General features: G+C 36.9%; 1 protein-coding gene across 2 annotated transcripts; it reads left to right on the top strand.

The window, feature by feature from the left end:
* Positions 1-34741: 34741 nt before the first annotated feature.
* On the top strand, positions 34742-138427 carry PTEN (phosphatase and tensin homolog). Of its 2 annotated transcripts, XM_027529217.1 has the most exons (9): positions 34742-35642; positions 64355-64439; positions 98526-98570; positions 105053-105096; positions 106879-107117; positions 121934-122075; positions 127455-127621; positions 129980-130204; positions 132659-136147. In XM_027529217.1, exons 1-9 carry the CDS (start codon positions 35564-35566, stop codon positions 132842-132844), a joined length of 1212 nt encoding a protein of 403 aa, XP_027385018.1. In that variant the 5' UTR covers positions 34742-35563; the 3' UTR covers positions 132845-136147. The 2 variants fall into 2 exon arrangements, with proteins under 2 accessions (XP_027385018.1, XP_027385017.1); XM_027529216.1 differs by lacking the exon at positions 98526-98570 and having other exon boundaries at positions 34886-35642; positions 132659-138427.
* Positions 138428-144179: the final 5752 nt, after the last annotated feature.

Genomic DNA, 144179 nt, shown 5'->3' with positions numbered 1-144179 from the left:
GAACATTAAAAAAAGAAGTGTGGTTAACATAAACTCCATCTTCCACAGAAGATCATGGCTTTCAGAATATTAGCTCATGAACAACTAAGGAAAAAGATTCTTTTCTGCTTTTATAACCAATTTTGTTGTTTTATTCTCTTGAAAATTCCCTACCCTTGGACTCCCAATCAAGGTTTTATCTACATAGCACTTCTCTGGAATGTAATCATCTCCGTCACCAGTTGGTGAGAGATTACCGTAACAAATACTGAAAACACGCACATAGATCCTCATGAATAATGTTTTTGAGAGCTAGCCAAAAAGGAAGACATAGGTTTACCTTTATTTGTGTGTTTATTTGTAGTTTTATTAAGAGAAAAAACATTTTCAGTCAGTTCAGTCATTCAGTTGTGTCCAGCTCTTTGCGACCCCATGAACCGCAGCACGCCAGGCCTCCCTGTCCATCACAAACTCCTGGAGTTCACCCAAACCCATGTCTCTTGAGTCCGTGATGCCATCCAACCATCTCATCCTCTGTCATCCACTTCTCCTCCTGCCCTCAATCTTTCCCAGCATCAGGGTCTTTTCAAATGAGTCAGCTTTTCGCATCAGGTGCCCAAAGTATTGGAGTTTCAACTTCAACATCAGTCCCACCAATGAACACCCAGGACTGATCTACTTTAGGATGGACTGGTTGGATCTCCTTGCAGTCCAAGGAACTCTCAAGAGTCTTCACCAACACCACAGTTCAAAAACATCAATTCTTCGGTGCTCAGTTTTCTTTATAGGCCAACTCTCACATCCATACATGACCACTGGAAAAACCATAGCCTTGACTAGACGGACCTTTGTTGGCAAAGTAATGTCTCTGCTTTTCAATATGCTGTCTAGGTTGGTCATAACTTTCCTTCCAAGGAGTAAGCGTCTTTTAATTTCATGGCTGCAGTTACCATCTGTAGTGATTTTGGAGCCCCACAAAATAAAGTTAGCCACTGTTTCCACTGTTTCCCCAGCTATTTGCCATGAAATGATGGGACTGGATGCCATGATCTTCGTTTTCTGAATGTTGAGCTTTAAGCCAACTTTTCACTCTCCTCTTTGACTTTCATCAAGAGGCTCTTTAGTTCTTCACTTTCTGCCATAAGGGTGGTGTCATCTGCATATCTGAGGTTATTGATATTTCTCCTGGCAATCTTGATTCCAGCTTATGCTTCCTCCAGCCCAGCGTTTCTCATGATGTACTCTGCATATAAGTTAAATAAGCAGGGTGACAATATACAGCCTTGACGAACTCCTTTTCCTATTTGTTCCATGTCCAGTTCTAACTGTTGCTTCCTGACCTGCATACAGGTTTCTCAAGAGGCAGGTCAGATGGTCTGTTATTCCCATGTCTTTCAGAATTTTCCACAGTTTATTGTGATCCACACAGTCAAAGGCTTTAACATAGTCAATAAAGCAGAAATAGATGTTTTTCTGGAACTCTCTTGCTTTTTCCATGATCCAGTGGATGTTGGCAATTTGATCTCTGGTTACTCTGCCTTTTCTAAAACCAGCTTGAACATCTGGAAGTTCATGGTTCACGTATTGCTGAAGCCTGGCTTGAATAATTTTAAGCATTACTTTACTAGCGTGTGAGTTGAGTGCAATTGTACGGTAGTTTGAGCATTCTTTGGCATTGCCTTTCCTTGGGACTGGAATGAAAACTGAGCTTTTCTAGTCCTGTGGCCACTGCTGAGTTTTCCAAATTTGCTGGCATATTGAATGCAGCACTTTAACAGCATCATGTTTCAGGATTTGAAATAGCTCAACTGGAATTTCATCACCTCCACTAGCTTTGTTCATAGTGATGATTCCTAAAGCCCACTTGACTTCACATTCCAGGATGTCTGGCTCTAGGTGAGTGATCACACCATCGTGATTATCTGGGTCGTGGAGATCTTTTTTGTACAGTTCTTCTGTGTATTCTTGCCATCTCTTCTTAATATCTTCTGCTTCTGTTAGATCTCTACCATTTCTGTCCTTTATCGAGCCCATCTTTGCATGAAATGTTCCCTCGGTATCTTTAATTTTCTTGAAGAGATCTCTAGTCTTTCCCATTCTATTGTTTTCCTCTATTTCTTTGCACTGGTTACTGAGGAAGGCTTTCTTATCTCTCCTTGCTATTCTTTGGAACTCTGCATTCAAATGGATATATCTTTCCTATTCTCCTTTGCTTTTTGCTTCCCTTCTTTTCACAGCTATTTGTAAGGCCTCCTCAGATAGCCATTTTGCTTTTTTGAATTTCTTTTTCTTGGGGATGGTCTTGATTCCTGTTTCCTGTACAATGTCACGAACCTCTGTCCATAGTTCATCAGGCACTCTGTCTTTCAGATCTAGTCCCTTAAATCTATTTCTCACTTCCACTATATAGTCATAAGGGATTTGATTTAGGTCATACCTGAATGGTCTAGTGGTTTTCTCCACTTTCTTAAATTTAAGTCTGAATTTGGCAATAGGGAGTTCAAAATCTCATTCTCTAGGTAGTGAATTCAGGAGTAAGTAACTCCACACTTGTTCTGCGTAGTCCAATTTATTGTTAATTTTGTTGTCTGTTAACATACTGGGAGTTATGTTATTCTAGAACACATCTCTGTCACAGATAACAAACCAGCATTCATATAGGTAAGACACATCATTTACCTTGATGAAGACAGTGTTATAGAAATAATTAGGAAGATCTAGTTATATTATCTAGAAAGATAGAATTTCAAGGAATCACACTCTTTCAGGATCAAAAGGAATATTAAAGTCATTGCATCTTCAACCAAAGACAATATGGAGCTGTAGAAAGACTATATGCTCTGGAATCAGAGGACCTGGATCAAATCACAGCTTTGCAACTTAGCTGTGTGTTTGGGGTAATTTACTTAACATCCTTGAGCCTAGTTTCCTCACCTATAAAATGGGAATAGTGACTACATTATAGGGTTGTTGAAAGGATTGAAGATAATGTATGTAAAAGACAGACACAATAAACATTAGTAAATGACTGTGGTTGTTGTGAACATAAATGTCCCACCAGCTGGTCATTAAGCTTATTTGAATGTTCCCAGTGACAAGGAATTCACTAATTGTTCAGGTAGCCCATCTCTTAGTTACTCTTCAGAGTTAGTCCTTCCTTTTGCTGAGCCTAAATCTTTTCCCCTAGAATTTTTATCTATGGTTCTCAATCTTGCCTGTAAGGCTGAACAGAATAACCCTGTAAATCAATTAAGCATGTGATCTAGAAAGTAATATAGACTTTAAGAAAGGTGTGACCAGTATGGACACTAGAGGTTTGTCAACACAATTTAGGATCAAACTAGCTTCTTTTTTTCCTGAAACCCACTCTTTTATTATCTGTTAGTTAAAGTATGTCTGTCTTTTGCACTGGATAGAGCTGTAGCCATAGCTTGAGTCCTGCGTGCTGTACCTGTCAAGAGTTTTGAGAGAGACTCAAGTCCAGAAACTTACAATTAAATCTTTATTGTATTAATTAACAAACTGACAAAATTCCACTTGAGACATACAAATAGAATTTGAGTATTTAATCATATGTAATGTGGCATACCTGTAAGATCACGTAGCCAAAAGTGGAAAAGAACATAGTGCTCTTTATTGAACAAACACCAAAATGGTATTTAATATATGTCAAGCACTGCTGTAAGTGCTTTTCACATATTAAAGTATTTAATTCTCAACTAATAATAACCCTATGAATTAAATATTATTATCTTCAGAAAAGGAAAATGCGGCACAGAAAGATTAAGCAACTTATCCAGGTTGAATAGCTAGTAAGTAGCAGAATTTGAATCTGAATTCTAGCTAGTAAGAGCTAAAATTCGAACCAGGTTGTCTAGTTCCAGAGTCTGTGTTCATACAAATGCCCTGTTCCCAAATTTGTCAAAATTTAGAAAAATTCTATTACATGGATTATTCAGACTCCTTAAAAGCAAGAAAAACGCTGCTGGATTTACAACCTACTGTATAAAAGCACTATTAGAGTATACTTTTTGAGTGATATGGATTTGATTTATGAGAATACAAAACATTGACTGGAAACAATATCTAGCCTCATTCATTCTGATTCAGACTATGCTTCTAATGATTGATTTTATATTTTAGCTATATAATAAAGAGGGAATTGATGAATGCCTCTGAGTTTTGGTCTTCTGTTATATACTTATTCTGCTGAATATTGTTTTCAAATATTAAGACAGCAATACATCATGTAGAGTTTTATTTTTAAATTAACATGAAGTTGATGATGTGTACATACTTGCATGAGTGTACAGTTCTTTAATTTAATACAATAGATTCATATAACCACTGCCAAAATCAAGATATCTGACAGTTTCATTATCCTAAGAAGCTCCATTGTATTACCCCTTTGTAGTTCCCTCCTCAACCCTTGGCAGCCGTGGATCTAATCTCCATCACTATTAGTTTTTTCTTTTTGAGAATGTTATGTGTAAATTCAGTCATACAGTATGTAACTTTTTGAGACTGACTTCTTTACTTAGCATGCCTTTGAGATTCATCTGAGATGTTGCATATGTCGATGCGTTATTCATTTTCATTGCTGAGTAGTATTCCATTGTAGAAATGTACTGCAGCTTGTCTACTCATTTGTTGAAGGATATTTAAGTTGTTTCCAGTTTTTGGTAATTGTGAATAGACCTGCTATAAACATTTGTGTGTAGATTCTTGTGTGAACAGAAGTTTTTATTTCCTTAAAGTGAATACCCAGTAGTGGGTTCTCTCAGAGAAGGCGATGGCTCCTCACTCCAGTACTTCTGCCTGGAAAATCCCGTGGACGGAGGGGCCTGGTGGGCTGCAGTCCATGGGGTCGCTAAGAGTCAGGCACGACTGAGAGACTTCACTTTCACTTCTCACTTTCATGCATTGGAGAAGGAGGTGGCAGCCCACTCCAGTGTTCTTGCCTGGAGAATCCCAGGGACGGAAGCCTGGTGGGCTGCCGTCTATGGGGCCGCACGGAGTCGGACATGACTGAAGCGACTTAGCAGCAGCAGCAGCAGCAGCAGCAGTAGGTTTGCTAGGTCATTGTTTTTATGAGAGACTCATGTGTTCAAGAGTATTTTTAACTTTATAAGAGAATGCCAAACTGTTTTCCCCAATCACTATTCCGTTTTGCATTTCCATGAGAATGTATGAGCATTCTATTTGTTTTGCATCCTCACCAGAACTTGTTATTATCAATATTTAAAATTTGAGGTGTTCTAAAAGGTACCTCATTATGATAATGTACTGTATAGTACATGGTCTGCACATACTATAGTAGTATTTACTACTGTAAAAAAAAAAAAAAAACCTGTGAGTTAGTGGACCTGTGCAGTTCAAACTCGAATTGTTTAAGGGTCAACTGTGTTCAGTTTTATCTGTTGTGGTTTTCTATGCATGCATGCATGCGTGCTAAGTTGCTTCAGTTGTGTCTGACTCTGTGACCCCATGGACTGCAGCCCACCAGGCTCCTCTGTCTATGGAATTTTTCAGGCAAGAATACTGGAGTGGGTTGCCATGCCCTCCTCCAAGGGATCTTCCCAACCCAGGGATCCGAGACTCTTTATGTTTACCTGCATTGGCAGGCAGGTTCTTTACCATAGTGCTATGTGGGAAGCCTGATTTGACAATATGTCTTTATTAAAATATAAATGTTTATTATTCACAATTTCCTTAGAATAAATATATTTTAGCACTTTAAGTACATGTAGAAGTGTTTGCATCATTTAGATACCTTTACACTCCCTTCTTTATGTTATAGTTGTCTTGTAGATTTCATTTGCATACACTGAAAACATACATTGGAACTCGAAAATAGTCTATTTTATTTACCTATTTACTATTTCTCTTCTTCATGTTCCAAGTTTCCTTCTGGTATACTTTGCCTTCTATCTAAAGATACTCCTTTATTAATTCTTTAGAGCAGGTCTTCTGGAAATGAATTATCTTTGTTTTCCTTCTCTGAGAATGTATTTATTTGAACTTCATGAAGGAATCTTTGCTGGATTTAGAAACTCCAGGTTGACAGGGTTGTTTTTATTTCCCTAGCACATCAAGTTGTCCCACTTAATCCTACCCTTCATGAATCCTGATAAGAATTTTCCAGTCATTTGAAATTGTTGTTCCCCCTGTAAGTAATGTGTCATTTTCTTTCTAGCTGCTTTAAAGATTTTTTTTTGTCTTCAATTTTCATCAGTTTGATTATGATATATTTGGGCATGAGCTTTTTGGGATTTATCCTGTCTTCTTGAATCTGTAAGTTTATGTTTTTCGCCAAACTTGAGAACTTTTCGGTCCTTTTTATCAAATGTATTTTACTGCATTGTATTTTTTTTTCTCCTCTTCTTCTGACCTCCAGTGGCAAATACTAGATCTTTCGGTTTTGTCCCACTCATCTTTGAGGTGCTGTTCATTCTTTTTCCCACCCTGTGTTTTTTACTTTGTTCAAATTGAGTGATTTTTGTTGTTATCTTCAAATTCACTGACTCTTTCCTGTGTCATCTCCATTCTGTGATTGAAGCCATTCAGTGGCTTCTCTTTTATTTTACTTACTGTAGTTTAAAAATTTTATTTGTTTATTTATATGGCTGCGTTGGGTCTTAGTTGTGACACAGGAGATCTTTGCTGTGTCATGTGGGATCTTTCATTGTGGCACATGGACTGTACCATGCAGTTCTGCTCATTTTGCTTGAGGGTAGGTTATGCTCAAAATCCTTCAAGCTAGCCTTCAGCGATACATGAACTGAGAACTTCCAGATGTACAAGCTAGGTTTAGAAAAGACAAGAGGAACCAGAGATCCAATTGCCAGCTGGTACACAGGCTTCATTGCTCTGCAGCATGTGAGATCCTAATATCCCAACCTGGTATCAAACCCATGTCCACCACATTGAAAGGCAAATTCCCAACCACTGGACAATCAAGGAAATTCTTATTTATTAAATTAAAATTATTCCATTTTGTTTTCCAAAGGGAACATTACATTTTCCTAAAAATTTTTCAGTTCTGAAATGTTAGTTTAGTTCTTCATATCTTCTACTTCTTTGCGTTCCTTTCAGGAGTGTTTTCTCTTACTTCCTGCTGCTGCTGCTAAGTTACTTCAGTTGTGTCCAACTCTGTGCGACCCCATAGACGGCAGCCCACCAGGCTGCCCCATTCCTGGGATTCTCCAGGCAAGAACACTGGAGTGGGTTGCCATTTCCTTCTCCAACGCATGAAAGTGAAAAGTGAAAGTGAAGTCGCTCAGTCGTGTCTGACTCTTTGAGACCCCATGGACTGCAGCCCACCAGGCTCCTCCATCCATGGGATTTTCCAGGCAAGAGTACTGGAGTGGGGTGCCATTGCCTTCTCTGCTTACTTCCTAGTATGCTTTAATAATAACTGCATTAAAGCCTTCATTAGCTGATTTCAGCATCTGTGTTATCTAAGTGTTGGCCCCTGAATTGTCTTTCCCCAAAGAAAGGCAATGCCAAAGAACCCTCAAACTACTGCACAATTGCACTCATCTCACACGCTAGTAAAGTAATGCTCAAAATTCTCCAAGCCAGGCTTCAGCAATATGTGAACCGTGAACTTCCTGATGTTCAAGCTGGTTTTAGAAAAGGCAGAGGAACCAGAGATCAAATTTCTAACATCCACTGGATCATGGAAAAAGCAAGAGAGTTCCAGAAAAACATCTATTTCTGCTTTATTGACTATGTTAAAGCCTTTGACTGTGTGGATCACAATAAACTGTGGAAAATTCTGAAAGACATGGGAATACCAGACCACCTGATCTGCCTCTTGAGAAATTTGTATGCAGGTCAGGAAGCAACAGTTAGAACTGGACATGGAACAACAGACTGGTTCCAAATAGGAAAAGGAGTTCGTCAAGGCTGTATATTGTCACCCTGTTTATTTAACTTATATGCAGAGTACATCAGGAGAAACGCTGGACTGGGAGAAACACAAGTTGGAATCAAGATTGCTGGGAGAAATATCAATAACCTCAGATATGCAGATGACATCACCCTTATGGCAGAAAGTGAAGAGGAACTCAAAAGCCTCTTGATGAAAGTGAAAGAGGAGAGTGAAAAAGTTGGCTTCAAGCTCAACATTCAGAAAACGAAGATCATGGCATCTGGTCCCACCACTTCATGGGAAATAGATGGGGAAACAGTGGAAACAGTGTCAGACTTTATTTTTCTGGGCTCCAAAATCACTACAGATGGTGACTGCAGCCATGAAATTAAAAGACGCTTACTCCTTGGAAGGAAAGTTATGACCAACCTAGAGAGCATATTGAAAAGCAGAGACATTACTTTGCCAACAAAGGTTCATCTAGTCAAGGCTATGGTTTTTCCTGTGGTCATGTATGGATGTGAGAGTTGGACTGTGAAGAAGGCTGAGCGCCGAAGAATTGATGCTTTTGAACTGTGGTGTTGGAGAAGACTCTTGAGAGTCCCTTGGACTGCAAGGAGATCCAACCAGTCCATTCTGAAGGAGATCAGCCCTGAGATTTCTTTGGAAGGAATGATGCTAAAGCTGAAACTCGAGTACTTTGGCCACCTCATGCGAAGAGTTGACTCATTGGAAAAGACTCTGATGCTGGGAGGGATTGGAGGCGGGAGGAAAAGGGGACGACAGAGGATGAGATGGTTGGATGGCATCACTGACTGGATGGACATGAGTCTGAGTGAACTCTGGGAGTTGGTGATGGACAGGGAGGCCTGGCGTGCTGCGATTCATGGGGTCGAAAAGAGTCGGACATGACTGAGCAACTGATCTGATCTGATCTGATGTGAGTTTAGATTTTCCTGGTTGTTTTTATGCTGAATGATCTTTTTAATTAATCTATTAAGTTATTTTTGGCTGCGCTGGGTCACTGCTGTGCTGGGCTTTCTCTAGTTGTGGTGAGCAGAGGCTGCTCTAGTTGCGGTGCGCAGGTGTCTCACTGCAGTGACATCTCTTGTTGTGGCCTGCAGGCTCTAGATCATGGGCTTCAGTAGCTGTGGGTACATGGGCTTAGTTGCCCTGTGGCACGGGGAATCCTCCTGGAGCAGTGATCGAACCTGTGTGCCTGCATTGGCAGGTGGATTCTGCTGTATCTCCAGGGAAGTCCCATGAATAATTTTTAATTGTATCCTAGACATTTAAAATATTATAAGACTCTCAGTTTTGCTGAAATCCTGTGGAGAATATTGATTTTTGTTTGTTTGTTTTAGCAGGCAATAGAGCTGGTTGTGTTCAGGCCACAAATTTCAACTAAACTTTTATAGTTTGCAGTTTCAAAGTCAATTTTGTTTTCAAAATATTTGCAGTGCTATTAGGATCTATCTCCTATGTGTGCCACACCCATTTGGGGCCATGTGCAGTGGTAGATCCTTTAGTTTAATCGCAAAGTCTTTGTTATGCTGTTTAAGATCAGATTCACCTCTGTAGCTTGAAGGTGAGCCTAGGTGTTTACACTCACCTTCATTTACTTTCCTGAGCTCTCCCTGTCCATGATGTCTGGTGCTTTCTGGTTTCCTATGCTTCCTCACTTAGCCTTGCAGCCAGAAGGCTAGTGATTCAGTGATCTTGCTCTGGTGCCTACTCTCTGGAACTGTGCCATGTCCAGGGCCATCAGTAAATGGACAGAGGGGGAAAAAATCAACTGGCATTCTGCCCATTCTCCTGAGACCACAGTTTTTCCACAGAGGAAAGTTCCTCTAAGATTTTGGTGCCCGTTGTAGTCATTGCCACTGCTGGGCTGGCAGAATTTCCTGAGCTCTAGGGCACTAGAGAAAGTTGTTGTTGTTCACCTGCTAAGTAGTGTCCAACTCTTTGAGACCCAGTGGACTGCAGCACACCAGTCTTCCCTGTCCTTCACTATCTTTCCAGAGTTTGCTGAAACTCACGTCCATTGAGTAAGTGATGCCATCCAACCATCTCATCTTCTGTTGTCCCCTTCTTCTCTTGCCCTCAATCTTTCCCAGCATCAGGGTCTTTTCCAATGAGTTGGCTATTCCCATCAGGTAGCCACAGTGTTGGAGCTTCACCTTCAGCATCAATCCTTCCAATGAATATTCAAGGCTGATTTCCTTTAGGATTGACTGGTTTGATTTTCCTTGCTGTCCAAGGGACTCTCAAGAGTCTTGTCCAACACCACAGTTTGAAAGCATCAACAGAGACAAGAACAAAAAATGGCAGATTTCTCATAATCTTTCTGAGCATTAGGAGATGCTTGTCCTGCTCTTTAAGCCAGAACTAGAGGGCTTTTCCCAAAACTAGACTGATACCTTTAAAGAGCAAATTTTTTTTTGTTTAGTTATAACATTCTACAAATATATGTATTTTGATAACTTTAATATGTCTGTATTTTGGTTTAATATACTGCTTGATTATTTGGTTCCTAGTCCCCTTAACTAAATTTGCTTAATGTTTCACTGTAAATAACCTCAAGGCTAGGTGACCTAGGTCCTGTTTGGGCCAATTTTAGGTCTTTGGGAAGCTTACTTCAAAGACGTATGAGTAGAAGCCCAAAGTTCATTTCTTTCACTTATAGCATAGGAAAATTTGAGAAATCGGAGTAATGCTGAATAAATATATGTAACTGAATATAAGGAAGATAAAGGAAATTTGCTTATCTTTTACAGATACTAGTTTTAAATAAATTCATGTAAGAAAATAAGATAAATCACTAATAATTCTTACCCATAAAAAAGAAGAACAAGGCCACCTAATTGGAGAGGAACTAGGCTAGAACGAGGCTATTGTCTCAAATGGGCTGAAGACTCTAGATCAATGAGCTTTGGTACTTGAGGCAATTTAATGTTATGCTCCATCGCTTCTCACCAGATGGACTTCTTTCTTTTCTTTCAGTCCCCTGCTAATCTTTTCCATCTCATCTGTTCCCTTTTCTTTTCCCCTTCTTCATAATTTTGTTCCATCTATGAACTTGGTTAATCAGTAGAACAGGATTTAAAGAAGCAGCTGATCCTTGAAGGGAGGGCCTTTCCTTTATCCACCTTCATCCCCCATTTTTTCCTTGTACTCTATTTCATTCCCATCCCTCACCTACCTTCCCATAGGGTCCTTCCCCCCATGTTTGTGCTTTAGTTCTGCCACTGTTGGCTAGAAGACATGGCTTAACTCTGCTTGGATTACTTGGAATTAAAAAGGTTATTACTTATTCTAGAATAATAATACTGTAGTTTCCCTCTTCTACACTGCAGTTTTATTACAGCATTACATTGTTCCAGAGTTAATAAAGATAATTTGTGAAATCAAATCTCAGTTGTGATTTGGCCACTTCCATTTTAGAGACAAAAGGCAAATATGTTAAGACTTCCCTGGCGGTCCAGTGGTTGGGAACCTGCGTGCCAGTGCAGGGAACACAGGTTCAGTCTTTGGTCTGGGAAGACTGCCGCACATGCCGTGGGGCAGCGAAGCCGATGCACCACAACTATTGACTTCCACGCACCTGGAGCTAGTGCTGTACGACAGGAGAAGCCACCACAGTGAGAAGCCTGCACACCACAGAGAGAGAGGAAGCCCCACTCGCTGCAACTAGAAAAAGCCCACGTGCCGCAAGGAAGAGCCAGCGCAGCCAAAAATAAATAAATAATTTTAGAAGAGAAATGTTAGAAAATGATAATTTTGTTAGAACTTGGTGGAAAGAAACGTTAGCCTCTTGAATAAAATTAGGAGTCCACATTCTGGGGAATTTGGTTATTTTTATGCTGTAACTGAGGAAAAGATACATTACTATGTTTGCTTTATGATTAAAAAGGCCTCAGAGACCTTTTTTTCTTCTTTCCTTCAGGGCACAGATTATTAACTAAGTCTGACATCTGCTCTGTTAATGTTCCCTTTGGGAAACAAAATGGAAATAGTGATTAAGGTCTTTGCTGATAATGTTCCATACCAAAGTATAGAAAGAAAGGTTTATATAATGTGACATGGTAACAAAATATATGGATGATATTATTATCTGAGGATTGTACTATATCCAGCTGATAAGTTATATTTGTATGTTTAAGTATATATTTGAGACCATGTGCAGTCTTTTAGTCACTGAGTTTATAAATACTTAACTGAGAGTCTATCTGATACATAAAAAAAAAACTATGCTAGGCATTGTGAGAAGTACAGAGATTTACACCTTTGTATAAAGAATTGTTTTTTTAACCTCCAAGAAACTCCAGTGGGAAATGGGACATTGAACCAAAGACTGAGGTGCAGTTAGGAGTTGACAGTGCTTCAACTAGAGAGACGAGAGGTATACTGTACCTTCTGACAACTGTCAAATGAGGCTGATTCTTGAGAAGCCCTGTGACTTTGCTCTTCGTAGAGTTCAACTGGGCCTGTCTTCGTAGAAGACATTTTTCAGGAAGCTATTCTAGTCCATGGAGGAGGTGACATCTCCTGAACCTGGTCCCCACAGAGAATTTTGAATGGGAGGAAAAGGAGATGGTGTGTATTCTTGCTTATGTCATAATGTTGGACACATGACTTAAGAATGTGGCAGGTCAATGTGACTGGATCATTTCATTACCGCACTTTAGAGTGACTCGGAGGCAAATGCAGCTTGTTTAAACTCTTAACTGAAGCATTGGTATGATGTAAGATTATAGCAGTAAAAGATATAAAATGACTACTTATTGGGGACATCCTGAAGGACTGGGGGAATCCTTATTTTCTTATCATCTCTCATCTTGCAGTTGTTGATAGTAATTCATCATGTCTCAAATAACAGGGAAGGCATCAGAGGTAGCAATAAGGAGAATACAACCAAATAACATATAGGATCTAAACTCAGTAAAAACAGCTAATAGTGATCACTTATATAGTGTTTACTATGTGCCAGACTTGTTCTAGGTAATATATGCATATATCCTCACCTAATTCTCATAACAACCCTGTGAAGTAGGTACTGTGTTTTTTTTTTTTTTTTTTTTTACATGATTTATTTTTGGCTGTGCTGGGTCTTCATTGCTGCATGGGCTTTTCTCTAGTTGTGACGACTGAGGACTACTCTTCATTGCGGTGCCAGGGCTTCTCACTGTGGTGGCTGCTCTTATTGTGGAGCACAGGATTTAGGGCATGTGGGCTTCAGTAGTTGTGGCTGTACTGTGCTTGCCCCGTCGTGTCTGACTCTTTGCAACCCCATACACTGTAGCCCACCAGGCTTCTCTGTCCATGGGGATTCTCCAGGCAAGAATACTGGAGTGGGTTGCCATGCCCTCCTCCAGGGGATCTTCCTGACCCAGGGATTGAACCCTCATCTCTTATGTCTCCTGCATTAGCAATTGAGTTCTTTACCATTAGCGCCACCTGGGAAGCCCAAGTGTAATTGTGGCACTTGGGCTCAATAGTTGTGGTTCCCAGGCTCTAGAGCACAGTCTCAACAGTTACAGCCCACAGGCTTAGTTGTTCTGCAGCACGTGCGATCTTCCTGGACCAGCGATCAAACCCATGTCTCCTGCATTGGCAGGTGGGTTCTTTACCACTGAGCCACCAGGGAGGCCCTGAGGTAGGTACTATTATTATCCCCATTTTACAGATGAGGACGTGGGGATATGAGAGATTATGTAGCTCCCTGAAGATCCCACAACTGTTAAGTGGCAGGGTAATATTTGAGAGCAGACAGTCTGACTCCAGAAACGGTGCTTTTAACCTCCATGCTAACTAACCTTTCAAGGAATTTATAATCTCAGTATACAGAGTTCAGTACCTCCCCTTTCAGGGTAAGGCAGTGAGGAATGGTATATGCTGCTGCTGCTAAGTCACTTCAGTCGTGTCCGACTCTGTGCGACCCCATAGATGGCAGCCCACCAGGCTCCCACATCCCTGGGATTCTCCAGGCAAGAACACTGGAGTGGGTTGCCATTTCCTTCTCCAATGCATGAAAGTGAAAAGTGAAAGTGAAGTCGCTCAGTCGTGTCCGACTCTTAGCGACCCCATGGACTGCAGCCTTCCAGGCTCCTCTGTCCATGGGATTTTCCAGGCAAGAGTACTGGAGTGGGGTGCCATCGCCTTCTCCAGGAATGGTGTATAGGGAAGCAAAATTGACTCAGATTATGTGTTTCCTATAAACTAACACCAAGGGTGTCTGACTCAAGAAATGTTTTCTAGTTTGTGCTCCAGAGAGAATGGAGTTATTCTCTCCATTTAATACTCTCCAGAGAGTATTAAATGCAGCAGAATGTTGGATATGTTTACCAGTGGATATCCATTTAGTTTCATTTTATGGCCACAGCTACAATCCTGCATCTTCCTTTCATATATGCATTATGAGGATTAATGATTACATCAGCCTGATAACATTTTCTTTTCCCCCTTGCTGTGTCCTTTGGTGGAGGTACTTGTATGAAGGCTGCTTTACTATGGAGGTGTGGTTCTATATGGGCATGCTTGGGGAACTGAGGGGGTGGGCCTGCTGAGAGAGTACTTACAGAATACCAGAAACCTTAGGGAGAAAATTCCTGGGTGTTGGAAATTGCAGAAATGATAATAAAGCTTCAGTTATTTCAGGAGAGGGATGATTTCAGTACTTGTGATACAGAAACAATATAAGGTCAACTGATAAGAAAACCATGAGATATATTTCTATAGATCGTACCTGTAGACCATTTAATAGTAATATGTAGTCAATAAATATTTCTAGGAGAAATATCAATAGCCTCAGACATGCAGATGACACCACCCTTATGTCAAAAAGCAAAGAAGAACTAAAGAACCTCTTAATGAAAGTGAAAGAGGAGAGTGAAAAAGTTGGCTTAAAACTCAACATTCAGAAAACTAAGATCATGGCATCTGGTCCCATCACTTCATGGGAAATAGATGGGGAAACAGTGGAAACAGCGACAGACTTTATTTTGGGGGGCTCCAAAATCATTGCAGATGGTGACTGCAGCCATGAAATTAAAAGACGCTTGCTCCTTGGAAGAAAAGTTATGACCAACGTAGACAGCATATTAAAAAGCAGACATTACTTTGCCAACAAAGGTCCATTTAGTCAAGGCTATGGTTTTCTCAGTCATGTATGGATGTGAGAGTTGGACTATAAAGAAAGCTGAGTGCCGGAGAATTGATGCTTTTGAACTGTGGTGTTGGAGAAGAGTCTTGAGAGTCCCTTGGACTTCAAGGAGATCCAACCAGTCCATCCTAAAGGAAATCAGTCCTGAATATTCATTGGAAGGACTGATGTTTAAGCTGAAACTCCAATACTTTGGCTACCTGATATGGAGAACTAACTTATTGGAAAAGACCCTGATGCTGGGAAAGGTTGAAGGCGAGAGAAGAAGGGGACAACAGAGGATGAGATGGTTGGATGGCATCACCGACTCAATGGACATGAGTTTGAGTAAACTCCGGGAGTTGGTGATGGACAGGGAGGCCTGGCGTGCTGCGTTCCATGGGGTCTCAAAGAGTCGGACACAACTGAGTGACTGACTGAACTGAATCAATAAATACTAATCTTTATTTCTATCACAATGCTCACCCCAGGCTGTCCTTATAGAAACGTATTTGCAGAGACCTAGAGGAGAAAATGTAAAGATGCCAGGGAGCTTCTTAAGACCTTTTGTTGTTGGTCAGTCACTCAGCTGTGTCCGACTCTGTATCTGTGTAGCCCCATGGACCTCTCTGTCCATGGAATTTTCCAGGCAAGAGTTTTGGAGCAGGTTGCCATTTCCCACTCCAGGGAATCTTCCCGACCCAGGGATTGAATCTGCGTCTCCTGCATCTCGTGCTTTGGCCAGCAGATTCCTTACCATTAGTGCCATCTGGGAAGTCCTTTTAAGAGCTTGTGTGTGCTAAGTTGCTTCAGTTGTGTCTGACTCTTTGCGAACCTATGGACCACCAGGCCCCTTTGTGCATGGGATTCTCCAGTTACGTATACCCTTTACTGACCCTATACATTTCTAATTGTTATCAACAAATTGTCAGTAATAATAGAATATTGGTAGTTATTATCATTATTACTCTTATTGTGTCCCCATTTTATGTTATCAGTAATTTTACCTTGGGGTAGTGAGAAAATAGGATCTAATTTTCAAAATATTCAAATATTTTAGTAGATTTCTCTAAAAAGGAAGAGAGGGATGGAATACGTATATATAGACAAGGAACTTAATTGTCACTCCTGGGTCTTACGGATTTTGCTTTCCTACAGAAATGAACTCTTGAACTATGATTTTCTTGTCATAGAATCAATGTCTAGCTAAGAGGTGCTTTCTACTTATCTCACCTTTGGATTTTTGCTAGACCACTAATATTTCTTCTTTCCGTCCTTCCTAAATAAATAAATACCTTACTCTTTCCAGGCAAGTAGAAATTTCAAAAAGATGATGAAATTCTTTTCTTTCTAATTAGTTCCTTGGCCATTTTAATCTCCTCTCCACTCCCAACAATGGAGAAGGAAATGGCAACCCATTCCAGTATTCTTGCCTGGAAAATCCCATGGACAGAGGAGCCTGGCAGGTACAGTTCATGGGGTCGCAAGAGTCCGGACACGATTTAGTGACTAAACCACCACCACTCCCAGCAAGGACTAGTCATTAAAATGCCTCAGACAACTGTGGAGCCTTCATGATCATAATTGTGATATGATCGTGTTACACACCCGTTCAAAGTTCTCTGCCTCAGGGCCAAGGTTTGGGTGATATCACAAAGCCTGTGGATTTCCTTCTTCCTGGAATGGTTTCACTATTGTGAGGATAGGAAATGAGAGAAGGATGCTGCTGCTGCTAAGTCGCTTCGGTCGTGTTTGACTCTGTGCAACCCCATAGACGGCAGCCCACCAGGCTCCCCCGTCCCTGGGATTCTCCAGGCAAGAATACCGGAGTGGGTTGCCATTTCCTTCTCCAATGCATGAAAGTGAAAAGTCAAAGTGAAGTCACTCAGTCGTGTCCGACTCTTAGCGACCCTATGGACTGCAGCCTACCAGGCTCCTCCATCCATGGGATTTTCCAGGCAAGAGTACTGGAGTGGGATGAGCCTACAGTAATTCTGAGGATCAGATTTAACTAGGATCAGGTAAATCTTGAGATATTTCCATATGGATAAATTTATCTAATTTATTCCTTGTAGTGTATAAGATTCTATCTGAAAATATCACATTTTATTTATCTATATTGATGGATATTTATTTAGGATCTTCCTAACTTTTTTGTTTCAAATAATATTGAAATGAAAATCTCTGTATGTTTTCTTATGCACATATATGAAAATTATTCTAGAGTAAGGAATCTTTATTTTGTTAGCTTATCCCATAAACGATTTGGACAAACTTTTCTTTCTTAGAACTGGAATGAAACTTTTCATCTTGAGTTTAAGTAGTTACAAAGGAAGTGATTTGTAATGTAAACGTTGACATTTAAAAGTAGAATTCTTATGTGTATCCAATGGAATAGAAATGCCATAGGGATTCGATATATTCATCATTATCCATCAAAACATTAACAACATGAACAAGCTCTCCTCTTGTAGTGGGAAAGGTTGCATCACTTCTTTTTCTCTTTGCACATGAATTTTCTTTCTACTTCTGCCACAGATTTTTATCTGAACATAATATACATTGTGTGTAAATATATTGTCAGTCTATCATACTTCTCTGTAGCAAATTTTATACATAAATTTAAATTAAATTATGTTAAATTCCTTTGGCCATAATACTCTTAAGTTAAAAATTATCCTGAATTATTATTAATTCTTTTTAGTTCATAATTCATCAATTACATATTTTTTAATGTTATAATTGTTAAACATTAAAAAAGAAGTCAATGGGGTTTTAAAAATTAGTTTATATATCATAAATGAATTTTACTTTCCAGAAGGATACAGGTTCACACATTGGTTTATTTCTTGTTTTAATACTTTTATTTATTTACTTATTTTTGGCTGTGCTGGGTCTTCTTTGCTGTGAGGGTTACTCTCCGGTTTTGGAGAGTATACTATGTTGCCACATAGTAGCAACTATGTGGATTTACTTGCTCTGAATCATGTGGGATCTTCCTGGATCAGGGCTCGAACCCATGTCTCCTGCATTGGCAGGTAGATTCTTTACCCCGAGCCAAAGATTGAAGGCAGGAGGAGAAGGGGACAACAGAGGATAAGATGGTTGGATAGCATCACCGACTCTATGGACATGAGTTTGAGCAAACTCTGGGAGTTGGTGATGGACAGAGAAGCCTGGCATGTTGCAGTCCATGGAGTCACAAAGAGTCAGACTCAACTGAGTGACTGAACCGACTAATCAGGGAAACCCCACATCAGTTTATTTCTAGTGTTTGCCTTTATATAATTAACACTGAGGAATATTGTCCACATAAGTATGTGACTGGAAGGAATTGTTTTAGTGATGTCACATTTATTGGAAAGCTTTCCAAGTTATATGCCACTCATCAGTGATCTTATTTTTAGTGATTTATCAGTGGACAGTATAAATAGGTCTTCCTTCAATTTATTAGAAAACAAGTAATGTTAAATAATCTTAACTTTTAAAAGGGTTTGTTACCCAGTAAAATTGTTCAGCTCTCAATACCAATATCATTATTTTAGAATGTCTTTTTAGCTCCTTGCAGTTTCTTACACTTGGAGCAAAACACCATTTTAGCATTTTGTTAGATATATGCCTTTCTCTTTTCAAGTGGGAGAAAGAGCTAATGTGAAAAGAGAGGTGGGGCTAGGAACCACAAGGCTGCTTGACTACACTGGTTCTCTCAGGTAGATCAGATTTAGGAGGGAGTATATATAAAAGTTAAAGATCTGGAATTGAGCTCCTTAAAACTATCTTGGATTCTCCAGGCCAGAATACTGGAGTGGGTAGCTGTTCCCTTTTCCAGGGGAATCTTCCCAACCCAGGTCTCCCACATTGCAGGCAGATTCTTTACCATCTGAGCCACCAGGGAAGCCCAAGAATACTGGAGTGGGTAGACTATCCCTTCTCCAGTGGATCTTCCCAACCCAGGAATTGAATCGGGGTCTCCTGCATTGCAGGTGGATTCTTTACCAGCTGAGCTACAAGGGAAGCCCGTATATAAAAGTTAAAGATCTGAAATTGATCTCCTTAAAACTATCTGAGTGTCTCAGTTCTCCAGTTTCTCTGGATTATACCCAGAAGTGAAATGACTACTGTTGGAATCTTCTACGCTGTATGACTTTCACCAAACCCACACCACTGAGGACATTGCAGTGCCTCTTAAGGACTTAGGAGAAGTCCCTCCAAAGTTCTCTACAGATGAGTCATACTATTCTAATTTGGGGAAAATCCCATGTTCAATTTATTCAAATAACTGGTGACCAAAGTATAGTAACCAGGGTTCTATGAGACACTTTATTCTATAATTTGCTTTGTAACTACCTCTGGAAGTATTTTTATTCATGATTTTCTTTCTTTTTATTTTTTAACTTTACAATATTGTATTGGTTTTGCCATACATCAAAATGAATCCGCCACAGGTATACATTTGTTCCCCATCCTGAACCCTCCTCCCTCCTTCCTCCCCATACCATCCCCCCCAGGTCGTCCCAGTGCACCAGCCCCAAGCATCCAGGATTTTCTTTCTTTAAAGGGGATCCTTAGTCTATGTTAATAAGGATGTGCACAAAGACAGCACTATAGTTAGTATGCATTCTGTGCCCTGAAGCAGAAATGTTTTTAAGGCTCCTCTTACCCTTTGTTTATTGCAAAATAGAGAGATCTAGTAGAGAAGGTTATTAGAAATATTTTGTGCAGTTTGGGAGAACAAGAAGTTGGGATTGCTTGATCTAGCTTCCAATAGCAAACCCAGGACAAGTAAACTACCAAGGTAATTATACTACCAAAGTAGCTTACTCTGTGGGCAAAATTTTTCTGGTTTACAAATTCCTGCTGCTGCTGCTGCTAAGTTGCTTCAGTTGTGTCCGACTCTGTGCGACGCCATGGACTGCAGCCTACTAGGCTTCTCCGTCCATGGGATTCTCCAGGCAAGAACACTGGAGTGGGTTGCCATTTCCTTCTCCAATGCATGAAAGTGGAAAGTGAAAGTGAAGTCGCTCAGTCGTGTCTGACTCTTAGCGACCCCATGGATTGCAGCCTACCAGGCTCCTCCATCCATGGGATTTTCCGGGCAACGGTACTGGAGTGGGGTGCCATTGCCTTCTCCCTTACAACTTCCTAGATGTAGGTGAAAAGGACCGTACATTTCAAAAATAGAATAATGGCCATTCTCAGGCAGGAACCAATTTAATTCTACTTTAAAGACTGAGAAGACTTAATGTGCTAAATTCTATTCATAAGAAAAAGTTGACCAGTTAATAGGACAAATGTCTCAACATTATAAAATAAACAGAATATGAAATGCAGACAGTCTTATTTTACAGTTACAAGTTATTGTAAAAATCATTATAAAGACTGTAATATTTTATAGTTAACAAGTCCACAGGAACACATTAATAATAACACATATCTCAGTTAAGGGTTGCTTTGTACTTGCTTCTCAGGTAATACAGGAAAAAGGTGGTCTCTTGAGCTCTAGCAGCCAATGGCCTGGCCGTGCACCTTGGAGACATCCAACACAAAGCTGCTATGTCCAGGAAAATTTCAGATAAGACTTAGGGCTCAGAGCTGGTAAATGGGAGTGTTGGTTTTCTCAGAATGTAGACTGTTTCTACCCGTTAACTTTCTCTGGGTTTCTCAACTTCATGAAAATTATGTTAAGGATTTGAAATATTCCCAAATTAACTTATAAGTACCATGACCTTTGCTTACAGGCCTCCTTTTCCTGTAGAGTTTCCTGAAATTTAAAACCTGCACATCCTTTAAAAAATGCCACACATGCAAGTACAATTAATTAGCAGAAACTCACAAAAAGAGAATTGATCATCTTTGTATTTAGGAAAGAGAATATTTTCCATCTAAGTTAGGTCTGACAACATTAGACTTTTCTGTGGTATTCTTTCTGAAGTTCTGCAAGATAAAAAAAAAAATCTAAATCACAGTGAGTATCTTTAGAACTTATTTTATTAACCCTAAGAAATTGTTAATTAAAAAAAAAAAAACTGTAACTGGGTAAGATCCAGAACTGTTTTATCATTAAATGAAACAATGGAATTAAACAGTGGCCTACCATTGAACCACTAAGGTTAGGTCTTAAAAAATTAAATATAAACTAAAGATTCTACATTCATGTGGTTGAAAAATAAAAAAGCATGAAATAACAGCATCACATACAGTGTGGATTGGGGGTTTCGGAGCTGTGTCACTTGGCAGGCCTGTACATGTCACCTTCCCACTTGGTCTCCTAGCTCTATCAGTTCCTTGTACATTAATAAAGAGAATCTTGGAAGGTGGAGGTTGGGATGGGGGGAATGGGCTAGGAAGAAAGAGAATGGCAAGAAAGAGGGCAGGAGGAGAGCAGAGAAGGGTGGTGGAAAGAGTCTGTTCAGGCTGCTATAGCAAAATGCCATAGAAACAGCAGAAATTCGTTTCTCAGTTTTGGAGGCTGAATGTCCAAGATCAGAGTGCCCATATGATCAGGTCTGTGTCTATCAAGGGCCTGCTTCATAAATGCTGTCTTTAGGATGTGACCTCACCTGGCATGGCAGAGGGGAAGGGAGCTCTGTCAGACCTCTTTTCTAAGGGCACGAATCCCATTCAAGAGGGCTCTGCTTTTGCGATCTCATCACCTCCCAAAGGCCCTGCCTCCTAATACCCTCACCATGGGGTTGGGTTTCAATGTAAAAATTTAGAGAAGACACATTAAGACCATAGCAAAGAGAAAGACTGAGTCTTTGCACAGAAGATATGTAGCTTTCTCCCAGCCTCTCTTGCAGTTGTCCTCTGTGTGTATATCTGTATATGAATAGAAAAGGAAGGGAAAAAAAAAAGTCTCAGGAAGGGTTGTGTTGAGCCACGGAGGATTTTTAGCTTTGTATATGTATTATATGAATAAACTTCTTTGTATTGTTTTTTTACTCTCAGATCACTTTCATGTCTCAACCAAGTATATTTATTATCTTTTACAAATTATTTATTTATTTTTTGGCTGTGCTGGGTCTTCATTGCTTTGCATTTTTTTCCTCTAGTTTCCATGAACAGAAGCTATTCCCACAGTTGCTGTGTGCGGGCTTCTCATGGAGGTGGCTTCTCTTGTTGAAGAGCACAGGCTCTCGGGTGTGCAGGTTTTAGCAGCTGAAGCACATGGGCTCAGTAGTGGTTCCCGGGCTCCAGAGCGCAGGCTCAGTAGTTGTGGCGCACAGGCTTAGTTGCTCCATGGCATGTGGGATCTTCCCAGACTGGGGATCAACCTGTGTCTCCTGCACTGACAGGCAGATTCTTCATCACTGAGCCAACAAGGAATCCCTGTTTAATTATTTTGAGACTTAGGTTTTTAGGAAAAAATTTAGAGCTAATAGGCATAAATGTTCAATAAAGAAAGGGAAGCAGGAATGCAGTCCTCTTCCCTGGTGGCTCAGACAGTAAAGCGTCTGCCTACAGTGTGGGAGACCTGGGTTCAATCCCTGGGTCGTGAAGATCCCCTGGAGAAGGAAATGGCAGCCCACTCCAGTATTCTTGCCTGGAAAATCCCATGGATGGAGGAGATTGGTTGGCTACTGTCCATGGGGTTGCAAAGAGTCGGACACGACTGAGCGACTTCACTTCACTATCACCATCCTCACAGTAGAGACAAACTGACCTTTCTCCATCACAGATTGGCCTGATGAAATCCAAAACTAAACTTTCTCTTGACACTGACCAGCTCAGACTGCAAATAGATTGGTTAATAAACTTTTGAACCCTATAGGAGATGTGGCCTCTAACCATGTCCGGCATCATTTTCATTGACTCCAACTCTTCAGCAGGTGGCAGTGTTTCCCTCTGTTACCGGAAGCTTTTGGTGTTTCCTTCCTTTCAAAAGAGCATGGTCCCTTTTCTTTTTCTCACTCCACTTATAACAGTTTCCTCATTTCCATCCTTGTTTGGAAGATATTTAGCCAATGATCTTAGGAACTGAGGAGGAAAACAAAGCTGTAACGTGCAACAGTTCATGTTTTCACGTCTCATCTTTAAGGTTCTAATTCTCATGGTCAAATTTCAGGACACTTCAGGGCAGAGAGTGAGCATCAGTCACCATCTTTCTTTATTCCAAACTCTGTTTACTGTTTCTGATTAATCTTATTGCTGCCCTCATTCTTCCCTGTCTAAGCTTGAAAATACCATTCAAAGCCTTCTCCAGTGAAATTTCTGGTAACTTGTTTAAGTCTCTAAAAGTGAGGTTTTCTTCCCATCTTTATTATTCATTAATAGGATATCAAGAAATTTCCCAACCTCCAATCCAGGATCCTTCATTGAGTAGCTATGTAATCTGGGCATACAAACTCCCTGGGCTTCAATTTTTTTCATCTGTAAAGTGGGATTGGTGAACTAAGGAATCTTTGAGATTCCTTGGATCATAGTCTGCCACTGTTTTGAATGGTGGTATTGCTGCGGTACCAGATGATTATTTCCAGAGCATACTTTCTTTGGGCAGCAAGTCATTAGATAGTACAAAGAGTGAAGAGTAGATCTTGTAGAGATGGTTGATCTAGGGGGAGAGGGTACATGGAGTAAGACACACCTGTCTATTATGTAGCATCTCCCACTAGACAGAGTTTATAGCAGGTATTCTCTTGTATTTGTTGTGCGACAGCCATCAAACAGACCCATAGGCTTAAATGCCGAAAATTCCTTTGAGAGCTCATTTATTTAAAAATGAAATTAGAGTTGAGCTCTGTACCTTGGTTTATTTGATATTCTTTTGATGATAGGAATTTATTTTTAGTCTTAATTCTATTTGATGAAATGACTTATTTCAGAATGATAAATGATCACTGTAAAGAACCCTCGAACTACACAAAAAGCAATAAATGAAAAGAGAAACTCCTTTCCCTCTGAAGCCCTCCCTCCCCATCTTAACCTCAGAAATAACTGTTGTCTTCTCTCTGGTTTATTCTTCTGTATATCAATATTTTCGATGTATTTATGTAAACATATATGTATATGTGTATTATCACTTTTGTTTTTTTTTACCAAATTTTAATGAATGCTTTTGTGAAATATATTGATCCTAGAGTAGATTTATGCATGTGAAATAGATGAGTGAGCAAATGAAAAGATTACATGGTTAAGGAACAAAATAGATAACAAACTGAAAACATTCAGTTACTAATCAAATTGTCAGCTGATGGTGGTGATTCTTAAATCATAAGATTCTAGGCAGAATTGACCATGGAAAAGTATCTGTTTTGAAGACTCATTTATAAGGAAGAGAACAAGGCTCATTGTGGTAGATGACCATCAATAATTCTTCCATCTCTCTATAAGCTTGCTATGAGGAAGTAGAGTTTATTTCCCCTCTCTTGAATCTTGATGGGCCTGTTAGTTGCTTTGGTCAATAGAATGAGGCAAAAATGATGCCACTAAAGTTCTGGGCCTAGACCTGACAACTTTGGTTTTTACTCTCTTGGAAAATAATCACCATGTAAGATGTATTCTCTTAGCAACTTTCAAATCCTGTTTTCCTTTTTAGATTCTACATATAAGTGAATCATACAGTGTTTGTCTTTCTCTATCTGACTTATTTCACTTAACATAATGCCCTCAAGGTCCATTCCTGTTGCTGCCAATGGTAAAATTTCATTCTTTTTATGGCTGAATAGTATTCCACTGTGTGTGTGTATGTGTATTTAAATACATCTATTACACCTTCTTTATCCATTCATTCACCAAAAAACATTTAGATTGTTTCCATATCTTGACTTTGAAGTAATACCTGCTGCTGCTGCTGCTAAGTCGCTTCAGTTGTATCCGACTCTGTGCGACCCCCATAGACAGCAGCCCACCAGGCTCCCCCGTCCCTGGGATTCTCCAGGCAAGAACACTGGAGTGGGTTGCCATTTCCTTCTCCAACGCATGAAAGTGAAAAGTGAAAGCGAAGTCCTTCAATCGTGTCTGACTCTTCGTGACCCCATGGACTGCAGCCTACCAGGCTCCTCCGTCAATGGGATTTTCCAGGCAACACTACTGGAGTGGGGTGCCATTGCCTTCTCTGGAAGTAATACCTAGGGGTGCATATATCCTTTCAAATTAGTGTTTTAGCTTTCTTTGGCTTTGCTCAGCATGGTTAATATACTGAACATCTTTTCATGTGCCTGTTGCCATCTGTATGTCTTCTTTGGAAAAGCGTTCTGACCATTTTTTTAAATTGAATATATTTTTTTGCTATTGAGTTGTATAAATTCTTTATAGATAATATTTTTATATTAACCTTTTATCAGATATATGATTCCCAAATATTCTCTCCCATTCGGTAGGTTGACTCTTTATCCTGTTGACGACCTCCTTTGAGGTTCTTTCCTTTTTAGTTTGATATAGTCCTGCTTGTTCATTTTTGCTTTTGTTGCCTCTGCTTTTGGAGTCAGATGCAAAAAAATTGCCAAGACTACTGTCAAGGAGCTTACCATCTACATTTTCTTCTAGGATTCTTATTGTTTTAGGTTTTACAAGTCTTTAATTCATTTCAAGTTAATTTTCACATAGGTAAAACTCCAATACTCTGGTCACCTCATGTGAAGAGTTGACTTATTTGAAAAGACTCTGATGCTGGGAGGGATTGGGAGCAGGAGGAGAAGGGGACGACAGAGGATGAGATGGCTGGATGGCATCACCGACTCGATGGACATGGGTTTGGGTGAACTCCGGGAGTTGGTGATGGACAGGGAGGCCTGGCATGCTGCAATTCATGGGGTCACAAAGAGTTGGACACGACTGAGTGACTGAACTGAACTGAACTGAGGATGGTAGTCTAGTTTCAGTTTTTTGCATGTGACTGTCCAGTTTTCCCAACAACATTTGTTGAAGAGTTTGTCCTTCTCTCATTGTAAATTTTTTACCTCTTTTGTAGTAAGTTCAGTTCAGTTCAGTCACTTAGTTGTGTCTGACTCCTTGCGACCCCATGAATCGCAGCACGCCAGGCCTCCCTGTCCATCACCAACTCCCAGAGTTCACTCAGACTCACGTCCATTGAATCAGTGATGCCATCCAGCCATCTCATCCTCTGTCGTCCCCTTCTCCTCCTGCCCCCAATCCCTCCCAGCATCAGAGTCTTTTCCAAGGAGTCAACTCTTCGCATGAGGTGGCCAAAGAACTGGAGTTTCAGCTTCAGCATCATTCCCTCCAAAGAAATCCCAGGGCTGATCTCCTTCAGAATGGACTGTTTGGATCCCCTTGCAGTCCAAGGGACTCTCAAGAGTCTTCTCCAACACCACAGTTCAAAAGCATCAATTCTTCGGTGCTCAGCCTTCTTCACAGTCCAACTCTCACATCCATACATGACCACTGGAAAAACCTTGACCACATATGCATAGTTGTGTGTGGGCTGTATATTCTGTTCCGTTGGTGTATGTGTATGTTTTTATGCCAATACCATACTGTTTTGATTACTATAACTTTGTAAGATATCTTGAAATGATGACTCCAGCTTTGTTCTTCTTTCTTAGATTGCTTTGCTATTTAGGGTATTTTGTGGTTCCATGCAATTTTTAGGATTATATGTTCTATTTCTATGAAAAATGCCTTTGGAATTTTGATAGAAATTTCATTGAATTTGTAGATTGTTTGGGGTAGTATGGACATTTAAACAATATTAATTCTTCTAAGCTAAGAGCACAGATTATCTTTCCATTTGTTTGTGCCCTCTTTGATTTCTTTCATCAGTGTTTTACAGTTTTCAGTGTAGAGGTCTTTTAAAACCTCTTTATTTATTACATTTTTTCCCCTAATTATTTTATTCTTTTCAATGCAATTGTAAATGGAATTGTTTTCTTAATTTTTTTTCTGATAGTTCATTGTTAGTGTAAGAAATGCAACCTATTTTCATATGTTGATTTTATATCTTACAGCTTTACTGAATTTGTTTTTTGGTTGCCTCTTTAGGTTTTCTATGTATAATCTTATGTCATTTGCAAATAGTGACAGTTTAATTCTTCCTTTTTAATTTGAAAGCCTTTTTGTTCTCTTGCTTGCATAAATGCTTTGGCTAGGACTTCCAATACTGTGTTGAATAAAAGTGGTGAAAGTGAGCATCCTTTTCTAGTTCCTTCTCTTAGAAGAAAAGGTTTCAGATTTTTTGCTGTTAAGTATGGTTAGTGTGGGCTTGTCATGCATGGCCTTTATCATGTTGATGTATGTTCCCATTTTACAAACTTTGTGTGTTTTTTTTAAACCGTAAGTGGATATTGAATTTTATCAAATGCATGAATTGAGATGATTATATGATTTTTATCCTTCATTGTGTTAATGTGGTATGTCATGTTCAAAGTGCATGAATTGAGATGATTATATGATTTTTATCCTTCATTGTGTTAATGTGGTATATCATTTATTTGTAGATGTTTACCATCCTTGCATCCCTGGCATAAATCCTGCTTGATCATGGTGTATGATCCTTTTAATGTATTGTTGAATTTGTTTGCTAATGTTTTGTTGAGAGCTCTCAATGGAGGCTATAAGAGTAGTAAGGAAATTGCTATTAGAGGCTGGCTAAGTGGTGTTATGTAGTGGAAAATGTTTGGCAACATTTGCACTTGTGTGCAGTAAAACACAGAAAATGTACCTAATGAACTTACAGACCTGGCGAAGGAGATTTTGAATATGAATGTTTAAAGTGTCAGTTGGCTTCTTTTACTGATATATGATGTATCACAAGAGAGAAATGCATTTCTTTAAAAAAAACAAAAAAACAAGAACTATTCAGTTTTTAAGCAGATTGTAGAAGAAATATACAGGGCCTAGGAGAGTCTTTACAGTCAGCAAAAGGTCTCAATTAAGAAATGGCCTCAGGGACTGCCTATAAAATATGACCTCAAGGAAAAGATTTAATCAAAACTCTGTTAAGACCTCTAAAAAATGTAATACCTGCTTGAAAGATCCTCACATCTAGACAAAAAGGGCTTCTAAGAATCTTAAGGGTGGTCCAACCACAGCCACCTAGACAAGGCCCAATGTAGAGAGAAGTTTGTTTTTGAAAAAATTGTAGATGTTGCTTTGTGGTCAAGGAGTGAACTCCAATTAGAATCATAGAAAACCCACACAGTTTTAAAGAGAATTTTATTGGTAAAAGCACCAGAAGCTTGGACCAAAGAGGCAGGAGACAGTTCAAAATGGACCCCCCCCAAAAAAAAGCCTCTTGGTCTCCAACTTTCTATGGGCAAGAAGCAGGCTGAGGGAACTATTCAACTGTAAAGGCAGACAGTTTCTCATGAAAAAGGAAGATTGACTCAGAGGTCAACTAGACCCCAGAGCAGGGAGCCAAGAACAGTGGATTAGGAAACTACTCCAGGGAGAAAAACCAGGTCCTAGTGGAGAACTAGATCCTCAGAGTCAGGATGACAGTACCTGGCTGACTTTCAGAACTGCTACAGGTTGGTGACTGCTGTGTGTCTTCCATTTCCCGCCTTTTGAACACAAGTGTCTGTTGCACTTATCCTGTCCCTGGTTCAGCATTGTATGTCATGTATCATAACTTGTCTTTTTAGTTCATGGGTCTCCTGATGAAGAGGAGCAGCATCTGAAATGCCTCATTTCCATCTGGGTCTGGTGTATTATTACCAGATCCTAGACCGTAGAGCCAGTGCTATACAGAATGATAATCTGGGGGGAGGAAGTAAGTGTCTTTTGCGTGTCTGTGCATGGGCGTGTATGTGTGAACTGTTGGGGCCAAAGGATGGATTATGGTAGAGTGTTTCCAAATACGACTGCCCATAATTCCAACCATCCCAGACATTCCTTACATTAAGAAGTGGAGACTCCTCTTCCCTTGGATCTGGGCTGGCCATGTGACTCGCTTTGGCCAAGAGAATACAATGAAAGTGATATTCTGGGTCTTCTGAACCATGACTTTGAGAGGCCTTGAAGCCTCTGCTTTCTTCTGCTTGAGATTCAGTCACTGTGCAGAGAGGCTTGGGCTGGACCTCAGAATGATGAGCAATCACATGAAGAGAAGAGGTGGGGGGTGGGCAGACATTTTAGGTGCTCCAGCTGTGGTGTCAGACGTGTGGGGAATGTCAGAGACATTCCAGCTCTAGCCAGACTCGTAGCTGGGCGTAACCACGTCTGACCCATCTGATACTAAGGGGGAGCTGAAAAACTGTCTGGCTATGACCTTCCCAAATTGCAAAATTGTGAGAAAACAAATGGTGGCTGTTCTTTTAAGTCACCCAGGTTATGGTGGTTTGTTATGCAGCAATAGATGGTTGAAACAGCTATCAAATGTTAGGGTATTTTCTACAGCTTTAACTTTACTCCTGGACTGTAAAGAGGTTGCAACAATGTCAGACAAAGAAGCCAAGTTTTCAACGAGACTAAATCCCATAAAGGCTGGACCCTATATACCATAGTCATTGTGGTGTCCACAGAACTTAGCATGATTAGTACTGGCACAGAAAAGACTTCCACATATTTGTTGATTGAATCATCAAACGACTGAATGGAGTTAAGACCCTATACTTAAAATAGAGTTTTAACCATGCATTTTCTCTTCCAAAAAGGTTTTCTGTTACTTTATTATCAGAAAAAGTGATACCTCAGAAGCCAGAAGGATGTTCTGAAGGGAAAGATTTGTAGGAGTGAGGTAATAGTTAACCTTGACTCCTCCTCAGTGTCCCTCCTATGCCTAGACAAATGAGGGCTACTCTGTGAAGCACTTGGTAAATGCCCAAATATCTACTGGTAACATAAAAGTTATTATCTTTTTCTATTACTGGAAGAGCTGAAAGACAAAGAATGTGTTCCATAGGGCTAGTCTTAGTATTAAGGGCACCAAAATGGAATGTCCCATAGCTGGTGTTAGATAAAGAGACTAAAACAATCAAAGCTGTCTTGTGATGTTAGGCCTTTCCTTACCATCACTCTCTAGTCCAAATCACAATTTCTAAATGTTACTTGGACACAGTGAGTGTCTAGTCTCCCCTATAGTTCTCCCAGAAGCACCCAGCCCAATCCTTATTTCTCCGAGGGTGATAATTTCTTACAGCACATCTCTCTACTGAGATGAGAAAGAAACACAAGTGCCATCTGAAATAGTTCCAGGAAACTGGGGCATGAAGAACTTGTAGAGATAATGGAGAATTTTCTTTTAGGATGTGGTTGGTTGTATGATCCATACTGATACCTTCTGGAGAAATGTGGTAAGCAAAATATCTTTATTTAAAACAATAGGAATATTTGTAATTAGGATAAATGAAATAAAGGAAAAGTCTTCAGACCGTTGGAAGAATGGGATGGTTTAAATGAAAATCTATAATTATTGTATATGTTTTAGTCTTGTATTAGTTAGAAAACAGAGAAGGCAATGGCACCCCACTCCAGTACTCTTGCCTGGAAAATCCAATTGACGGAGGAGCCTGGTAGGCTGCGGTCCATGGGGTCGCTAAGAGTTGGACATGACTGAGTGACTTCACTTTGACTTTTCACTTTCATGCATTGGAGAAGGAAATGGCAACCCACTCCAGAGTTCTTGCCTGGAGAATCCCAGGGATGGGGGAGCCTGGTGGGCTGCCGTCTATGGGGTCGAACAGAGTCGGACACGACTGAAGTGACTTAGCAGCAGCAGCAGCAGTTAGAAAACAGTGGTTAAGCAGATAAAAATAGAGAAGATTGCTTAAAAATTAAAGCCATTGATTTAGATCTCTATTTGAAAGGTCAGTGTGTGGGAGATGAGAAAGGCACTATAGCAATCAGTGTTCTACAAAAGACATTTTAGCAGTGGGACCTACAAAGAGCACATCAACTATTTATATCATCCCCATCAAGTTGCTGGTCATTTCACTTATCAAAGAAAATAAGAAAGGAACTTTCTTTAGATATTCTCTGGATGCAGTAACAATAAAGTTTTGGAATCAGCTGTTAGAAACTATAATTAAAGCTAGTTTATCATGTTCACTAATTATTCTATATGGTTACTTTCCTTGAAGCTTTATAGAATTCTCCTTTTGTTACAAGCTTCTGTTTCTCCCAGGGCAATCTGAATCCAATCAGGTAGTGAACTGAAGTGTTTAGAAACCAACGTATTGTAATACCTATACAGCCAAAGGGATACTTGGCAGTTGAACTTGGAAAAAAAAAAAAAAACTTTCTGTATATTAGATAGGGTCAGCTATTTAGAGGTTTCAGCTCTACCACCTGGGTAAGGAGATCTCTGGGACTAGCAGGACAGAGTGAAGAAAGAAAGACAAAAAAAAAAAAAGGATTTCCTCCAGGAACACACTTAATACTGAGAAAGGTAAGAAATTTTTACTCAGCAGCTTCTAATAACCACCCGATATTGCTGTCAGGTTGGTCAAATATCTGCCAACGTTGGTGGTTCTTTAACTCACCATGAAGATGAGTAGAGGGACCTGATGTTTAGAGTACCAGCAAAACTCATTTTCCAGTTTCTTCCTTCAGCAGACAGAAGTACTTGTGGGCCAGTCTCATATTCTAGCACATAAGTGCTGGTGATGTACACCCTCTCTGCTCCAGAATGGCTCTGTGCCACAGCAAGGAAAAGGATTCTCTCCTCATACCTAACACCCAACAGGGCAGGACTGAATCCACTTTCTTCCCAGGGAGTGGATTTCAGGGCTTCTCAGACGCTGTGAGACTGATCTTCACATGGGGAGTGGGTAAGGAAGAGCAGTGCTAATAACCGGAACTCTGGAGACAAGATCAGAAACTGGAAAAACAAACATGGGACACTGTACCCCTCTGTAATCACGTGCCTTCATTTAACTTTATCTTCATTTTCCCTTTCTTCACCAAGCAGTAGTTGATAATCAATTGAATGCCACTCTCAGGATCTTGCCATGCAATCTAGTGGAACATCTAAAAATCAGGGACTTCTTTTTATTTATAAAATAGAGAAATCTCTGGTTTACATTAGGCTGTGTGGACAGGGCTTTTTCATCTTTGGAAACCAAATGGAGGCCTTTGTCTTGTTCTTCCTAGGTTGCTCTCCATTTCTTTTTTCACTTGTGGCGCCTCCTTCCCCCAAGCTGACCAGGACCATGCACAAAACCAGGCTTCAATAAATATCAACACTGAAGATTTAGCAGGTGGCTATCCCAGGGACGGTGGAGCCTGGTGGGCTGCCGTTTATGGGGTCGCACAGACTAGGACACGACTGAAGCGACTTAGCAGCAGTAGCAGCAACTCCTGAAGGGCTATCTTAAAAGGATGTTGCATATAAATTCAAAGTTTCATGAAGCCTCAGAGATCTCTTAAAAGCAGTGTAAATATCCCTGGTTTAATTAGTAGTGCTGGAGTTAGGTAATGGTCTGTGGCGTCTAAGCAAGCTCTCTTGAGGTTTCTAGTCTTCAGGGGCTGCCTGCAACTATGATGTGCTCATGTATCACTTTCTTTCTCAAACACTGAGTAAATTCTCTTTAGACCTTCCCTAGCCACATATTCACAATTACTGCAATACACATGCAAACTGATCCCAGTCTCAAGATCTAAAAAAACAACCAATGTCTCAACCTGGGTATCCGCTTAAATTCTTTTGGACTCAAATTCTTGAGTTTTGCTTCCCAGGGGAAAGAAAGAATTCCTAGGTTGGTATTGATGCCCTCTTTCTCTCCAAGCAGACGGTGGACAACTCACTTTACAGGCCGATCAATGTTGGGGTAAATGCACTCTAGTTCTCAGCATTTCTGAACCAGCTCTTTCGCGGTTTAGGTCAACCAATCCAAATTGTAAGCAGACTTGACAAGTTTGTTCTGGGCTGAAGGCCATGGACTAGGTTCTCCGACCAGATAAGTCACTTGGCTGAGTCTACAGTAGGTGGGGCGCGCTCATCAGCTCGAAAGTATTGACTGAAAGTTTGTCGCAACGTCGTTGAATTCACGCAGCGGGCTGCTGCAGGAGATACCCTTTTGCCCCGCGAGTACAGCACCAGAAAAGTTACGCCCTAAGGGGCAGGGCGCTAGCGAGAAAGATGCGACAGACCCCTGAAATCAGTCCCTTCTCCCACGGTTGGGAAGGCAGAGCTAGTGATTCCAGAGCTTGGAGTCTCAGGTTTCGGTCCTCTAGCTTGCTCTGTGGGTAGCGGGCAAAGGGTGCGACCAGCTTGGGAACCCTCGCTCCGAGATCTGTAAGAATCAGCGGCAGCAACCAAGGTGAGGGAAGGCGGGGGCACGTGCTTGGATGTGGGTGCTTGTGTAACCAGCTCCTCCGGCGCCAGCCCCGACAGCGCTCCAGTAGGAAGCTCGTCTGAGCCTGTTCTTCCACCGAGATCCCGGAGGCTCTGGGGTCCCGCTGCCCGTACAAGGCGGGAGCACTCTGGGAAAAAGAAGCGAAGCATTTGCCTCTACAGCTATCATATGGGAGTGGGAATTTGGAAAGTTCCCCAACTAGAAGTACACGTGACCTCCTCCTGAAAGTAGTTCCGACTGTGGCCCGCGTATCCCTCCACCTCCTTTTGAACCGTCCTCGGCTCCGCCCACTCACAGGGGCTGCAGCTTCCTACAATCACGTACTTCGCCCTCCCGCGCTGCAACAGGGGTCTGCGGCGCGCACTCCCCAGCTAGGGGGAACGCAGAACCTGGCTCCGGGGCGATTCACCCAGCGAGGTTTTCACAGCGGTCCAAAAGGGGCGGGTCGAGGAGCCTCTAAGGATCGAGCTTGAATTGGAAGCGGTGAACCCAGCTGGAAACCCGAGGGGAGAGATTGTCGGCTCTCCAGAGGGAATGCAGGGGCTGCAGGCTGCATTCCATCTTTGGGAATCCGCTTTCAGCCCACCTGGACAGTTGCCTTTGGGGATCTAGAAATTCAGGGGCGATGTGCTCACACTCAACGCGCTCTGCTAGGAGCTTTCATTTTTAGGGCAAATGAATCGAGTAGCCGGGGGAGCGGGAGGTGGGGCGGTGAAAGGGAGCCGGGTGAGGTGATACACACTGGAGACACAATAGGGGGGTTGTTCTTTGTACTAAGACTGACACCTTGAGGACACGGGCGGGGATGGGTGGAGAGGTGGGATTTCTCGGCGAAGTCTCCTGCAGTCAAATCCCCGCGAACGCTTATGATCCGACATCGGTACAAAAGCAGAGGAAGGCTGCAGGCCGTGCCGGGGAAGTCTGGGGGTGGGGGGAGGGGTGTCCTCGCTGCACGGGCCGTCCCTGCGTTTCCCTGAACACTGACCAGCGCGGTCACCTGGTCTTTTCCACCTGTGCGCAGGTAGTCTCACACTCAAGTCAGTGACATAGATGAAAAAACCTGCTTCAATCTTCACCGCGCCCCTTCCCTCCCCCCGCTCCCCGCCCCCGCCTGCCCACCTTCGCAATAGTTTACCCTGCCTCTGGCTGGGCACCGGCCGAGGCTCAGCTCGTTCCCCCCACCCTGCGTTGCTGCAAAAGAAGCCGCGGCAAGTGCAGTTACAGGCGGGCGCCTTGCAACAAGCCCGATCTAGCACTGGGCAGTCATACTGGGCATGCTCAGTGCGCCTGCAGGTTGGGGACTCGGCGCTTGCACCCGGAGCTGCACCTTCTGCCGCCTCCCTATAGTCTCGGCCCTGCCCTTCCCTCCCCTCCCCTGGCGCGGTCGGGTACGCCTCCCTCCTCCCCTCGGGCTCCCGAGGCGCCCGGACTCCCGGCGCGGCGGCGGCGGAGGGGGCGGGCAGGCCGGCGGGCGGTGATGTGGCGGGACTCTTTGTGCACTGCGGCAGGATACGCGCTCGGGCGCCGGGACGCGGCTGCGCTCAGATCTCTCCTCTCGGAAGCTGCAGCCATGATGGAAGTTTGAGAGTTGAGCCGCTGCGAGGCGAGGCCGGGCTCAGGCGAGGGAGATGAGAGACGGCGGCGGCCGCAGCCCAGACCCCCTCTCAGCGCCTGTGAGCAGCCGCGGGGGCAGCGCCCTCGGGGAGCCGGCCGGCCGGCGGCGGCGGCAGCGGCGGCGTTTCTCGCCCCCTCTTCGTCTTTTCTAACCGTGCAGCCTCTTTCTCGGCTTCTCCTGAAAGGGAAGGTGGAAGCCGTGGGCTCGGGCGGGAGCCGGCTGAGGCGCGGCGGCGGCACCTCCCGCTCCTGGAGCGGGGGGGAGAAGCGGCGGCGGCGGCGGCGGCCGCAGCTCCGGGGAGGGGGCCGGAGTCGCCTGTCACCATTTCCAGGGCTGGGAACGCCGGAGAGTTGGTCTCTCCCCTTCTACTGCCTCCAACACGGCGGCGGCGGCGGCGGCACATCCAGGGACCCGGGCCGGTTTTAAACCTCCCCTCCGCCGCCGCCGCACCCCCCCTGGCCCGGGCTCCGGAGGCCGCCGGAGGAGGCAGCCGTTCCGAGGATTATTCTTCTCCCCATTCCGCTGCCGCCGCTGCCAGACCCCTGGCTGCTGAGGAGAAGCAGGCCCAGTCGCTGCAACCATCCAGCAGCCGCCGCAGCAGCCATTACCCGGCTGCGGTCCAGAGCCAAGCGGCAGCAGAGCGAGGGGCATCAGCCACCGCCAAGTCCAGAGCCATTTCCATCCTGCAGAAGAAGCCCCGCCACCAGCAGCTTCTGCCATCTCTCTCCTCCTTTTTCTTCAGCCACAGGCTCCCAGACATGACAGCCATCATCAAAGAGATCGTTAGCAGAAACAAAAGGAGATATCAAGAGGATGGATTCGACTTAGACTTGACCTGTATCCATTTCTGTGGCTGCTGTTCCTCTTTGCCTTTCTGTCACTCTCTCTGATAACGTGGGAATAGACGGATGCGAAAAAATGTCCATAGTGTGGGTGACATTTAACCCCGGTCGGATTTCTAGATGTATATTTTGTGTCTCTTTTGAATGCATTCAGCCTAGGGTGTGTTCGGCTAGACGGAACTCTTGCCTGGTTGCAAGTGTCAAGGCACCGATGGGTCTCTTTCTAAGGGCTATTGTCCGCAGAATCCAGTACACTGTTAGTGGATTAGTGAGCTCGGTAATCCGGTCTACTAAATGAACAGAAAAGTAGATGCTTTGAGCTTGAGCATATTTCGATTAAATCTTGGCTTTAGGCCCTAGATCAAGGGTATAGATCAGATTAAAAGGAAAATTAGTGTTGCACGTACGGCTTATTGCATCAGAATCTTGCAGTGATTGTTTTTAGTTTCCTGGGTTGCATTGATAGATTCTTTTAAAATGTGAGTTGTGAACTGATTTGCATAACTTTAGAGAGAATCATTTTAGCATGTATGGTGCTCATTTGAAGGCAAAAGTAGGTTTATGTGTTAAAACTAAGTTAATTACAACTTTGAATCGTGTTTAGAAGTTTTTGCAGTTTGAAATCAATAGTACCATGACACTTCTCAAAGACGCTCTTACTAGATTTTGTTAAATTTGCTTTTTTTTTTTTTTGTCTCTTTGAGATGATGAAGGATAGGACATGAAATTTACAGTTCAGTAGCATTGTAGATTCAGTGCTCTTCTGACACGTAATAGAATGGAGATTGAGTGGTTTTTGATCTCAGATGATAATGTTATGTAGGTTCAAGGGTATTGTGTGTAGCAAATGGTGATTGCAGAGATTAAACTTCAGTTTCACTTGAAATTTAAGTATTGATTGTGATACTTGAATTGATACTCAACTTTAGTTAGGTTTCAGGTCCTGTGACACCTTTGGGTATCCGTTAATTTTACTCTGACTTGTGTAGAACATCAAATATAATTTACCAGCTGATAACCAGAAATGCTGGCAAGAGTGGATTACTCCATTTTTGGATTGTAGGTGTGTTCGTTTTTTTCATATGGTGTATTAAATTTACTGAGTCAGCTTGTTGAATAAGACAGAAACCCAAGAATTTCACTGGGGTACAGTTGGCTGTCTGAAAGTTAGGCTTTTGTATTTCAGAAGATAGTGGTTATTGAAAGGCATGAATCTTCACAGTTTCAGGTATAATGAACAAATTTTGATCAAGGATGGGGGATTGAGCCCTCCTTTTTTGCAGAATGGGAAATACGTTAGGAATTGAGACTCACTGGTAGGCCAGTGTATAATGCATGAAAAATAGGATTAAGTTATTGGTCTGAGGTGACTGAATCATTTTATTAAGGTATCTATTAAGATAAAAAAATTTGGTGATGTGAATTGTAGCAGTGGATAATACTTAGTTAAAACTAAGCAGTTGTGTAGGTGTTAATAGAGTATACTAAAAAAAAAAAAAATGGTTTCTTAACAAGTATCATTAAACATTTTGCCTAATAGTAGAGTGACACTGAAGTGCCTGTATCTCTAGCTAAAAACTGTGAGGAAGATATTTTTGAAGAAAAATGTTACGTACATGAAGAAGGTTTTATTCCTTTGGATTATGTATCTGCACATACATAGTATTTGCAGCTGATGTTGCCCAAGTTTTTGATACGAAGTGAAGGTAAAAGTTACTGAAGAAGTAGCTTTACCACGCACATAACTTTTCTGTTAAGTTTAAAAATAGTATTTTAAAAGAATATTTGGACATTTTGGAGTTGCATTAATTGAAAAAGTACTAAAGCTGAACTTGACCTGTTTGCCCAGAAGATAATCATGAAAAATACTTAATTGGTTCTTCTCATTTGTAACCTATTTCAGAAGTAGTCTTTTGGTGTGACTTGACAGTCATCTAGATGTATAGGACCAAATTAATTAAATGTTTAACTTTTTAAAGTAAACCCCCATTCAAAAACTTTTCTAGAATGCTGTTTGTTAGGCAGATTGCTTTTAGTATTCAGAGTATGTTTGTGCTATTTTGGCATAAAAATGGTATTTTTGCTATTTTTGATTTAAAATTATCACAGTTATAAGAATATCATTATTCTACCAGATTTTTATATGTGAGCAGTGCGATGATTAGCCATTTCTCCTTTGATTTCAGGGTGCATGCCTCTGTGTGTGAAATTTATGTGACTTACAACTTTCTCTCAAACTGTCCTTTTAGTTATGGTATGCATAGAAAGCATTATCATATATTGCATCAAATGACTAATAACACTTAATTTCTAGAGTTGTGGTTTTATTGAGCCAAATGTTGATATGAAAAAAAATCATGTTAGGAAAGTTAGTAAAGGGTTTGCCTTTTTGATAGTTGCACTTCCAATAATTTTGATACACCAAGGCACTTTGGTTTGCTTGGTTTCACTTCAGTGTTTTGTGTTTATTGTGGTGGGGGAAAAATTTAAATGGCCATTGAAAGCTTTTTCTCTGACAAGTTGTAGTATCTATTTCAGCAGTTAGCCTTCTCAAAGTTAAATTCTTTAATGAAAGTAGTGATTGGAGTATTCTTATAAAAGTCAGTAATGAAGTGACTTCCTTAAAGGAAAATTGAGGACTATGGGTTTTTTTTGTTTGTTTTTTGCAAAATTGAATTATTCTAAAAATAATTTGTTGGTGGGGGTTTATCCTTAATATTAGTCTGGAAAGTAGTACTGAACATGAGACTATAAAAAATTCATTGTTTTTAGATTTCATGGACACTTTAGGCTTCTATTAAATTTTAATTGTTTGATAAGTTTGCATATTTTCAAATAATTAACGTTCATGGGGAAACTTTTTAATTCATAGAGAGTATAGTGACTGTTGAAGTTAGCTGTTATCTTTTAAGATGAGTGATTACTGAAATGACTGCATAGTGAAGATTTTTTTTTAGAAAAGATTCTACTCAAAAGTTTTTATTTTACACTTTTTATATCAGTTAAGTTGTATTTCTTTCCTGTGCAAAATGACTGGGCCACCTAATTGTTACAGGGTAATCTACAAACTTCATTTTCATAAAGCGTATTAAAGAATAAAGCACATCTGAGAAATTTACGGTTTATGCAATTCTTAATATAAGGAAAAAGGAATTTATTGCTGTTCATTGTAAAAGTTTTCACTGTAGTATAGTAGTCATCAGTGCAGATTTAACATTGCTTATTATACACTAAAGAAATAGTAAATATAAAATATGGTGAGACATAACCACGTTAATTTTAAATATAGTTTTAGATAGAGAAAGATGCATTTGTATGTATTACCTTTTAGAATTTTAACAACATTGAAGGTAACTGGTGATATTTTAATTCTTGTGTGGTACAGTATAATATCTGCTTTATTCCATAAACCACGAAAAAAAACAATACAGACCTCTTAACATCACAAAATACTTTTTGGAAGTCTGATTTTCAGAGGTCCTCATTTTGAGATTTGCCCCATTTGCTATTTGTTCATGTGGTGATAGCTTAATACTTTGTAATAATTTTTAAGCCACTTAAGTAATCACTTCAGTGACTTTTAATGTAAGAGTATTTATTATGGGAAAATCAGTTCACAAAATTTTGACATTAAATCACTCTCAGACATTCTATTTTAAAATTTTTACCTCAACCTTTCTAGTGAGACAGCAGCGTAGGAAATGTTTTTATATTGTATGTGAAATTGGAGTTTGTAAAAAGAAATTTAGAAGTTTGCACGTTTATGACAGTTTTTCACTTAACTTGAAATGTTAGGCCTTGGCTGTACTATAAGAAGTTAGCTTTCAGAAAAATGTTATTAATGAAAGAAATTTATTTGGTATACTTTTTTTTTCTGTAGACACTCTTTGTTCCGAAGTTCTATTTGTATTTCATAGAACTGTCACTCTTTTTTCTGTTTTTCTGTTAGATAAACATGATTTTAAGTAAAGTCAAGAGTCTTTTGTGGTTCGATTTCTGTTAGGATTTATTCTAAGGATAGTGACTTAAGATGTATCAGACTGTGAGATTCGGGTCAGAAATTATTTCAGTAAACATTCAGTTTTACTTAAAATACTTTCATTTGTCAGGAAAGGTGAAATTAGTATATTGGATTTGACTATTCACCTACTATTCCCTACTTTTTGGAATTTTTTCATTGGCTACAAAAAAGCTATTTGCAGTTTGGTACTTTTAAAATAATTTGCATTGGAATTAAAAAGACTGTTGGAAAAATACTGATTTAAAAAGAATAAACATAACTTAGGGGTGAATTAATTTCGTATGGAAAGTTTCAATTTAGTTCAGTATAGTTAAGGCAAATTCACTTCATTTGCAACAGTTTGCATTCAGAGATGAGTAGACATCTTCAGGGTATTAGGTGTGTACTTACTGGTCCTTTTGGCAGATTTGGATACTATGGCAATACCTTCCAGCAGAAAATTATTCTTAGCCTGTATGTAGTGTGGGAAGAAACAGTATTTATGTATCATATTTTAAGTTGTTACACAGTTATTATAGTAGTCATCACTTCAGCTATGGACAGTGAATCTAACTTACTTTTATGTATGTAAATACAAAGTTAGGCAATCATAGTAATATTTCTAAAAGTTGAATTTCTCATTAAAGAAGAGTTCACCTGGTGGGTATGGTTTTATAGGTTTTAAATAAGGTTAAATCTGTTTTAAATTACATTAAAATATTGAGTATGAGTCTTTTCCACACATTGTACATTGTTTCATTTTAGATTTTAAGGTGGCAGTGTAGCCTCTGGAACCAACACTGCCTGTGTTGGAATCCTGACTCTTGACACTTATTAGCTGGATGACTTTGTGTAGGTTGCTTAACTTTTCTCAATCTGTATTATCTGTGAAATGGGGATAATGGTACCCATCCATATAATGTTTATTTTGAAAAATAAATGAGATAAGTAATGGCATAGCACTTGCCACCTTGTAAATATTTAAATGGGCACTGCTGCTGTTAAAAATTATAATTCCAGGTTACCCATGTATGAGAAATTATTTGTCTTTTCATGTATGGGAGGAGCAGTGATTTTAACTGAATTTCCTCAGTTTGGATATGTTGCCATATTAATTGGTTCATGCTATGAGTGTTTTTTAAAATAGGGATATTCCTTTAGGAGCTCTGAGTATAAAATGTCTGTGATTTTGCTGTTTCATCACAAGTAATTTGACGCTCTGCTCCCTCATACTGTAGAAGCGTTAATCATACTAATCAAAGACTATTTGCTCTAAATACTAAGGTATGATGAAAACTTCCTCAATATGAAGTAGAAAAATAAAATTTTGTTATAACATTAAAAATTTGTTAAAATATTAAATTTTCTTTAGAGTTAAAGACAGGTCAACAAAAATATCATATATTTTATTCACAGAGTAATCTCTGTCCCAAAACATTTATTATGTGATACAGCAGTAACATAAACTATCAGTAAAGGTACTGTAGCATTTCTTTTTAAGTTCAGATTTTTGGAGGAGTCATGCAGCTTTGAATGCCAAGTTACATTTATTACATTATCATTTGCACTTAAAATAATCTGGCAGTGCATTAATATGGGAGTTTTATTTAGGTTAAACCTTTGTAGTATTTCCCATTTTCACTTTTGATCCAGTTTTAGGCCCTAGAAATGGGAAGAAGAACTAAAAGATTTTTTCTTAATTTATTCTTACCAGGTATGGGGAAAGATGGAATAAGCTTGAGACCTGCCTATTAGAGGCCATTTCTTGTGTATGGGGATCAGTCTTTTTTTTTCTTTCCCTGTTCTGGTCTCCTTGCTGTGTCACAGTGCCCTCAGTAGTGAAGCACTTCATTTCCAGGGAGGTTTTTGTTTTTTTCTTATTTGTTTTGTATTACAGAATGAATTGTGCTGTCTAATTATGTGTGCAACTATCTGATTACCTGATTTCTACATGTTTTGTTATATGTTGGATAAACTAGCTGTATTTTTGGTGCAAGTCTGGGTTGCAGAATTGAACTGTGCATTTTGACAACTTCTAGGAAAACTTCATTGTCTAAAATTCCCTCACGTTCTCTATTTTATATTACATGCACCTAAATTTTGTTTTATATCACTACCCCAAACTTATAGTTGATTTAGTGTTATTAAAGCCCTTCAGAATAGCTTTCAATTTTATTTCTTTTGCTTTTTGTAGGTTTTTAGGCTGAATATAATAAGGTTCTCTCTTCTTTAGTATTAATTACTAATTAATCGACTAGATTATTAAATCATTAATACTTTAATAACAAAATAAACTAAATATTAACTAGTGTTAATTGCATTCTGCTAATTTTATGTATTTAGTATTTTTGATCTTTTAAGGAAGATGTAATTAAGGTGTTATGAAACGGGTTGTGATTTGAAGCAGGTAGTCCTTACAGCAGATATATATAGTTTTTTTCCTAAATTAAAAAAAAAAATCTTGGCTGTTCTGGGTGTTTGTTGCAGTGATTGGGCTTTCTCTAGTTGTGGTCCACGGGCTTCCCTTGTTGTGGAGCCAAGGCTCTAAAGCACATGGCTTAGTAATTGTGGTGCGTGGGTTCTCTAGTTGTGGCGCACATGCGCTCTCTCGTTGTGGCACGCAGGCTTAGTTGCCCTGTGGCTCGTATGACCTTAATTTCCTGGCCAGGAATTGAGCCTTTGTCTCCTGCATTGGAAGATGAATTCTTAAGTATTGGATCACCAGGGAAGTCCGGAATCAGATATATTCTTAAAGTGATTTATTAGTACAGCATACATGTTGAATTGCAAACAAGTCCTTTTTTAAAATATATAGTTTTTTTTTTTTTTTTTTCCATTTAAAATTCTTTTGCTGTCATGAATTTAGTGAGATACTTCTGTTTGAGTATTCTATTTATTTGGAACTTACTGGAGATTAAATAAATAGAATGGAAATCTGTATTCTACTTTTAAAATGAAGTTTGGGGAATGTTACCAAGCTTGATATTTTTTAGGTGTTATTTTTTAAAATTGTATTTATCAGTGACTTTGAATCTATCAGAGTTAAAGTGAAATGGGTAGACTTTTTTTCTTTTATTATGTGAAAATGGTACTTTGTCAGGCTTAACTGAGCTTTGTTGTAAAATTTACTTAACATTTTCACTTATTCATTTATGAAATATGAAAGATGAAGAAATGATATAAGCCAGAAGGGATTTTTTTTTTGAAAAATGAAATAGAATTAGGTAGCATATACCCTGTGTCTTATATTTGTTTACCATTTTTCATTAACAAAGCCTTTAATAATTGTTAATGCACTTGATTTTGCAAGAAAAAAGGAGCAGCCTGAAAGATGGCACAAGCAATACTTTCCTCATTTTTTTGTACAGGAATTGTAGCTCCAAAAAAAAAATGAGTAACTTGTAAAGGCTACTAGAAGATTGAGTCCACAGAGGGTGCTGGGTTTTTAGGCACCTGGTGCGGTATTTTTCCCGTTATATACATCAGTGGTTCTCAAACTTTAGATGGGCATGTAAAAACTTGCAAGACTTAAGTCATAGATTACTTGCCCCACCTCCAGAGTTTCAGATTCGTTAACATCTGAGTTGGGGCCTGAGAATTTGTATTTCATTAAGTTCCCAGACGGTACTGATGATGGTAGTCTGGGGATCACACTTTGTGAACCACCATATTACATTATCTCCTGTCAGTTCAGTTCAGTTCAGTTGCTCAGTCGTGTCCGACTCTGCGACCCCATGGACTGCAGCACGCCAGGCCTCCCTGTGCTCCCGGAGTTTACTCAAACTCATGTCCATTGAGGCGGTGATGCCATTCAATCATCTCATCCTCTGTTCCCTTCTCCTCCCGCCTTCAGTCTCTCCCAGCATCAGGGGAATCTCCTGTCAAGCAAATCCTTAATATGTTATCTCCTTTAGTTTAAACTAGTTATCTCCTCTAGTTTAATACAATTTACACATACATATCATTTTATTTGTAAATACGAAATAGCTCAGATGGCAGTTGTTATCCTAATTTTTGCAGACGAAGACAATGTGTTTTACAAAAGCATAGTGGAATGGAAGGAGTGTAGATTTGGGAGTTAGCTAGGTTTAAAGTCTAGCTGAAGTCCTTGCTTGGCTATTTATCGGTTATGTAATAAAAGACAAAATACTTAACCTTGGTGAACCTTTTCACATCTCTAACATGGTGGTAAAAACACTTGTGTGTACTTTTTTAGGTTTGTTGGAAGAATATATTTTCAGAATATTGGTTGCCAACTGGGGGTGATCCCCTCCTGCCTTGTCTGGGTATTTGGCAATGTCAGAGACACTTTTGGTGGTCACAGCTTGGGGAGGAGGGGCAAAGGGCAGAAGCTATGGTCATCTGTCTCGGTGTAGAGGCAAGGAATGCTGCTAAACATCCTACAATGCGCAGAGCAGTCTCATCCACAACAAATAATTGTCTAGCTCAAATTGCCAGCACTGCTGAGGTTAAGAAACTCTTGATTTAGAGGTTTAAGTGTTTGGTATATAGTAAGTATGATACTTTATACAAGTCAGTACCTTTGCCCTTAGGTTGTAGTATTTAAGAAGGTCAAATTGCTAATAAATGATAGAGCTAGGCTTTTAACATCTGTATTTTTTGACTGCTGCTAGGCTAGTATTCTTTATAAGAACTTCTTCCACAAAAGTTCCCTGGTAACAAAAAAAGGTTTATTTGAAGAAGGCTCATGTGTTACTTGGCTGATTGTGAAAGTGTTGCTTTGAACTTCTGTCAGAAAAGGCTGAAGATATTTTCAAGTTAAGTATATTGCACTATATGAGGTATTCAGAAGGATGTTACATAAAACTTCTCTAACAGGATGGATATGCTTTATTAAAGCATTTTTTTTTTCATTTTTATATTGCCAGTAGTTTTAAAAGTAGTCAGTTACGTAATTAGGAGATACTTTACTTACAGGATACTTGTTTTGTGGTGTTTAATGCATTCTTTACTCTTACACTTTTTTTAATTCTAAAGCTGCTTTTGTTATAATCAGATGTGGTGAAGTTAAATATACTGATGTAAAATGGCAAATTTCTGACAAGTTATAAAAATGTCTTGTTTCTTTCCAGATGAAGAAAGTAGGGCCAGCTAAGGTTCTCTGATGCATGTGTTACATTCTTTCTGAGACCCTAAATATGCTGTCAGCCCATTGAATAAGTGCTTTACTTATCTACATTTAAAAACTTGCATTAATGTGTGAAGTTTTTAGAAAAAATTGGGACAGAGTTTTAGTTGAGTCCGGAGACGAGAAGATGCCAAGGGAGTAGCTTAGTGGATTCTGAGTTTTGTTTTGTTTTTAGGACAAACATAATTACGAAAGTGTTCTAGGAATAGATTGTTTGCTATGATATTTTTCTGTTCGCTTGATAATACAATTTGCTTTGCTTCTCAACTTTGCACAGGCAGATGTCAAGGCCTGTTTTAAAAATCCTTATGAAATTTAAGTTTTGACTATTTTGATTCTTTATGATTATAGGAGCTAGTCAGAGATACTGATAAATATTTTAAAACCAGGGCTGCTAATCATGTGATAACTTCACATTTTAAGAAAAATAAATAGCACTTGTTGCTATAATTTAATTGAATAAGTATGGTGTTTATTTCAGTATATGAATAAAAAACCCCATTTTCTTTACTTAAGAAAATTTTATAAAAACTACTTAAAGAATTTTGAAAAAAGTACTTATTTTTCTACTTCTCTGGAACTTCATGTTTCCATGTTAGCTTTTAGTTTTTGTTGATATCAATCTATTTTAAAATATTATTCATCATAGTGAACTTAAAGGTGTGTGTGTTTAAACTGAAAGGTGTGTGTGTGTTTGAACTGAAAGGTGTGTGTGTATGTTTGAACTTAAAGGTGTGTGTGCGTTTTAACAATTTCCAAAGCACCTCATAATTTTGTTAATTATTTTAAATGGCAGAGTCATCAGAAATATTTGTTTCTCTAGTTACACGTTAAACATTTTTCTAATATTTGGCAAATTTTTTTTCCTGTTCTTTTCTGATTTTCCTTACTGTGAATTCAAGATGACCTAAATATTCGAAAAGGCTGTCATTATTTTGATTCACAAGATCATAACCTGTTACACAAAAGTAGCTGAAGTTTGACATTTAGCAGCTTTTTTTCCCCTTACTATATGATAGCTATTGCATATTTAAAATTTAAGAATATTTTAATAATATTGAAGTGAGGCAAAATAGAATTTAGCTACTTTTGATCTGTCAAATATTCTTTTGCTATGGTAGGAGTAGTACTTCTGTTGTGTTGAAAGTGGATACAGAAGTCATTTGATTAAACTATCACATCATTTTGTGTTAAAGTTATTATAACCCTGTTGCTTTCCTCTCTCTAATTAGAAAGGGTTTGACTTGTCGAGATGTTACTGTTCTCTAGAGTGGTGGTCCCCAACCTTTTTGGCACCAGGGACTGATTCCATGGAAGACAACTTTTGTATGGACCAGATAGGGGAGATGGTTTTGGGATGATCGAAGCACATTACATGTATTGTGCAGTTTATTTCTGTTATTTATTACATCAGTTCCACCTCAGATCATCAGCCATTGTATCCCTGAGCTTAGGGACCCCTGCCCTAGAGCATATTTTGAATGATAGCAATTTATATTTACTTGGTTGCCTTGGTCACAGTAATTGGTGATAGTAATTGATGCAGGTTTGTTGTGTATTTGCATTAATAATCTATTAATTTTTGTGATAGTCTATATCAAATTTTATTTTTAAGTATCAGTTACAAAAACATGGAAATGAGTTTAACCTTATTAGGTAAATGATAATTCTCAGTGAATTTATTAATTCCTGTAGTTAGAACAAAAATATTGCAAAAGAAACAGACTTTCTCTTTTTTAAACAAAATTACTTGTTAGTGTAACATTTTCCAAATGAGATATAATTGTTTCAGTTCCTTTTTGGGGGGTGTGTATAGTTGCTGTACAGTGTTGTGTTTCTGCTCTACAGCAAAGTGAATCAGCTACACATATCCGTATGTCCGTTTCCTTGGATTTCCTTCCTGTGTAGGTCACCATGGTGCACTGAGTAGAGTTCTCTGTGCTATGCTCTACAGTCAGTTCTCATTAGTCATCGATGTTATGCATAGTAGTGTATATATGCCAATCCCAGTGTCCCAATCCACCCCACCTCCACTTCCCCTTTGGTATTCTTACGTTTGTCCTCTTTCTCTACTTCTGTGTCTATTTGTGCTTTGCAAATAAGTTCATCTATACCATTTTTCTAAATTCCACATATATGCATTAATGTATAGTATGTGTTTTTCTGACTTACTTCACTCTGTATGACAGTCTCTGGGTCCATTCACTTATCTGCAAATAGCACAATTTCATTCCTTTTTATGACTGAGTAATATTCCCTTTGGAGAAGGCAATGGCACCCCACTCCAGTACTCTTGCCTGGAGAATCCCATGGATGGAGGAGCCTGGTAGGCTACAGTCCATGTGGTCGCGAAGAGTCGGACATGACTGAGCGACTTCACTTTCACTTTTCACTTTCATGCATTGGAGAAGGAAATGGCAACCCACTCCAGTGTTCTTGCCTGGAGAATCCCAGGGACAGAGGAGCCTGTTGGGCTGCCATCTGTGGGGTCGCACAGAGTCAGACATGACTGATGCGACTTAGCAGCAGCAGCAGCAGCAGCAGCAATATTCCCTTGTTTATATGTATCATGTCTTCTTTATCCATTCATCTGTTGATGGACATATAGGTTGCTTCCATGTCCTGGTTACTGTGAATAGTGCTGCAGTGAACATTGGGGCATGTGTGTCTTTTTGAATTACTATTTTCTCAGGTTATGTGCCCAGTAGTGGGATTGCTGTGTAATATGGTGGTTTTATTTTAAGTTTTTGGAGGAACTTCCATACTGTTCTCCATAGTGGCTATACCAATTTACACTCCCACCAACAGTGTAGGAGGATTCCCTTTTCTCCACACCCTCTCCAGCATTTATTGTTTGTAGAATTTTTGATCATGGCTGTTCTGACCAGTGTGAGGTAATACCTCACTGTAGTTTTGATTTGCATTAGCAGTGTTGAGCATCTTTTCATGTGTTTATTGGCCGTCTATGTCTTTGGAGAAATTCCTGTTTAGGTCTTCTTCCATTTTTTCTATTGGGTTGTTCATCTTTTTGATACTGAGTTGGCATGAGCTGTTTGTATATTTTGGAGACTAATCTGTTGTCAGTTGCTTTGCTGCAAATATTTTCTCCCATTCTGAGGACTGTCCTTTCATCTTATTTATGATTTCCTGTGCTCTGCAAAAGCTTTTAAGTTTCATTAGGTCCCATTTGTTTATTTTTGTTTTTATTTTCATTACTCTAGGGGTTGGTCAAAAAAGATCTTGCTGTGATTTATGTTAAAGAGTGTTCTGCCTGTTTTCCTTTAAGAGCTCTGTAGTGTCATGCCTTACATTTTGATCTTTAATCCATTTTGAGTTTACTTTAGTGTATTATGTTTGAGAGTGTTCTAATTTTATTGTTTTGCATGTAGCCATCCAGTTTTCCCAGCATCACCTATTGAGACTGTCTTTTCTTAGTTGTATATTCTTGTCGTTTTTAGTCATAGATTAATTAACCATAGGTGTATGGGTTTATTTCTGGGCTTTCTGTCGTGTTCCATTAATCTATATTTCTGTTTTTGTGCCAGTGCCATACTGTCTTGATTTCTGTAGCTTTGTGGTATAGTCTGAAATTAGGGAGCCTGATTTCTCCAGCTCTGTTTTTCTTTCTCAAGATTGCTTTGTCTGTTTGGAGTCTTTTGTGTTTCCATACAAACTGTAAGATTTTCTATTCTAGTTCTGTGGAAAATGCCATTGGTAATTTGATAGGGATTGCATTGAATATGTAGATTGCTTTGAGTTGTATAGTCATCTTCACAATATTGATTCTTCCAGTCCAAGAACATGGTATATCTCTTCATGTGTTTGTGTTGTCTTTGATTTCTTCAGTCAGTATCTTACAGTTTTCTACATACAGTCTTTTGCCTCCTTAGGGTTGGATTTTATTTCTTTTTTTGTTGCAGTGGTAAATGGAATTGTTTCCTTAATTCCTCTTTCTGATCTTTCATTGTTACTGTATAGGAATGCAAGAGGTTTCTCTTTGTTTTGTATCCTGCAACTTTACTGAATTTATTGATTAGCTCTAATAGTTTTCTGATAGAATCTTTAGGATTTTGTAAGTATAGTATCATGTCATCTGTAAACAGTGACAGTTTTACTTCTTTTCCAATTTGAATTCCTTTAATTTCTTCTTCTCTGATTGCTGTGGCTTGTACTTCCAAGACTATGTTGAGTAATAGTGATGAGAGTGGGCACCTTTGTCTTGTTCCTGATCTTAAAGGAAACGCTTTCAGTTTTTCACCATTGAAAATGTTTGCTGTGGGTTTGCCATATGTGACCTTTAATATGTTAAGATAGGTTTCATCTATGCCCACTTTCTAGAGAACCTTTTTTTTCTTTTTAAATCATAAATGGGTGTTGAATTTTGTCAAAAGTTTTTCTGCATCACTAGGATGACCATTTTTAAAAAATATTTAAAAAAAAATTTTTGCTGTGATGGGTCTTCATTGCTGCACATAAGCTTACTCTAGTTGTAGCAAGTGGGGGCTACTCTTCATTGCTGTGTGTGGGCTTCTCATTGCAGTGCCTTCTCTGGTTGTGGAGCACAGGCTCTAGGTGTGTAGTCTTCAGAATTGCTGTGCATGGGCTTAGTAATTGTAGCTCATGGAGCATGGGCTCAGTAGATGGGTGCACAGGCCTGGATGCTCCACGGCATATGGTATTAAACCGGTGTCCCTTGCATTGCAAGGTGGATTCTTAACCACTGGACTGCCAGCAACTGCCCCATGTGGTTTTTATTATTTGTTAATGTGGAATGTCACATTGATTGATTTGCATATATTGAAGAATCCTTGCATCCTTGAGATAAATTCCACTTGATCATGGTATATGATCCTTTTAAAGTGGATCTGAATTCAGTTTGCTAGTTTTGGGTTGGCCAAAGTGTTCAGATTATTCTGTATCCTTTTATGGAGAAACACAAAGGAACCCTTTGGCCAATCCAATGTTTTGTTGAGGATTTTTGCATCTATGTTCATCAGTGATGTTGGGCTGTAATTTTCTTTTCATTATCTTTGTCTGGTTTTAGTATCAGGGTGATGGTGGTCTCATAGAAAGAGTTCCAACAGTGTTTTTCCTCTTCAGTTTTTTGGAAGAGTTTGAGAAGGATAGGTATTAGCTCTTCTCTAAATGTTTGATAGAATTCTTTGTGTAGCCATATGGTCCTGGACTTTGGCAGATTTTTAATCACAGTTTCAATTTCATTACTTCTGATTGGTCTGTTAATATTTTCTGTTTCTTCCTGGTTCTTGGAAAGTTGTGCGTTTCTAAGAATTTGTTCATTTCTTCCAGGTTGTTCATTTTATTGGCATATGGGCTTGAAGTAATCTCTTCACATCCATTGTATTTCTGCAGTGTCAGTTGTTACTTCTCCTTTTTTATTTCTAGCTTTATTGATTTGAGTCCTCGCCCTCTTTTTTTCTTTTAAATTTTTAAAAGTTGTTATTTTATATTGGAATGTAGCTAGTTAACAATATTGTGATAGTTTCAGGTGGCAGCAGAGGGACTCAATACATATATATGTATCCATTTCCCCCCAAACACCCCTCCCCTTCAGGCTCCACATAACATTGAACTGAGTTCCCTGTGCTATAGAATATGTTCATGTTGATTATCCATTTTAAACATAGCGATGTGTACATGGTGATCTGAAACTCCCTAACTACTATCGCTTTTCCTTGCTTTCCCGCCCCACCTGAGCCATAAGTTTGTTCTCTTTAGTCTGTGAGGCAGATTCTGGCTTGTAAATAGGTTCATCTGTATCATTTCTTTTTAGACTCTGAATATAAGGGATGGCATATGAGATTTCTCTTTCTCTGGCTTTCCTCAGTGTGACAGTTTCTCAGTACGTTCATGTTGCTGCAGATGGCAGTATTTCATTCTTTTTAATGGCTGAGTAATATTCCATTGTGTATATGTGCCACATCTTCTTTATCCAGTCCTGTGTTGATGGACGTTTAGGTTCCTCCCATGTCTCAGCTACTGTAAACAGTGCTGCAGTGAACTTTGAGGTGCACGTATCCTTTTCGATCCTGTTTTTCTCCAGATACGTGACCAGGAATGGGATTGAATGATCATATGCTGCTGCTGCTGCTAAGTCGCTTCAGTCATGTCCGACTCTGTGCAACCCCACAGACGGCAGCCCACCAGGCTCCCCCATCCCTGGGATTCTCCAGGCAAGAACACTGGAGTGGGTTGCCATTCCCTTCTCCAGTGCAGGAAAGTGAGAAGTGAAAGTGAAGTCACTCAGTCGTGTCCGACTCTTAGCGACCCCATGGACTGCAGCCTACCAGGCTCCTCCGTCCATGGGATTTTCCAGGCAAGAGTACTGGAGTGGGGTGCCATTGCCTTATCATATGGTAACTCTATTTTTAGTTTTTAAGGAACCTCCATACTGTTAGTGGTTATTAGGCTATTTGGGTTCCTTTTGGTGCTGAAAAGGTCACGCAGATTGTGATTATTGTATAATGTCCAAGAAGTAAGGCTTGCCATCTGTTACACAAATATAGGAAAAAGTTAAGATAATCTAGTGATGTAAGTGGTTTTGAGACTTCTCCTTTTGGAATCATCTATTAATTATAAATTTTTAAAAGAAATATCAAATTTTAAGCTTTTGCAAAAATAAAACAATGGTTATGCCAGTGTTGATACTTTTCTACTAAAATTTGAAGATAGTGGTTGGGAACTAAATATTATGTAATGAAAGTCTGACTTTTATCATTTATTAAGGTTGTTTGGGTATATAAGTGGAAAAAAAATGTTTTAACTTGAGATATTATGTTAGACAAGATTTTGGTACTGTAGTTGTATAAGGTTTTTAAGCTTTAGGTTTCCTAAGAGTTGATTTATAGAAATTCATTATTCTAGAACTCAACCAGGAATTGGATAGAATAACTCTTCCTTAAAAATTTGCTTAAATATTTTTTAAGTGCTTTGCTTTCTTCTGTAAGCTCAGTTCTTGTCTGTATGCTAGTAAATGAGTTTCCTCTAAAATCTTGGTGTTACATTTTCAACCACAGCAGTAGTTGTTAATTTCTTATCATCCCTAAGAATTTATTTATTTATTTATTTTTTCTGAGGGCCTCCTTAATTATCTTTATTGCTTTTCTCTGAACTCTTCAATTTGCTGGCATATCACTTTTCGGGTAGAGAGATCCCTAAGAATTTAGTTGTTGTTTCTTAGACGTCTTTAAAATTGCATATTGGGCTTAATAGGATCTGATTAATTTTAATCTACTTTGTGGACATTGTTTTTTACTGAGAAGTTTGTTACCATGCCAAGTGTGATTAATATGATCAGATGTAATATTTAGATATGATTTTGAATTTATGTTCTCAAATGCAGCTTTGTGTCTGGGGTTTCTAGTTTGTGTAAGAAATGTCTTGCCAATTTAAAATTAATGTCTGATTAAATTGTTTTACCTGTATCAGTTTATAGAGTTTACATTCTTGAATTGTAGGCCGTGAAAAGAATGATGCCCTTTTTGGGGGGGGGGTGGTAGATAGATAGTACATACCTAAATTATAGCTCTTACATGGAGTGTGGTGCATGTGTAGGTGAGAGTTTCTGTCTAAATACTCGAGGTTTACAAGTCTTCACCTGTGCTGTTTATAGTATTTAAAGGGTGTGAGGTATTGATAAGAGCTTGTCTTCCTCTTCATTTCTCTCATTTCCATCTAACTGTTGGTATTTTTGTCTTCCTCTGTGTTAAATGTTGTGTTTTTAAAAGTTTATTTACTGGATGCAAAAGTTACTAAGTTTTTTTTTAATGTTTCAGCTTAATTTCCAAGGTTTTTTACTGTGTTCTCCTTTGGATATGAAGATTCCATAACTAATCATGGTCAGTAATTGTGTCTCTTCCCCTAGTTGCAATAATTGGGTTCATACTAAAATGAGACACGTCGTCCAGAGTTAAGAGTGATAACAGTTCAAAGCCAGCTATGTAGACTCATTCTTATAGCTGTTGCTGCTGCTGCTAATTCTCGTCAGTCGTGTCTGACTCTTAGCGAGCCCATGGACTGTAGCCTACCAGGCTCCTCCGTCCATGGGATTCTCCAGGCAAGAGTACTGGAGTGGGGTGCCATTGCACCCGCTTATAGCTGTTAGTATATTCTAAAACTGTATCTTATTAAATCTTAAGATGAATTTTTTTTAGTATTTTAGCAAATATGTAATTTAAGATCTTTTGGATAATACACTTATTCAATCAGTTTTAAATTGGTATGGTTAAAATACCATCAGTGGGAATATGAATCATACAGTATTAGAACAAGGCACTTATCATAAGATCAGTAACATGATTCTTAGCAGTAGAGGAATGAATGCCAATATATTTGCCTTCATATTTTAAAATCTATCCGAATTTCTAGTTCATATTGTTCTTACCCAGATTAAAATACTGCACTGAGGCAACACTATTTTTGCTGGTTGAGGGAAAAAGTAAGTACTTTCTAAATGATTTTCTGACTCAAGCTATGAAATAAAGAGATTAGATTTTATAATATTAAAGCCAAATATAAAATGAAGCAGTAAGTACATACTTGTTTGGAGCTTTTTTTCCTTTAATATGGATCAAATTAATGACTTTCTTTAAAAGGTAGATTTGATTGTTAGAAGTTAGTTTAAAAATTTTGCAGTTTTGGCTGAATTAATAGGAGAAGGAAAATGCACTTGTTGAAGACACATTTGTATTAGAACTTTTTTTTTCTTAGCTTGTGTGTGGTAGTTTTGAATGTTAGAAAATTTGTTCATGATTGTATCTGAAAGGTCAATTCAGTTACAACTGTTGTAATCTTTTTTTCTTCCAGAATGCAGTTTGCTAATGTTGAGTGAATTGGCGCTGAATGTTACTAGGCTTTTGTTGTCATACTACTGACAAATCCCTTGCCATCTTCTGTACCTTAACTCTTTGGATGTCTTGTTTTCTGTAAAAGTTAATGACCTTTTATCTTTTTGCATAGCTATAAAGTAGCCAAAACTAATGTTTTCGGTAGTTACTTCTATTAAATGATAAAAGAATGATTTTTATCATAGAATGATATTACAGAAGTAATGCATAAATCTTAACATTGAGTGTGAATATTAGAGCATAAAAGACACCCTCTTATGTTCTTTAGTGTAATAATGGATTGAAGTAATTTCAATTTTTATAGTCTTTAATATGTTTTATTAAGATTTTGTGGTAGAAAATTAGTATTTGGATTAGTTCAAGTTTATAGTGTTGATAAGTGTCTAATACATGTTGTTGAACTGATAATCTTTTTGAACATTATTTGTCATTAGTAGTCAATCTTAGATGTTTTTTAGTGGGAGCAACGCTGAAGGGAGGGGTATGTGTGCGTGTGTGTGTGTGTGTCTGTGTGTGTGTGTGTGTATTTTAACAGCAGCAGAGTTCTGAAACAGGAAATCAGTCTTATCGTATTCATCCAGAGACCTAGGAAGAAGGTAATTGTTCGGTGTACTCGTTAAAACCAGTTAGTTGAGCAACTTAAATTTTTAGAGGTTCACAGATGCAGGCTTGAACAGTTGTTAGATATATTATTTCATAGTTAACAACTACTCTGGAGAAAAACTGATTCAGTTAGTTGAGGGTACTAATACACTAAACACCTCAGCTCAATGCACTAATAAATTATGCTTTGGATTTTAAGAGTATTGCTCATACTATCAGTGACTTGATAAGATATTTTTTTGTGTTATAAGTTCATGGGGTTGCAAAGACTTGGACACGACTGAGCGACTAAGCATACACACATCAGTGACTTGATAACATATTTTTCTGTGGTTCTAATTTGCTTAAATTTAAATAGTTAAAAGTTCACAGTGCCTTGATTATTCCTTTAAAAAGATTTTTTTTTTTTAAAGCTCAGTGGAATCTTAATGTATCTGGCTTGAAATATTTTCAGAATTATTCTTAAATTTGAATGTTTTAATAGAAAAAAGTTAACTTCTGTTTTATATCAACTGGAATTTATCTTTCCCTGTTAATGTACATATGAACATAATTAGATCTTATGAATCAGTGTTTCTATACTGTTCTGTGATCTCTTTTATAAACATTTTTTATGTCATTGGGTACTTACTTTAAAAGCTATAATATTTCATCAGGCTAAATATTGTGATTTGCTGAACAGCACTACTGTACGTATCTTTGCATAGTTTACCTTCCCCTTTGGTTTGTGTTTTTAGAGTGTAGTGTTAGAGCAGGATTGCCAAAGTGAAAAGGCACAGCGGCTTCACAGCTCTGTGTTACAGCTTGCGAAAGAATTCTTGCCAAGTGAACCAATTTATAGGGTTGCTTCTAAGTGGAAGAATTACTAGCAGTTCTTAATATTACCTTTGAAGAATGTGGTGTTTTCATTTACAAAGTGAGATATAAATTTATGTAGACTTTTCTGTCAAGAAGAGTTGGTATAGTATAAAAACATCAAAGAAAGTTGAGAGGTTTAAATTGCTTGGAGAAATAGAAAACTTTAGTAGTTCCTCAGTTATTTGGCTTTCTGGTTTGGCAGTACTAGCAGAAAATTTAAAAGTGTTCAATGAAACTTAAAATTTATGCTAAAGTGAATTTAAGTGAATATATTGAACTTCCTTTTATAATTTGTTTTTGAAGACACTATATTGAGTTGCCTTGTAATGAGACATTTAAACTAAAAAAAACAGGATGTTTCTAACTTATGCAACTTCAAATAGTTACAGCCCCTTATTTACAACTGTAGACCCCTTTGCAGTTTTATAATTTAAAGATAATTCCGCATTTCTCATTTGATATTTGAAACAACCAGTGAAGAATTTGCAGCAAGTCTTATTATTTTATAGAAAAACAAAAGTATTTGAGGTTTAGAGATTCAGTAACTTAATTGAAGTCTAGGCTTTTAAGTTGCAAAGCTAAGGATAGAATTCTGGTATTCTATATTAAAAAACAGTATATACATTAAGTGCTTAGAACAGGGCCTTTCACCTAGAAAATATTTCCAGTGTTCCTGTTCATATCTCCTTTATTCTTAAAATTCCCATCTTTTTGAGCAATTCTTTCTCATTATTTCTGTAGTTCATGCTTTTGTACCTTTGTGCCCTTTTCACTTTAGAAAATGAAATTTTAGGCTGCATTAATTTGGTTTGTAGAGGGATGATTATATGACATGTATTAGGGCAGATGTTCTTAAGTAATAAATAATTAACACTTTATCAACTGGGAAATTCAAGCACTTTCTATTTCTGCTTTCCTCCCAATGTGAATCATCAGTTTAGAAACGAGATCCAAACATTTAACACACTTTTTAAGGGAAAAAAAATCTAGTAAGAAATGTAAAATCTTTTATTAAATGAGAAAGTCATAGAAGTCTATGAGCATGGCTGGTATTTAAAGCATAATTGATTATAAAAGTTGATAATGTGGATATAACTGTGACATATTTGGAAAGTATTTGTTAAATTTAAACCTGTTAAAATTTGTTGAAAGGAATGTAAAGCTGATGTAATAACTAATGAATCAGTGGCTGAATTTTTCTTCTCACCTGAGCCTTAAGTGCCTGTGAGTTGAAAGACTCCCAGATAGTCGAGAAAAGCTCCAGATATTCCTAGAAAATGAAATTAAATGGTGAAGTTCTGGTATTTGCTAACTTGTTTTTGATTGTTGTCTTCTCTTGTCAGTCTGACTTGATTCCTTTACTCCTGCTGCCAGTTTAGCTCAGTGTTCCTTTTGTGATCTGGGCAACTTCAGATTTGCTCTGGATACTTTTTGAGACTCGCTGAATCTTTGTGTCACTTTTATTTGACCTGTCAATGTCCCATATTCTAGCTTCATATGGCACACCTTTCAGTTAACTAGAATTCTAAAAATAACTCTTATGTGACTTATGGAAATAATTTTCCTAGAAATAATTATAGCAGGAAGAATAAGTAGTTAGTGATTTGTAATTTAAGACTGCATTTCAGTTTGTAAGTTGTAAAGGGATAAGCATATCTGTATATATACTATATGGAGTACTACAGAGAAACTTTTCAGAACTGCTTTACTGTTAGTAATTATGCTTCAAATAAGATTCAGCTTTTGTGTCAGGAACACATTGTTAGAAAATAAGGCTCAGGGGGCCTGTTTTTCCCTCCCTTACCATTTTAATAAAATATGCAATAGAATGGAAAGTAGTAAAACAAAATATCTTAGGGAGCTATATTTGATTGTTATCCTCTGTTTGAAAATTCAAGGTAAATTTATCATTTGAACCGCATTAATTTAGGCTCAAACTTCTGAGGTAAGGTAGACTCATGAGATCTCAACCCACATTTTTTTAAGCCTTTTATAATTTCTCATTTATTTCTTATTTATTTTCAGCAGTGCTGGGTCTCCATTGCCGTGGGAGCCTCTCATGGCGGTGGCTTCCCTTGTTGTGGAGCACGGTCTCCAGGGCGCGCAGGCTCAGTAGTGGTGGCACACGGGCTTAGTTGCTCTACAGCATGTGGGATCTTCCCCGACCCGGGATCGAACCTGTGTCTCCTGCATTGGCAAGTGGATTCTTTACCACTGAGCCACCAGGGAAGCCCCCACAAGTTTTTTCTTTGAAAGAGGTTTTGTTAATTGGGGGTAACCTGGAACATAGTTTTTTCAGTTATGCTTAGATGCTTAGAACAGCCAATAAAGAATTGTTTAGCTTTTATCATAGCCACATTGTAAGAATAATAGGTCAGTTATGGGTTGAATCAACTTCTGTGGACGTATTTTTAAAATTATTGTATTTTAAAACTTAATTATTATTAAGTTTTTCTCTTTAGGACAGTATTCTGTGATGTGAGAAGGATTGTGGGAGCACTTGACTCAAATATGATATACTGTGTATAATTATCAGAACTCAAAAACCAGCCACTTAAGATCTGTGTATTTAATTGTATTAAGTTATACCTCTATTAAAGCGAAACAAAACAAATTTAGCATGTTTGTTTCAGGGAGGGGGAGTGGGAGTGTATATACACTGGTATATACACTGATATACCAGTGTATATCAGATCGCCTGTAGCTATGGTGGTGTTCATCCTGGGCAAGAGAGGACCGTGTATGCATTTCTTACCTGTCTCCACTGATGTGGGGAATAAAGGCTTTCTCCACCCCCTCCCCTTTTTGGAGTTACATTTTGCATATGTTCTTAAGTTAAATAAAAAAGCAATATACTAAATATTTTAAAGAGTTAAAGTTTCTGTTAGGCTTTGATGTTCTTTAGAAGGGTTAGGTTATTCAGCAAGTCAGTGTCTGAAAAACGACTGAACAGTTACAGTGGGCTCTTAAGATCTAGTATTATACCATTTGTTCAGTTGATAGACAAACATTATGTTCTAGGCATTGTTCATATGTTAAATCATTTAATCCTTAAAACAACCCTATATGATAGGTACTTTTATTAGCCCCTTCTACTTATTATTCAAAATAATATCCAGTAAGTGTTATTCAAAGTAATATCCAGTTAAGTCTATTCTAATATTTCCTCCCTTGGTTATTCCTGTTTGGTTGAAATTATCTAAAAAAAGTATGTCATAAAAATTTTAACGAGAAGCAACAATGTTGTATGTAAGAAACATTTTATTTTATACAGTTCTTGGCTTAAGAAATGTTTGCCTCAAAATTGAGTACTCATTAGTTGCTGACATCAGTTTTGGAAATACCAGTAGATTTTTCTGTTGTCTTTTAGAAGTTTTTTAATGTTTGATTAGTAAATTACTTCCATTTGAAGTTACATACATAGAGTATTTGAATTGTAACTTAACTACTGATGGCTTTGGGACCATTCTTTTTGATCCACAGTTTCATCATCTTTGGACTTTCCTTGTGGCTCAGCTGGTAAAGAATTCTGCAATGTGGTAGATCGGGGTTCGATTCCTGGGTTGGGAAGATCCCCTGGAGAAGGGAAAGTTCTGGCCTGGAGAATTCCATGGACTGTATAGTCCTTGGGCTTGCAAAGAGCAAGACACTTTCATCATCTGTGAAGTGGTAATGTTACTTCAAAGGATTGTTAGGATTAAATGAGAATGTATTTGGCATACTGTCTGAAACATGGTCTCTGTTTTTCTAATTTATGATGGATGCCAGAGTATTGGGTAGAATTTCATACTGTATGAATAAAGAAGGTGTAAGTCTGAGGAAAATGAAACTTTAAGAAGGCTAGATTGCTCAATTCTGTTTAAAGGAAGAATTGGATTGTTGCTCAGTAAGACATTGCAGAACCATGGGTTGTTGCTGTGCTAGAAACTCCCGTGTTGATCCTGGCCTTTGACTCCTTATCTGTCTGATTGACTTGAACTTCCTGTCACAGCATCCTTAAACCTAGACCTAATCTTCATCAGTCCTGCCACCTTCTGCATAAAGCTTTGTGTGTGAGCTGTACTGGACTGCTTGCTTCTTCTGAATATTTTATGTGTTGGGTTGGCCAAAAAGTTCTTTGGAGTTTTTCCATGGATGGTATGGAAAACCCTGAATGAACTTTTTGACCAACTCAGTATTTCCATGTATTTGTTCTACCCTCTGTTTAGAATGTTGTAATTGCTTTTGTTTCTTCTTTTTTCTGATGTATGACTTATTTCTTAAGGATTTCTAACATATTACCTATCTACTTTGTGATTTCTAACATACTACCTACTTTATCTCTACCTCTGCAGAATTAATCCTTCTTTCTCTTGCTCTTAAAACATCTTGATCTTCTGTATATGTAGTGGGGCCTTTGGCGTAGTTGTGGGTTTGTGTGTCTGTCTTCTTTGATAGAATAGGAACTCCTAGAGTGTGGTAGTCTTTGCTTACTTAGACTTATGTTCTCAGTGTCCTGTGCACAATGTTCAGTATGCAAATGTTCAGTGTGTGTTTGGATAATTGAGTAAAGGAGGGAGCCGATGAGTATCCCCATTCATGTGTAGTTACTGACAAGTATTTTTCTTAAGTTAACCAAGCCCTTTGCAACCTTATTTACTTTATTTGTTAATATTCATAGTACAAGGATAAATCTAAATTTAGTCTTTGTTAAAATGACTGCATTTCAAGGGGCTTTATATTTCTGTGCTTTTTAAAAAATTTATTGATGTGCAGTTGGTTTACAGTGTTTCAGGAGTACAGCAGAGTAATTCAATTATGTATGTGTGTGTGTGTGTGTGTGTGTGTGTGTGTGTATATATTCTTTTTCAGGTTCTTTTCCATTATAGGATATTCAAGATGAATATGATTCCCTGTGCTGTACAGTAGGTCCTTGTTGATTTTGTATATAGTAGTGTGTATGTATAAACCCCAAATCCCTAACTTATCCCTTCCCTCACCTATATGCTTTCCTGTAAGGCTGGAAGCTTACTAGCATTCCCACTGAAATTAATGGTTAAGTCAGATAAGTTTGTTAGTAGTAATAAAATTTTTTTACATGAAAAATTTCTGTTGCATTGCTCAGAAAACCTTGGCATAATTTCAGTTTATATTTTTTAGTAAAATGTGTTTATAATTAGTTAGTTAGAAATTCCAGATTTGTGTTAGTTGCCACTGCTTGGGGTTCCCTACTGCTGCCTCATTTTTTTTTTTTTTTTCCTGTTAGTTTCCATTTTCTTATGTTTGTATTCTATAAGACAGTTAAAAAGTAAAGATTATTCATATTCAGGAATTGTAGTGCTTCAGGCTTGATTTGAGTCTCTTGTCTCTTCTTTTTTTTTTTTTTGGTGAGTGGATACCTAAAGCATTTTGGTAATTAGGAATTACATTTTTTAAGTGGGGCTGCTTTCTTATGTGAGAATAATAGATGATGGCTAATATTTGTGATGTTAAAAATGATGATCCTAATGGAACCTTTTGAAGTTGAGGGTGAATTTATGTATTCTTAAAGTGACAAAAATTATTCCTGGCCTATATACTTTTATTATTATTATTTTTTTTTTTTTAAGAAATTCAGCTTTTTAAAAAATTACATACAAAGCTGATTGTAAGTCATACAGGGCAAGACAATATTTTGTTAAGACAAATATCTTAGGAAATAGATTTGGAGATAATTATAAAACAACATTTTAAACCTGTTATAGAAACAGTATAGGTGATCATATTAAAACAAGCAAAAATGAGAAAAAATATATATTCCTACTACCTAGATATTATTACTTTTAGTACTTTAGTTTGTAATCTTTCTGTCTACATATTTTAATTATACTGGTATGCTGTATATGTTTTCTTTTATTAAAATAGTATCACATTGTACCTTCTCTTTTGAAACCTTTTTTTTTTTCCCCCAGTCAGTAATATCTACTTTTCCATTTCTGTAAATTTTCATCTAGCCAATACTTAGATCGTATTTAAAATTTCTCTAGTTGGTTCAAAAATATCCTTAATGGCTGGTTGGTCTGAAGCAGTAACCAGAACAGGATTGTACCAGTGAATTTGACTTTTAGAACCCTAAGTCTTTCTAAATCAAGGACAGCTACCCATTTCTCCCTTCTTCAGCTTTGAAATGATGCTCGATTTTTTTTTAAAAGATAATTTGAAAGATACTGGGTCATGACCTACAGATGTTTTGAATTGTCCAGTTTATACACATAATGTCATTTAGCTTGTTCTATCTCATATCTGTTAAGTTAAAATTTATATGTAAGTGCTTCATGGATTCTCAGATTGAAGATAATTTGGCTCTCATAGATGATGCTGTGTCCTTCATATTGTATCACATCAAAAGTTATGTGATCTCTACTTAACTTGCTTGGTAATGCTGAGATTGGCCACTGAAATTGGGTGATAACAGTCTTTTCTGTGCATTATTCAATTATGTTTGTCTTCTTACATTAGAAGATCTATTATGTGGTGTTTTCTTACATTAGAAGATACATTATGTGGTATTACTTTGGCTCTGTTAGAAAGTTCAGTTCGTTATTATCCACTCACCTATTGATTTAGTACCATTTGTTGATCCTTGCCTAAGTCAGTAATTTTATTAGGGCTTTCAAAGTTTGATTTTTCTGATTCTAATTGATTTTTCTAAAATTTTTATTTTTATTAACTGGTGTTTTCTGTTGTGTTTGCTTTATGAAATGGAGCTATTGAGTTGCCCTGAAATAGAGTTCCTACAGGAAAAGTAGGATAAATCCTTTATCTTCCCCTTTACCAATTTCAGAGTAAAGAAAATAACTATTCCAGTAGACACTTATCAAAGCTTAAAAGTGAAAATAATTTTTTGTTGTAACTTTTTCTGTATTGAGTATCTTTATAGACTTGGGGATTTATTTCTATTTTATTCAGGATTCTTTGATTTACTACCATTTACATTTTTTCTCTGATGCTCAGTTTGTCACAAATTTAGCCATGCTTCATGCTAGCTCCTGTGTTTGATATAGGCCACTAATGTATGTATGCTTTCCTTGCTTTCTGGCACAGAACATTACCTGTATCTTCCCTGCCCCAGATCTGACATCAACTGTTTTTTCAAGGAGTTGATACCTTTGGCAACCCACTCCAGTATTCTTGCCTGGCAAATCCCATGGACGGAGGAGCCTGGTAGGCTGCAGTCCATCGGGTCGCTAGGAGTCAGACACGACTTAGCGACTTCGCTTTCACTTTTCACTTTTATGCACTGGAGAAGGAAATGGCAACCCACTCCAGTGTTCTTGCCTGGAGAATCCCAGGGACGGCGGAGCCTGGTGGGCTGCCGTCGATGGGGTCGCACAGAGTCGGACACGACTGAAGCGACTTAGCAGCAGCAGCAGCAGCAATATAGTATGATATTAAGGATGAAATCAGGGTTCTAGAAGTGTTTACTACTGCTCAGGTGACATACTTTTAGGCTGTTTCTTTGGAAAGACCTAAACAATATAAATGTCTGCAAGGATGAGTTCATGTGAATATTTTCAGTTATTACTTGATTTCTTGATTTTATAATGTTATCTCTTTTCTCTTACAGTAATCACAAACCTTCAAGTCATTAACATAACTTCATTGATTTTTCCTATAATGTAAAGAAAAAGTTTGAAGATACTAATACTGATGTCATTAGAAATTACTGGAAAAGTTTAAAATTTCTTTGTAGCTTTTTTTTCTTAGAAAACTTCCTGCCCAGAAGTACAGTAAAATTACAGTGCCTAGATAACCCTTGAAATAAATCCTTTCTCCTGGTTACCAATTTGATATTTAATCAGATTTGTTTCAGTGTGTGCTTGCCTCCTCCCCTCTACTTCTCTATGAAGCAACCATTTTTATTAGTCTCTCAGTTATCTGTATGTGTGTTGGAGCATTCCAATTCAGGCAAATATACATGTAAAAAATTAGTTTATAAAGTATTTCTTTTATACGAAGGTAGCATACTATATACTCTGTTATGCACATTTTTTTCCTCAAAATATTTTGTAGATCTGTCCAAGCAGTACTAATAATTATATAGAACATATAGTCAATAGGTAATCTTTTCTTAAATTACAATGTCAAAATGAAAGGTTTTAGTAATTTAAGTAGTTATTTTGGATTGAAAATAATACTGGAATAAGCTCACTAATGTTAATGCAGCAGAAATTAAAAAGATCTCTAAAAAGGCACTGGATTTGATGAATTTTGTATTGTATTTGGAAGATAAATGGGTCCAATAGATGAGCATAGAGCTTTGGAGATAGTCTTGAGTGGTTTAAAGCAGTTAAGATTGGCTGGTTTGAAACATCTGTGTCAGAAAATCATGAGATTAGAGAGAATTGATGGAGCTCAAGAATGAGAGCCAGTCTGATGGACAAAATCCACAGATATGTGGATTATCTGTGCTGCTTTATAGTTTTATATAAATTTTTCTTGAGTATAGAAGTTTGTTTTATGCAGGTGTTGTATATAAGTTAATAGAATGGGCACGCTAAGTTTTGATACCTCAGTTCAGTATTATCATCATAAATACCAAGGGTTAAGATAGATCATTGTGGTTTTCTCAACCTCCTCACCATGTAGAATAGGAGATTGAAGTCTAAAAAGGTTGAGTTGTCCAATTTATGCATCTGATTAGAGCAATAACCTGTTCTTAAATCTAATTTTCTAACTCTTAACTGTTTCTACTTTTCTCTGAAAAAGGAGAAATTATGCAGCTGTTTCTTGTTTCATTTTTATTTTGATTTTTGGATTTTGTCTGAATATTTTAGTATGTAAATATGAAAGTTACCTTTTACCTTAGATGCATTCTAAACATACTGGGTAGGATTTAATAATCACTGTCGTATGATTGTTTGTGTGTTAGTTGTTCAGTCATTTCAGACTCTTTGGGACCCCATAGACTGTAGCCCACCAGCCTCCTCCGTCCATGGGATTTTCCAGGCCAGAATACTGGAGTGGGTTGCCATTGATATTTTTTGGAATCAGTGTATTTACCTGTATTTCTTAATTACACATGATGGCTTATAAATAAATACATTTGACAGCCTTATTATTAACATGGTTTGTAGTGGGGAAAGCTTTTTATAATCAGCTAATGTTTTAAAACATTTACATGTAGTTTGCATTGTATATTTCAGTAAGCTAATGTTTTAAAGTGTGTACATGTGGTTTGCATTGTTGCATATTTCCTTAACTTAAGCACTCAGATATTTATCCAAACATTATTGCTATGGGCTTTCCTGCAGAAAGACTTGAAGGTGTATACAGGAACAATATAGATGATGTAGTAAGGTAAGAACTTTTTAATTTTCTGTTTCAATTATTGATGTATATTCATGTTGTATTTTCATTTAGGAAAATTTCTAAACCACAGAAAAAGATGTACTTTTTGATGTTGTTTATTTTTATTATGTTGATGATCTATAACTGCTTTCTTTATTTTGCTCCATGTACCTACTGAGCATCAGTGGGATAAAACTCATTAGATAAGAACTGACTTTTTACATAATCAGGTATATGTGTTATGATTTCATGGACTCCATAAAATGCCCCTCACCAGTTTAATATCTGGGTTCCATTGCACTATGGTTTTTGTCTTTTATTTCACAATTGGGTATTAGCCTTAAAATCCTTGAGTGGATTTATTCATAAATTTATTTATGCTAAGGTATACATAAATGATGTAATTTTACATAGAACAGTTTATAATGGGGCATAAATGCACAAAGGACCTGGAGAAGTGTTTAGCACAGGGGATCTGGAAAGGAATTTGTTAGACACCAAAGCCTAGGTGTCTGCTTTTCAATTTTGCATCATTTTTAAGAGGAATTATCATTCATATCTTAATAATAGTTCTGAAGGCTCATTTAAATAACCTTAAATACATTATGACCTAAGCTTACATAGTATATTTTATGAGAGAAGGAATTTGTGTCTGCTTTGTAAATAGTCAACATGTTTTCTAATTTCAGAACACAAAATTTGTGTATAAATAAACTGTAAAATGTCAGTAGGAAGTATAATTGGCTTTAAAAGTTTAAATTTTCTATCATTTCTTGTACTCTCTTTCAGAAGTATCCTTTTTGGAGACTTCCAGTTTAAATATGTGGTGGTTATGAGAACTAAATGTTATAATGGGCAGGAAAGCACTTTGTAAAGCATTATGCAGATATAGGATTCTTTTTAAATAGTTATCTTAGTATTTAAAACTATCTATATACTCTTATATGAGCCAACCATAGTTGTTTTTTTCAGTGGTTAATTTTTAGCAATTTGCTTTGAACCAAAGTCTGTTTACATTTTTTGCAGTATAGAGTTGTACCCAGTTGGGTTTTTGTAGTGCTTATATTGTGTTCAGAATTAAACTTCAGTATTGACAGAAAAACTCCCAGACTGCTTTGTGGTTGGTACATGAGCTGTCAGAGGAATGAGTTAAGAGCTTGCGATTCAGAAATGAGTTTGCCTTCTAGTAGTTGGGCAGGACACAGTGGAAGAATGGAAGCAGCAGCTTGATATGGCTTAGTCAGTGTTAATACCAATCTACAGAAATACAGTGAGTGATAGAAAAAAGATTAAGAGAAGTAAATTTTGACTCTAGAGATGGAGAATCTTGGAAACGAGCAGTGCTGTCATGAAACATGTTTGCTGCTACGGTGAAGGAGTGTTTATCAGGCCTCTTTGTGGCCTAGAAGAAACATTTCTAAAGTCGATCTACTTAACATTACTGTAATTCTGCATTCAACCAACTACTAATTCAAACAAGTCAGATTGATACTCATACATAAAAAGAGTATGAATACTCTTGAGTAGAGGATACATTTTCCAGTCACTGTAAGAATATCCTTTTGGTAAATTAATTTGATGTGCTAATTTCTACATTTTTCTCTTCTGAATGTGAATTTGTTTCTTCTGACTGCGGATTAATACTGAGGCTGATTGATCATCTTTCCGGTTACTGATAAATCCAGTTTCTGGTTCTGTATATATGATTTACATATGATCATCAGATCTTTGATGGTGGTGGTGTATTGTTTTGTCACTATGACATGTTTGACCCATGGACTGCAGCATACCAGGCTTCCCTGTCCACCATCTCGCAGAGTTTGTTCAAATTCATGCCCAGTGAGTCAGTGATACTACTTAACCATATCTCATCCTCTGCCCACTTCTCCTCCTGGCTTCAGTCTTTTGCAGTAACAGGGTCTTTCCCAGTGAGCCAATTCTTCACGTCAGGTAGCCAAGTACTGGAGCTTCAGCTTCAGCATCAGTACTTCCAGTGAATATTCAGGGTTGATTTCCTTTAGGATTGACTGGTTTGATCTCCTTGAAGTCCAAGGGAGTCTCAAGAGTCTTCTCCGACACCACAGTTCAAAAGCATCAGTTCTTTGGCACTCAACCTTCTTTATGGTCCAACTCTCACATCCATACATGACTACTGGAAAACCACAGCTTTGACTACACAGACCTTTCTCAGCAAAATGGTGTCTTTGCTTTTGAATATACTGTTTAGGTTTCTCATAGCTTTCCTTCCAAAGAGCAAGCATCTTTTAATTTCATGGCTGCAGACACCATCCATAGTAATTTTGGAGCCCAAGACAGTAAAATCTGTCACTGCTTCCACATTTTCCCTTTCTATTTGCCATGAAGTGATGGGACTAGATGCCATGATCTTAGTTGTTTTTTTTCCCCCTCGTTTCTTTATTATTTCTAAAACAAAAAGTTAATAGAGAAGTTACAAATCTTCAAATAATCTTTTAGTTTTTTGAATGTTGAGTTTTAAGCCAGCTCTTTTACTCTCATCAAGAGTCTCTTTAGTTCCTCTTTGTTTTCAGCCATTAGGGTGGCTGCATCTGAGGTTGTTAATATTTCTCCCTGCAAACTTGATTTTAGTTTGTGATTGATCCAGTCCAGCGTTTTGCATGATATATACTCTGCATATAAGTTAAATTAACAATATACAGCCTTGTCATACTCCTTTCTCAATTTTGAACCAGCCTGTTGTTCCATATAAGAGTCTAATGGTTGTTTCTTGACAACAGACTTACCTTCTTTACAATAGGTAAACCTGTCAGGAGACAGGTAAGGTGTTTTGGTATTCCCATCTTTTTAAGAACTTTCTGCAGTTTGTTGTGATCCACACAAAGGCTTTAATGTAGTCAATGAATCAGAAGTATATGTTTTTCTGGAATTCTCTTGCTTTTTCTATGATCCAGCAAATGTTGGCAATTTGATCTCTGGTTCCTCTGCCTTTTCTAAACCCAGCTTATACATCTGGAACTTCTTGGCTCACATACTACTGAAGCCTAGCTTGAATGATTTTGAGCATAACCTCACTAGCATGTGAAATGAGCAAAATTGTATGATGGTTTGAACATTCTTTGGCATTGCCTTTGATTGCAGTTGGAATGAAAACTGTTCTTTTCCAGTCCTGTGGCCATGCTGAGTTTTCCAAATTTGCTGTCATATTTAGTGCAGCACTTTAACAGCATCATCTTTTAGGATTTGAAATAGTTCTGCTGGAATTTGTTTGTAGTAATGCTTCTTAGGCCCACTTAACTTCACATTCTAGGATATCTGGCTCTGGGTGAGTGTCCATACCATCATGGGTATCCAGATCATTAAGACATTTTTGGTATAGTTCTGTGTATTCTTTCCACCTCTTCTTAATCTCTTCTGCTTCTGTTGTCCTTGCCATTTCTGTCCTTTATTGTACTCATCTTTGTTTGAAATGTTCCCTTGATCTCTCCATTTTCTTTAAGAAATCTCTAGTCTTTCCTATTCTATTGTTTTTCTCTACTTCTTTGCAGTGTTCATTTAGGAAACCCTCCTTATCTTTCTTTGCTATTCTGTGAAACTCTGTGTTCAGTTGGATATAACTTTCCCTTTGTACCTTGCTTTACACTTCTCCTCTTTCCTTAGCTATTTGTAAGACCTTCTCAGACAACCTTCTTGCATTTCTTTTCATTTGGGATGGTTTTAGTCACTGCCTCCTATACAATGTTAAGTTATAATAACTCCATCAAGAAAATACTGTGCTGGGAAGTATTTTGATCTGTCATCTTCTGACTTCAGAAACCTCTGCCTTTATGCCTCTGAATTAAGATTCATATACATTTGGCTTGTAATCAGGAACAGCGGTTGAGGTTTATTCTGTCTCCTTTAATGTATCTAGTTTATTTTATCTAGCTTTAAAATTTTTCAGATGTCACTCTTAGAAAAAGGTTAGCCAACTGATAGTTGTTAGTTACTTTAGCCAACTGATCTTGTCACCAACTGGTCTTGTCACCCTAGTGAATAATGGTTATAGCACATGAAAATGAAGAATCATCAACTGAAGATAATAACTATGCTGTACTTGTTTTTTTTTTTTTTTTCTTTTTTTTTTCCTTTTTTTTTTGTTTGATGGATAAATGGCCAGTAATGCTTTGCTGTTATCAGTTTACCCCTCCCCCTTAGTTTATGAGAAAGGGTGAACAGTGATCATGAAGGAAGATGTATCTTTTCCTATGAGCTAAAATGAAAATGAATAATTCTTAAGTAGTTTGTGTGTTGTGATTAACCTCTCCATGAAAATGACCTTCTCTAGTACCTAGATAATTGATTTCCTTGAATGGCTTGCACGATATTGGAGTTCAGTTCAGTCGCTCGGTCGTGTCCGACTCTTTGCGACCCCATGAACTGCAGCACGCCAGGCCTCGCTGTCCATCACCAACTCCCGGAGTTTGCTCAAGCACATGTCCATTGAGTTGGTGATACCATCCAACCATCTCGTCCTCTGTCATCCCCTTCTCCTGCCCTCAATCTTTCCCAGCATCAGGGTCTTTTCCAAGGAGTCAGCTCTTCATATCAGGTGGCCAAAGTATTGGAGTTTCAGCTTCAACATCAGTCCTTCCAATGAACACCCAGGACGGATCTCCTTTAGGATGGACTGGTTAGATCTTCTTGCAGTCCAAGGGACTCTCAAGAGTCTTCTCCAACACCACAGTTTAAAAGCATCAATTCTTTGGTGCTCAGCTTTCTTTATAGTCCAACTCTCACATCCATACATGACTACTGGAAAAACCACAGCTTTAACTGGGTGGAACTTTGTTGGCAAAGTAATGTCTCTACTTTTTAATATGCTGTCTAGGTTGGTCATAACTTTTCTTCCAAGAAGCAAGCATCTTTTAATTTCATGGCTGCAGTCACCATCTGCAGTGATTTTGGAACCCCCCAAAATAGTATGTCACTGTTTCCATTGTTTTCCCATCTGTTTGCCATGAAGTGATGGGACCAGATGCCATAATCTTAGTTTTCTGAAAGTTGAGTTTTAAGCCAACTTTTTCACTCTCCTCTTTCATTTTCATCAAGAGGCTCTTTAGTTCTTCTTTGCTTTCTGCCATAAGGGTGGTGTCATCTGCATATCTGAGGTTATTGATATTTCTCCCAGCAGTCTTGACTCCAGCTTGTGCTTCATCCAGTCCAGCATTTCTCATGATGTTGGAGACACTAGTACTAATTGGTAGTGATTTTTTTTTTTTTTTTGGTTCAAAGATGGTAACACCTCAGTGAAAAAATGTCTTTATTTTCTTATATCTTTTCTTTTAACAGTAAACTTTGGGATTTAGAAACTGGGATATCTAAAGAGTATTTAAAATTACCTTTTCCTCTTTAAGCCCATGTGTTTCCTATGATTCCTATGATTTTTCCCCCCTAAACAAGAAATATTGTGCAGAATTCAGACTTTGTTGTTGTACATTACTGCTTTGAGTAAAACTCATATTCCAGATACCTTCATGCTTAAAGTATTAACTGTTTATGGATATAATTCATTACAGCAATGTAAGATTTTTACTTGAGGTATTCAAATATTTAACTTCTCCTTTTGAGGTTACCTCCTGGGATCAGGAATTAATGTAAAGAATAAGAGCAGAGGAAAAGTGAACTAAGTTGAATTTTTTTTTTTACTATCTTTACTGCAGGTGTTTTCTTTAATAAGCAGTTAGAATTGACAGGGCAAGACAGGGTCATTTCATAGAATGGAAATGGAAAAACTAGCTCTTCGCAGATCGTTTTTTCTTCATCTTAATACTGCCTTCTCTCTCCTTTCTTTCTTGCCTCTAAAATTCTTGCTGTAACCAGCTGATAATAGGAAGCAGTGTTTTATTTGGGTGATTTATTGTTCTTTGATATGTATATTAATCTTATTTCTCAGGTTAATATTGAAGTTATCTGTTAATAATTTATATGTTACCTGTATAAATCTAGGCAATCTTTAACAAATTGATGATGCTTCATAGGTTTAGCAGACATAGTTTGAGAATTGTTCTGTATGTAATAAATCATAGAAGTGTAAGTTTAATAGAGGTGAACTGGCTTTCTTACTGAAGAACCTTTAATGTGCTATTATGCATTGTAATTCTCCTAGGAATGAAATTCTAATATGTTCCTTTCCTTATTTTTTTTTCATTTCTTTCCCTTTCTCTTCCCCTCCTTCCTTTCCCCTTTATCTCTTTCTTTTCTTTTGTAGTATAGTAAATAAGATTTCTCTCAACAGTGCTCCATGGAGCACAATTTTGGAAATTTTGAAATGAAAAAGTTGTATATAACAATATTTTCCTCTTTGTCTGTCATTAGGAAATACAGTACTTCCTCCTCTTTTATTGGAAAGATCAGCTTTTTCACCCGTGTATAAGCAGCCATATTGCAGATTCAAAAGTCCGTCTTCCCTTTTCGTGTTTTATGCATTTTCTTCCTGAAGAAACTTTTCAAATATTTTTCTCTTAATCATATAATGATCTCTCAATCAACCTTATGTTAATTTTCAATTAAAAAAAAGGACATGTTTGTTTTCTCAACATTACCATTATTGGTTATTCAGTTTAAAAAGGTTGAAAAGAGATTATTTATAGGAAAGCTTCAAAAATAATTTAGGAGGATATCAATTCCCTTCTCCCTTTCCAACAACTTTTGACTTCTTCCCTCATTGCCTCTGTTTCTTGCTTCCTTTTTTTCTTTATTCAGATGTAAATCATATAACATGAAATTGCCCACTTCAGAGTGTACAGTTCAGGGACATTTAGTGTTTTCCAATATTTTATAACCACCACCTCTGTCAAGTTCCGAAACATTTTTTCACCCCAGAAGAAAACCCTGTCCCCAGAGACGACTCCTACTTCTTTCATTAGTCTTTATTCTTTACAAATTGCAGAGCCATGATGGATTTGACAATGATTAAATTATCTGTACCAATCCAATTATTGATATTTTAGTATGATGTTTACTTGCATTTATATATATGTGTTACTGTTGTATAAGCAGTTTGCATGTGTTCTCTTACTAAATTGCTACAGTAAACCTATCTCCATTTCATAGATGGTTTAAAAGAAGCTAACTTCCCCAAGTGCCACAGCTGGTAAGAACAGGCTGAGGACTGAGTCCAGGTCTGTCAGATTCCAAAGCTGATTTGCTTAATAACCGTAAAATCTTGTATATCAGAGGACAAAAACTAGAAACTCCTGCTCATTTAGCCTGTTGATACACAGTGTTGTTCCCCACTCAGTGTGGGAAATCATCTAGGAAAGTCTTTTCTAGTATCATACTAGAACATTTCTCAAGGATTTGAGTATCTAGATTGAAAAGACCTACATCGTGCCAAGCACAGTAAGTGAAAACAGGTCAATACCAGGCAAATTATTAAGAAGTTAAAAAAAATATATTAAGAAGAATGAGAATTTCTCAAAAGCTTTCAGGGTCATTTAGAAAGGATTAGGAATGTGGCTTTTCCAGTGGTCATGTATGGATGTGAGAGTTGGACTATAAAGAAAGCTGAGCATTGAAGAATTGATGCTTTTGAACTGTGGTGTTGAAGAGTCTTGAGAGTCCCTTGGACTGCAAGGAGATCCAACCAGTCCATCCTAAAGGAGATCAGTCCTGGGTGTTCATTGGAAGGACTGATGTTGAAGCTGAAACTGCAATATTTTGGCCACCTGATATGAAGAGCTGACTCCTTGGAAAAGACCCTGCTGCTGAGAAAGATAGAGGGCAGGAGGAGAAGGGGACGACAGAGGACAAGATGGTTGGATGGCATCACCAACTCAGTGGACATGGGTTTGGGTGGACTCGGGGAGTTGGTGATGGACAGGGAGGCCTGGCATGCTACAGTTCGTGGGGTCACAAAGAGTCGGACATGACTGAGCGATTGAACTGAACTGAACTGAGAAATGTCAGTAGCATCTAACTTCTCAGTAGTAGAATTAAAGATGGAAGATTGAGGAACAGCACTTCAGATGTTCTGCAGTCAACCTGGAATTCTATATCCAGCCAAACCATCAATGAGGTGCAAGAGTAGGAAAAAAAGACACTCAATGGACTGAACAAAAAAAAAATTTGTCCTTGTAACATTTCTTAGGCGATTACTAGAAGATGTACCCTAGGAAAACAGGGAGAGAAACTGTGAAAGAAAAGAAAAAGGCTTTGACAAACGGAGAATCCAACTCAGAAACCACAGTCAAGTCCCAGGGTGACAACAGTGCCACAAAGCTAAAGAGCAGCCAGTTCTGATTAGAGCAGTAGGACGGAAGGCTTTCGGGAAGAACGCTATAGGTGGATAATGAAATAAGATTATCTGGGAGAAAATATAAGAAGATTCTTAGGAAATTTGGTGAATTAGAATCAAGAAGCAATTTTAACATCTGTTGATTTAACCCAAAGTTGTGATGTTTAAGGGAAATTAAGAGAAGTGAAGCGTGTGTTGGGGATACTACTGGTTTTGTTAGTCTTCTCTACCAAGGCATAAAATATGTAGGTAATTGATAAATCTACAAGAAGCATTGTTATTTGTCTTATATAGAAATGCTGACTTAAATACCAGGAAAAAGAATTCTAATACTTGAGGGTAGTTACTTTTGGGGAAAAAACATGCGTTTGAAGATGAAGAGTGATGGGAGATGAGTATTTTTTTTTTTAATGGTATATATATAGGGTAATATCATTTAAACTTTTTTTAACTGTCCAGTTTAGTAGCATGAAGTATATTCACATTCTTGTATACTTATCACCACTGTCCATCTCTAAAACTGTTTTATCCATACTGAAACGTTGTACTGTTTAAATAGTAACTTCCCATTCCCCCCGAATTCCAGCCCCTGAACCACTGTTATATTTTCTATGTATTTGACCATTCTGGGTACCTTATATAAGTGGAAACATATAATATTTATCTTTTTGTGACTTATTTTACTTCGTTTCACCCATGTTGTGGCATGTGTCCTTCTATTATATGTATATACCACATTCTGTTTATCTATTCCTCTGTCGGTTGACACCTGGGTTACTTCCACATATTGACTATTGTAGATAACGTTAATATGAACATGGGTGTCCCAGTATCTATTTGAGTCTCTACTTCTAACTAACTCAGAAGTGGGATTGCTGGGTCAGATGATCATTCTATGCTTGCTTTTTCTGAGGCTCTATCATACTGTTTTCTACAGTGTCTGTCTCATTTTACATTCCTACCAGCAATGCACAAGTGTTGCAACTTCTCCAAACCCTCACTGCCAACACTTGATATTTTCCGGGGTTTTTTATTTTGTTTATTTGGGGTTTTTTGGATAACAGCTCTCCTAATGGTTATAAAGTGATATCCCATTGTGGTTTTGATTTGCATTTCTCTAATGATAAATGATGCTGAGCATCTTTTCATGTGCTTAGTCACCATTTGTTTATCTTCTTTGGCAATATGTCTGTTTGAGCCCTTTGCTAGTTTATGAATTGGATTTTTTGTTTTTGAGTTCTATATATGATGGATGTTAATCATTTACTAGATAATGTGATTTGCAAATATTTTTTTCCATCCTATCGATTGCCTTCTTACTATGTTGATATTGTTCTTTGATACATAAAAGTTTCAAATTTTGATGCAGTTCAGTATTATCTTTTTTTGTTGCCTGTATCTTTGGTGTTGAATCCAAGAAATCATTGCTAAATTCAATGTCATGAATTTTTCCTATCTTTCCCTTTAAGAATTTTATAGTTTTAGGTCTTTGGTGTAGTCTTTGATCCATTTTGAGTTAATTTTTGTATATGATAAAAGATAAAGGTCCAACTTAGTGCTTTGGCAAGTGGATATCCAGCTTTCCTTTCCCATCACCATTTGTTGAAAAGCCTCTCCTTTCCCTATTGAGTGGTTTTAGCACACTAGTCAAAATCATTTGACCATATATGCACAGTTTTATTTTTGTGCTCTCTTGTCTATTCCATTGGTATATGTCTGTCTTTATGCCAGTACCATACATTGTTGCGTGTGTGCTCAGTTGTGTCCGACTCTTTTGCAGCCCCATGGACTGTAGCTCACCAGGCTCCTCTGTCCATGGACTTCTCCAGCCGAGAATACTGGAGTGGATTGCCGATTGTAGCATTGTACAAAGCACATTTTGAAATCGGGAATTGAGTCCTACAACATTGCTCTTCTATTTCAAGGTTAATTTGGCTACTTAGAGTCCTATGAGAGTCCCTGAGTTTTAGGATGGAAGTTTTTATTCAGGCAAAAAGTTGTTGCAATTTTGATAGGAATTGCATAATGTGGTATTGAAACCTTAATAATATAAAGTCTTCTAATCCAGGAATATGGGATATCTTTCTATTTATTTAGGTCTTTGATTTTCTTCAGCAGTATTTTTTAGCTTTCTATGTATGAGTATTTCACCTCCTTGGTTAAGATAATTCCTAGGTATTTTATCCTTTTTGGTGCTATCATAAATAGCATTGTTTTCTTAATTTCCCTTTTTGGATTGTTTATTATTATATAAAAATGCATCTGATTTTTGCATGTTAATTTTGTATGCTGCTACTTTGCTGAATTTATTCTAACAGGTTTTTTTTGTATGTTTGTGTGTGGCATCTTAAGAATTTTCTTTGTATAAGATCATGTCATCTGGAAACAGGTAATTGTACTTCTTTCCGATTTGAATGCGTTTTTCCTTCTTGCTTAATTACTCTGGGAACATTCAATACTTTGTTTGAATAGAAGTGGCAAAAGTAGGCCTCCTGCTTTGTCATTTACTTCAGAAGAAAAAACTTTGTCTTTTATCTTAGCATATCATTAGCTGTGGAGTAGATTTTTTTTTTTTTAAGAGCCATGTTATGTTCACAGCTGTATTGAGCAGAAAGTACAGAGATTTCTTGTATACCCCCTACTCTTTGTGCATAGCTTCCTCATTATCAGTGTCCTCAACCAGAGTGGTGCATTTGTTAAGTTGATGAACCAACACTGACTCATCATTATGCAGAGAATATAGTTTATGTTACGGCTCACTCTTGGTATTGTGCAGTCTGTGGATTTGTGCAGATTGTGTAAGTATACATCCACTACTGTAGTAACATACAGAGCAGTTTCCCTGCCCTAAAAGTAGTCTGTGTTTTGCCTGTTCATCCGTCTCTGTCCCCAGCCTCTGGCAACCACTGATGTTTTTATGGTCTCCACAATTTCAGCTTTTCCAGAATGTTACATAGGTAGAATTATCCAGCATGTAGCACACAGAAACTCTGTTCCTATTCAGTATGGCAGTATATGAAAAGGCCACAGCACACGGTATAAGATAGCTACTGTGGGAAGATTGTGGTTTCTTACAAAGCTACACATAATTTCTGTAATCAAGCAGTACACCTCTTTGGCTATTTACCCAAAGGAGTTGAAGACTAATGTTCACATTGAAAGACTTAATTCATCCTATGCATGGATGTCATACTTCTTAAATGCCTGGCTCCTGGACAAAGAAAAGGGAAAAGAAAATAGGCTGTGGATCTTTAAATCCCCTGGAAGCCATTTCTGTTGTTGGGGATTGCAGCAATGGCAGCCTGCTTGTGTGTGCACATCCATAATCATAATCAGAAGCAGCCGTCAAGGATCAAGACACAGATCTCTAATATTTGGAGGATGGAGTCCCACAAGCTGCATCAGACTGCTCTAGGAATACATGTGTGGCTGCCTGCTGGGAGGGGACAATGGGTGGCTAACTACTGCCACACCAGGAGTTGAAATTGAAATTAATTGTGATTTACTGTCTAGGCCGTCTCCTGAAAACTGCAAACTTTTGAATAGACTCCAGAGTTCTAAAATAGTTACACCAGACAGATTATGCCAGTAAAATGAAAATTTTTTGCATGTTAGAAGCTTATTTAGGACTATTCCATGGAATGAGGAAAGTAAAGACTTACTTAATAAGACTGTTTATTCTCACAACTAATTCATATATATATATATATATCTGAAATTATTTGAAATAAGGTAAAAAATTAGAAGATTTGAATTCTAGTATTTTTTTTTTTCCTTTGGACAAAGCTGCAAGGCTTTATTGAATTTTTTGTTTCAAACTTTTAAAATGTTATACTATTTTTAAGTTTTGACAGTATTACTCTCTGCTCTCGTTCAAGTTCTCAGTCTCAACTTTCCAAGTATCCACAGTTAAATTTTCCCATTTCCCTTTGGAAAGTGCTGTTTTCTTGCTTTTTTCCGCCTTTCCATTGTATCAAACTTAGAAGGCAGTGAGCCAATTGTGGGCATGAAATCCTTGGGAGGAGAGAGGAGGAAGTGGGAGGGGCAGTCATGCTGAATGTTTCCCTAAGTAATATTCAAGTTCTTTGAGAGAACTTACCCCTGCTCCTTGAAAAAAATGCTGTGATATTTTCTTTTAAATAGATTGTTTATTCTCCTGCCTGTCTCAATGTTGCCCACAGTGCTAGATAAGAAATTACAGTAAAGTTCACATATTAAAGGGAACACACACAAAAAGTATGATTTCACCAACCCTCACTTATAAAAAAAACTATAGGAAAATAAAAGAAGTCAAGGTTCTTGATTGCACATGACAAAAAGTAACTCTTATTAACTTAATTAGAAGAGACTTCTAAAAAAAAAAAATTAGCTCACAGAGAACCAGGCTTTGAAGACTGTCAGAAGCTAAGAGAAGCAGATCATAGTCAAGAGGTTATAAAGAAGAGCACCCCCAGCTGAGGACATTGCTGCTTAGATATTTGCTGTCCCAGGTACTACCACCATGACTAAATATTGTTGACTGGATTCATAAACTTTAAGCTCTGCTGGAGATCTCTCTGAATAATTCCTTGACTCATCTGTACCTTGTTCTTACTACCTGGGATTCAGTGTCCAGAACATGAGGACCTAATTGATCTTAGACCTTGCACATGTAATATGAGAAAGATGGGGAAGGGAGTATTTGTTTATTTCTTGAAATTCTCTCCAGATTGGAATAGTTTTGGATGCTAAACAGCCTAGAGATGGCAAATATCCCTTATAAATTTCTCCTGTTTTTCACGTCACACACATCCTCAGACTCTCTTACCTACAATTAAAAATATCATATATTCTTTAAAAAATTGTTTTCATGTTATACTCACCCTTTAAAAAATACAAATGAGAACATACTTCATATTATTCTTTTTTCATTTAACATACTTTGGAATTTTCCATATTGGTGTGGAGATGAAATTGATTCTCTTATTGGTTGTCTTTCATTTTATGATCATACCATGATAAACAGCCCACTCAGATACATGTTTTAGGGTGCTTCCAGTTATTGCTACTGGAAACAGTGCTCTAAACAAATATCACACATTTGTCTTGGTGTCCTTTTGCAAGTACTTATATCCTTAAGGTAAATTTCTTTGCAGTGAGTCCATGGTTTAAACTCAAAAATGGTATCATTTTATATTCTCACCAACATGTATGCATCTTCCCCCCAAGATGTCTTCACAATCTTGGTGAAATAAATATTACCAAGCTTAAAACTTTTTGCAGTTTGTTGTAATGTGATTTTTGATTGTATTTCTTTGTGAGTTTAAGCAATTTGGTGATCTTTATTGGTTTACATGTTTTTCCTTGGTTTGTTTGTGTGTGCTGACCTTGCTGTGATTATTAATGATTTTTACAAACTCTTTGGAAATTGGTACTATTTTTTCAGACAATTTTTATAATGCTATGCCACTCTTCCCATTTGAATTTTATAAGATTCAGATAAAGCAGTGATAAGAAGCTTGGTGGTTTATCTCTGTTTTGAATCATTGATTGCTCTCTGCTTTACTAATATGTATAGTCATGGAATATGAAAAGATTTTTGTTTGTAGCCGTTTGTTAAGAAATGTTCTTTAAGAAATAGCCTTGTTTAAATTGCAAATAAAACTTTTAATCCGGAAAATATCATGCATCTATCACTCTTGAGTTATTCATTCAGAGCAATATTTTCTTGGACAGAGAAAATAGAAGTGAAAAGGAAATTTAGGAGTCCTGCTTTTTTTCTGCCTCTAGCATTATATAGCTAGCTAACTTGTGGGATTCTGTCTTATTTATTGTTCTTTTTGGTTTAAACATTGCTTTGCACTCCAAGCCTTTTCTTTTGTCTTTACCGTTTTTATTTTCCTTTATATATGCTACTGTTTTATATTCATCTGTAAATATTTACCCCCTTTTTTCTGGAGAGGTGTATATATATATATATATATTTTTTTAATCTGAGTAAATTCTCTGTAGCTGTATTTATTGGTCTTAAATAATTTTTGTTTTTCCTCTTTTGTCTTTTTTAAACTACGGTCATTTGTAATTGTTTATACAGAAGTTTAGTTTTTAAAACCTCTCTGTGGTCTTTCCTTTTAGATATTGAGTTATGAATTCATAGCCTGTTATTTAAATGAAGCTTTTGAAATCCGTTTTACTGATCTGTATCATATCTAACTATGCCAGTATTTCCTTCCTTGTCTGACGTGAATTCTAAAATTATATGAATACTTTCTCCCTGTTTCCTGGCATTTCCACTCAAACTTGTTCCTCATTCTTGGTTAGAAATACATCCAAAATTATAGTTCGTTTCTTTATTAGTTTACTGATAAAAGAAAATCAAGCATATCAAAAATTTGTTAGAAAATTGCATGTACTTGAAAATATTTTTCAGTAGGTATTTTAACAGTTGTGAAGTCCCTAGTTATTAATGTGTCGTTCTTCTGTTTCAATTTTATGCTCTCTCCCAAGAATATACTTTCTAAGAAGCACGTATAGTATGTTCCATTGGATTTTTTTCACCGATACATCTTTTAGACTTGTGCTAACCAACATGGTAGCCACTAGCTACATGTAGCTATTTATTAAGTTTGCAGTAATTAAAAATAAATTTACTTATTCATTTTCATTTGCAACAGTCACATTTCAAGTGTTCGGTAGCCACATGTGGCTAGTGTCTACTGTGTTGGATAGCCCAGATATAGAACATTTCCATCATTGTGGAAAGTTCTGTTGTAGATGGTGCCATTTTGCATTTCATTCTAAAAAGTTCTAATTCCTGAATATGATGTGCTTCTTCTGTTGCTGTTTCTGCTGTTAATCAAAGTAAATTTGAGACTTTTTTGAGGTAAGTTGCATTTTACAAGTTGATAATTATAATCATATACTCTTAAAAACCAACTTTTTAAAGGTATAATTTGCATGCAACAACATTTACCTGTTTTAAGTATACAGTTGACTGAGTTTTGACGTATATACATCCATGTAAAAACATTACCACAATCAAGATTTAGAACATTTCTATCACCATAAAAAGTTTCTTAATGCCCCTTTGCAGTCAGTCCCCAGCCCTGCTTCTGGGGCTGCCCTGCAGGCAGTCTGTAAATTTATCACTCTGTAGATAAGTTTTGCTTGTTCTAGAATTTTACATAAATGCAGTCATGTAATATGTACTCTTTTGGGTCTGGCTTCTTTGTTTTAGCATAGTATTTTTGAAATTCATCCCTGTTGCTTTTATTAGTAATTTGGTTCTTTTTATTGCTGAGTGATATTCCATTTTATAGATATGATATAGTTTATCCATTTACCTGTGGTGGATATTTGTTTTCAGTTTGGGTCTATTATGAACAAAGCTGCTGTGAGTATTCACGTACAAGATTTTTGTGGATGTATGTTTTCATTTCTCTTGGCTATCTGTGAGTGGAATGGCTGGCTCGTGTATTTATAGATCAGTAGAGCAGACTAGAGATTGCAGAAAAACACACATATCGTTTATTGACAAAGGTACAGAGATAATTCACTGGGGAAAGAATACTCTTGTTAACAGAATGATACAGAAGCAACTGTAAGTCAGTATAAAAGTAAAATGAACCTTTCTTATGCCACGACATACCTCATTTTATGGTGCTTCACTTTATTGCACTTCACAGATACTGCTTTTTTTTTTTTTTTTTTTTTAACAAATTGAAGGTTTATGGAAGCTACTCATTGTCAAGTGATGGTTAGCATTTTTTGGCAATAAGGTATTTTTAAGTTAAGATATGTACATTATTTCTTTAGACATATAATGCCTTTGCACACTTAATAGACTATAGTATAGTGTAAACATAACTTTTATATTCACTGGGAAGCCAGAATGGTATAGCCATTTTATTGCCATATTCTAGTGTGTGTGATAGTTGCTCAGTTGTGTCCGACTCCTTGCGACCCTGTGGACTGTAGCCCACCACCTCCTCTGTACATGGAATTCTCTAGGCAAGAACACTGGAGTGGGTTGCCATTCCCTTCTTCAGGGAATCTTCTTGAGCCAGGGGTCGAACCCAGGTCTCCTGCATTCCAGGCAGATTCTTTACTATCTAAGCCACCAGGGAGCCAAACTCAAAACACCTCTGAGATATGCCTGTGGACAAAAATTAACTTCAAATGGATTATAGATAGAACCCTAAAGTGTTGTCATGCAGTCGTGTACAACTCTTTGTGGTCTGTAGCCTGTCAGGCTTTTCTGTCCATGGAATTCTCTAGACAAGAATACTGGAGTGGGTTGCCATTCCCTTCTCCAGGGGATCTTCCCAACCCAGGGATTGAACCTGGATCTCCTGCATCGCAGGCAGATTCCTTACTGTCTGAACTACCCGGTAAGCCCTAAAAACCTCTTTTCCTTTGAATCTTATACCTCTTTAGATACAATAGATTTCCTTTAGTTCTGGAGATCACTATTTTTCACCTGAATTTAATATAAAGCTCTTATTTTTGCCTTTCTGTTTAACTTGAGATAATGTACTACTGTTCAGGCAAGAGTTAAAAAGTACATTTTCAACAAGATACTTTTCTTTTATCAGATATATAACTAATTTTGATTGTGACAATCTGAAGATGACTAGGAGAAAATAGTTAAGGACTATTAGATTGGTGTAAAAGCATTTGTGGTTTTACATTGTTGAACTTGGCCATTGATATTAGAAATACATTCTTAAATAAATGTAGTTACATTATACATCATTTTAATGCACATTTCTTGCTTTGTGTTTTTTTGCTAAAGACATATATTGTAGTTTAGTCATTAAGTCTGAAGAAACTGAACAGTTCTATGAAGACCTACAAGATCTTCTAAAACTAACACCCAAAAAAGATGTCCTTTTCATTATAGGGGACTGGAATGCAAAAGTAGGAAGTCAAGAAACACCTGGGGTAATAGGCAAATTTGGCCTTGGAGTACAGAATGAAACAGTACAAAGGCTAATAGAGTTCTGCAAAGAGAACGCACTGGTCATAGCAAACACCCTCTTCCAACAACACAAGAGAGGACTCTACACATGGACATCACTAGGTGGTCAACACCGAAATCAGATTGATTATATTGTTTGCAGCCAAATATGGAGAAGCTCCATAACAAAAACAAGACTGGGAGCTGACTGTGGCTCAGATCATAAACTCCTTATTGCCAAATTCAGACTGAAATTGAGGAAAGTGGAGAAAACCACTAAAACATTCAGGTATGACCTTAATCAAATCCCTTATGACTATACAGTGGAAGTGAGAAATAGATTTAAGGGACTAGATCTGATAGATAGAGTGCCTGATGAACTATGGATGGAGGTCTGTGACATTGTACAGGAGATAGGAATCAAGACCATTCCCCAAGAAAAAGAAATGCAAAAAAACAAAATGGCTGGCTGAGGAGGCCTTACACATAGCTGTGAAAAGAAGGGAAGCAAAAGGCAAAGGAGAAAAGGAAAGATATAAACATCTGAATGCAGAGTTCCAAAGAATAGATAAGAAAGCCTTCCTGAGCGGTCAATGCAAAGAAATAGAGGAAAACAATAGAATGGGAAAGACTAGAGATCTCTTCAAGAAAATTAGAGATACCAAGGGAACATTTCATGCAAAGATGGGCTCGATAAAGGACAGAAATGGTAGGAATCTAATAGAGGAGAATATATTAAAAAAAGGTGGCAAAAATACACAGAAGAACTGTACAAAAAAGATCTTCATGACCCAGATAATCACGATGGTGTGATCACTCACCTAGAGGCAGACATCCTGGAATGTGAATTCAAAGGGGCCTTATGAAGCATCACTACAAACAAAGCTAGTGGAGGTGATAGAATTCCAGTGGAGCTATTTCAAATCCTAAAAGACAATGCTGTGAAAGTGCTGCACTCAATGTGCCAGCAAATTTGGAAAATTCAGCAGTGGCCACAGGACTGGAAAAGGTCAGTTTTCATTCCATTCCCAAGGAAAGGCAATGCCAAAGAATGCTCAAACTACTGCACAATTGCACTCATCTCACACGCTAGTAAAGTAATGCTCAAAATTCTCCAAGCCAGGCTTCAGCAATACCTGAACTGTGAACTTCTGATGTTCAAGCTGGTTTTAGAAAAGGCAGAGGAACCAGAGATCAAATTGCCAACATCCACTGGATCATCGAAAAAGAGTTCCAGAAAAACATCTATTTCTGCTTTATTGACTACGCCAAAGCCTTTGACTGTGTGGATCACAATAAACTGTGGAAAATTCTTCAAGAGATGGGAATACCAGACCACCTGACCTGCCTCTTGAAAAATCTGTATGCAGGTCAGGGAGCAACAGTTAGAACTGGACATGGAACAACAGACTGGTTCCAAATAGGAAAAGGAGTACGTCAAGGCTGTATATTGTCACCCTACTTATTTAACTTATATGCAGAGTACATCATGAGAAATGCTAGGTTGGAGGAAGCAGAAGCTGAAATCAAGATTGCCAGGAGAAATATTAATAACCTCAGATATGCAGATGACACCACCCTTATGGCAGAAAGTGGAGAAGAACTGAAGAGCCTCTTGATGAAAGTGAAAGAGGAGAGTGAAAAAGTTGGCTTAAAGCTTAACATTCAGAAAACGAAGATCATGGCATCCGGTCCCATCATTTCATGGCAAATAGATGGGGAAACAGTGGAAACGGTGGCTGACTTTATTTTTCTGGGCTCCAAAATCACTGCAGATGGTGACTGCAGCCATGAAATTAAAAGACGCTTACTCCTTGGAAGGAAAGTTATGACCAACCTAGATAGATAGCATATTAAATAGCAGAGACATTACTTTGCCAACAAAGGTCCGTCTAGTCAAGGCTATGGTTTTTCCAGTGGTCATGTATGGATGTGAGAGTTGGACTATAAAGAAAGCTGAGCTCCGAAGAACTGATGCTTTTGAACTGTGGTTGGAGAAGACTCTTGCAAGTCCCTTGGACTGCAAGGAGATCCAACCAGTCCATCCTAAAGGATATCAGTTCTGGGTGTTCATTGGTGGAACTGATGCTGAAGCTGAAACTCCAGTACTTTGGCCACCTGATATGAAGAGCTGACTCCTTGGAAAAGACCCTGATGCAGGGAAAGATTGAGGGCAGGAGAAAGGGACAACAGAGGACGAGATGGTTGGATGGCGTCACCAACTCAATGGATATGGGTTTGGGTGGACTCCAGGAGTTGGTGATAGACAGGGAGGCCTGGCGTGCTGCAGTTCATGGGGTCGCATGGAGTCGGACATGACTGAGCTATTGAACTGAACTGAGTCATTAAGTCATGTCTGACTCTCTGCAAGCCCATGTACTACAGCATGCCAGCCTTCCCTATTTTTCACTATCTCCGAGAGTTTGCTCAAACTCATGTCCATTGAATCAGTGATACAATCCAAATAGCTCATCCTCTGTTGCCCCCTTCTCCTCCTGCCTTCCATCTTTCCAAGCAATTGGGTCTTTTCCAGTGAATTGGCTCTTTGCACCAGGTGGCCAAAGTATTGGAGCTTCAGCTTCAGCATCAGGCCTTCCAATGAATATTCAGGGTTTTCCTTTAGATTTGACTGGTTTGGTCTCCTTGCTGTCTGAGGGACTCTCGAGTCTTCTCCAGCAGCACAATTCGAAAGCATCAGTTCTTTGCTGCTCAGCCTTTTCCATGATCCAGCTCTCACATCTGTAAATGACTGCTGGAAAAACCATAGCTTTGACCAGATGGACCTTTGTTAGTAAAGTTATGTCTCTGCTTTTTAATTTGCTGTCTAGGTTTGTTATAGCTTTTCTATAACAAGTGGATTTTATATGACAGGCAACAACAGCTAGCTCAGTGGTTGAACTGAAAAGAAGCTCCAAAGCACTTCCCCAAAGACTGATTTCCACCAAATAAAGGTCATGGTCACTGCTGGTGGTCTGTTGCCAGTCTGATCCACTATCGCTTTCTGAAGCCTGGCAAAACCATTTCATCTAACAAGTATGCTCAGCAAATCAATGAGATGCAGTGAATACTGCATTGCCTGCAGCTGCTCTTGGTCAACAGAAAGGGCCCGGTTTTCCTCCACAACAGCACCCAACCACACATCAGACAGCCAGCACTTCAAAAGTTGAATGACCTGTACCACAAAGTTTTGCCTCATCTACCATATTCACCTGCCCTCTCACCAGCCAACTACCGTTTCTTCAAGCATCTCAGCTTTTTGCAGGTAAAACACTTCTACAACCAGCAGGAGGCAGAAAATATTCTCCAAGGGTTCATGGAATCCTGAAGCTCGGATTTTTATGCTACAGGAATAAACAAACTTACTTCTTATTGACACAAATGTATTTATTATAATGGTTCCTATTTTGATTAATAAAGATGTGTTTGAGCCTAGTTCTAATGATTTAAAATTCACAGTCTGAAACAGCAATTACATTTCCACCAACCTAATGACGTATTTGAAGTTTACCTTTGTTTAATGGGATTAAGCATGGTATGATTTATGTGTTAAAAAGAAAAACAGCAATCCAATTTCACATTTCAGTAAAAGCAGTAGCAGCTGTAGGTATGTTAGGGTTGTAAGGGCAAATATTGATTCAACGTGGATACAGCAGATGACTTAAATATGGTTACCAAATAGCTGTAGAAAAATGTAGCATATAAAGTAATTATTTTTCTTTTTAGCCTACGCTGGATTGGTAAGAATTGTCTAGTGTCTGTTTTCTGAATGGGACACCTTTTTAAAAAACGGGTATGCTGGGTTTCTGTCATGCTGCTGGGAGCAGTTGTTATTAATGATTGTGGTTGTTCATACTTGGAGTTTTGTTACCAGTGTATCTACAGTAGTGTTTGTCACTTTGCAAGTTTTCAAGAAATATTTTTTGGATTATATTTATTTTATCAGTTGTCCAGGCACTTGCAAATGATAGAATACTCTAATCTATAAATACTGGCACAGAGCAGAAATATACTAGTTCACCTTTAAGAAACAGAAGGACTCTTAGAACTTTAAGACTTCAGATTAATCCAATGGAATATGTTTACTTCATCTACATAAAGCCTTTCAGTGTAAAGAAAGACCAGTTGGCTATTGAAATATAGGAAAAACGCTGCCAAGAGAAAGGAAGCCTTAGCCAATGAACTTCAGATATTTTTGGCAAAACTGTTCCTTTTGTGGAGATGGAAACATCAGAATATTTTAGGCTATTAAAAATTGCTTCATTTTACTAACTTCTTGTGTTTGAGTTCACACTTATTCAGCAACATTCTGATTATACTTCTCAGATCTCCTTACGGTGAGATATGATCTTAAATGAATAATTTAGTTCTTATGGCAGTTGGATTTTTCAATAAATTAACATATTGCTGTTATGATCGCTATAATAATTATACATCAGTCATACAATACAGGTTCTAATTTCCTGGGGGGAAAAACACTGCTCAATATGTTGACATGATCAAGTTTAATTCTGAAAGATAGAAGATCAGACTCTGGGCCACCAGTAACTTCACCAAAATAATAACTAACTGAATTTCTGATACCTTCTAAGAGTCAGTAAAAGCTTATCTTGCTACCTAGATTCTTTCTCCTCTCTTGGAATGAATTCAGTAGCAAGGTGTTAATGTATAGAGCCTCTAGAGTTAGTTGCATCTAGATTTAGTTTTGCATTTGATTTATGTAATCTGGCTTCTTTCAGTTTTTAACATTGCATAGTGTATTCATTGCTTGTAGAGTGTGCCAACTTATATAGCAAGTATTTGTAATTTTGAACTTGCCTTATAATCACTGGCTTTTTTAATTGGAGTGTTTAGTCCATTTATATTTAATATGATGATTAATATGTTTTCTTTTAGTCTAACACCTTCCTATTTGTGTTTAATTGTTCATTCATTCCTATTTCAGTCTCATTCTCCCTCATTCCTTTTTTTCTGTCCTCTTTGGGGTTAATAGAATATTTTGAAGTATTCCATTTAAATTCTTCTATTTTTTAGCTGTGTGTGTGTGTGTGTGTGTGTATCTGTATATATTTAGAGTTTGTTACAGGAATTATAGAACACAGCTTGTTATAGTTCTCCTAGAGTTGTTATTGTAAGCATGAAAATATAAGAGCCCTACAACAGTAAAATTCTGTTTTCCTCCATTTCTTTTGTATTATTTTGTCGTGTATTTTATGTCTACGTATGTAGTAAACCCCAGAATACAGTGTTATTTTATTTGCTTTAAGCAGTTATCTTTCAGTGAAATCAAGAAAAAAGATGTCCTTTTATACTCCTGTATTTACTATTTTTGATGCTTTTTGTTTCTTTCTTTAGAGTCAAAGTTTTCATCTGGAATTAGTTCCTTCAGCCTAGGAACAAGTTTGCTGGTGACAGATCCTCTGTATTTGTTGACTGTTTTTGAAAGGCATTTTGCTGGATATAGACTTCTGTGATGGCTTTGTTTTTGTTTTTGAATGCTACATTAGATCTGATGAGAAGTCTGCCATTATTCATGCTTGTATTCTCCTAGATACATAATGTATCTTTTTCCTGACTCCTTTTGTTTTTTCCCTTTGGTTTTCAGTGGTTTTGATTATGATAGGCATAGTTTGGTTCTTTTTATATTTGTCTTATTTGAAGTTTATTGAGCTTTTAGAGTCTCTAAGTTGTTTTATATACCGTGGGTGGGAAATTTTTAGCCATGATGTCTTTAAATTTTTGTTTTTCAATTTCTTTCTTCTGTTCTCTAGGTTAAATAAATAACTACTATGTGTTATCAAATTCATATCTTTATTTTCCAGCTGATATCTATGCATAACAAACCTCCCTCCAAACATAAATTGCATAGAACATTTATTTATTTTGTACTCACAGATTAAGTGAGTCAGAAATCTGGACAAGGCATGATGGAAATGACTTGTTTCTGCTCCAGAATATTTGGGGCCTTAGTTGGGAAAACTCAGTGACAGGAGATGAGTTTTGGCAGATTGAGGGCTGAATCATCTATTTGTATTTTCACTCATGTGTCTGGTATAGGCTGTTTGTTATCTGGGTCTTTAGTTGGGCTGTTGGCCAGAGCCCCTACACTTGGCCTTTCTTTGTATGCTGTTTTGAGCTTCCTCATAGCATGGCATCTTCTTGAAAGTGAAGATCCAGAGTCCAGGGTAGAAGTATATGGCATTTTTTATGACCTAGTGTTAGAAATCGGAGAAGGCAATTGGCACCCCACTCCAGTACTCTTGCCTAGAAAATCTCATGGACAGAGGAGCCTGGTGGGCTGCAGTCCATGGGGTCACTGAGGGTTGGACACGACTGAGTGACTTCACTTTCACTTTTCACTTTGATGCATTGGAGAAGGAAATGGCAACCCACTCCAGTGTTCTTGCCTGGAGAATCCCAGGGACTGGGGAGCCTGGTGGGCTTCTGTCTATGGGGTCGCACAGAGTCAGACACGACTGAAGTGACTTAGCAGCAGCAGTGTTAGAAATAGCTTTATCTCACTTCTGCCAGTACTCAGTTGGTGGAGGTAATCATAGAAGTGTGCCCAGATTCAAGGGGGATGGACCATAGACTCCACCACTTAAAAGAGACCATTGTTAAGGTTATGTTTATGAGGAGCATGTGGAATGGGGAATATGTCATTCTTAGAAAACTCAATCTCCCACATCTTCTGAAGTCCTCAGTATTGCAAGTAGATTTGTCTTTTCAGATATTGTACTTTTGAGACCTAGAATTTCTGTCTCTTATAGTCTCTATGCCTTTGCTAAGATTTTTCATCTTGTCACTTAAGCTGTAATCATTTTCTTTTACATTCTTGTATATTTTTATAATAGCTGCTTCAAAGTCCATGTCTGCTAATTCCAACATCTGGTTCATCTTGGAATTGGTTTCTGTTGGCTGCTTTTTTTTTCCTTCTTGGTCATAGATCATATTTCCCTGCTTTGCATGTCTAATAAGTTTTAATTGCGTGATGAATGTTTTGGATGATATGTTGTAGGAAGTCTGAATTGTTACTTTAAGTGTGCTGAGTTTCATTTTGGCAGGCATTTAAATTAATGGCTAATCTCCTTATATTATCAGACTTGATTTTCTTTGTTAAGGTAGGCCTGTTTCAGTTTTGTCTTTTGCTTCATGTCATGGTCCTTATTCCTCAGGTGTGGCTTTCTAGGGTCTCAGCTGAATACCTGAGGTCTCTCCATTCTGGCTGGACAGAACTCTTTCTCCCAGTACTGTGCTTTCTCTGATGTTATCTCCATTATGCTTCCAGAACCTGCAGATATGCAGCCTAACCCATGCCAAGGCCCTGAGGTTACTTTCCACACAAACTTAGAAGTCCCTCCATCTCTTCATCCTCCTTTTTCTGCTATTGTGTTCCACAAACTCTAGCTGCTTTACCATCCAGAACTCCAATTTCTGTCTGTTTACCTCAGTGAAACCTTTGTTCCATTTCCTTCTGCTCTGTCAAAAAAGAGTCTTCAAGCTGAAAACAAGGCAGGCTTGGGGTTGTTGTTCAGTCGCTTAGTTGGTCTGACTATTTGCGACCCCATGGACTGCAAGACACCAGGCTTCCCTGTCCTTCACCATCTCCTGGTGCTTGCTCAAACTCATGTCCATTGAGTCGGTGATGCGATCCCGACCATCTCATCCTCTGTCGTCCCCTTTTCCTCCTGCCTTCCATCTTTCCCAGCATCTAGGTCTTTTCCAATGAGTTGGCTCTTTGCATCAGGTAGCCAAAGTATTGGAGCTTCAGTTTCAGCATCAGTCCTTCCAATGAATATTCAGGGTTGATTTCCTTTAGGATTGACTGATATGATCTCCTTGCTCTCCAAGGGACTCTGAAGAGTCTTCTCCAACACTGTAGTTCAAAAGCATCAATTCTTTGGCACTCAACCTTCTTTATGGTCCAACTCTCACATCCATACATGACTGCTGGAAAAACCGTGGCTTTGACTATTCAGACCTTTGTCGGCAAAGTAATGTCTCTGATTTTTAGTATGCTGTCTTGGTTTGTAATAGTTTTTCTTCTAAGGAGCAAGCATCTTTTAATTTCATGGCTGCAGTCACCATCCTCAGTGATTTTGGAGCCCAAGAAAATAGTCTATCAGTGATTCCATTTTTTCCCCATCTATTTGCTATGAAGTGATGGGACCAGATGCCATGATCTTAAGTTTTTTGAATGTTGAGTTTTAAGCCAGCTTTTTCACTCTTCTCTTTCAACTTCATCAAGAGCTCTTTAGTTCCTCTTCACTTTCTGCCACTGGTGGTGTCATCTGCATACCTGAAGTTATTGGTATCTCTCCCGGCAATCTTGATTCCAGCTTGTGCCTGCATCTACCCTGGCATTTCGCATGATGTACTCTGCATAGAAGTTAAATAAGCAGTGTGACAAAATACAGCCTTGATGTACTCCTTTCCCAGTTTTGAACCAGTCCATTGTTCCAAGTCTGAGTCTAACTGTTGCTTCTTGACTACTTTGTTTATAATGTATATTCAAAGATAATTGTTATCCTTTTTTAATGTTCAAGGATTATTTATTATGGGCACAACCGCTACAAATTTCTGCTTCCTGTTCTTCTATTTTTCTACATTCCATTCAGGAATGACAAAAGCTTACTACATAAATAATCTCATTTGATTCCTTATAACACACACTTAAAAATAAAATCACTTCAGTTCTAAAAAAGAAAAGTATCTATAAGGGTAAACTTATAGAAAAACCTGCGTACAGGTTTTGCATGAGGCAGGTAAGGTTTCTTTTTCCTTGAAGATCATAGGCCTCTGCTGCCTTTTGTTTAGTTCCTTATATGTTTTTCCCTAATTTTGCAGTTATTTACAAAGGAAAAATGCCTATACCAGTACTCTATAATGGTCAAAGTATATACATGCTCCTGTAAGAGAAATTTTAAGAGATGGCCCCTTTATATTGAATGCCAGTGTGAAAAAACATTTTTAGAACAAAGCTTTTAAAGGCTTATTCATAATAGACTTTTATCTGGTTACAGTAACTTTGCCTACTCTATAATAATTTATAATGTTCAAATTTTCTTTTTTTAAATTGATAGTGAAAGACAGGGAAGCCTGGCATGCTGCATTCTGTGAGGTTGCAAAGTTGGACACAACTTAGTGACTGAATAACAACAACCCATAAGTTTGTATTGATGTCCTCTAGAGATGGCAGAGTGAACATTTTTATTTTATTCTCTCTCCCTCACTAATGGCAGACATTGGTAATCAATCATCATATTCTTTCTCAGTCTCCAACCTGGGTATTGTTCTAATAGCCTTAACATTGCACCTCATTAAGCCACCACCAGTTTGGCACCTATTTGCCATCTCAAATCTATTTTCATTTTACTAGCTTAATCATTATTTGTGGAATATATAATTTAATGAAAGTTTCAGAGCAGTTCAGTTCAGTGCTCAGTCGTGTCCGACTCTTTGCGACCCCATGAATCGCAGCACGCCAGGCCTTCCTGTCCATCACCAACTCCTGGAGTTCACTCAGACTCACATCCATCGAGTCGGTGATGCCATCCAGCCATCTCATCCTCTGTCGTCCCCTTTTCCTCTTGCCCCCAATCCCTCCCAGCATCAGAGTCTTTTCCAATGAGTCAACTCTTCACGTGAGGTGGCCAGAGTACTGGAGTTTCGGCTTTAGCATCATTCCTTCCAAAGAACACCCAGGGCTGATCTCTTTCAGAATGGACTGGTTGGATCTCTTTGCAGTCCAAGGGACTCTCAAGAGTCTTCTCCAACACCACAGTTCAAAAAGCATCAATTCTTCGGTGCTCAGCTTTCTTCACAGTCCAACTCTCACATCCATAAATGACCGCTGGAAAAACCATAGCCTTGACTAGACGGACCTTTGTTGGCAAAGTAATGTCTCTGCTTTTCAATATGCTACCTAGGTTGGTCATAACTTTTCTTCCAAGGAGTAAGCGTTTTTTAATTTCATGGCTGCAGTCACCATCTACCCTTATAGATACTTTTCTTTTTTAGAACTAAAGTGATTTTATTTTTAAGTATGTGTTATGAGGAATCAAATGAGACTATTTAGTAAGACTTTGTCCTTCCTGAAAGGAATGTAGAAAAAAGAATGGAAAGCAGAAATTCTTAGCAATTGTGCCCATAATAAATAATCCTTGAACATTAAAAAAAGATAACAGTTATCTTTGAATATACACTATAAACAAAGTAGTTGCTAGCTAAAGTAACATAAAAAGTATGTTGATGAAATTGAAGAAAAAGCTTTTCATGTCTGGAACGTCTAGGAGGGGTTTAAAGGAATAACACATTACCAGCATTTTAATGAATCGTTCATTCTGTTTTGCTGACATCATTTCTCACTGATGTCAGATTTGTGATTTGGCACCAAGTGTGTGCTAGTAAATTTTTTTTTTAATATCCTCAGGACAGGCTCAGTATGAATGAAAATACAATTAAGAAAAACCTCCCGAGTCTTTATAAATAAGGATTGCATGAATCTTATTAAAACTAATTATTTCTCAAAGAGGACTGTTGTCACATAAAAAACCTTTCTTGTCTTTTGTACTTCAAAACAGTATATAAAAATAATAATTTTATGTAAACTCTAAAAAATACTGTTTAAAAAAAGAACCTAGACTTTCATGAAGCCCACTCTTTGTAGGTAAAACAGTGTGATATAACTTCATCAGTTCTTACTTATTTGGGGAAAGACATTAGAACAGAAAACTTTTTTCTTTTGAAAGTAGTATGTGCTTATATTTTAACAACAAAATTGTAGAAGTGTTGAAAGTAAATCATGAAAGGCCCATCTTTCCCTGTAAACCCAGGATAACCACTGTGACCATTTTGGTATGTGTTCTGGCACTCCTTTGGGCTCCAGTTGAAGTGTACAGGACTATCGCATTTGAATAGTATTCCCTGGAGCTGGGCAATGGGATGTGTACATTCCTATTAATATAGTGTAGGTTTATGTATTTGGATTCAAATCATAAAGTTACCAAACTCAGAATGAACTAAAAATGCAATGTTAATCCTCCATAATACCTACTCTCCCCTCCTCTGCTCACATTTACATTGTAGGCTTTCTGAGAGAATATTGTATTTTGTAGAGTATTTTTTGCTTATTCATTTTCTGTCATAAGCAACCCATGGTGGAAGATACTGCAGGTAGCAGTGAGTTGTTGTTTATTAAATTTTATGATCACTGTCCTTGAAATCATTTGTCCGTGTTTTAGATATTCTAATTATCCTTGCTGCTGCTGCTGCTAAGTCGCTTCAGTCGTGTCTGATTCTGTGTGACCCCATAGACGGCAGCCCACCAGGCTCTGCCATCCCTGGGATTCTCCAGGCAAGAACACTGGAGTGGGTTGCCATTTCCTTCTCCAATGCTAATTATCCTTAGCATTATCTATATTTACAACCAAATTAAAATAGAAACTGAGAAAAGTCTAAAAGTATGTATACAGCTTCTAGAACAAAAGAAAGAGAATATCTTTATGAACTGTTTTTGTGTATGGAAAGATTTCTCAGAGAAACTACAAGGTTCTAAACTAAAGAAAAATATGATATATTGGATTTTATAAAAATTTAAAGTTGTTGATTATCAAGGCACGTTATTAAGGAAATGGAAAGGCAAGTTGTACACAGGGAGCAAATATCAGACAAAGGACTTATACCCAGAATATATAGAAGACTCCTTTAGATCAGTAATAAAAAAGACAATCCAGTTGGGGGATAAAATGAGCCAGTAACTTAGATATTTCACAAAAGGAAGTAGAAAACTGACTAATAAACAAATGAAGGATTAGAATTTTTTAAAAAAACCAACAGTGCCAAATGTTGATAAGACTGTGGAGCAACTGAAACTCTTGAAATGTGGTAGATCTGTGGAAGAGAACAGCCACTCTGGAAAGGTGTTCAGTAGTTTCTCACAGAGATAAGTATGCACCCACCCCTATCTACTCTGTGACCCAGCAGTTCTGCTCCTAGCTATTATTTACTCAAGGGAGTGAAAGCATATGTCCCCATAAAAGACTTGCTCAAGAATGTTTATGCACTTTGTTCATAATAACCCCAAAACTGTAAAATCCAAGATTTCCATCAAAGAAGAATGGATCAGTGCTGGTATGTTCATACAACAGAATAATAATTGGAATAAAAAGAATGAACTAGTGATACATGTTACACCATGGATAAATTTAAAAAGTAAGTGAAGGAAGTCAGTTAAAAAAGAATGCATACTTCATGAAATAGTAGTAGCTACCTGAGAGCTTGGTGGGGCTTCGCTGCAAATGGGCATGAGGGAATTTTCTGGGATGGAAGAAGTGTCCTATATTTTGATTGGAGTGGTTGTGACAGAATTCATAGAATTGTATACCTGAGATCTGTGTATTTCACTATATGTAAATTTTACCTAATTTTAAAGAAAAATCCAAAAGTACAAATTGAGAAATATCCAAGAATACAGAAGATAAAGAGGGTACAAGAGATAGGAGTGGAAGAGTCTGTAACATACCACTTTTTCCTGTAATATTATTTATAGTTCAATAGAAGTCTTCATAGCAAAATCAATACTTCCTGGGTTGGTTGAAGTAGTGGGTTAAAAAAAAGAAATAGGAAGTTACACATACCTTAAATATTTACATATGAATTACTAGAATCAGATAGATTTATAGGGTTTATTAACAACCACTGCCCCATGGCAAGAGTTCATAATCTTATGCCGTGTATCTTGTAGACAGTCTGTTGAAGTTTATGAACTGTTTCTTAGAATGATTTAAATTGATAAAATTCATAGGATTACAAATATGCCTATTATATTAGTTTTGATTATAGTGGTTTATAAAATATTTTAAAATATCTATATAATAATAGTTATAAACACATTTAAATCTATTGGCAGGTCTAATGTTAATTCTGCAGTGTTGATTGTAAATAATATTTTGGTATCTTCAAAAACTGTAATGTGACATCAGTTAGTGATAAAGTTTTAAGTACTGCTTGACTGACTGCGTAACATACTTTTTCACATTCAAGTTTATGGACTTTTTTTTTCCCCCCTTAATCCAGCCACATGTTTTCATTCTCCCATACTTCCAGAAGTTATATTGTAATTTTGATTTTATCAATATTGAGTTTTTATGTCATAACTAGATAAATGTCGTTTACAGTTAAACCCATTTGCCTGCAGTGTTCCAAAGAATAGGAAGGAGAGATAAGAAAGCCTTCCTCAGTAATCAGTGCAAAGAAATAGAGGAAAACAATAAATTGGAAAGACTAGAGATCTCAAGAAAATTAGAGATACCGAGGGAACATTTCATGCAAAGATGGGCTCAATAAAGGACAGAAATGGTAAAGACCCAACAGAAGCAGAAGATATTAAGAAGAGGTGGCAAGAATACACAGAAGAACTGTACAAAAAAGATCCTCACGACCCAGATAATCACAATGGTGTGATCACTCACCTAGAGCCAGACATCCTGAGATGTGAAGTCAAGTGGGCCTTAGAAAGCATCACTACGAACAAAGCTAGTGGAGGTGATCGAATTCCAGTTGAGCTATTTCAAATCCTAAAAGACGACACTTTGAAAGTGCTGCACTCAGTATGCCGGCAGATTTGGGAAACAGTGGCCACAGGACTGGAAAAGGTCAGTTTTCATTCCAATCCCAAAGAAAGGCAATTGCAAAGAATGCTCAAACTACCACACAATTGCTCTCATCTCACACAGTAACAAAGTAATGCTCAAAATTCTCCAAGCCAGGCTCCAACAATATGTGAACTGTAAGCTTCAGATGTTCAAACTGGTTTTAGAAAAGGCAGAGGAACCAGAGACCAAATTACCAACATTCGTTGCATCATCAAAAAAGCAAGAGAGTTTCAGAAAGCATCTACTTCTGCTTTGCTGAGTATGCCAAAGCCTTTGACTATGTGGATCACAATAAACTGTTGAAAATTCTGAAAGAGATGTAAATATCAGACTACCTGACCTGTCTCTTGAGAAACCTATATGCAGGTCAGGAAGCAACAGTTAGAACGGGACATGGAACAACAGACTGGTTCCAAATAGGAAAAGGAGTACGTCAAGGCTGTATATTGTCACCCTGTTTATTTAACTTATATGCAGAGTACATCATGAGAAACGCTGGGCTGGATGAAGCACAAGCTGGAATCAAGATTGCTGGGAGAAGTATCAGTAACCTCAGATATGCAGATGACACCACCCTAATGGCAGAAAGTGAAGAAGAACTAAAGAGCCTCTTGATGAAAGTCAAAGAGGAGAGTGAAAAAGTTGGCTTAAAACTCAACATTCAGAAAACTAAGATCATGGCATCCAGTCCCATCATATCATGGCAAATAGATGGGGAAACAGTGCCTGACTTTATTTTTTGGAGCTCCAAAATCACTGCAGATGGTGATTGCAGCCATGAAATTAAAAGATGCTTAACTCCTTGGAAGAAAAGCTGTGACCAACGTAGATAGCATATTAAAAAGCAGAGACATTACGTTGCCGACAAAGGTCCATCTAGTCAAGCCTATGGTTTTTCCAGTGGTCATGTATGGATGTGAGAGTTGGCCTATAAAGAAAGCTGAGCATTGAAGAATTGATGCTTTTGAACTGTGGTGTTGGAGAAGACTCTTGAGAGTCCCTTGGACTGCAAGGAGATCCAACCAGTCCATCCTAAAGGAGACCAGTCCTGGGTGTTCATTGGAAGGACTGATGTTGAAGCTGAAACTCCAATACTTTGGCCACCTGATGCAAAGAACTGACTCATTGGAAAAGACCTTGATGCTGGGAAAAGTTGAAGGCAGGAGGAGAAGGGATCGATAGAGGATGAGATGGTCCATTGCAATGGACATGAGTTTGGACATGAGTTTGGAGTTTGTTGCCCATCAGCAACTCTGGGAGTTGTTGATGGACAGGGAAGCCCGCCATGCTGCAGTCCATGGGTTCACAAAGAGTCAGAGATGACTGAGCGACTGAACTCAATATAAACTGAGCAGCTGAACTCAATATAAACAATATAGTATATTATAGCTGGTTTTTCCTACACATTTTGTTTTCCCTTCTTTCTCCCTTTCTCCTCCTTTCTCGCTCTCTTATTTAGTCTCTGCCTTCTTAACTTTAATTTGTCTCTAAACTTGCCTCTAAGTTTGAGTCTCTGGAAATGTTTAAGCACATTTGGCATTGTATCAATTTCATCTTCTTCAGGAACCTTTTGTTCGTCCCTAAATTGGCTTAGTTTTTCTCTGAGCTTGCTGTATGACTTTCTTCTTGAGGTGTTCCTTCACTATTCATTCAGGGGTTCTCTGTTTTCTGTTTTCTTCTCATGAGTTGAGTTCTTCAGTTTCTGAAACTTGTCATCTTTTTCCATAGGTTTCCCACGCTTGTCTTGGTGGAACACATTTTCTCATAATTTTCTCATAATTTCCTGAGCGAGAGAATATGTGGAAATCAAAATTATTTGGGACTTTGCTTATTTAAAAATGTCTTTATTATAAATTCGCACTTGTTTTATAGTGTATCTTGCTGTGGAATTCTGGAGAAGGAAATGGCAGCCCACTCCAGTGTTCTTGCCTGGAGAATCCCAGGGACTGGGGAGCCTGGTGGGCTGATGTCTGTGCGGTTACACAGAGTCGGACGCAACTGAAGCGACTTAGCAGCAGCAGCAGCAGCTGTGGAATTCTAGACTAGGAATAATGTAAAGTCAGAAGGTTTTGTCTAATTATTTTCTAGCTGCTGGTGTTGCCATTAAAAAGGATGAAGTTATTCTGATTCCAGATTTCTTTTATGAAACCTGATTCAGGCAGTTTCTAAGATCTTAACGTTTATCTCTTCAATATTCTGAAACTTCGCTAAAATATGTATGCCTTTGTTTGGATCTCTCTCTCTTTTTTTTTTTTTAATATTCATTATACCCTTTTAGTTTGGAAATTCATGATCTTCAGTTTGGGGTCTTTTTCTTGAATTATATCATGGATTTCTTCTCCTGTATTTTCCATCCTTTTCTCTGGGATACCTATTCATATGTTGCATCTCCTAGATTTTAGGTCTTTTAAACTCGTCTCTTCTGTTTTCCATTTGTTCTTCTATTTATTCTGTTTCCTCAGCCTTACACATTTCTAATCCCTCTGTTACTTACCTCACAGGATTTGGTAAGTTTACATGCATAAACTTACAGTCGTGCCCGGCATAGCCTGGCATATAAAGTGTTGGCTGTGAGTGTTGTTTAGCTTCTTCACTAGTTGTTGAGAGCGAGGTCTTTGGTGTGGATTTTTGGCATAGCAGCTGTGTGACCTCGGGCAAGCCCTGTAATTTCTTTTACCTACTTCCCTCATCTGTAAAATGCGAATAAGCTCTACCTCTTAGATGTTGGTGAGCATCACATAAGAATATGTATGTGAAAACATTTTATACACTGTACAAAACTAGTAGTTATTACTTGCAGCTTTCAAATATCAAATGTTTTTAGTTTGAAAGAAATGATGACTGAGTTACTAAGATTATTTTTAAGATTATTTGATTGCATGTGACTCAGAAAAATGTATAAGCTAGGTAACGAGCTAAATGCTAATAATGCTTTTTAAAGAAGTTATTTCTTAATGCTCAACTTCATTATGTTAGGCTGAAGAGAGATTATGAAAATATTCATTTTATGAAAAGCTATGGCTTTACTTCAGATTGTATAAATCTGTGTAATATAATTATATAAGAAGGAACTGCTTACTAGTTTAAACCAATGGAGGGAATATTTATTGAAGTTTATTTTTCTTAAATTACATTTGAGATTAGGAAAAATAGAATCTGTCTTTTGGTTTTTCTCAATAGTATTAATGTAATTTCAAATGTTAGCTCATTTTTGTTAATGGTGGCTTTTTGTTTGTTTGTTTTGTTTTAAGGTTTTTGGATTCAAAGCATAAAAACCATTACAAGATATACAATCTGTAAGTATGTTTTCTTGTTTGTATGCTTGCAAATATCTTCTAAAACAACTATTGAGTGAAAGTTGTTTCCTTGTTAGAGTGAAGTAGAGTTAAAGTTAAAATTTAACAGAATTGTATTCCTAAAACAATTAGTTCAAGAATTCTGATTGAGAGCATTGTTAGGTCATTTAGAAAGTGTAGTGATGAGGTAAAACAGTGTCAGCACAGATTCATGTTGCTTGATCTGCTTCAAATGACTTGGCATCTAGCCCATCTTTGCGCCCATAACCATGTGGAAACTGGAAGTGTAATTCACACAGAGCTTCTATTAAAGCATCAATGCCATCTTCTATGGAGGGAAGCTTCTAATATAATTTTATTCTGTGTCTCTAGGTCAATTGATTGAAAAAGTTATTAGTATATTCTCTAACTGTATATAAGATAAATAAATTACCTAAATTGTTAAAATGGGTGGTTCTTCTTGTTTGAGGCAGGGGTGTAAGGATTGCCTCTTGATTCAGCTAGCTGACCTTATCTTTAACTTTTCCTTTTTTCTTTTGACTTTGTGAGTAGAGATGTGGAAAAAAAAGAAAGGCAAGAAAAATGTGAGGAAAATATTAATATCTTACCATTTTGCCCTTGACCATTTTTTCTTCCCCAAATATTGACCATTTTCTAATTCTAAAAAATGATACATAAAATGTGTTATGTTTCTACATGGCTTTTATTTTTTCCTGTGTGATATGTATAAATTGTGCGTTGAAAAAATTTTTAATCCCAAGTTATGTTTACTATCTACTATTTAATTTCTGTAGAGTTTATCAGATATAAGAAGAAGATTCTTTTCTAGAGTGGGCTTTCAAATATTCACCAAAAAATTAAAGCGTCTCTGTGCCTTATTGGGAGAAGGCAGTGGCACCCCACTCCAGTACTCTTGTCTGGAAAATCCCATGGATGGAGGAGCCTGGTAGGCTGCAGTCCATGGGGTCACAAAGAGTCGGACATGACTGAGCGACTTCACTTTCACTTTTCACTTTCACGCATTGGAGAAGGAAATGCAACCCACTCCAGTGTTCTTGCCTGGAGAATCCCAGGGACGGGGGAGCCTGGTGGGCTGCCGTCTGTGGGGTCGCACAGAGTCGGACATGACTGAAGCGACTTAGCAGCAGCAGCAGTGCCTTATTGGTTTATGGGATGTTGCTTTTTTATCTTTAATTTAGTGATCTTTGTGCTCTGTTAAGACTTCAGAAGATCTGAGAGTGACATAGGCGCAGGTGTTGTTTCTTAGTTGTAAAATGATTTCCTCAGATCCACAAAGAAGCAGACATTTACTGAGTGCCTGTTACATGTTGGACATTCTAAAATGTTAGTGCAGAGGTGAGTAAGATGTCATTCCAGCCCTCAAGTAATTAGTCTAATGTAAAAAGTAGACAAAGTATTATAGAAGAGGTAACTCTTGTATAGAAGAGAGCTACATGGACAACAGTCAAAATAATGATTGCCTGTTATAAGGAAGATTTCATAAAGAACAGAATGCTTGAGCTGAGGTGAAAAGAATCATGAAGGTTTACCTACAGGCTTAGGAGGAGGGAAAATGGTGTTGTAGACCTAGAGAATGGCATGTGAGAAGCTTGGTGGCCAGATTTGGTCCATTATGGTCAGATTATGGTGTGTGGAGGGAGCAGTGGTATAATCAAAAGAAGGAGAGTAACAAACAGGTGCTGCAGAAACTTAGTTTAGGTGGCACCTGACTCCAGTACTCTTGCCTGGAAAATCCCATGGACAGAGGAGCCTGGTGGGCTGCAGTCCATGGGGTCACCAAGAGTCGGACATGACTGAGCGACTTCACTTTCACTTTTCACTTTCATGCATTGGAGAAGGAAATGGCAACCTACTCCAGTGTTCTTGCCTGGAGAATCCCAGGGATGGGGGAGCCTGGTGGGCTGCCGTCTATGGGGTCACACAGAGTTGGACACAACTGAAGTGTCTTAGCAGCAGCAGCAGCAGCTGTTTACAAATGATCTGTGCATGTATCTTTCTCTTTTCTGGATTAACCTCTTCTGCAACAACTTTTGTTGCAGGTGCCACAGGTTTATGTGGAGGAAAATAAGTCACAGAGTTTTGTAGTTTTTGAACAAATGGATTCAGAATTTAAGTTTAAAAAAAAAAAGAGGTCATGAACTAACTGCAAAAGCTGGAGTCCACTAAATGAGTCACTTTGGACTTAGACTCTGAGGATTGAGCATGTAGAGCCCCAGAAGGAAGGCTTTAACATTATATCCAAAGAAAAGAAAGGAAATACTTTTCATTCCTGTATGCAGTGGCTTCCTGCTTCCAGAATTTAAAACTTAGGTTTGTACTGTCAGTATTGTGGGTCACTTGTGTTATTTGGTTAAAATCAGCATTGGGATCTAGCCTGGAAACTTGATTGCCTGTTTGTATATCCAAACATTGGACTCTCAAGTTAATGAATTGTCTCATTATTAGTTGAGAGTAGCTTTTGGTGCACATATTTTAACTCGCTTATTCCCCCATCCATTTAATGGAATCATAGAACTGGAAAGTATCTGAAAGAGATCATTTAGTCCAACCTTCTCATTTTACAGATGGGGAATCTGAGGCCTAGAGAAGTTAAGTGAGTTGAACAAGGTCACACAGGTACATATGTTAGCAGACCGTCCACTGTTGATACCAGTATTCCCTTTCTGGTTTTTTTGTTTGTTTTAATCTCCCCAAATTTTACTTACTTCAGAAATTCCTAGAACTACCAAGTTGTAGAATGTTTTGATTTCTGACATCATTTTTCAGTCTTCTTTACCTATCCCTGTTTATATTTTTGGCTCTGGGTAAGTGAGTCTGATAAGTAGCAGATGTTTCTGTTTTGTTTCTTTTATTTTTAGGATATTAATAACATGTGATATATGTCTTTGAAGCCATATGTAAGTGGAAAGACCTTAAAATACTTGGACTTAACATACCTATATTCAATAGTATATTAAAATTTTTATGGCAACTATGACATATGTGGATGAAGAGTTCTTAACATAGACTTTCTAATTGACTATCTGTTTATATCTCTATATTATTGGTCATTCAGTAAGGTTATTTTAAGAAAGGACAGAATTAGCTTCAAATCATTAACCAAATTCAGATATACTTGGTGAATTAGTACATTAATCAATTTGTTTTGTGCAAGTGTGTGTATTTCATCTTTGTATGTTCCTCTATAATCTTATCTTCTGAGGAGGGTAAGGTGAGGAGGGGGAAGATAGGGTATAAAGATATAATATAGTTCTTGCCTTTGAGGAAGCTAAATGTTCCTTAGAGACTAATTTTTAAAAGATTGACTATTTCATCGTATATTCTCCTTAACATACAACTCTCCATCCTTTTGTGGTAAACCTTTAGCTGTTATTAATTTTTATCTATTAAGTTTTCTTTTGTAAGATAGGGATAGTTCCATTGAAGAAAGTAAAGAAGAAGAGACCTACATGCCTAGCTGAATCTATGGCAAGTCTCACTTCTCTGGAAGCTTTTTCTATTAATCTTATCCCTTTCTTCATTTTCTGCTGCTTCATAAAAACTCTTTCAGTGTATCTTCATTTTTCTTATCTCTTGAAAGCCAAAGGAGATGATGATTTTTAAAAGATGTCTTTTGAGTTCTCTGTATAAGGAAGCAAAAATGGTTAAATCTTCCTAACACTTGTCTTGGTCAAATCCCATTTCCCATTCATGTCAATTTTGGTTTGTTTTTAAAAACTTGTCCTATCACTAATATACCACAAAAAATTTATAAGGAATAGTATGTGTGTGTATTTGTGCAGTTATCAGAGAAGGTTTTAATTGAGGATCTTCTTTTTTACCCTAACCTCTCCCCAGATCACTTTTATCCCTACCAGACCCAGTATATGTTTTCACATACTCCCTATCCATACTTGTAGAGATTTTTGCTATTTTTTGGTCATGTTTTCATTACCACTGTTTGTTGGTTCTGTTATGCCAAATAATGCTCTTGTAGGAATGCTGACTTTGACTAAAATTTGTTATTGTTTTCTAAACCGTTTTATATTCTTTATGAGAAAGTGTGAAACAGTACTGAAAAAAGTTCAGCTTTTGTAATCAGAAGTGCTGGGCTTTTCCATTTATATATTGTGGTTTGGGGCAAGTTTTGTAATGCTCTTGTAAATCTTAGCATTCTCATATATAATATGGAGATAATATTAACTGATTGTGAGGATGAATTTGAAAACAAGGAATCTTGGTTGTAAGGTATGCACATCTAGTAGACATTTAGTAGCTCATTGTTTTCACTTTCCCTCTGTTTTTTTCCTGTTAACAATATTTCTTGAGAGTCAAAGTATGAAGGTAGTCATAGTGTTTGAGCTGCTAAAAAAGTATGGGAATTTTATAGATAACTGAAGCTGTATAAAATTCAAAATGTTTATTTTTGTTTTGCTGTGATGAGACCAGTTTCTTAGAATTGTTTCCTGGCATATAGTGCTCCCCTTGTCTCCTAAGCTCTATCTTTACATGATTCCTTATAAAATATTCCATTATGGACTCTTTGGCTTTGCTGGTAGCTCAGATGGTAAAGGACTGCCTACAATGTAGGAGACCTGGATTTGATCCCTGGGTCAGGAAGATCCCCTGGAAAAGGAAATGGCAACCCACTCTAGTATTCTTGCCTGGAGGAGTCCATGGACAGAGGAGCCTGGCAGGCTGCAGTCCATGGGTTCACAGAGTCAGACAGAACTGAGCGACTAACACTAACTTGCATTTTTCACAGATTCTTCACTATTGACCATACTCCTCTTTAATCTGTACCAAAGACAGTGTAAAATGATAGTATTTTCATGGTTACTTCTCTTCTTTATGTCATTTTTTAAAAATTTAAGTGAATATGAAATTATTTAGCAAAGATGTGTATATATGCATCTCATTATTAAGTAAATTTTCTTTCTAGCAAACTCAATATACTTAATTATAATATCCTAAAAGGGGAAAACTTGGTTTTCAGTGGTAGTATAAAAGCTGATTTGTTTCAGATCTGACCAGTTAAAAATTAGTGGATTGCAGTTTACTTAGAGTTATTTCAACTTTCATGTGGAATTTTTTTTTTTTGGCCACAACCACAAGGCTTGTGGGATATTAGTTCCCCAACGAAGGATTGAACCTGGGCCCTCAGCAGTGAGAGCGCCATCCTAACCATTTGACTGCCAGGGGATTCCCTATCTTCATGTGGATTTCAAAAACTGTTTAAAATAAAAGAACTTTACAGATATTCTAAGGATTTTTAAATGTAAAACACTGGTCCATAATTGCTTATTTGAAACTCTTTGAACTAGTTTTGTTTCAGCATTCAGAATTTTTCAGTTTTTTTAGAACGTTAACATGGAAACATATATTCTGTATTACATAACACCCCAGCAGGATTTGGAACAGTACCTAGAATAGATTGTTTCACTCTTCGTTCTAAATGTATTTCTATTAATTAAAGACTACACATTTTTATAAACTCAGATCTAGTTCTCCTGCAGTTGAGTTTACCATACAGTTAAGAGAAAATTTCAGATGTTTAAAAATTTGGGGATTTTGCAGTGATGGATTAAGAGTCTTTATTTGTTTTAAAGTGCTAAATTTTTGAAAATACCTGGTTTGGCTAGTAGTTGGAGTTATCAGGATGCTGCTGACCACAAACTAATGTATGGAATCCCTTTCTGAGCCTATAAATGTGGCCTGTTAATCATGAGTCAGCCAGTGCATGATAGCAAATGTGTGACTACTGGTAAAAAGACAGATTTTAGCATGCTTTAAATATGCTAAGTCAATGTTTTTCTGTATTGATTTTACTTACTACTCTTTCATTACTCTCAGACTTTAATTAAAACCTACGACCTGAGAGATTATTGAAAAAGATGACCTTTGGTTTATCTATGGAGGGAAAGATCAGGTTTAAAATAACTGAGTTAATGTTGTGTTTGAGTAGATTAGCATCATTCACTTTCATTCTTTGCTTTAAATTTTCCCCTACTTTTTTTTTTTAACTGTTATAACATACATCTTTTATAATAATAGTTTGAGAAAACTATGTATGCTCAATTGTAAGGCAAAGATAAAATTGAAACTAGTTAGTTATTTACACATACTTGTGAAATAACAAGTCCTTTCGCGTGTATAATTTTCATAAAGGGAATGGTGACGGTGTGGATGCAGGTGAATTTGTCCTGTTTTATATTAGTGACATTACAAATTTTGCAACCAAATGTATAAGCTCTGATTGTGTATACTTAGCATTTTAAACCTAGATTTCCGTAATTGTAAAATGTGGATTGAAGAATGGGACCTACTTCATAGGATTCTTAGGATTAAAAGAAGTAGTTAATGTAAGATATTTAACATAATGCCTGGTATATTATAAAGGTTCAGAAATGTTTGTTACTGTTGCACTTTTTTTCCTCAAGTGCACAAGATAATTTTATATCAAATTAAAATTTTTCTTTTAGATGTGCTGAAAGACATTATGATACCGCCAAATTTAATTGCAGAGGTAAGTATAGGTACACATATTATGTTAGATAACTTGAAGCCAACAGTCTAAATTTTACTGTCATACCAATAATGAATAATCTCAAGTATTAAGTGATATATTTATCTTAAAGATGGTCTGAGAAAATTTGAAATTAATTTTGCTGTTGTGTTTTTGGAAATAAGTATCATGTAAATGAGGAAGACTAAATTGAATTAACTGAAAACTAGGAGAAATTTATAGACTAACAGAATAAATAGAGGGTTATATCTGTGATTTGAGGCATTTGGCATGATAGTAAGAGATTACAGGGAGAAAGGAGAATGGCTTAATTCTGTAATGGAACATGACCTGTACAGTGGAAAAGGGTATAATGAAATATGGATAAAAGGAGCCTGATAGATGAGAGCAAAAATTGCTTTAAGTGAGTTATTCTCCAGGTGTAGCATATTTTATCTCAGAGTCCACAAAAAACTTTCATTTGTGTTTGTGGAACTCTTTGAACCATGAGAGACCTAGAACGTTGAGAAGCTTGGCAAGATGCTGCTGTGATAGTCACAAAGAGAAAGTTGATGCCGTGAGCTACAGATTTGCCATTGTTCCTTCCTAAATATTTATAAGGACAGACTTTCAAACTTGGTTTAAGAATTCAGAAGTGCTGAAATAACTGAGAGCTAGGATAGATTTATTACTAAGAATGTTTCATTTTTAGTGGATTTTTGCTGTTTACTGGTCAAAGAGTGTCTTAATTGAGCTTTATCCACCTTCGAATAGACATTTAACAGGTTTTCCTGGGTATTTTTGTATGCCACTGGGGAAATGAAGATGAAATGATGGTTCAGCTAGGCAGATGACTAAATCAAAGCTGTCCTGATGACTGCCTGTAGTAGTAGTCATTGTCTGAAGGCTGTTCTGTCAGACCAAAGGCTTAATTGAGTGTATCTTGTGTCACATTATGAATGATTTGGTTGAAGATATAAAAGACACACTTTTCACATATTTAAGTGACACAGAGGATAATTATTTGAATGTTAGTCAGGATTTTTATAGAGTGGAACCTAGGCACAGACCAATAAGATAAAATTTAAGTGACATATTTAAAGTGTTATTTCTAGAAAAAAAAATTTTTAAAACCTCAACCCCAACTATGGGGAACAGAGAAGTTTTGAGTTCTTACAACTTATGTGAAAAGTCCTAAAACTTTGCTTGATAAACTTTGCTGCAGTTGTATACATTATAAACAAAAATTTTTTAAGTGTCTTTTGTAAATGTGTTTAGAGTTGTGTGTATGCAACAGTTACATTTTTGAGACCATCTTTAAAATAATATGCTTCGCCTTTCTGTTATATATAGCATAAAATGCAGTCTTTTGCATTGTTGATTTATTAGTGATCTTTGCTTTCTCTGGAATACATATTTTGTGATAATGCAATATTATAGATATTACAGTTCCTTTTGCTAGAAAATGTATTGAGAGCCCTGATAAGAGGTTCATGTGATGTATCATTTTGAGTTTACCTCTCCCTCTGTTATGTTGTGACCTCTGATATGTTGCTACTCCATTGCCTCCATCATAAAGTGAGGAAAATAATACTTGACGTACCTGTCTAATGGATAAATTTGAGTTAATGAGAGATTATTTTCTGTTCAAAACTTAGAAAATTATCAGACAATAAATTCTTTTTCTCTATAGTTCAGATATTTTTAAACTATTTGTATGCAACATTTCTAAAGTTAACCTACTTGTAATAAGCAATTCAAGTGAGATTATTTTCTTATTCTGAGGTTATTTTTTTATCACAGTTGCACAGTATCCCTTTGAAGACCATAATCCACCACAGTTAGAACTTATCAAACCCTTTTGTGAAGATCTTGACCAATGGCTAAGTGAAGATGACAATCATGTTGCAGCAATTCACTGTAAAGCTGGAAAGGGACGAACTGGTGTAATGATTTGTGCATATTTGTTACATCGGGGCAAATTTTTAAAGGCACAAGAGGCCCTAGATTTCTATGGGGAAGTAAGGACCAGAGACAAAAAGGTAAGTTATGTTTGATTTTTTTTTTCTGTCTACTTAGATCTGAGAATTTATTGGAAAATAAATTTTTACAAAGATAATTGGTAACCCTTATTTTCCTTCCTCTAAACATTTAAGTCAGTATGCTACCTTAACTTTCATATGAGCAAATGGCAGATTCACTGAAGTTTTTCTCTTCATGCCATGCTGGCAGATCTTACCTATTAACAGGATTGCAAAGTTTGGTCTCATGAAATCTTTACAAAGCATTTTAAAAAGTAACACACACTGATCAAAAGTAAGATTTATATTCCTGAAGCTTACTTGAAAATAAAATGTCTGTGGATAATAACTTGGATGCCATTACTTAGTAAAGTGTGATCTTTACTTTTATAATACATAAAGATTGTTTTTTGATTTGAATATTTGTAAGTGAAATTATAATTAAGATTAGTCAAAGGTTCTTCTCTTATTCAGAAAACTAAAGACTGCTAAAAATCATTGACAAATTTGTGTAATACATGTGAAAGCAAAAAGTGAACTCTTGCGAGAATTTTTACAGTGATTTTCAAGGAATTTATTTCTTTGGATAGTAAGTATGACAAAACATGTTTACATTTCTTGCAAAGGGAGTTTGTTCATTTCTGTCTCCAAGAAAGAAAAAAAAAAACAAACAACTGGAGTTAGGGGGAAGAGAGCTCTGTTGAGGAAGATATCTGAACTTTATGTGAAAATTTATTATAGTTTTAATAATTTTTGCAATGAAGAGGGCTTTCTTTGAGTTTAATTTCTTTTTAATTTAACTTCAAAACAGAAACATAGGTGATCGTAACTATCATTTTCAGCTGTATAGTTGCACTGATTTTTGTTCCTTTACTTCCTCCTCACTTGTTTTATTTGTTGTTACTTTTTTGAATTATATCTAAAGATACCAAAGCATGGTTTGTTGATGATAGTTTATAAAATTGAATCTTACTGTTGATGCATGATTTGGTAAATATTGATTATAACAACTTGCTGTACATTTCTGTATGCTATGTGTACCATGGAACTATAGCACTAAAATGAATTCCAGAGCAGAGGACCTGAGATGTTTATTTTGGTTCATTCTTTTCTTCATGTAGAGGGAAACAGCTGCTTTTACTGACTGAAAATATAGAAGGTAAATTTTTCTGTACTTAAGTGAATAAATGTAGGACAGCACAAGGAAAAGTGACTCAATGAGAAGAAAAACTAGAGAGATGGATCAAATTAAAGTACAGTCACCAAAGCAGTGGTAGAAATTTAAAACAGGGTTGATGAGCACATCACAGTTCGGTCATGGAAAAGAAAGAAGGTAAAAAGAATTTAAAATAAAAATAGAAAACTTGTGTAACGTGAAGCCAGAACTAGCTTTCAGTTCAGTCATTCAGCCGTGTCTGACTCTTTGCGACCCCATGGACCACAGCACACGAGGCTTCCCTGTCCATCGCCATCTCCCGGAGTTTACCCAAACTCATGTCCATTGAGTCGGTGATGCCATCCAACCATCTCATCCTCTGTCGTCCCCTTCTATTCCCGCCTTCAGTCTTCCCCAGCATCAGGGTCTTTTCAAATGAGTCAGCTCTTCACATCAGGTGGCCAAAGTATTGGAGTTTCAGCTTCAACATCAGTCCTTCCAGTGAACACCCAGGACTGATCTCCTTGGAGTCCAAGGGACTCTGAAGAGTCTTTTCCCAACACCACAGTTCAAAAGTGTCCGTTCTTCGGTGCTCAGCTTTCTTTATAGTCCAACTCTCACATCCATACGTGACCACTGGAAAAACCATAGCCTTGACTAGATGGACCTTTGTTGGCAAAGTAATGTCTCTGCTTTTGAATATGCTATCTAGGTTGATCATAACTTTCCTTCCAAGGAGTAAGCGTCTTTTAATTTCATGGCTGCAGTCACCATCTGCAGTGATTTTGGAGCCCCAAAAAATAAAGTCTGACACTGTTTCCACTGTTTTCCCATCTATTTGCCATGAAGTGATGGGAGCGGATGCCATGATCTTAGTTTTCTGAATGTTGAGCTTTAAGTCAACTTTTTCACTCTCCTCTTTCACTTTCATCAAGAGGCTGTTTAGTTCTTCTTCACTTTCTGCCATAAGGGTGGTGTCATCTGCATATCTGAGGTTACTGATACTTTTCCAGGCAGTCTTGATTCCAGCTTGTGCTTCATAGAACTAGCTTTAAGTTAGGGACTTTTAAACTATTTATGTTATATACCTTTTAAAAAATATGAAAAAACTATAAATATTCCCCAAATTTTGTTTCACTTTTTTATGCCAGAATCAGTGGCCTCTGCTTGAGAGTAATAAATCCAAGTGGTACAGATTAACCAAAATTAAACTTTGGTGTTCTCCTCAGTAGTAAATTTTGTGAAAGAGTCCTACTATTTAGTCTTTAACACATTGAAACTATGCCATTGTCTTTGACTTGGCAATTTTTATGTCATATTTGATATCCAGTCAGCTTTGACTTTGTTCTTGGTGAAAACAACTGCCCAGAACCCTATCATGTAAGAATGAAAGAGCAAACTGGAATCTTTTTTTTTTGGCCAGATGAAAGTAGGCTTGTGTTAGCAAATAAGAATTCTCTAAGACTCTTCAGATAAATTCATGTTGCGTCATTTTCTTTGCCTTCTAGTTATTGAGATCATTTTTGGCAAGATCCTGCATGTGTTAGGAAGGAAAGGATTATAACTCCACAGTTTTGTTTCAATATTGAAGAGTTAAACTGTGTTAATGAATTTGTATATTATGCTATAGTATTTGTCTTCCTAAAGCCAGTGAACTTAATGTGTAGCAAAGAATTGCATAGATGGTACCACTCCTTGACAAAAACCTGCTGCTGCTGCTGCTGCTAAGTTGCTTCAGTCGTGTCCGACTCTGTGCGACCCCACAGATGGCAGCCCACCAGGCTTCCCCATCTCTGGGATTCTCCAGGCAAGAACACTGGAGTGGGTTGCCATTTCCTTCTCCAATGCATGAAAGTGAAAAGTGAAAGTGAAGTCGCTCAGTCGTGTCCGACTCTTTGCAACCCCATGGACTGTAGCCCACCAGGCTCCTCCGTCCATGGGATTTTCCAGGCAAGAGTACTGGAGTGGGGTGCCATTGCCTTCTCCGCAAAAACCTGCTAAGAATCTTTTATTTAAAGTCCTGACTTTACTGAATTTGGCACCTCTCTCAACAGTAGATTTTTTTGTGACAGATCCTCTTGCACAGTCTGTGATTCAAAACTTGGCTCTTATGAAGCAGTAGGATACTTTCACAACAATAGATAAGCTTTCTCTTGGAATTAATGATAGAGTCTTATACACTGGTACATTCTGGTGAACACAGGATGGAGTCACAGTGACAGGTAGAACTTCTGATTTTACCAGAGCCATAAAACCAAGTTTTGCTCGTCATTAAGGTGTACTCTCTGTCGACAGAATAATGAGATTGCTTCAGAAGCCTTTTTCTGGGCCAAGAAACGTCACTGTTTTGAAAATGTTAATGTCCTCTGAAGTTTCCAAAAAGGACTCCAAATCAGGAGTTACCGTTTGTGTCACCATGCATGTATTTGATGAAAACTAGTAGCTGGCTAAGCTGAGACGTCATATGCTGAAGAGAAGTGGCACCTCCAGTCCTTTCATGACCTGCTTCATAGTTTTCAGTTTTTTTTGGAATGGAAAAAATTGATTGATAGAGGTACTACAACAGTCTTACTTTTTGTGTTGCAAACTACAAGTATGACTTCATCTAATGGTTAGAAATAATAATATATATAATAATATATTTTTAACTTTTAAAAATAATGTCTTTCTCTTATCATAAGAAAACTTAATGGAAAATAAAAATAAGAAAGCTTAGAAAAATAAACTTTCTCTTATCATAAGAAAACTTAGTGGAGCATATTAAAGCTGATGTTATATAACTGTGGAATTTTTCCAGAGAAATAAGTATCTTATAATAAGTATAATTGATTATCCAAAGTAGTTTTATTTTTGAAACATCTGCTAAGAGATTTATCCTCTTACCAGTATTTTAGGTTGAGTCTGTGAATTTGCATTTTTGAAATTGTGAACCACAATTATAGAAGATACATGCATTTTATCAGTTTTGTAGTGTAGGATTAATTTTATTAGAACTGTATTTAATGTTCTTTTGCTTGTATCCTTAACCGTCTGAGCCATCAGGGAAGCCCAACTTTATAGATAAACACTAAGATACTGAAGAAAGTTATGTTCTTGTGACATTTTTATAGGAGCAAAATGTTTCTTCTCCTCCTCTTCCGCCTTCCCCTTCCGCTCCCCTACCCTCTCTACCATCTTGCTCCTCCCCAGTCCTCCCCCTTGATTTGAAGAAAGAGGAGCTAGTTGTCCTGTTTTTGTTTTAAGATTTATAGACTTGGCAGAGACTCTCCTCAGATTAGTCTAGTGCAGTCTTGCCATTTTTCTCGGCATACTTGGTACAAATTAGATGGCAGAGTGGTGGGTGCCTCTTCACCATAAAATGTGCAGTTCAGTTCATTCGCTCAGTTATGTCCGACTCTTTGTGACCCCATGAATTGCAGCATGCCAGGCTTCCCTGTCCATCACCAACTCCTGGAGTTCACTCAAACTCACGTCCATCGAGTCGGTGATGCCATCCAGCCATCTCATTCTCTGTCGTCCCCTTCTCCTCCTGCCCCCAATCCCTCCCAGCATCAGAGTCTTTTCCAATGAGTCAACTCTTCGCATGAGGTGGCCAAAGTCCTGGAGTTGCAGCTTCAGCATCATTCCTTCCAAAGAACACCCAGGACTGATCTTTAGAATGGACTGGTTGGATCTCCTTGCAGTCCAAGGGACTCTCAAGAGTCTTCTCCAACACCACAGTTCAAAAGCATCATTTCTTTGGCGCTCAGCTTTCTTCACAGTCCAACTCTCACATCCATACATGACCACTTGAAAACAATGTGCAGTTAGTAATACCCAAATAAGACTTCAGGGTTTGATTGTTGCAGAGAAGTCAAAGTACAACTGATAACCTCTTACTCAAAAAAAGTTTTCTGAGAGTAGGATAACTACTTGAGGGAAGACTCTTTTATTCAGTAATTTATAAGAAAGCAATCATGTTATTACTTTTCTAGGAATCATTTCTTTGCATATTTGGTCTTTACCTTATGAGCACATGGCAAAAAGTCTAAAATGAACTGTTGATGGTTCCCACTCAAATAAAGCTTCTAGGGTTGCTTCCCATCTAGTCTATGACTTACCCTATCTGCATTTGTATTTACATTTACATTTCAGAATTAAAATAGATAACCATATTTATTACCAACTATGAATTGAATTAAAATGCCCTACCAATACTGGTATTGGTATATATTGGAAAGATGTATATTGGAATATATTGGAAAGTGTATATTTTGGAAAGATGCCCCACATTTCCGAATTTAGAGAGACAAACTTATATTCCTGACAAACATATGCAAAATCTCTGCTGTTTCTCTCTTTTGTCTTCTCCCTTCTAGAATGGTGGCAGATTAAGTATGCATTAATACTTACTTTCTTTAACTTTTAGGAAAAAATTTTGAGATTTTTATTTTCTTTTTGAGAAGGTTTGTTTTCAAAGCAGTTATTAAAGTTCTTGTGTGTTATGATCTCTATACATGAATTCATTAGCTTATCTTTAATGAAGACTTCTGTCTTCTAGAAGTAATAGACACTTTATTCTGAGTGACCCCAAGAAGAGGAAATTTTCTAGTTTCTTTGAGGAATGAATTTAAGTGCTAGTATAATCAGATTATTTTTTTCTGGTCTATTTATTAAGTTTCCCCATATGGTAACCTAATGAAAATTTCTCATCTTTTCATTTCAAGCAAAGTAAGCTGTAATTATCCTTTTTTTTGGCTTAATAAAGCTCTGACTATAAGGTTTTTATTTTTTCTAACACAGTAATTCTCCTGGGCTAAACTGTGTTTCGCTAATACATGGTATTTAAACCTGTTATCCAATCTATATATGCATAAAGTTGTTATTATACCTTGAAGAATCTTTTGTTGTTTAGTCACTAAGTCATGTCTGACTCTTTTGCAACCTCATGGACCAGGGCCCCCTAGGCTCCTCTGTCTATGGGATTTCCCAGGCAAGAATACCGGAGTAGGTTGCCATTTCCTTCTCCAGAGGATCTTACTGACCAGGGATCAAACCCTTGTCTCATGCGTTGGCAGGTGGTTTCTTTACCACTGAGCCGTGAAGAATCTTAGCAGTTATTTAATTCAGAACCCATTTAATATAAATGGTAAAACAGATTTGCAAAGATCATTTTCCCCTGGTCATTTATTCTATGTAATAACTGAAAACCATGTCTCCTAACCTCAAATCCAGTATTTTTTCTACTGTACTATGTTATGTTCTCCTATCTAAATTGGTTTTATTATTTTAATCCCCAAAGCCAAAATAAAAACAGAAAATTTTAAAAAGGAAAAAAGAAGTATATTTTAATGTATTAGAACTCTTTCAGTTTCAAGTCACAGAAGCCCAACTCAAAATAGCTTAAACATAAGGAGACATTTATTGGCTTGTATAAACCTAAAAACTCTGACCTGGATCTAGATGTTTAACATATGTCAGAAATCTGTCTCTCAACTCTGTATTTTCATCTTTCTGTACTTTATTTTAGGCAGACTTTTCACAAGTAATGGCAAGGTAGTAGCTCTGGGTTTATGTGCTACTTTAGCAACTCCAATGGGACAAGAGCTACAATTCAAGCAAAAATTTCTAGATTAGGTTCTAGTTTACCTGAATTAGGATATGTTCTGATCCTTAACCAGACATTCTAGCCAGAGGCTTGGGGCATATATCCGAACCTGAAGACTAGGCCCTGCCTCTTTCTCCCTGGAAGTCACAGGGAGAGAGAGAGCATCCCAAAGAGGAAAGGATGCTACATAGCATTGTTGCTCTCTTCCCACTGCAGTTGCCAAAGTAGACAGCATATAAACCTGTAGCTACACAAAGAGAAAAATAGCAGTTTTCTGTTTCATATTATTCTCAAGGATTCTGTGGTTAATGTACCACTATTCAGCACACTGTTTATAATTAGTTTCATAGAACTGAAGCACAGTAATACTCTAAACTTTGGAGGTCTTTTATCAGTGGGAAAAACAAGAGTTCTGAGAGGTTGTGAAGTCCTTCATTTTACATAGTTAGTATGCATACTGTTAGAAAACCCAGGACATAGGAGTAAAAAAAAATTAGAGTCTTATTGAGGTTCAGATCTTGTTTTTGAACAAAGTGATTATGTACATTAGGACTGTTTTCTTATCCTTAGAAAAGATCTATCTTGTAAAGTGGTTGTAGTTTTAGGGATATATGTAAAATGTCTGGCATGTAGCTTAATATACAATAACTTGTGTCCATGGGGTTGCACAGAGTTGGACACGACTGAGCATCTGAGCATACACTGTTATATGATGTCATTGTAATAATCACCATTCTTAAGAACCATATTTCTTCCTTTGTTGAATTACTTTCTTGTAATAATCTTATTGTGATCACTCTGAAACATGGGTTTCCAAATTTTCAAAAAACGGTGTCATGTTAAAGCATTTACATTGTTTCTGAGTTTAGATGTGCCAGTGAGTAGTTTACTGAGGAAGAAAATTACTTTTTAAACTGAGGAATCTAGATTATAAGTTCATCTTGAAGAAGATGATATAAGAGGGTTAATGCACAGCAAAATGTGTAAAACTGGACCAAGAATACCATTTTATATTAACACAGGGCACACTCCACAATGCAGACTTAGCAATAATAGAGTGTTAAACATAACATCACAATATATTAAGCAAAAACTGGAAGGAATTAGAAAAATTGATAGCAGTGCTAGTAGAAATCTTTTTAACGTACTTTAAGGTACGTACTTTAACGTATGTGCATGCTCCTTTGCTCAGTCGTGTCCGAGTCTTTGTAACCCCGTGTACTGCAGCCCACCAGGCTTCTCTATCCATGGGATACACCAGGTGAGAATACTGGAGTGCATTGCTGTTTCCTCTTCCAGGGGATCCTCTGGACCCAGGGATCAAACCTGTGTCTCCTGCATTGGCAAGCAGATTCTTTACCACTGAGCAAGCTGGGAAGCCCTCACTTGAAGATCAGAAAGATACAAAATAAGAAGATATGTAGATTCCTTGAATAATATAATAAAATCCCATAAAATATATTTGTTTTCTCATTTTAAAAAGTCATAAATATTAATAATTCATTAGGCCAACCATAAAAATCTCACCTCCAAGTAGAAATATCTAAGCCCCATACCTTTGTTATAATTCAGTAGAATGAGAAAATTTGTTAAAATGTTTAATCAAACTAAATCAACTATTTGGAAACTTAAAAACTCTTTAAATTTTGGGTCATTGAAGAAATAGAAATTCATATTAGGTATTATTAAAATAATAGCAAATTGGAGAGAGATGGATTAATAAAGATGAAAATATAAATTTATGAGTTAGCAAACAGTAAGCCATTTGAACTAATAAATCCAAACACTCATTGTATAAAAATGCCATTAAAATCAATACATCTTTTTGGAAGCCAATCAAAGGAAAGAGAGAAAACAGAAAGATGTTAGGTTTGAGAAAGGAGATAGAACTACAGTGTGAAAGTGATATTAAAATTATATTCAAATCTATGTTAATGAATTTGAAAATGTCAATGGAAAATGGACAGTGTTTTAAAAATTATCTTAATTGGAGGCTAATTACTTTACAATCTTGTGGTTTTTGCCATACATTGACATGAATTAGCCATGGGTGTACATGTGTCCCCCATCCCGAAGCCCCCTCCCGTCTCCCTCCTCGTCCCATCCCTCAGGGTTGTCCCAGTGCACCGGCTTTGAGTGCCCTGTTTCATGCGTTGAACTTGCACTGGTCATCTGTTTCACATATGGTAATATACATGCTTCAGTGCTATTCTCTCCAATCATCCCACCCTCGCCTTCTCCCACAGAGTCCAAAAAAGCCTGTTCTTTACATCTGTGTCTCTTTCACTGTCTCACCTATAGGGTCGTCATTACCATCTTTCTAAACTCCATATATATGCGTTAATATACTGTATTGATGTTTTTCTTTCTGACTTCCTCTGTATAATAGGCTCCAGTTTCATCCACATCATTAGAACTGATTCAAATGTGTTCTTTTTCATAGCTGAGTAATAGTCCATTGTGTATATGTACCATGACTTTCTTAATAAGTATGTTATCATAAATGTTTCAAGGTGAAATACAAAGTCTGAATAGACCATCTAAGAATGAAAATGTGTAGGAGCCTTCAAGAAGTAAGTAACAGATTTGTATTTCAGCCTGCTATAATACCTTGAAGCATCAAATGATTATGTTATTTAAATTCGTCCAGGTATTGGAAGGGATGTAACTTCCCAGAGGATTGCTCACATTGCCCTCCTACCTCAGTGTGATAAGGATAACATTTTTAAAACCAGAAAGCATAATACAGGGGAGATTAAATAGTTTGGCCAAAAGTAAGAGTAAGTGGAAGGGAGTTGTGAGAAATAAGAGTAGAAAATGAAGTTGGACTGTATTTTTATGTTTGTTAAAAAATTACGGGCTTCTCTGGTGTTGCTCAGTGGTTAAGAATCTGCCTGTCAAGCAGGAGACGCAGGTTTGATCCCTGGGTTAGGAAGATTCCCTGGACAAGGAAATGGCAACCCACTCCAGTATCCTTGCCCGGGAAATCCCATGGACAGAGGAGCCTGGGGTTGTGAAAGAGTTGGACAAGACTTAGCAACTAAACAACAAACATGAGGAATTATAGTATTTAATAAACTTGTTCTTATTGGGGTAGACACTGGGAAGCCATTTAACATTTTGTTTATGTGATTAATCTTATATTTTTGTCACATTAAAAGTGTGTTTCCTTTGCTCTATGATAGTGATGGTATTAGAAGAGATTTGGCCCTCAGATGCTGGAGAAAATAGTAAGTGAGTAATTAAAAGAGGTTGGTCCATGCAAAAATATGAAAGCTTCAGCTCTGATATATTGTTTTTTACGCACTTGTAAGATTTCCAGCTCAAAATGTCCAGCCATGTAAGTTCTGGACTGGGAGTGAGGAGTGAAGTCATATTGAGAGACACAGTTTTGGGAGTTAATGTGTAAGATTTATAATTAAACTACTGAAGTAGATGGGGAAACAGTGGAAACAGTGGCTGACTTTATTTTTCTGGACTCCAAAATCACTGCAGATGGTGACTGCAGTCATGAAATTAAAAGACCCTTACTCCTTGGAAGGAAAGTTATGACCAACCTAGACAGCATATTAAAAAGCAGAGACATGACTTTGCCAACAAATGTCCGTCTAGTCAAGGCTATGGTTTTTCCAGTGGTCATGTATGGATGTGAGAGTTGGACTATAAAGAAAGCTGAGCACCGAAGAATTGATGGTTTTGAACTGTGGTGTTGGAGAAGACTCTTCAGAGCCCCTTGGACTGCAAGGAGATCCAACCAGTCTATCCTAAAGGAGATCAGTCCTGAGTGTTCATTGGAAGGACTGATGTTGAAGCTGAAACTCCAATACTTTGGCCACCTGATATGAAGAGCTGACTCATTTGAAAAGACCCTGATGCTGGGAAAGATTGAGGGCAGGAGGAGAAGGGGACGACAGAGGATGATATTGTTGGATGGCATCACTGACTCAATGGACGTGGGTTTGGGTGAACTCTGGGAGTTGGTGATGGACAGGGAGGCGTGGTGTGCTGCAGTTCATGGCATCGCAAAGAGTCGGACACGACTGAGTGACTGAACTGAGACTGAAGTAGATAGGATTGATATAAAGAGGGGATAGCTGAGATCGATTTTGGGGGGAACAAGAAGAGAAGAATGGCCATAAAGATAAGAGAATATCTTTAGAAAGTGTATCCTGTGAAAGAAGCAGGGAGTTTTCAAAATGGCAGCCAAAAAAATGAGCCACAATGATAGTAGGAAACAGTAGAATGACCACTATGCCCATTAGAACTAAAGACTTTTAAGAAATCAGCCTTATGCTAACAGACTTCCAGGAGTTAAGGAGACTTCTCTTCAAGAGTTTATAGAGAGAGAGAAGATGGAAGTTTGAGAGGGATATAAGATTTTGGGAGAGAATAGGTTTTTGGTCTTAGAGTTGTTTGCTTGTTTTGGATAAAGAATGAGTTACCTGAGCTTTTTATTAGGATGGACAGGTGGAGAGAATAAAGGCCGATGTCAGAGAGGCGATAATTAATAGAACACTTGCAAAAATGGAACCAGTGTGAACATGAAGAGACACTTCTATAAAATATCAGCACTAAAAAGATTTTAAGGTGAGAGAAAATAATTCTGAGGGTGCTCACATTGGGTTACCTCAGGGTTCCCAGTAAAATGAGAACTTAGTTCTTAGACGGTGATGTTTGCGACTGGACAGAGAGGTGGATAAACAAAATGCTGAAAACATTGTAGTCAGGTGTTAATAAGTGTATACCAGAGGAAAGAGTTATTGAATGATACAGATTTGGAATTGGTGAGGCTAAGTAAAGACAGTAGAAATGTAAGCTAGAAGGAATAGTGGGAGGAACACTAAACATCCTCCTGGCCGGTGAATTAAAAGGGAATTGAAGAAGCAGTGGCTGCCTTTTGAGATGATGGCCAGAAATGTGATGCTAAGTCAACCTGTAGAATGCTAAGTGTAGCTAAAATTAAAGTGGTTTTAATGTTTTACTTGAGGAAAAAAAGTTAAGAATATAAGTAATTTTCTAGGAGAATATTTAATGGTAGAGAGTAGAACTACATTTTGGGGATGTAGTTAGAGACCAGTTTAGCTTAAAAATTATTAATTCAAGAATAGAATTGATTTTTATTAGTCTGAATTTAATGAAAAATGGAAATTTTTGAACATGTAATTTTTAATCTTCAACAGCTTTTAAAGGTCAGCCCTCTTCATATATGTAGAATTTTTGAAGATCAGTAAGTTCATTTCTTAGATTTTTTAAAAAAGATATATATTTAAATTTAATCTTAATATTCAAGATGCTGTAGGTAAAACATGCACATGAATCATTGTTTTCAGTGAATGCATTCAGGATATATGATGTTTAAAGTGTTATAAATCACATTGTCAACTTAGTGTGGAAGTTTTAGTCATTTTACTTCAAATCCTAGATTACATTGTGATTCATTGTACTGTTATTTAAATTTTAGTTAGGTGCATCACGGCTGTGAGAGACAAGAATAGAGTGAGAACAACATTTCAAGGGCTTATAGTACACATTTGGACCTTCCAACTTTTTTTTTTTTAAACAAAGCTAGAGCTTATTTATTATCAAATATAGAGATCTAACATAAAACTAAAACTGATTTGGTGGTGCTGAACTCTTAGCATTTGCTTGTCTGTATCTGTAAAGCTTCTGATTTCTCCACAAGTTTTAAATTTCTTTTAATTTGGGCACATTGAATTTGAGATGCTGGTTAGCTAACAGATAAGGATTGCAAAGTTAAGATACAGAAGACTAATTTTACATAATTTGATAGTAAAATAATACATTTAAAGTTACATTTTCCAGCATTTTTCTTTGAATTGTGTCAATAATTTTGATTCTTGTAATTACACATTAATTACTCATTGCTAGCAGCTATTAGATTCATATAGTATTTTTTCTCTATGCATTTGCCTTTTTGTTAAGGATTAACTGGGTTTCTAAAACCTGTACTACAGATAAACTACCAATCACTTGCTACTTGAATAAAATTAAAACTTTGAAAATCTTCTAGTTATTTCATGCACACTTATACCAAGAATGAAGATAAGGACAAAAAAGATCATCTTTCATTCCACTAAACCCCAATAAATAACTTGACAACTTGGTCGGTTTCCATTGATTTAATTTTAAAATTTTAATTTGATTTTAATTTTAGACTAGATTATAAATATACATGGTTTAAAAAAGATTCCCCCCCCCAATCCATCTTGTGTGTGCTGTTTTCCCCCAACCTGCTTTGCAATTCTGTATTTTATCTTGATAAACATGAAGAGGGTTTTTTGGGGGGACAGGGTTAAGTGGCAATAAGTAATGTGATTTAGAGAATAATTTTAAGCTTAACAGTTTTTAAAATTTAATGATAATTTTTACATTGGTATTTGTAGTAGCTCTTAAAATAACACAGCTTTAGTTCTGTTTGTTTAAGAAAATATGTAGAACTAAAAATACTGCAGTTCCAAAAATTATACCTTAAATATTTGGTAGAATTTCTAAAATCACTGATTTGGATTTCTGTAACATTTTGTTGTTTTAGCATGGTTTTGTGTTAACTTCATTTAGTGTTTAATCCCTATGAGAATCTTGTGAAGGTAGTATTATTGTCTTCATTTTCCTGAAGAAACAAAATTTGTGTTTTGACTATCAGCATTCACATCCAAGTCTCCTGATTGAATGATCTTTGTACTATAGCCGTAATCTTAGATTTTGAAGTGACTTTTATCCATTATTTGGCACTTTATATATTTTTTTAATCGTAATAAAATCATACTAACCTTTGTGAAAGTACTGAAATGAATACCTGTATACCTGCCATTCAACATACTTATCTTTAAACTTATATAAATGTACTTTCTACTATTCATTGGGGAAGGAAAGCATAAAAGTCCAGAGATTTTAATACATAGGGCAATTTAGATGCTGATATAACATCTAGAAGAGAAATACTGCAAATTCTAGGTTGAATGTTTAAATTTTCCTGAAGTAATATTGTGTAACAGGAAAAGAAACCTTCAGTAAGTTCCCTAATACCTCATTTATTCAGCCCATTAGTGAATGCATTGCTGCACACATTAGATTTTTTTTTCTTGAGGTAAGTCAGGGTCTCCATTTAAACACTACATGAATTGTATATATTTTTAGCATTTGTATATTTGAGAGTCCCTTGGACAGCAAGGAGATCAAACCAGTCAATCCTAAAGGAAATCAACCCTGAATATTCATTAGAAGGACAGATGCTAAAGCTGCAGCTCCAATACTTTGGCCACTTGATGCGAAGAGCTAACTCATTGGAAAAGACCCTGATGCTGGGAAAGTTTGAGGGCAAGAGAAGAAGGGGACGACAGAGGATGAGATGGTTGGATGGCCTTACCAACTCAGTGGACATGAGTTGGAACAAGCTCCAGGATATAGTGAAAGACAGAGAAGCGTGGCATGCTGCAGTTTCATGGGATTGCAAAGAGTCAGACATGACTTCGCAATTGAACAACAGCAAGAACATACATAACTTTTCTAAAACATTATGTGTTTCCAAGGTAACACAGTAGCTCAGGGACACCTAAGTACCTTTGTTTTCAGGTTATAGCATACAAGCATATGTGTCAGCCACATACTCTTGTTTTTGTTGGGTTCTAAAGCCAACATCTTTTTTGCTGCTGCTATTTCTGTCTCATAAAGGCAATATGCCTTTATTTAGTTTGCTGATTCTTTTGCCTGGAAAATAAGTATCCAGGTTTGTGAGGAATTTTGTTCTATAAATCCTTGTGGGGAACCCTATGTGTGAAGGCTTTTGACAGTTATTTTGGATATGCACTGGCCTTTGCTTATTGGGTGCATGGTTCAAAGATTGTTGTGACCATTGAATAGATGGGAGTGTTATGATAATTGTATTTTAAGGGAGAAGAGTTTATTATGATATTTCCTTCATATTGATGTTGCTTTGATTTACTCTATTACCGAGCTAGATTTAAATGTTAGATCATTTAAGGTCAAATTTTTAATGTATATATATTCTTCAGCAGATACAATGAAACTTTTCTTTTGACTTTGCCTTTTTGTCTTTTTTTGTCTGTTCACCAGGGAGTAACTATTCCCAGTCAGAGGCGCTATGTGTATTATTATAGCTACCTGTTAAAGAATCATCTGGATTATAGACCAGTGGCACTGTTGTTTCACAAGATGATGTTTGAAACTATTCCAATGTTCAGTGGTGGAACTTGCAGTAAGTGCTCTAAATTCCCATCCTTTCATTTACTGTAACCCTTTTCTTAACATATGTAGAAGTTTATAAAAAATCTAGAAAGAAATTTACCACACTTAAACTTTATTCAAGTTTGTGTATTTCTGAGGTGTCCAAACTGATTACTTAAACTCAGCTCTTCAGCACACATTGGCCTAAGGAAGGCAAGACCATTGGGTCTGAAAGTCTTGAAGTAATATTACATTTATGAAAGAAGTATTCTGTGCCACAACCACCAAATGCAGCCTATATTCTGACTTGGTGACTTAAAGCCTGTCCTGTCAGTGATTCAGTATGAGTGATTGAGCATTGAGATTCACCACTTCAGTGGTGTTAGGGTAGGAACCAATTCCTCAGTATCTTAGGAAGATCAGATATTAATAGAAATGGTGATAAGAAGGTTAAAAAGAAAACAGTTACAAGACGTGGCAACATGCTGAAGTATATTGATTGAGTGTGGAGTATTAGAGAAAAGCTAGATTTAGATCTGAGTTCCAGTGCTAAAGAGGCTTCCCAAATGGCTCAGTAGTAAAGAATCACCTACTAGTACAGGAGACATGGATTTGATCCATGGGTGCCCTCTCGGGTGATTCCTTTGGAGGAGGAAATGGCAACCCTTTCCAGTATTCTTGCCCAGCAAATCCCATAGACAGAAGAGCCTGACGGGCTGCAGTCCATGGGGTCAAAAAGAGTTGGACATGACTAAGTGACTGGGACCCCTCTGTCCCCCCGCCCCCACCCCAGTGCTAGAGTCGTCATTAATGTGCTATGTAACCAAGGGCACATCATCTACCTCACCTCTCTTTGTTTATCAATAATATGAGGATATTTTGAAATCTGAAACTTCCTAGAAAAGTGCTAAATGAAGATCATGTCATTGATGTCTGCCTTTAATTTATCTCTCCCATCCTAACCTCTGTAAGCCTACCTCAGTCCTCCTGGTCCTTTTCTGCTTTTCTCCTATTTTTTGCCAGAGTTCTTAAGCTAGACTGATAGGAACCTTAAAACTTTGACCCTAAGCAGGTGGTCACGAGAGAACACGTGGAAGTGTTAATGCGGACCTATAAAAGAACAGACTGTGCTGCTTTTTTCTGTTAGAGTTTCTTGTATTAGTTTCTGTCTTGGAAGTGGTTAGTTGTTTTTTTTTTTTTTTTTTTAATTTTATTTTATTTTTAAACTTTACATAATTGTATTAGTTTTGCCAAATATCAAAATGAATCTATCACAGGTATGGTTAGTTGTATTTTCACGTTTGTGTCTGTGTCTGCTCAGTTGTGTCTGACTCTTTGTGACGCCATGGACTGTAGCCCGCCAGGCTCCTCTGTCTATGGGATTTTCCTGGCAAGAATACTGGAGTGGGTTGCCATTTCCTATTCCATTTCATGTTTAAGAACTGTGTTTTGTTTATTTAGAATACAATTTTGTAGTTTCTAGATAAGATGTAACTGTATTATTTTTCTAATACCTCTAACAGTATTTCAGTGATGCTTTGCAATTTGTTGGTGGTTTTATTTTTTAGCTTAAAGTTTTCTTCTTGACAGTATTTATGTAATTTAAAGGCTTTCTGACCCTGAATTAATTTATACCTAGGGAATTAATTTCTTTATGTTGTTTGTCAGGTGTGATCACCTTCATTAGATCTTTCCCGTATTCTTAGGGCAAGTTAACTTTATTTATCAAAGACCTTAACATAGCATGTGGAAGACTTCAAAGAGACCCCATTGATGTTTTTGTCATCTCAGTACAGTTTTAAAAACTGCTGAGTACAAGATACTATGCTGTCAAGAGGTGATTGACATAGGAATTTAGATTTATAGCAGAGAAGGGAAAGGAAAAAAACACGCAAAAAACTCATGCTCTTCCTATAGTGTTAGAGATCAGTGTAAGAGCCAAATGGCAAGATATAAAATATTACAGAAATAAACATTTAGTTCAGTAATTTTATCTACTCTAATTTTTTTTTCCGTATTGGTCCCTAGCAAACATCTGTCAATTCTCCCAGTTGTGCTCTACCTTTAAACCTGTGTGTTGTGTATGTCTGTGTATATTGGACCTCTCAGTATTATGTTTAAACTTAGCAAGTGACTACTGAGATCTGTTTAATCTTTACTAATTTTCTAGTTCTTTGTTTACATACTATGATTCAATACTGTCTAGTAAAGCTGTAATATATAACTAAATGTGTGGTTGTACGTGTAAATTACAAATAGTATATTCAGAAAAATCAAGTTGGGGGGAGTTGTCAAATAGTTTCGTGAAGGAAGTCCAGATCTTTATTGAACATTGGAGAAAGCATACAATTTAGATTGGCCTTTAAACCAAAGAAAATTACAGGCAGTAGGAAATAGCTTGAATTGAAGCACAGCAGAAGGAAATGAGCTGGACAAGAAATATAGAGATGGAGAATAGAATAGGAATAAAATGTGTGGCTGACTGTTAGAAGACTCCAGATAGGCATATCAGACTTGATTTGATAAATACTAGTTGTCAGTGATCATAGCTTAAGCTGTAGTTGGGTACAGTTTTGTAGAAAGTAGTGATTGCACGAGGGAAGAAAAAACAGTGAAATTTAAACAGTTGAATTAACATGACTTTCTTTAAGCCAGGTATGCTTTGCTAGGGCAGTCAAATGATTAGTTTTTCTTTTGCCATTTATATCTAAATATTTTACTCTGGTCAGGTGAATAAGTCACAGGAAAGGGAAGAAAGAAAAGGGAATCTGAGACTTGGAGACATGAATGTTGATATTTTGGTTTTAAACATATGTTTTAAATCAGGTAAAGGTGAGCTGTTTACATGAACATATTCACTTGGTACTTGAAAGTATGGATTTGAACTTATGTGAAAGATATGTCATATTTTGAGAAGCATCAGGAACAAGACATGGTAGTTAAGCCTTTCATATAAATTTGGAATAGGGCTAGAATATGAAATCAGTCCTGGGTGTTCTTTGGAAGGAATGATGCTAAAGCTGAAACTCCAGAACTTTGGCCACCTCATGGAAGAGTTGACTCATTGGAAAAGACTCTGATGCTGGGAGGGTTTGGGGGCAGGAGGAGAAGGGGACGACAGAGGATGAGATGGCTGGATGGCATCACCAACTCGATGGATGTGAGTTTGAGTGAACTCACGGGAGTTGGTGATAAACAGGGAGGCATGGCGTGCTGCGATTCATGGGGTTGCAAAGAGTCGGACACGACTGAGCGACTGAACTGAGAATATGGGAAGGCTCAGACGGAAATAGTGTGAGGACTGAGACAAACAGGATTCATAATGGTTTCGGTTTAGGAGGAGGAAGAGGAATCAGTGAAGAAAACGAAACGTAAAAATAAAGTATCTTCTGCAAAGTTGTCAGGGGTTAACGACCTTTTTCTTATTTGATTATTGTCTTAATATTTCTAAATAAAGAAAAAGTTGCTATCTTCTATATATCTAAAAGGGTTAAAAAAGTTAATAAAAGATGATCACTGTGATTTTTCTCATAGTATATCAATATATGTCCATCCAAAAAAAAATTCTAAGTTTTATTTCATTTCTGTTCTATTAGAGCACCATTTATCCTATCAAAGACATATATATATATATATATCAGTTGTGTCTTAGTCAAAAGAACCATACTAATGTTGGACTTCTGTTAAGTTTGGTCTTATCTATCTAAAATGTGAAATTTATACTTTAAAGAAAATTGTCTTCTTTAGGGATTTGAGGGAATATTTTTCACTTATTAAAACTTTAGCTTAGTTTTTTGAGGAAATATCTAAGTAACACTAATTTCTAATAAGATTATTTATTTATATAATTCTAAAAGTCTTGAAGGCGCACATTTTAGATGTAGTTTAATTAAAATCTGTTAATTCAGATTTCACAGTTAATTTGCTTTTTAAACTCCTGAGATTAAGATGATCAGATTCTGAATTAGTGGAGTTTGAATTAATATAATTACAAGGCATTTTCATCCTGATTGGTTTTTATCACAGTTTTAAAATCATACTTTGTTCACTTCTTCAAGCTGGACTTCTCAGTGAAATTTTCAGTGTCAAATTAAGTCTTGTAAAATAGCTCATTGTACTTTGAATCTTTAGTCAAGGAAGTGAAGATTATTGATAGGTTGTTAGTGTAACATTTCTCTTTTTAGAGTTCCTTTTTCTCATCAATGTCTCACAAATCCATATTGCAGTAAACACTCATGCTTTTTATCAAGCTTACTATTTATTTATTATGTGATTGATGATATTGCATTAAGTATTGTATAGATGAGCCAGTAGGTGTTTATTATAGTGGAAAATTTATTTAGCTTGAATAAGCTTTTTGCCTTTAGAGTTGTGGTCACATTGATAAAGAATGTGATACATTTTCCCCCCCATATTTAAGGATGATGTCTTTTGGTGCTGAGAACTTTATGTCTATATATTTATGTATTTCTCATTTACTTTACATAAGCTTATGTTTTTATTTCTTAATTATCTTGGTATGTTTTGAAACTTTAAAAACCCACTTCTTCCCTCCTCAGTTTAATTACTTTCTTTCTTAACTGCTAGGATCTTAATGTTCGTAACTTGAAGCCAAATTCTGTCATCAGTGTCATTAGTATAAATGTATTTATGAGCAGATTTAAAAAATAAAACACATAAGCCTTTCTTTTCACACTTAGCTGCCTTTTAATTGCATTGCTAATATAAACAATATATTTTGAGATTATTTTATTTTTATTATTATTATTTTTTTTTTTACCATTTATTTTAAAACAGACATGGACCAAAGTCAAAATACTTGTTAATGAAACTGGAATGTGCTTTGAAGAGAGGGAGATTGTGCTATAATTTGTACTTGATGTCTGTTGCATTTCTTTGCAGACACTTCAAATCTCTTCCTGTTTCTTGTGGTGGCTTTATATACCTTTAAAAATAAAATATGAATTATAGGTAAAATGAAATATGGTTAATATTTTTATAATTGTTGAAACTTGTGTTTATGGAATGTATTATAACTTTGTTATAGGTTATATTTTCTTCTTCTAAATGTGTAAGGATTGGTATTTTGTGGTTTTTATTCTGTGTTACAGACTTTAAAATACTGCAGCAAATACCTGTTTTAAAAGTTCCTTTTAATGTTACCTCATATTGACGGTACAAATTAGGGAAAATCTGGTATTGATTATATTTTGCTGTAGTTTATTTCCACTGATTTATTTCTATCTATCTACCTGTTTGTTATTTTCTATCTATTGATTTGTTTTAGTTGGGGCATTAAAGATGCAAAATTACTACTTTGTGTCTGTTGCTAATACTAATCATCAAAATAGCTTTTGACAGTTAAAGACATTTCCTGTGAAGTGATACTAGTATGTATTTGACCATGCAGATCCTCAGTTTGTGGTCTGCCAGCTAAAGGTGAAGATATATTCCTCCAATTCAGGACCCACACGACGGGAAGACAAGTTCATGTACTTTGAGTTCCCTCAGCCATTGCCTGTGTGTGGTGACATCAAAGTAGAGTTCTTCCACAAACAGAACAAGATGCTAAAAAAGGTTTGCTCTTTACTTTTTTTGGGAAAAATATCCAAAATAACCATACCTTGAATAGTAACCTCAGATCTTTTGCTTAAAGCATTTAGTTGGGCAGAAATCATTCTGAAAGGAGAGACTAAAAGATGTGTTTTCTGTCTGACATCTAATAAATCATGAATAGTTTTCTACTAAATCTGCACAGGCTTTGCTTACTATGGCATCAGTGAGCCATTATAGTGGTACATAGTCCTAGGAGAAGGAAAAGGCCATCTGACATTGTAATTTGAGATGAATTTTTCTTAACTTGGGTTATGCAGATAAATTCTGTAAAAATATTAAAGATTGCATATGTACCCCATTCAATCAGTTACAGTCCTTTTAGAAGAGATGATTGATGAAACCGAGAAGTAAGCATGGGGCACAAGTTTGAAAAAAAATTTTGGTCTGTTTGTAAAAATAAAATCTGTTTCCCCCATTTTGGTTAATGTTTGTTGAGACTGGGTCATTTTATATTTAGCTTCTTCAGATTTACTGAGTATTTCAATTTTTAGCTAGGCGAGGAATAAATATGAAGAGGAAGTAATAAAGAATGAAAAAATGTGGTATTTAAATATACACGTTTAGAAAGTCAGTGAGGTTTGCATCTCACTGAGCTATGTTTAGAGAATATAGGAGCTCATTTTAAAACAGTCTTGGTTTAAAATACTGAGTGTGAACATTTAAGGTGAGCCTAAGGTGCAGAATATTTAGATAGTAACGAGCAGAAACAGTGGTTGTGTGTATTGTTCCTGCCTCCAAAACATACCAGCTAGTAGTGTATCACTAATCTTTAGACAGTCTCCATAGTCAGATTGATTTCCTTTTCCTGAATTTTAGCTTTTTATTGTTGTTGTTGAGAGAAAATAAGGAAGCTTCATTTACTACAAAAATTTTGACTTGTATTTTGCTTATCAGAAGAAATATATTTTTCTTTATCCAGAATCCAAGTAGCTAGAAAATCACAAGATGTAAAACTGATTTTTTTTCACCAGAAACCCATTTCCTATGTGTACTATATAAATAAAAGTTAAGTATATCTCCATAACTTTGAAAATATATTTTTCAATAATCCAAGAGGTATTAATAAATGTTTTGCAGTTAAGGTAAACTTTTTCTTTTATTCATTGTAAGAATAGCACACATAAAAATTTTATATTTTGCTTTTAAAAGTAAGCACCTGTATCACATTTTCAATACTTTTAGGAGTGCACTAATTCTTATTCTTCCAATTTACATTAACACATGTAAAATTGAAGGTTAAGTTAAATATTTATAATAATTTGTGTATCTTGAATTACCTTACATTTATTTCCATTTTATGTGATATTCCTTGCATGTTGTAAGAGTTTGGTGTGTTTTAAACAAAGCAGTTTTTCTATAATTAGTGCTTTAGCACAATCCACAGTTTTTAAAGTTTTAAATTTTACTAGTTTATTTTCTTCTGACTCTTTAAGTGAAGTATGTGTGTAGTTACTAACTCAGTAACTTTGCTAAAATAATTGAAATTAATAAGACATTTTAAAAAGACTTCTACCACATTATAAAATTGCTGTGCTAGGTGCTGTTAAAAGATACAAAAACATTTAAGACATAAGTTCCTTAAGGTTCTTACCATCTTCCCAGGAAAATAAACTTGAAGATAAATTAGAATAAAAGGTTTAAATGGCAGGTTAAGGTACCAGATAAGATGTCACAGGGCTGTACATCATTAATTGTCAAATGATGCATACAGGCCAGTTCCACTAATCAAGAGAGAACAGTTTCTATGTTGATCAGGAAAGGTTTGAAGTAGTGAATTTCTGATGTGATTTTTGTTTTAATTTACAAGACCTTGTTATTAGTAAGAAGTTTTTTTTTTTTTTAAAGTGGGCATTTTGTAACAATGAAAAGTTGAAGTTCGTAACACCTTTCAGTGCTTCATTGGAAAGTTGTACTGACATTTCAGGAGCTTTTGTTAAAGTAAATTTTGTAATAGCTTGTTGAAACACAGAGGAAATTAAATCCATTTCTGAATTTTTTTAGTATATAATATAAACTCAACACTTTAAAAAACTACCATTAGACTAGAAAAGATATTTTACTTAAGGTATTAAAGTAAGTTTATTTTAGCACTTGTGGAACTACATTTTGGTCTAGATTTGAATTAAAGGAAACTTCCTATGGGAGTTAGATGCTGTAGACAGATAACCCATAGATTGCCCAGTATTAGTTTTTGTGTTTACCTTTGTTGGGAATATTAAATAGCACATGGCATGATGTGTTCACTTCCTAGGACAAATGTTGAATAAATTAGCATTGTTTTTAAAAAAAAAATTCAAATATGCTTTTTTTTTTTTAAAGGACAAAATGTTTCACTTTTGGGTAAACACATTCTTCATACCAGGACCAGAGGAAACCTCAGAAAAAGTAGAAAATGGAAGTCTATGTGATCAAGAAATTGATAGTATTTGCAGTATAGAGCGTGCAGATAATGACAAGGAATATCTAGTACTCACTTTAACAAAAAATGATCTCGACAAAGCAAATAAAGACAAGGCCAACCGATACTTTTCTCCAAATTTTAAGGTCAGTTAAAAACATATTGACAAGTTGATGAGTGGCTCTGTGTGTTTGTTTTATTCTAGGTATATAGCTGGTGAAAGACTTGGACGGTTAATTTTTAAACGAAGTAAATCATAAGCATTGTTCACGTAGCAGTAACCTAAAACTTTCTAATGAAATCCAGGATGCACAGAGAGTCAAAAGGCTACCTTTTCCTTACCCTGTTCTTTGCAATTTGGTGAAATACGGGGCATAGGTTGGGGAGGGGATTTAAGTTGAATATGAAGTAAGAATAGGTGAAGAAGGAAGTGGGAAGGAACTCAGCCCTTTAGGAATGATTCATATGGAATGTTTTCACTGCTTCTACCCTTCTCCCTCTCCATTTTGTTCTCAACTCCTTAGAGCGATCTTAAAAATGACTTGATTGTATCAGTCTTGTTTATACTTTTTAAAGATCTGTGGTTTTTTGATGGGACCTGCAGGAAACTGTATAATTTAGCATGGGACTACTTTCTACACCTAGTCTAGCCACATTCTCTTCCTGCAGTTCATTCAGGATGGTCTCTTGTCAGTTCTTCAGTTGCTTCAGGTCTTTCCAGTTCGTTTCCTTCTCCCCATAGCTCTCCAGCCCTTGGCCTTTCCCTGCCCTTCACTTGGCTGTCCTCCTTACATCCTAACCTTCGCTTCAATCTCATGTGCTCCGAAAGGCCTTCTCTGATCATCCTCTCCTCTTCTTCCTTTTTTTTAAACTCTGCCTACCTCCTCTTGTTACGGAATTATTTGATTCATTTTACTTTTATCTATGTCACACGTATTTGTGTACTTTTGTTTATATTTATAGATGAGAATTCAAATCAGGTTAAAAATCTGACTTGTGAACATTCCCTAATGGTTGTTTGCCATTTTTTTCTTCTTCTCATTTCTTCTTCTGTATTGTAACTGATTTTTCTCTCCCTTTCTCCACACCCTCTTCCTTTCTTTTTTAAAATTCTCTCTTCATTCCATTTTTATAACATGTAGCAAACTTAATCATATAAGTTTAAGGATATTGCTAGTAGTAATAAAAATAAAGAGGGGCTACCTGTTTCAAGTGAAAATGGAGCTAATAAGTGCCTTCAGATCTTATATTTAAAGTGTTTTGAAGTGTCTTGTAGAATTTGTAAGTTTGTTTACTTTCTTTTCTCTGTCTACATTTTCCTCAGTTACTAGCTTTTAAAGTGTGACTTACTCTAATTTTATTTTTTTTGTTTTAATGTTACAAGAGGTTTTATATTTGTTATTACAAATAAAGCTATTGCAGTTATCAGTAAACACATATAATATCATATAATGGTAAGTGCTTTGGAAAAATAAAGCAGAGATAGGAGAGAGAGTGGCCTTGGTGTATTTTTTAGTGGGATGATTAGAGAAGGCCTCTCCAAGAAATTGACTTTAATTAGAGGCCTAAGTGAAATGAGGGAGCTATAAAATATCTGGGAAAAGAGGAAAGAGCAGATGTAGAAACCCTGAGACAAGAGTGAGCTTAGTGTATTTGAAGAGCAATAGATAAGAAATCATTTTGACTCACACACATCAGTCCAAGTGTGAATACATTGAGTGTGTTCTCCACAGGAAAGATGTAACCTGATTTTTGTCTTTAAAAGTTTCCTCTGTCCTCTCCTTTCAAATGAAGGCTAGAGGAGGGCAAGAGTGAAGCTAGGACACTAGTTGAAGGTGGAACTAAAAGGCTTTCCTGATGGAGTGGTTATTGAATGTAAGAAAAAGAAGAGTGCATAATGACTCTTGGATCATGTGGGCAGGGCTGTAGATACAATAGACTGATCAAAGAATTGGATGTCAGATCTAATTTAAATCCCACATCCACTGCCTACTAGATACGTGGCCTTTAGCAAGTGTCCTAGCCTTTCTGAACTATAGCTTTCTCTCTTTTAAAAGAGAAAGACCTATCTTGTAGAGTTGTTTTGACAGTTATTCCAGCTCTGCTTGTAAAGGTCGTTGGTTCACTGTTTAGAGCGCTGTATGATATTAACTTTTTTATTACTCCCTTTCAGTGAAGTTTTTAGGGCGAATGGAATCCTAAACATCATTGTTAATGTTATCTGTATTAGAAAATACGTTGAATTTCAGACAGGCTGTAAGTGAAATATTCTTTTGAAACTCAACTCTTTGTGAGTTGAATTTTGTGATTGAAAAAATATTATGTGGACTATTGAAATCAGTACATTTCTTTTGTAGAATTATTTCATTAATGCCTGTAGTTTATGCTTATTTAAAAAAACGCGTAGTATATTAACATCCCAGTTTCTTTTCAGTGTATACCAAGAAAGAAAATGTAGGAAATCTTGAGAATGTCATTTAAAAGGCTCTTTAAAGATTATATATGTCATAGTACTTGAAAATGAATCTGATAAAGATATGTATCTTTGAGGGTGGTCAGATTTATTGATTTTTCATTTACACTTTCTCTTCTTTCTCTAGGTGAAGCTGTACTTCACAAAAACAGTAGAGGAGTCATCAAATCCAGAGGCTAGCAGTTCAACTTCTGTAACACCAGATGTTAGTGACAATGAACCTGATCATTATAGATATTCTGACACCACTGACTCTGATCCAGAGAATGAACCTTTTGATGAAGATCAGCATACACAAATTACAAAAGTCTGATTTTTTTTTTTTATCAAGAGGGATAAAACACCATGAAAACAAACTTGAATAAACTGAAAATGGACCTTTTTTTTTTTTTTTTAATGGCAATAGGACATTGTGTCAGATTACCAGTTATAGGAACAATTCTCTTTTCCTGACCAATCTTGTTTTACCCTATACATCCACAGGGTTTTGACACTTGTTGTCCAGTTGAAAAAAGATTGTGTAGTGTCATGTATATACCTTTTTGTGTCAAAAGGACATTTAAAATTCAATTAGGATGAATAAAGATGGCACTTTCCCATTTTATTCCAGTTTTATAAAAAGTGGAGACAGACTGATGTGTATACGTAGGAATTTCTCATTTTGTGTTCTGTCACCAACTGAAGTGGCTAAAGAGCTTTGTGATACACAGGTTCACATCCTACCCCTTTGCACTTGTGGCAACAGATAAGTTTGCAGTTGGCTAAGAGGAGTTTCTAAAAGGTTTTGCTACATTCTAATGCATGTATTCGGGTTAGGGGAATGGAGGGAATGCTCAGAAAGGCATTTGTTGTGTGCTGGACTCTGGACCATATACCATCTCCAGCTATTTACACGCACCTTTCTTTAGCATGCTACAGTTATTAATCTGGACGTTTGAGGAATTGGCCGCTGTCACTGCTTGTTATTTGTGCATTTTATTTTTTTTAAGCATATTGGTGCTAGAAAAGGCAGCTAGAGGGAGTGAATCTGTATTGGGGTACAGGAATGAACCTTCCACAACATCTTCAGAATCCACAAATGAAGGGATTTAAAAGTAATGTGGTCATAGATAAGAAACACAGCAACAATGACTTAACCATACAAATGTGGAGGCTATCAACAAAGAATGGGCTTGAAACATTATAAAAATCGACAATGATTTATTAAATATGTTTTCTCAGTTGTAATGACTGCTCCATCTCCTGTGTAATCAAGGCCAGTGCTAAAAGTCAGATGCTATTAGTACCTACATCAGTCAACAACTTACACTTAACGTTATTAGTTTTCAATCATGTACCTGCTGTGGATGCTTCATGTGCTGCCTACAAGCTTCTTTTTTCTCATTAAATATACAATATTTTGTAATGCTGCACAGGAAATTTCAATTTGAGATTCTACAGTAAGCGGTTTTTTTTTCTTTAAAAATTTATGATGCACTTATTCAATCCAATAGATGTCAGCCGTTCCACCCTTTTGACCTTACACATTCTATTACAATGAGTTTTGCAGTTTTGCACATTTTTTAAATGTCATTAACTGTTAGGGAATTTTACTTGAATATTGAATACATATAATGTTTATATTTAAAAGGACGTTATTTGTGTTAAAAAGGAAATTAGAGTTGCAGTAAATTTTCAACACTGCACAAATAATAAGTCATTTACTTTTTCAGTAGAAATTGTCCCACATAATGCTTTTATCAATTTGCTATTGAAAGAATAGATTTTTTTAAATGTGCAGTGTTGAATCATTTTTCATAGTGCTAGAGTTAGGATTAGGGCTTCAATTTCACTTCTTAAATATCATATATTTGATATGCCCAGACTGCATATGATTTTAAGCAGAGTACAACTACTATTGTAAAGTTAATGTGAAGATATGATTAAAAATCATTTTTTTCCCAGAAATTTGATATCTTTCAAATTACACCTTGACCTTGAAACATTTGACTATCCAGCCAATTTATTTCTTATTGGTGTAAAATCTCATTTTCAATAACTTATTGGTGCTGAAATTGTTCACTAGCTGTGGTCTGACCTAGTTAATTTACAAATACAGATTGCATAGGACCTACTAGAGCAGCATTTATAGAGTTTGATGGTAAATAGATTAGGCAGAACTTCATCTAAAATATTCTTTAGTAAATAATCTTGACATGTTTTCCATACCTCGTCAGTTTCATTCAAAAAATAAGGTTTTAAAATTTTTTAACAAAGCGGTTAGTATTTACACATTTATATTTAAACACTGATATGTAGAGAATTGATTGACTGCTCATAAGTTAAATTGGTAAAGTTAGAGACACCTATTCCTCAGCCCTTATCATTGAAATTTATCTCACCTTGTCTTTCATAAAAGCTGAAAACTGTTGACTAAAATGAAAATCAACTATTTGTGTTTTGAAGATAGTTATTAATACTGTTGTTTGTTACAGTTTTGGGCACAGTATATTAAAGCATAACTTGTATTGTTCCAATATGTAACATGGAGGGCCAGGTCATAAATAATGACATTATAATGGGCTTTTGCACTGTTATTATTTTTCCTTTGGAATGTGAAGGTCTGAATGAGGGTTTTGATTTTGAATGTTTCGATGTTTTTGAGAAGCCTTGCTTACATTTTATGGTGTAGTCATTGGAAATGGAAAAATGGCATTATATATATTATATATATATAAATATATATTATACATACTACTCTCCTTTATTTCAGTTACCATGCCCATAGAATTTGACAAGAATTGCTATGACTGAAAGGTTTCCGAGTCCTAATTAAAACTTTATTTATGACAGTATTCATGATTAGCCTGAAATGCATTCTGTAGGTAAATCTCTGAGTTTCTGGAATGTTTTCTTAGACTTTTTGGATGTGCAGCCGCTTACTTGTCTGAAGTTACTTGAAGGCATCACTTTTAAGAAAGCTTACAACTGGGGCCCTGTACCATCCCAAGTCCTCTGTAGCTCCTCTTGAACATTTTTCTGCCATTATTATTAAAGGGTAGTTGAGTAAATAGCATCACCATTTTTCACTGTGGCACAGGTTATAAACTTGAGTGGAGTTTACCGGCAGCATCAAATGTTTCAGCTTTAAAAAATAAAAGTAGGGTACAAGTTAATGTTTAGTTCTAGAAAATTTGTGCAATATGTTCATAACGATGGCTGTGGTTGCCACAAAGTGCCTCGTTTACCTTTAAATACTGTTAATGTGTCATGCATGCAGATGGAAGGGGTGGAACTGTGCACTAAAGTGGGGGCTTTAACTGCAGTGTTTGGCAGAGTTGCCTTCTACCCTGCCAGTTCAAAAGTTCAATCTGTTTTCATATAGAATATATATACTAAAAAATTTCAGTCTGTTCAACAGCCTTACTCTGATTCAGCCTCTTCAGATACTCTTGTGCTGTGCAGCAGTGGCTCTGTGTGTAAATGCTATGCACTGAGGATACACAAAAAATACGATGTGTACAGGATAATGCCTCCTACCAATCAGATGTCCATTTGTTATTGTGTTTGTTAACAGCCCTTTATCTCTTAGTGTTATAAACTCCACTTAAAACTGATTAAAGTCTCATTCTTGTCATTGTGTGGGTGTTTTATTAAATGAGAATATTTATAATTTAAATTGCTTAGGTTCATTGACATTTTAATGATGGGCAGCCAAATGTAATTAATAAGTTTTTTGTAAGGTTTTTTTTTAACCCCCTGCTGTCCTTCAACGCCTGCAGTTACATAAAAACATGGGCCCTTATCAGTTTGGGAGTAGAGTACCAATCTACTCATGTTTGAGAGGCATTTAGCTTTTTTAGGATCTTAGTCTAATACTTAGTAAATTGTTTCAAGCACAATTTAAATTGCACATATTAAATAATACGCTAATCCCAAAATGTTCACGATTTTTGAAAAATCATGCATATATCTATATATATATATATTCTACTAAGTGGGGTGTCTGAAGATAATTGCCCAGAATGGATTTGATATCTCAGATTTCAATTTTGTGGCTTTTCCATTCTTTGATTCTGTAATACGCCATCAACATGGGAAGCTTCATCTGTTCATTGTGACTTATACTCTTTAAAAATTGATATTCCACAATAGTCTAAAGACTTCATGTTCCTGAACTTAATCTTATTTCTCATATTTTTAAGAGCGCAAAAACTAAGTAAGGCATATCCTTTCACAAAGCATAGTAAGGTAATAAGTGAAAGTGTAGCTTATACGAATGTTAAAGCAGATCATTTATGTAACAATTTAATGTTATTTCAAGTTTACATTTTCTCTAACTTTGAAAAAGTGAATAATATATAAAGTATGAAAAGTGTGTGTGTGTGTGAGTACACACATTTTTTTTCTTTTTAGATATCTTAAGTATGGATGAAAACCATCCTGGAGTCTAAGATCATTCTGATTTATAAGATGATCTTGGTGGTGTCTGGAAAATAGGAATTTACTGTTTTTTTTTTTCTTAATTGCATGTTCTCACTACCCTTAATTTGAGCTAGCTTGGTTAAGTGAATGCCATCACCATTTCCATTGAGAATTTAAAAATCACCGGTGTTTAATATGCAGGCTTCCAAAGGCTCACAACAAATCAAGACCCTTAAATCTAGTTAATTTGCTGCTAATGTGAAACTTTTCTTATTCTTTTATTCTTGCCAGATAATTAGCCACAGATCTAAAACTTAGTCTTAAATGGCTAGATGGTAAGTTTTGATAAGCAGGAATGTTTGTGAATGGAAATAGTGTAAATATTCAGTCCAAACTGGTATAAATACGTAAAAAACTAGCAAAAAAGATAATAGAGAAAAACATTTAAAAACTTCTAAAGATGAGATGAAAGAGACTGATTTTCCTATGGAATTATGTATCTGTAGGAAACCTAATGATTATCAATGGCTTTTAATTTTAGAGTAAATATATTCTTTTATGATCTTGCTATTTTTCCATCTTTTAAGAGATCTTCCAAGTGTATCAGAATATATGTAGCCACTCTGACAAATACATATGTTGGTAGCTTTAAAAGTTTGTAATGTGAAGTCAGTAAAGGACAGTAGTTTCATTGGTTGAGAATACCCTTTGGTTTTTAAGTTAGCTATGTTGAGAACAGTTTCCCATAAAAAAATCTTCACTCATAATCCCACCACCTGGAAATAGCCATTAATACTTCAGTGACTATACAATCATGTTTTTTTTCTTGTATATTCATGTATATATTTTCTTTAAATAGTGAAATTTGTACTGTGCATACTCTCAAAGCCTTTAAGCTTAGTATTTCTCTCATGGATTTGTAGAATGTTAAATTGCATCAGAAAATGGACATTGATTGGATTCTTTCTAGTGCTGCAGATGCAGATTATGTGTGTACTGGAGAGCCCTTTCCAATTCAGTGGGTCAGTCATAGATGTTTAAATATTGTTGGCATCACAATAATACATGTCTAGGTAAATAAGACAGTTACATTTATTTAGAATAGACAGGCTTAAGATTGTAGATATTTCTCTTCAAAAACTATTTCAAACATTTGCATTTTGGGATTATGTGTTAAACAGAATGTATGAAACACTATTAGTTAATTTCATCATCACCTTTCTATTTCCCTTATAAGTTGGAAAAGAAGGATGAGCTTTTCACTCTTTATAATTCCCAAACAGTTGCTCAATTTAGAGTGAATTAAACACCTGCAAAAAAGAAAGTTACTGCTGGTTTATCACTTAGCTGTCTCTATATCTGTGCTCATGAGACTTCTGTCACATCAAAACCTATTTCTTGAATGGTTCGCATTTAGCTCTGGAACTTAACCATGTTTGATAATGGTGGGCTTAGGACATAAGACTTTTCCTGACAGTTAAGAATTTTGGTGGAAAAAATTTAGCTGGAGGGCAATACATAACTTACAAACCAATGTATTGATATTTTACCAACATTTTTACATATATGAGTGAAGTCAACTGCCATTTTTGAGCATTACCACATTTTAAAATAAAGCTGCATATTTTTAAATGAAATGTTTAACAAGGATTTATATTTTTCATTTTTTCAATTAAAAATATTTATATCTCCTTTGTTGCATGTGGATTCTCATCTGTTCTTAAAGTGGTTAGAGATTTTGTTTGTTCTGGAGTGGAGCAAAGCTCATAGTCATGGCTCTAGTGTTTCAGTTTGTCAAATCTGTTCACTGTTGTGAAATTCTTAAAATGGTTAAATGTGGCTTTCTGTAGCTTATCATTTATCAGCTTTCATGTACACTTTTAGGATTTTTCTGCCTAGTCTGTTGTCTAAGTGATATCCCATGTTTACAAATGCTCTTTCAGTTTCTATTTTCTTTTTCCATTATAATGCCCTAATGGGCAGTTTTTAAAAGAGAGTGTGAGAGGGTGGGGGGTGGGTGTGTGTGTGTGTGTGTGTGTGTGTGTGTGTGTGTGTGTGTGTGTGTGTGTGTGTGTGTGTGTGTGTAGTGAGGTCTGGGTGGCTGGGTGAACTTCGTGTTTGAGAGTGCTAGATTCCAGTTTTAGAGATGAAATAGTTTAATTCAGGCAACCAGTTTTCACTGGAATTTTACAGCTCATCATAATGAAAATAATCTTGACCTTGCTTGACTTTGACACTCAGTAATGAGTCTTGGATATTAATGAATTTGTTGGTAGTATCTTGATACGTGCATTATTGAATTATTTTCTGAGTTGTGCATTTATCCAAAGTTGGTATGTTGGAAATGTTTATATCAAAATTCCATTTGGCTACTGATGGACATGAAAACAGAGATGCTTTCTTATGGACAGTATTTGTTTTCTTTAAAAAATTAAAAAGGTTAATTATTTTTAATACTTGGTTTTAAACTTTTTATTCAACAAGTGTTTGTCAAGTCCGTAGATGTTTGGATTATATTAGAGATCCAACCAACATCCTCTGGCCCTTCAGGAGTTTCCATTCTAATAGAGAAAATAGACTTTATTAAAATAGTTATAATATTGATATGTGACACCATGATGATTACCACACCTTCCATATGCTCCTCTGAATTTCCACCCCCGTTAAGTTAGAAGGGGCTGTTCTGACTATTCCAGTGAGTTAGCAGTGAAAAGTGGTATGACGCTTCCAAGGAAAAGCAATGAAAATAAAATCCCTTGTACAATCCTGAGGCTTCTCTACTACAGTGACCAAGGACATGATGTGTTCCAGATGGTGCAGCTCTGTCTGCCTGTCTCTTGAGTGACTGTATGGAGCAAAACTTCCTCAAATCCTCCCCCTGTATTGAATGTTAGGTATTAGCATGAGCAAGCGGTTAAGATTACCTTACACTGAGATTTGGGGACAATTTGTTACATTGCATCATTAATTGTATTCTAGCTTATGCTTTGGAAGGACAAGACCCTGATGCTGGGAAAGATTGAAGTAAAAAAGAGAAGCGGGCAGCAGAGGATGAGATGGTTAGATAGCATCACCGACTTCATGGACATGAATTTGAGCAAACTGGGAGACAGTGAATGAAGGACGTGAGAGCCTCGCGTGCTGTAGTCCATGGGGTTGCAAAGAGTCGGATAGGACGTAGCGACTGAACAACAACAAAACTGGGAAGGCTTTGTTGAGCAAAGAAGAGGAAGTTAAGAACAAAGCAAACTGGGAAAAAAAAAAAAAGCAAAATGGCAACAAAACAACATGATGCAATAAAGAAACTAAATTGTAAGTCACTCAGTTGTTATAGAGCATTTGATATGTATCAGGTACTGATCTAGATATGTGGGATACAAATGAGTGAACAATAGATCCCTGTCCTCATAGATCTTACATTCTAGTAAAGGATAATATCAGTAGATAAGGAATGAGCACCACACCATTTATAAGTTAATAAATGCTGTGTGGGGGAGGGGTGGGGAATGTGAACAGGGTAAGGAAGAACCAGGTACACAGAAACAGAGATTGCACTGAGAAGTCCAGATAGGCCTCCCCTGAAACAGTGGTTAGAATTTTTCATCCTTTTAATTAGCAAGATGCACTCATCCTGTATAAAATTTTGTTCTTGCCTTTTACAACTGTATTGATTTCTGAGTTTTCAGGGTTACTGTTGGTATATCTGAGACTTGCCCAAGCAGTAAAGAATTCACTTGCAATGCAGGAGACATAGGAGACACGGGTTCCATCCCTGGGTTGGGAAGATCCCCTGGAGAAGCAAATGGCGACCCACTCCAGTATTTTTGCCTGGAAAATCCCATGGACAGAGGGGCGTGATGGGCTACAGTCCATGGGGTCATGAAGAGCCGGACATTACTGAGGATGCAGGTGCTCACATTGGTATATCTAGGGAGAATTTTTAAGACTACTACTCAAAATAGTTACAATGTTCTAAGGTATGTTATTTTCTAAATTGGTTTGGCAAAATCTGTATAAATAATCTGTTTCTCTTCTTTGTCAGAGTTGTGTTCATTTTTAAATTTGCAGTCTTACTAAATGTGTGTGTTTGTATTTTGGCAATATTTGATACCACTTTTCAGTAGTCGTTAAAGTTCTGTTATGGCCTTAAACACTTCTGTAAAGCTGAAAGGAAATGTCAGTTACAATTTATTAATAGGAAACAAGTTGTAAATTTTGAGTTACTCAAGAAAAGTGAAATTTATGGCCTAGTGCTTTATATTCTTAACTCATAAGCAAAAGCCTGAGGAACTGTATAATAGTGAAAGAAACGTCTTTTCACAAAGAGGGACCTCCCCCCAACACACACACACTCTTCTCTTACTCCATTCAAGAAACAAGAAGTTTAACTTTGTGATTAAAGGGAAATAGTATATTTAAGTCAATACAACAGAAATTTGCAACTATTTATTAGGACATTGTTTAACTGGTATTTGCTAGTGACCAGTTTCTTTTCCTAGCAAGGCAGTTATGTATAACTGGACATAAAATTTTGAAAGAAAATGTTATCTATTAGCTTTTTTAAAAATAGGATTTTAAATGGTTTAAAAGATTTCCTTGACAGTCTTGCTTTTTGTTTTTATTCTGAGTCCACGGCTATTTTTTCCTACTGCATTTTACTTTAGAAAGAATTTAAGGTATCTGAATGGGCTTCCCTAACATGCAAACTGCCAAGTCAGTTTAGAAAACCATATTGCATATATCCATTGGTCTTGGCTGAACGGTTAAACTTACTGGGAATATCTCCTGAACCTCTCATTGGAATATTTTTGTGACTTGCTCCTTTAAGCTTTGATAAATAAGTCTCCAACCTAATTTTCAAGGAAATAAGCTACGCTTTTACCATAGTGTTTATTCTTGAAATAATTGAGACTTGGGAAAAATATAGCTAGTCATATTTTTCTATTTAATATTTTCCAGGTAAACATGATCTATCAGTTCAGTCACTCTGTTGTGTCCGACTCTTTGTGACTGTAGCACACCAGGCTTCCCAGTCCATCACCAGCTCCTGGAGCTTGCTCTAACTCATCCATTGCGTCAGTGATGCCGTCCAACCATCTCATCCTCTGCGGTCCCCTTCTCCTCCTGCCTTCAACCTTTCGCATGAGTTTCACATGAGTTTCACAATCTTTTCCAGTGAGTCAGTTCTTTGCATCAGATGGCCAAAGGTATTAGAGCTTCAGCTTCAGCATCAGTCCTTCCAATGAACATTCAGGACTGATTTCCGTTAGGATTGACTGGTTTGATTTCCTTGCAGTCCAATGGACTCTCAAGAGTCTTCTCCAACACCACAATTCAAAAGCATCAATTCCTCGGTGCTCAACTTTATGGTCAAACTCTCACATCCATACAGGACTACGGGAAAAACCATAGTTTTGACTAGGCAAACCTTTGTTGGCATGTCCCTGCTTTTTAATATACTGTCTAGGTTTGTCATGACTTTTCTTCCAATGAGCAAGTGTCTTTTAATTTCATGGCTGCAGTGATTTTGGAGCCCAAGAAAATAAAGTCTGTCACTGTTTCCCCATCTATTTGCCATGAAGTGATGGGACCAGATGCCATGATCTTAGTTTTTTGAATGTTGAGTTTTAAGCTAAGCCTTTTCACTCTCTTTCACTTTCATCAAGAGGCTCTCTAGTTCCTCTTCGCTTTCTGCCTTAAGGGTGGTGTCATCTGCATATCTGAGGTTATTGATATTTCTTCCAGCAATCTTGATCCCAGCTTGTGCTTCATCCAGCCTGGCATATCACATGATGTGCTCTGCATATAAGTTAGATAACCAAGGTGACAGTATATAGCCTTGATGTATTCCTGTCCCAATTTGGAATCAGTCTGTTGTTCCATGTCCGATTCTAACTGTTGCTCCATGACCTGCATACAGATTTCTCAGAAGGCAGGTAAGGTGATCTGGTATTTTCATCTCTTGAAGAATTTTCCACAGTTTGTTGTGATCCACACAGTCAAAGGCTTTAGCGTAGTCAGTGAACAGTATGCAAAGGCAAAAATATGACCTATAGATACTGTGAAACTCATGCTTTCCTTTTTTATTATCATATTTTTGAAATTAAAGATTTCCTAGTTTTCTAATTCTTATCTGTAAGGAAGATAAATGTATTTAAATTTTATGGATATGAAAATCATCAAACTTTCCAGTTTTATTCAATATTTCCATGAAAGTATATTTGGTGGGAAAACATTTTGCATGGTTATATTCAACAAGGGAACCGCAAGTGTTCTTTAAGTAATTAGTTGGCTAATTGTTTACTGTGTACAGCTATCACAATTCATATGAATAATGCATGGGTTTGTTATGATTATTAGTACTGTATATTAATGAGTATTTGAAGGAGAAAATAAATCTTAGTCTTTTTATAAAATAGTAGGTGCATATAAGGTAAAATTTCCCTTTTGCCAGACCCAGCAGATACTTAATGTGTTTTAGCTGTCCTTGGAGAAGACTGAAGCCATTGTTTCTATAAAAAATCCAATAAGATTAAAACAAAATTATCACTATGAACACGATTTATTGAGGTAAATTCTTGACTAGGAGGTCCTTGAAAACCTCAAGCAACTTGAATCTTTTTCAGGAAAATCAAACACAGTTCTACATCAGAAAACCTGAAGGCACATATTTAAAATTCATGGGAATTCTGTGATGATACGTCTGGTACCTAGAGACTGAAATAAAAGAAACACAGAGAGAGGAAGCTGAAGTAAGAGAAGAAGGGAAAGCAGGAAGTAGCGCATGGGAGAGCTCAAACTGACTTTTAGTACTGGGGGCTGGTGGAGGGGTGGGAAAATAAAAAATGTTCTTTTGAGTCTGCAGTATGTGCCAGACGCTGTGGTAGATATTTCACGCACTTTACCTACCCTTCAGGGTAGATAGTTGTATATCGTTTTCTGCACAAAAACTGAAGTTCAGAGTCCTTACATTTCCCATCTGACAACTAGTAAGTAGATCTAGATTTTAACAGGGTTGTCTCCTACCTGTTAAACAGAATCGAATTTACAAAGCAAACAAAACAGCCTCAACAACTAGCGGATAATGAAGTCATGCCTATATTGTTTATTACTGACGGGAGAAAAGCAAGCTTAAGCTCAGGGTATGTCATGCAAAATGAATTACAAAGAGAAATCCTTAATTGTTTGAGCCATAAAAGAGGAAAATATTATCTTGCAAACTTCTTGACAGGTATGATAGTAAG

Source organism: Bos indicus x Bos taurus, chromosome 26, assembly GCF_003369695.1.
Source record: "Bos indicus x Bos taurus breed Angus x Brahman F1 hybrid chromosome 26, Bos_hybrid_MaternalHap_v2.0, whole genome shotgun sequence".
In the NCBI taxonomy this organism is placed as follows: Eukaryota; Metazoa; Chordata; class Mammalia; order Artiodactyla; family Bovidae; genus Bos; species Bos indicus x Bos taurus.
This window is presented reverse-complemented; position numbering and strand designations above follow the sequence as displayed.

What these genes read in the sequence shown, in the direction of transcription:
- PTEN (XM_027529217.1), top strand. Translation starts at nt 35,564, where the DNA reads ATGACAGCCATCATCAAAGAGATCGTTAGCAGAAACAAAAGGAGATAT. An exon ending in ATTCGACTTAGACTTGACCT is followed by an intron (nt 35,643 to 64,354) that starts GTATCCATTTCT and finishes TTAAGCACTCAG; the next exon opens with ATATTTATCCAAACATTATT. An exon ending in ACTTTTCTCCAAATTTTAAG is followed by an intron (nt 130,205 to 132,658) that starts GTCAGTTAAAAA and finishes TTCTTTCTCTAG; the next exon opens with GTGAAGCTGTACTTCACAAA.